We start from the raw sequence: 144179 nt of genomic DNA, 5'->3' as shown, positions 1-144179 counted from the left end.
CGTCTTTTGGTCTGACGCGGCCGGGGTTTGAACCCCCGACCTCCCGGTTGTGAGACGGACGCTCTACCAACTGAGCGAACACATCATGCGTAATAACTCTATTCATGAGTCATTAGGTATGTTGATTCAATTCATGTAGTTATTTTGCACAAAGGATAATCTTCAGTTCAAATCCAAGATGGTCGCCAACCGCCATCTTGAAAAATTACTTTCCGAGGCTTATACGTGTTAGAACTAATGTAAAGGGATTTCAGTAAGAATACTCATTTCTTTTATTAATTCTCAAGTTTTTGTCCCAGAATCATAAATAATCCTTCTTTTCGTGAGTTATTTGGTATGTTTATTCAATTTCTGTTCATAATTTTTGCAATATAGGATAATCTCCAGGTCAAAATAATCCAACATGACCACCAAACGCCATATTAAGAAAAAACTACTTCCGAGACTATTGAACCTTGAAGGAGTGCTCTCCCTAATAAGGTTGTTGTTATGTATTGGAGCTCATGTAAGGGGATTTCAGTGAGAATGATTCATTTCTTTTAATCACTCCATTTTTAGTTCGAGGTCAAGTCATGTCTAAGATAGTCAGATGGTTGATAGATTTCGTCATTAACCGCTTACTTTAGAATGAAACCATTCAAGGTTTTGGCTATGATTTCGGGAGTTTTGATCCTTTTTTTAATTCTGTGCAACCATATCTTTCCAGTGAAATGACTTTAAAGTACTATTTGAATTAAAAAATGATTTCTCCGTAATTTTTTTTTCAAAACAATTGATTTAATTATTAACTTCCTTTATAATTATTATTGGACTTTTTCTCCTGACAAGAGCCATTGACTTGGTCAGCAGGAGTGCACTCTTTAGCCTCCTGCAGAAGATAGGCTCCAAAGACTGTTCCACGGTCAGGATTGTTCTCATTCGTGAAATGCTTTACGGAAACGATGTCGCCCCTGCCTCTCAAGAAGTGGGAGTACAAGACCTAGTCATACATAACAGCTGCCTGTCCTGTGCATGTAAGGGGTTTGGACCATCCATCAGACTTTGAGACAGTCAGAAATCCTGATAGACTCAAGACACCGACTGTCCTCCAGATATGTATATCAACAGCACACACTCGTCTGGTTGTGGTGGACTCCTCACCTACCTTGGACCGACTATATGTCTCTTGTCCCCTTTCACAGGACAAGCATATAAGCATCAGGATTGTAAAATCTGTCACAGTCATGGCCAAGCTCCTGCACGGAAGTAAGTCTTGGAAAACGTACGCCGACCAAGAAAAGTGGCTAAACACCTTCCATGTCAGCTGACGTATCATGCACGTTAAATGGCAGGACAAAGTGAAAAATACAGGTAAGGTAAGCTGTGTGATTGGTCTCACCCCATCGATAGATCACACCATCGTTATAAAGACACCTGCAAACGTGACATAAAACTTGCCGGCATAGACACTAACACTTATGAAGGTGTAGATGATAGTCGCCATTCTATGGAGAGCTACTAAGTACAGGGATCAGGACGTCAGAAAATAATCGGAATGCTAAATTGGCAGACCAAAGGCCTAGGAGGAAGGCTAGGGCAGCATCTCTATATAGACGTGTCTCAGCGCCATCCTCCTTCATCTGTAAAAATTTGCTGTAGAGACTGCCACTCTAGAGTGGAGCTCTATAGTCACTCCCGAAAATGTAAGGCCTAGCGCTACACCATCGTCTTTTAAGGCGAACTGATGCCTACCAATCATTGGACACATTGATTTAGAAAAAATATTGATAAAACACTTTCAAATTCAAATAAGACCCTAAAAGCCTTTCAGTACAAAGGTATGGATGGACCTTAAAAAAATACACTCGAAATTGATCATAGCCCAAACCTAAAGAGGATTCATTCTAAGTTGAGCAATTATCTGACATCTAAGATGTAACTTCACCTTGACCTTGAACTTGAGAATTAATAAAAGAAATGAGTATTCTTACTGAAATCCCTTTACATTAGTTATAACACGTATAAGCCTCGGACAGTATTTTTTCAAGATGGCGGTTGGAGGTAATCTTGGATTTGATCTGAAGAATATCGTTTGTGCAAAATAACTACACGAATTGAATCAACATACCTAATGACTCATGAACAGAGTTATTATTCATGATTCTGGGGGAAAGGGTTCAACAATTGATATTTCAAGATGGCGTCATATGGCGGCCATCTTGGACTTGACCAGAATATGACATTATATTGCAAAATAGAAAGCAGAAATGGATTCTGCACACCCCCAAAACCCCTAAATAGAGGTATTACTCGTCATTCTGGGGCAAGGGGAACAAAAGTCAATTTTTCAAGATGGCATATGGCGGCCATCTTGGATTTGACCTGAAGATGACCTTATATTGCAAAAATGATTACAGAAATCGGTTCTACACATCTCTAAATCCCTAAAACGAGTTATTACTCATCATTTTGTGGACAGGGGTTCAAAAGTTAGGTTTTTAAGATGGCATCTGGCGGCCATTTTGGATTTATGCAAATTAGCAAAATTGGGGGGGGGGATATATCCCCCCATCCCCCGTGATCGACACCCATGAACATATCGTGCAAACATTCACCTATCTACTTGTTTGACTTTTCGGTTTCCTAAAAAACAACCTTTTGTTTGGGTTGGAATCCACTTTAAAGAGATATCTATTTCTAATTTACAGGAGCTTAATTGTGCTATTTCGTATGTGAAACCTATAGTACCTATGTTAAGTTTTAGAAATATTAAATTTTTATTCATGAAATTATAAGATATTGTATGTATTAATTTATTATCATCAAGAGATTATAATTATAATAAAAACAAATACAGAATTCAAAACAATTATTACCTGCCACCATTGAGATCAGAATGGCTAAAACGAAGAACGACTTCATATTGAACACGTATGTTATTCTTAAAAAGAGAAAGACAAAAGAAAGAATGATTTCAAAATTATATGGCTATATTATGTACATGTATATCATAAGAAAATGAGTTTACGTGCATTCTTTTGAACCAGATGAATCGGCATGTCTTGCAACTGATTGCTAAACTGATTCTGCCAATCCTCGGGGCGTTTTGAATTATGGGGGGGGGGGGGGAACAAATTGATTTGCCTCCCCCAATAATTTTGACAACTTGAAATTTATGATAACTTCGCAGTTTTGATTGCTTTTTAAAAAGAACCGACTGGAAAATTACTATAAAACCAAACCTGGCATGAAAATACCACTGTATTGTAACATTGTCTAGTTCCCGGCGCGCATTGTGCACGAAATTCTGCATCAAACTTCTGACCCCACCCCCTTCACTTTTGACCCCCTCCCCAAACGTGGATCGGCGTCCCTGCATCAACTAGAGAACTAGCTGACTAGTGAGAGTGTTTTTTTTTTTACAGCGTTTAATAGCCCAGTCTGTAAAGTCACCAGATAAATTTTAGGTAATCACATTTAGCACAAGGATATGTTTTACCGTTCGCAAACTCATGTCAAATTCAAACGTACAGATATCTTTATCAAACATAGATTATTGTTATTTTTAGCAGAGAGACAAGAGACATATTTCGCATGCTTGATTAAATCCGTGACCAAGGCGATAAACATTTGCTATATTTATTGCCCTCTCCAGATATTCGCCCATTGGATTACTATACAAAAAAACTGAGAGCAACATTTGCCACATTTCTTTCCTAGCGCTTGCGCAGTAGGAGACAATTTTTGATCGCTAATTTCAAGCATATCCACCTCTATGATAATACTGCAAAGCCAGCGCGAAAAAAATCACACTAAGTGTATGTGCGTGCCATGCATCATAGTGTGCGACTGCGCAGTCACAATTTCCAGATCATGAATAACCTGAATTGAGAAGCAGTGACAGGGTATATAAATTGTTCAGAATAAAAATGTAGGTAGTGATAATAATATTGACTGGCTCCTCTTTCTGGTAATATCAAAATAATATTGCCTTCAACTAACGACCTCGGTCATATATATTATTCTGTTGTTGGCAATATAATTTGTTTTCCCCTTTAAGACCAATCAATGCTAATTAAATTGAATTAAACAAAAATAATCTAATGGCAATGCAGGTCATTTCAAATGTTTTAGTTTTGGTCAACATGAACAAAACACATGCATAAAGCATTAACAACATTAACAAGTGGAATGCCTCTGGCCGTCTCACCTGCATCACGCGGTTCAATATAGCAGCAGTGCTGACTTTGAATACTACTCTAACTCGCACAAGATGTTCAGTGATACATGGTTACTCTTATGTCCACTTTTTATGAACTAGACCAATAAACTTACAGAGATATGATGGTTATTCAACAAAAAACCCCAACGTGGCCAAAGTTCATTGACCTTACATGACCTTTTACCTTGATCATGTGACCTGAAACTCGCACAGGATGTTCAGTGATACTTGATTACTCTTATGTACAAGTTTGATGAATCAGATCCATAAACTTTCAAAGTTATGATGGTAATTCAACAGATACACCCAATTCGGCCAAAGTTCATTGACCTTTGACCTTGGTCATGTGACCTGAAACGCGCACAGGATGTTCAGTGATACTTGATTACTCTAATGTCCAAGTTTAATTAACTAGACCAATAAACTTTCAAAGTTATGATGGTAATTCAACAGATACCCCCGATTCGGCCAAAGTTCATTGACCCTAAATGACCTTTGACCTTAATCATGAGACCTGAAACTTGCACGAAATTTTCAGTGATGCTTGATTACTATTATGTCCAAGTTTCATGAATCAGATCCATAAACTTTCAAAGTTATGATGGGAATTCAACAGATATCCCCAATTCGGCCAAAGTTCATTGACCCTAAATGACCTTTGACCTTGGTCATGTGACGTGAAACTCATGCAGGATGTTCAGTGATACTTGATTAACCTTATGTACAAGTTTCATGAACTAGGTCCATATATTTTCTTAGTTATGATGACATTTCAAAAACTTAACCTCAGGTTACGATTTCGATGTTGAATCCTCCAACATGGTCTAAGTTCATTGACCCTAAATGACCTTTGACCTTGGTCATGTGACATGAAACTCTTAAAGGATGTTCAGTAATACTTGATTAACCTTATGGCCAAGTTTTATTAACTAGGTCCATATACTTTCTAAGTTATGATGTCATTTCAAAAACTTAACCTCAGGTTAAGATTTGATGTTGACGCCGCCGCCGCCGCCGTCGGAAAAGCGGCGCCTATAGTCTCACTTTGCTTCGCAGGTGAGACAAAAATCATGACTGTCACGGCCCTGTTAAGGAACCAGTAAATAAGAGAAGGAGATCTTAGGACAAGAGATCAAATAATAGACTTTTAAGACTTTGAATTTATTTTAAGTACATTTAATTCAATTACAAACCAGTTCTTTGATGTCACATATCAGTGAAATTCCATTATCAATGAATTAACTATATCAAATTAAACAATGAATTTCTTTTTGGCGAAATTGATCTGAAATGAAATCTAAATAAATCACCCAAACACTCACTCAATCAAGCACATTCATACAAGGGGAAAACCTGAAAAAGTTCAAGGATGGGCCCGATGTCCATGTGGCATGCCAAAACACAAAAGTCCAACGATATTGATATCACGCATGTGCGATGTCCGGATCCACCGACGCGACGACTCCTCGACGATTCCGTAGCGTCCCACCGGAGACAGCGCCCTCTGACGTCTATGTTGCATGTATCGGGGAATGTTCGACTGTCCTTCTGACGTCATACTATCAGCAGTTTTAAACCACAAGTAAAACTCTGTTTGAAAGAATAATTCAAATTTTCATCTAGAAATCTCATTTGAAATCCGCTTTGATTTAACGAATGCCCTCTGAGCACAACCACTCGCATTCATACACATACACACCAATCCTATCTCTGATTAGAAAAAAAGGAAAATGTTGATAACAGGAATGCAATAAAATTCAATTATTCCTTTGTCATAATGGATCATTTTTCACAATATAACATTTCCAAAAAAGCTATTTAACCATAAGCGAGACTTTCTATCATGCTTGTATAAAACGTATAGATGACTGATTCAGAACCTCTAAATACACATTATTTTCTAATACGCAATAAATAAAGATTTCAATCAACGCTTACCACCGCACGTGAGTTTTCCAAGCAAAAAGAAATGTATTCGAACTGAAGTGTAGGTTTAGTTGTGTCATCTTCGACAACAGAAATTAGCAAACACTGGCTTCAAACAAGAAAACATAAACCATCTTAGCTTTCCTTAAGCTTGCTGGCAAGAACTGAAACAGAACATGTTTGAATAAACACAAGAAACGTAATGACGGGTTCCTAACCAAACGCACGTAGCCTTGCCCGATCTAACGTGACGGGTGTGGCTCGTGACCTTTACCCCAAACTCATTTGCGTAATTTATGTTACCACGGGCAAGCGGTCATAAAGAATAGAGTTCTACAACAGTGATCACCTATTACAGCAGATCGCTCGCTGCAAAGTACTCGCTTTCACAGCTTTACTTAATCAAATCCTTGAAAATTATTCTAGCTCCTTAAGCTAAATTAGGAATATAAATCACAAAATGTTAATTTTGAATATCCACTTGTGACAATGACCATATCGTTTTCAATCCAAACTTGTTTTCATGATCCGTGCTGTATGTTTAATGTCTGCAATTGTAACTTTTCCTGGTACATTACCATGTGCAGAGTCACTGTATTAGTATGACGGCCGTAAAGTTTAATTTCATTTTCATGTAGTTACCTAGAAATCGTTACCATTTGCGGTGTTTAATTGGATGATTGCATAAGGTTGGTTCCAAAACAACCAATACCCGTACTATCAAAACTAAAAAGAGAAAGATATAGTTTATATCGTAACATCTACAAATAAATAAATAAATAATTGTTTGATAGATTTTAAATTGTATAATAATGAGCAAGTTTACTTTACTATTGTGGGGTAAATATACTTTGAATCCCTTCACCTAGGGTTGATTCTGTATCAACTTCAACAACGTCTGTCGACGAAAATGTCTTTTCCCATCATTAACACAATGTATTATTTATTTGTTTTATTATTTCGTTTTATTCATTCAGGGTAGCCCCTTCAGTGGTCTTGCACTGTTTTCCAGATATTTGATAAAAGGCAAAGTAAAAGTTGTTTTTAATATTTGATAAAAGACATTTCATTGTTTGTGGAAAATAAAATAGTTTTTTAAGTACATCATATGCTATACGTTTAAGCGTTGACAATCTCGATTGACTTGAATTAATCGACTTGATTGATTTGAATTGATTTGCCTAATACATGTAATCATTGTCGCTTATTTCTGTTTGATAACGTTGCTTAAAAATTAACTATGAAACAATATACCCAAAGCTCACCATGGTGGTTGACGCGATATGTATTATACGAATTTTGTGGTTGATAAATCAATATCAAAAGGAATCTGCTCTCTAGATAGAATATTGAATAGGCCTTTTTTCATTATGGATTATCATATGCGAATGTAAAACATTAAAAAATATGAGGGTCAATAGCAAATTTTAACACATATTGGCATTTTTACTCTTTTTAATCTTTTAAACGCGTTCTCTGGCAAATATTCAATATGATGTTACCATTGAGATCAGAATGGCTAAGTGTATTTTTAGTGTATAATTCAAGAAGGTAAAAAGCAGAGTAAAGCCTGTTAATTTGATTTTCATACTGCAAAACACCATGCTACTAAATAATAATCATAACTGGATTTACAAAGTGCATTTTGCGTGAGGATAAAGACCGCTGCTAATATTTCACAGGCTTTAGCCCGAGCTACCACACCGGCTCTTAGAAGTGCATTCAAGGAATAAATCTTACCTGGTACATTCACCTCACATGGGTCGAGTGCAGCACGGTCATGACGGTGTGGATAAATTTCTTGCTAAAGGAATACCCATCACCATCTGTTTGAAATGATAGAGTCAGATCCACTAGACCACGACGCGCCCACAAGCATGCAATGGAAGTAAGCATGAGTTCCGCCACCACCCCCTTATCATGCTTAGTAAAGATGCCGAATTTAAAGATTTCAGTAGATACTAGATAACCTAACAAACATAAGGCGGATTCCTTTCCTACAGAGCATAGAACGAAAAGGAAAAGAAATATCCGAAATAATTTTGATCTACTAAAAGATATAGGCTTTGTTAGGTGCACTGGCATGCATAAGGCTACAATGCTACATACGCAGTCACATCACGGACACATACACGGACACATACTATGAATTCATTCACTCCGAAGCTACTCCTTTTTTTCTATCTCTCTCTCTTTCTGAAACGAACAATTTTATCAATTTATGTGTAGTCTTATTATCTATGTGCTTTTGTTAAACCTGTTTATATGTTATTTAAATGTCTATTTCCACGTCTTGTTCCTTTTGTTTGAGGCAACTTCCAAATCTGAATAATCATGAATGTCCTTTCTGTAAGGAGAGTTTACAGGAGCAAACCTCTGTGGGGACTGAAGAGAATGATTTTATTAATGATACCTGCTATTATCTGCCAATTCAATTAAATGATCACTTTATTTCTTGCCAATATAATCTTAATGACTATAGTAAGTTAGACTATAGTACACTGTCAGTTGTGAATTTCAATTGTCGAAGTATTAAGAAAATTTTTGAAAATATTGAATCTCTTTTGTCTACTTTGAATTTTTCATTCCATATCATAGCTCTGTCTGAGACTTGGCTAATCAATGACGAGACATTTATATTCAGTGGTTACAATTTTGTTGGTACTGGCCGTAAGAATAAGCGAGGTGGAGGTGTTGGCTTTTTTATCAGAAATGGTGTGAGGTTTCATCGGCGCACTGATCTTGATGTTTTTAATGATTCTATTGAGTCGATTTTTATTGAAAAAAAGCTTAATTCTTGCCAGTGTACAGACCTCCTTCTCAACCTATCACTGATTTTTTTAATTTTGTTGAGCCATCGCTCCATAAAGTATCATCAGGGCATAAGGAATGTCAATTGATTGGCGATTTTAATGTTGATTTATTGAATCCCACAATGAATAATGATATTGATAAATTTATTGATTTTCTTCTTACATTTTCCTTTACTCCGTTGATTCTCAAACCAACACGGATCACTCATAATTCTGTTACTCTTATTGATAATGTATTTACAAACAGGCCTGAATACAATCTTGGTACTGGCATAATTTTAAGTGATGTGAGTGATCACCTGCCTATTTTTTACCTTTTCTAAATCTTATAGTTTTCCCCATTAATCACTGTGCAATAATGTAAGATGTAAGCGTGTTATAAATGATGTTAATACTTCTAGATTTTGTAATAAATTGCAAACTGTTAACTGGTATATGGTTCTTGAATCGATACATATCTCAGCAACAGATTAATGCGAGCGCCAAGCGCGAGCTGAAATTTTTTGATATACTGAACTGATAACAGAAAAAAGGTGCCTGTTTAGGACTGTTTGCAGTAATTCATGAGAATACATGTCTCACTACACAGATAATGCGAGTGCCAAGACCGAGCTGAGACCTGAAGGCTTGATAGTCTAAGCATTTTTGGTACCAATAATTAAGATGGGTATCTAAAAACCAAACAATGGATGCGAGCGCGAAGCGCGAGCTGAAAATTTTGATATTTCGATCTGAAAATATTGAGTTTTTGATAAAGAACAAGATAAATAAAATAAGATCCAACAAAAGATTATTGCAAATCGAAGCGGAAACTCTTTTGGGGTTAAAACTGAAAAAGGTTCTTTCTGTCCATCTATTTAATCATGAAAAATAAGGTTTTGCTATAGAAATTATGCGAGCGCGATGCGCGAGCTGAAAATTTTTATATATTCCAATCTGAAAATCGGACATTTTAAGCACGATTTTAAATAAAGAATGAGTTGTGTATCTCAGTCTCGCTTGCTGATTTCTGTGTAACATTACAATCTTATTTTATTTTTTGCATATGCGGAATTATTGGGGGGGGGGGCAAAACGATATGTTTGCCCCCCCAATATTTTCATTGGTGGGGCGATCGCCCCCCCCCCTGCCCCCCCCCCATGATCGACGCCTCTGGTTGAGCCTTACTAGTATTTACAATGAATGTTTTACTCTCCAAACAGTAAAACAAACTACTTCTAATAAAAATAAACCCTAGTTTGATTCAGGATTAAAGAAAATGATTAATAAAAAAACATCTTTTGTATTAAAGAAGTATCTCAAAAACCCTACAACATATCGAAAAAATGCTTACTGTACTTACCGAAATCTAGTAACTTGTGAGATTCGTAGGCACAAGAGAGATTATTATTTTAATTTGTTTAAGAAATCTTGTAATAACACAAAAAGTACTTGGAAAATAATTAATCATATTTTGAATCGAGTGAAGAACAAGTTTGATTGCCTATGCATTAAGATTAACGATGTACAAATTTTTGACATAAATACTATTGTAAATGCATTTAATAATTTTTTCGCTGATGTTGGGAATGACATTGAAAGAATTTTACCAGTTGTACAGAATCATTTTTCAGAGTTCCTTCCTAAAAAATATTACATACATTCTATGTTTATGAATCCAATTGAATGTCATGAAATACTAGAAATCGCAAGACATCTAAAATCTAGTAAAAGTCCTGGATATGATGATATAGACGTTGACATTAGTAAAAAGACTATTTTATTATTTTTAAAACCTCTGTGCAATATTTTTAATTGTTCTTTACAAAACGGAATTTTTCCAAGCAAGCTTAAGTTAGCGAAAGTTATTCCTGTCTACAAGAAAGGGGATAAATGTGTATTGAATAACTACCGTCCAATATCAGTACTCTCTGCATTTTCTAAGATTTTTGAAAAAACTTGTTTATACTCGCCCCATGTCATTTCTATGTAGTAATAATATTTTGTATAATAGACAATATGGTTTTAGGAAAAAATATTCTTCGTATATGGCATTACTTGATTTTATCAATACCTTTTCTGAAACATTTGAAAATAAGCAATTTTTGATCGGAATATTTTTAGATTTATCAAAGGCGTTTGATTGTATCAATCACAATATTTTAATAGAAAAACTGAAATTCTATGGAATTAGAGGTTCTTGCTTGGATTGGTTTGTAAGTTATTTAAATAATAGACTCCAGTATGTATCAATTGACAATGTGTCCTCTGAAATAAAATCAATTTCTTTAGGCGTACCCCAGGGATCAGTATTGGGCCCGTTACTTTTTCTTTTATACGTTAATGATATTCAATATGTAAGTGATATACTCAACCCAATTGTTTTTGCAGATGACACCAATTTATTTTTAACAGGGGACAACGTACAGACGCTGAATAACACTCTCTCTACTGAATTATCTAAGGTTAATTCATGGTTTGTAGCACACAGACTTAAATTAAATCTTGATAAAACTGTTTGTATGTTATTCCAACCTAAAATAAAAATATTAATTGTAATGAAATAGATGTATGTATCAATGGTTGTAATATACCATTTGTTCATTTTACTAAATTTTTTGGGGTTACCATAGATGATAAATTATCTTGGAAAGAACATATTAACAGCGTGTCTTGTAAAGTAGCACAAACATTAGGTGTCATGAACAGACTTAAACATATATTACCTTTGAATATCATTCTTAATCTGTATTATACAATGATTTTACCTCATTTTAACTATTGTAATATTGTTTGGGGAAATTGTTCTGATTGCCATCTAAGTAGATTAAGAATACTTCAAAAACGTGCAATAAGAATTATCACAAACTCTAACTCTCGTACACACACTGCACCATTTTTTGCCAAATATAAAATACTCACTATAGATCAAATCAATAATCAACAAACTGCTATATTAATGTATTCTTATTACAATAATCTCTTGCCAAACTTTCTTAATAAATGTTTTGTACAGAATAAATCACTTACTGGTCGTCTAACCAGACAAGCTAATGATATTTTTATTCCAAATTTCAAATACACATTTTCACGAAACACTATTCAATATGTCGGACCTAAACTTTGGAATTCTTTATCGAATGAACTCAAATATTCCCCCACACTCCTGTCTTTCAAACGGAAATACAAATTTTATCTATTTACTCCATAAGATAGTTTTATATTTGCCTCTCCCTCCCCTTTGTCTTTTACTTTCTTTTGCTTTGTTTGGGGTTTTTAGTTTAAGTATCTATTTTTTCTTATGCAATTTATGTATTCCAATTTTTTTTTCTTTTACTGGGGATTGACCTTGATAGATCAATAGGACCTTTGTCAATCCCCTCCACATTTTGATTTTCTATGTTCTTTTTTATGAATATATTGTAACTATTTATACTTGTATTTGTTATTATCTATGTATGTGCTCGATTGTAATGTTTATTACATTTTTTTTACTCAATATGTGGAAATAAATTGAATTGAATACACACCCACATTCTCACTCACACGAGTACCCACGCGCACAAACTCATCCGCACATGCCTCCCACACACACACACTCACGCACACACACTGGCATATGAAACGTGAACATATAACAGCACACCATGCTTATCGACACACCTTTCAATTTCATTAACGGGATTTAAACAATGTGCTCTAGGAATTAATCGCCCATTTGCAAGTGATAAACCACCCAATCTCCTGAATAGTTAGAAATCCACTTTCGTTATCATGGTTAGTGTGTCAATTTCTGATTGAGGTGGTAGATTTAAATCTTATATTAAACTTTAAAGTGTTAAATATCACTCTTAACCATAGGCGTGGCGGAGGCACGAATCGTCAGGTGGAACGAATCGAATAAAATACCGATGAAGCGATGTTTCGTGACTTACCATTAAAGACAGTGGACCAGACCAATCAGTGTCTTGCAGGGAAATGACATGTCACGATGGTCACTTGACTACTAATTCCACCTCTGAAAACAAATGGGAGGCAGCCCCTACATCTATATCGTATTACAAGACCATAAAATGACTTTTGCTCATGTGCAAGATGATATTTTATGAGGTTTATTTTAAGGCACTCCATTTATTTATCAATGTCCTTCTCAATATCAGGAGATATTGACGAACTGGTGCATGTCTGAACATGGATGTGATCAACAGGTACGGATCTAGGGGAGGGGGCAAGTGGCCCTCCAATTAAAAGAGAGAGAGAGAGCGAGAGAGAGAGAGGGAGAGAGAAGAAAGAGATACTACAGAAACTTGAAGAGGAAAAAGATGGCCCTGAAACTCACTATCCCCAAAGACAAAGTGAAGGGAGGGGGGGGGGTGGGCCTTGTCTACCCCTTTCCAAGTAATAAAGTTATATAAAAAATATAAAAGAAATTTAGAGAAAGTGATGGAAAGAGAGAAGGGAAAATGAGTGAAGAGAGGAAGTAAGAAATAAGAGGAAGAACACAAAATATGTCCCAAGAGAAAGACCATGAAAGAAACGAAATATCAGTTTTTACCCCCCCCCCCCTCAAAATTGTGATTGTGGTAGTATAAAACCCCTAACCTCGTCCATTACCAAACATATCGGATTAAACATAATGTTGTTACTGGAGATCGCCTGATACTACTGTATTGGCACGGCTGCTCCTCTCCCGAACTGCAACAAAATATACCGGCCCTTTTTGCCGCTCAGCCGTGAAGGTTACACAGGCCTAATTCATTCTCCATAGACTCATGTGTTAAATTGGCACTTTAAAATATTCATAAAAAATAAGGATGAAATTCGGGGGTCGAATGTTTACTACCAGTGGATAGGATTTATATCTGGCAATCCATATCTGACCAGAAAAGGGTCCCTCGACCGGGGGAAATTGGCGTGTTTGAAGACATCGTCGGGGGAAGCAGATTCATCACCTCAAACAGCAAAATAGCCCTAATCCTTCCGCCAGTCAAAATATAGTCCAAAATTGGTGATATTTCTTCCCAATTTGGGAAAAGGAAGTTTAGTAATTACCAAAAATAGAATCAGATGGAGAATCATGTGCATACACTTTGTCAATCAGCCATATCAAAAAAAAAATAGCAATGGGTTGGCTCGAATGAATATCTATGGCCTGCCACTAGTGATTAGGCCCGTGAAACCTGAAGGAAAAATAACCACCGTTCTGAATTATGATGGCGCTGTTCAAGGAAGACACTCGCTCCACCTGCTGACGTAAGCAGTATAATGGAGAACGAAGCACTGTGAACAGAGTGCAAATTATTTTACATCTAAATATATCATCAATAGCCTCCTCCATTTGGATGAATTTTGGATAGGCAGACACTACATGCCAGCTCTAGGTGTTCTTCACCCACGCCAAATATGCTACACTCTCATATACCATAATTAACGCTGAAATATGAGAACATTTGGAGTGTCTTGTAATTTTATTACTTTATCCTGACACTGTGACTGTCTCACACTGTATTATATACGGTATAAAGCTATACCTTGATCCACTCCCTAACATTTTTTGCCACATGCGTCGTACTAACATGACTAAATGCTCACTAAATAGGCAGACTGAACTTGCACTTTGAGTCCGAACACGGTTGAGCGAATAAATTAGCATGTCCAATACAATTCAAGATCATTTTGCACTATGACACAGGAAATAGTTCTCAGGGCGCGTCCTTGTTAGCGGGGAATACCACATTTGTCATTTTTTCTGGATTTAAGTGATCATTTACAATATGTACAGCTAAATTGTTTCACTTCTCTGTTAAATTTTATTTGTAAAAAGGCTATTTGACGATGAGATATGGAGGTGGAATTGCCGTTCTATTTCTACGCGTTTCTAACCGAATGAAAATGTGAATTTGACTGACGAAAATTAATGTTTCCTTTGGAGTAGATGTTTGTATATGGTATATACGGCGCCTTCATACATTGCACGTCGAATGTACACTCGATTACTGGAGGCAAGGACAATTTCCTGAAAGTAAGTAACATGATATGCAGACTATCTTCTTCATTTATGGATTCATGTCGGGTAGCTGTATCATAGTACAGTACTGTCATGATTTTACACTGCACATGAAATTGCATATGAACTGTGAACATGATGATCTTTCCTTACAATTACAATGTGTGCGTGTCTGGGAAAGGCGGGAAGATTTTAGGCTATATCGTTGTTGTTTCTTTGCTACATCATTAGACATTATGAAGACCTTTTATCAGAGGTGAAATGATTGACAGTTACTCTATGATCTGAGTGAGATCCAAAGAGTTATTCAATTAACCCTGCATGCTCATGGCATATCTGTAAATTTCTTGCGTGTTTCTAGAAAGCTTATCTTGTGTCACTTATTTCCTTTCATTGCATTGGAATGCAGGATATTTTGTATGCTAGTGGGGTTGTAAAATGATACAGTTTATGGGGGGAAATAAATGTTTAACTTAAGAAGGGAGTAACATAAACTCAATCACACATCAAACAGAAGCAAACAGAGAGGAGAAGACGGAACTTGACTCTAAAGACACAGGAACAAAATAGAACTTAACTCGATGAAGTCTGGTAGTGCACTGCAATATTAGCTGGGCTAATTTGCCTCAGCTAAACTCATAATGGCAATACAAAATTAGCATATATTTAAATTACACAAAATCAACCAATGAAAATAAAGAGAATGGAGGAGCCAACTGAAAGTGGAAAAGTCTTATTCATAAAAATAACCAATAAGTGTTAGAGGATGGAGATGAATAAGATGTTGGGATGATTACATAATAATAATGTTGAACAAAAGAATCAGATGTGGGAATGTAATGAATGAACACATCTGAATAAGAAAGGAATGACAGGAGAAGTAGGTTGAAAGTCAAATGTAAATGGATAACAACAGAAGCATAAGGAATGTAAACAAAGCTGAACTAAATACATAAGCTTGAACTGTAAATAACTATTAAAGGAAACAAAATGTTAAAATAACAGTCCTACATTTCCTTTCATTGCATTGAAATGCAGGATATTTTGTATGCTAGTTATCTGCTCATTGACAGGAGCAGTTTTTGCATGAAAGTGTGGTTTTTGAAGAGCACGTGCTGTGGTTTAAATTATTGATTGGACGAAGATATATATAATTTCGCCCCTGTTTATGCAATGCGATTTTTACTTAACGGTAGCTTATATGATAATGATTACATAGGCGGATCCGGGGGGGGGGGGGGGCGAGGGGCCCACCCTACCCCCTCCCCCCATTGTCGGAGCAAAAAAAAAAGAAAAAAAGTGGAATAAAGGAAAGGGATAAAAGAAAAAAAGAAGCTAGGAAACGAAAGAGGGAAAAAGGAAAACAACATGAGAGGAGGGAGTCGAGTGAATAAAGTGAAACAAGGTCAGGGGAAGACTTGAAAAATGATTTAAGAATATAAATTTCATGTCACTCTATTAAATTTTCGCTCGCGCTTCGCGCTCACATAGCCTGTTCGATGAGATGCATATCTTGCTCTATCGGCTGATATTAAAATATCAAGTTTAGAAGTCCGATATAAAAAACATATTTCAGCTCGGTGATCGAGCTTTTATTATTTTGTTTGATTTACAAATTGATATTTTAAGTGCTCTGTAAAATTTCCTTTTTATTGTGTGAAAATCATTTGCAGCTTGTTACGCAATGCGCTCGCATTAAATATTTGATTCACCAAGTAGGCCTACATAATCATTGTCTTTGTTTATTCCATAAGATTCTTTATATATTAACTATACAACAAACTACTTAAAATCCGCTTTTATGACAGTTTATCAAAAATTTCGTCTCGCGATTAAAATTTTCATGAATTCCTAATAAATAAATTGTCCCTTTTTTAGAAAGGAATATCGACAAGTTTTATATCAAGCTTAGGAAGGGGAATAGGAAGATATTCATCATTTCCATATGATGGCAAAATGTCATTAGGCCTAGAATGTCCAGGTCCAAGGTCAAAATAATAACAAAAATACCAGCTTGCGTTTCGCACTCGCATCATTTTCTAAGTGCTATTCACATATATACTTCACAATTTGCCTACAAATTGCTTTAGATATTGCTTAAAATCACCCTTTCCATACCGGAATATCAAATATTTATTGATTTTCATGATACAAAATAAAATGTATTCAGAATGCCCAGTTTTTGTCTAACTCTAGGACACGTGCACACATGTTTATTGAGATACGCAGCTTGATCTTTATTCAAAACGTGTTAAAATTATCAAGTTTGCGCTCACATTATTAGTACAGGAACTTCCCTTTTCATGATTTACAAGACATGAATAGAGTGTCCTAGGTCTGAAATCTAAAAAAAAAAAAAAAAAATCCGCTCGCGCTTTGCGATCGCATCAATTGTTTAGTTTTATACTTTTATCGTTTATTTCAAAAAGTGCTTAGAATGTCAATTTTTTAGGGTGGAATGTCAAAAAAAAATTAAGCTCGCGCTTCGCGCTCGCGTTATCTTAAAGTTGAAATATGTATTGTCTTAATGGCAAATTGTCCTTAAAAAAACCTTTTCGATCAAGCCAGAACCCATTTTATAAATTTCTAGTCGCGCTTCGCGCTCGCAGTATTATCTAGTCACATACGCATCTTGTTAAGGTTCACAAACATCGCCCAGAATATTCAATTTTTCAGGACAAAATACATGAAATTCCAAAAAAATTCATCTCACGCTTCGCGCTCGAACTATTCAAATAGGGCTTATGGGTTTATTACATTTTTTTTGTGTTGTTTTGTAAGAACAAAGCTGAGAAATGACTGTTAGGACATCGGCGTTTGCCCCCCTCCCCCATTTTTTTCACGACCAAGAAAATGGGGAGATTAGGAAAGGGATAAGGGTGAAATATGTATTGGCCTATAATTTTTCAAATGTTATGTCAAAATCTATCACAAACTTTGATTTTTGTAATCAAAATGTCAAAATTTTTGCTCGCTTGCTTCACTCTCTCGCAACGTCTTATTGATTTTACGCGATATGCCGTATCAAGCTCCCTCAAAATTTTGGCTCATTGCGCCACTGAAACAACTCCTGAAACAAAATCAATTTTGAGCGGCCGATCGGGGAAAATTCGGGTGAAAAAAATTTCGCGCCCCCCTATTTGCGGGAATTGGATCCGCCCCTGGATAATGTGTGATGTGGTTATGCAAATATTCATACTTGCTTTAACTCTCAAGGGGAGGGGGGGGGGGCAAGGGCCAGATGTCCCACCTCCGACACCTGTCAACAATGTACTACTTCAACTATATAACGAGTACTATTCCTCCTCCTACCTACTACTACTACTAATATTTCTACTGTTACCCCTACTACTACTATTATCATTTTTCTACTACTACTACTGCTACTACTATACTACTACTACTACTTCTACTACTACTACTACAGACATGCATATATATCTTTGATATCCAATTTTATGTTCACATGATAGTATATCATGAAAATTTAGTTTCGCACAAAACTATTAAAATACAAAATAAAACAAACATGGTTTTCTCGGAATGGTCTAAAGTAGATCTAACCCCGTTTGCAAACAAACTCTTCATATTAGCCTTCAACTAAAACTTTTAGAACGCATACTACCGTAAATGATTACAATACTAATGCACTTTTAGGCCAAAATATTTAAAGTTTAAGTCCACCTCAAAAAAATGTTGATTTGAATCAATAGAAAAAAATCAGACAAGCATAATGCTGAAAATTTCATCAAAATCAGATATAAAATTAAAAAAGTGATTATATTTTAAAGTTTCGCTTATTTTTCACACAATATATAGATACATGTATCATGGTTACATGCACACTTAAGTCACATGCAAATCAGAGAATCGATGATGTCCCCTCATTCATTCATTCATTCATTATTTCTTTTTTTTTTAGTTAAACAATATTTCAATTTTTACATATTTGACAATATAGACCAACTTGACTGAAACATAAAATGTTAAACAGTGGTAATTCCATACGTTCAGGGCGAAATAAAACTTTGTTTCACAGGACAATTAGGAGAAAATTAGAATTTTTCATATTTCATATAATAAGATACAAAAGAAATAGTGACATCATCAGTTCCCTAATTTGCATACCGACCAGGATGTGAATATAAATGTTTTGGGACATTAAGCAAAACTTCAAAATGTCATAACTTTCTTATTTTACGTCCGATTTAGATGAAACTGTCAGTGTTGTGCGTGTTGGATTTTTCTCTTTTTATCCCAGTTTTTGTTTGGGTGGACTTGTTCTTTAACCCTATCTAGGCCGGGGGGCGTCCGAGGCCCCCCCCCCCTCAACAAATTGTGCGATATTTTCGCCGCGCGAAATTTTTTGAACGCGCTGCTCGCTGACTTTTTACTTTTAAGTCTTGCGCAACTTTTGAGACCAATTTTGCGTCACCCGGGTATGTGGTTCCGAAATTACGCAACATTATGTAAGTGCATGTCAGACCAAAAATTGCTCAAAAACGTGATTTCGTGTACAAAGTCAATGCAAATTGTGTTTTCAACCAAAATTCATAAATGCATGATTATTTTTAGTTTTGCTGGTCTAAATGTAATTATTTTATGCTTTTTATGATCACAGAAGATTCCCCAACAAATTTCATTGAAAAAACAATGAAAAACAAAAGGTCAAAAAACAAAGAAATACATAAGAAATTGCAAAAAACAATATAATACATAAGAAAATGATTTGATATTGCAATTTTTTTCATTTACACTTGCTATGAACAGCACAAAGAGTTTCTATACCACAAATTAGTAAATTTGGAGGTGTATTTAGGGAGTTAGAGGAAAAAGTATGATTTAGCATACTAATTACGCATAAATTAGCATAATCACGTAATAGCAATTCGCATGAAATAAATTACTATATGATCTTGTAGATTATGTCCCAGCAAGGAGCTTCTAACACAGGAAACCCGCGTGCCAATTTTCGGCGCGATCGCGCTGTCGACGGCCGAGATCTTAGGGGGGCCTGGGAGGCCCCCCCCCCCCGGCCATATGAACTCCCAAAATACCCCGGCCTAGATAGGGTTAAGCAATGTATCATTATCTTTCCAGATCAAAGCCTGTTATCCTGAAAGTGTCGTCTGATTCCGTCAACATGCCCGTGGCTTTAAGTGAGTGGAGAGTCCGAATCGGAACTTTTATCCATAGGATAAAAGAATGGGTGGTCAGAGAGATGAGAGAAGAATTGCTTAAAGAACGTATTCAGAGGCTAAGGGTTCTTTGGAAACGACTCAAAGCGAAGAAGGATGATTCTGAAGGAGGGTCGCAAGATCACAAGGCCAGACAAGATGAAATGGATTCATCCGATTCTTCGTTGGGAAATCAACAAGGAGACTGCAATGCCGAACCATGCACCAAAGGGGACCAAGATTCACCACCATCGAGTTGTGTAGAGAAGGTACATCATAAACCCTCTAATCAAAAGGTTGGTAATATATTTGATCATTTCTTTCCAAAATCTAAACAAATATTTATGCCAGGTAATATGGTTTGAAATATCTAGAAAAAATACTACTGAATATCGTATTGCCAAGAAAATACACTTACAAGCCATTTTTGGAAACGGAGATTTAAGTTGTAAGATATTTTATCATTATTATTTTTTTAACTAAGAAAATCTTGATATATTCCTTTGTTCATCTTTTATAACAGGTAAATCACCTGGTTTTTATCCCTTGGTTATTTCCTTTTTCTGTTCACTTTACTATAGGGGATGAAGAATATTTAGAAGAGACAAAGTGACGGCTTTTACTACTTATTTATCACTTATTATCTGTTGATAAGATGTACCTTTTCTAATGTAAACTAATAATGTTTATGCCGTTTTCGCCCTTATTTCTTTTTATTTATAAATTACCTGTATTGTTTTGACGTGGTTTGTAACACAAAATCATAAAAACCCAATAAAATCTTCCCCCCAAAATGTACTACATGAAATAAACATAGATCAAAATCTTGAGTTTTTATTTATTTTTCATAAATACTTGAAAGATGCAGAAGTTCGTTCCAGGAAGGGCACATGACTGAAAAAATGTCACCAACTTTCGAATTAACGTTCGTGTATGGAGGAGGCACTACGAGTATAGGGGGGGGGGTACTCGGGCGATATTCTTCACGTTTTCCTTATCATCAATAGGGCGAGTATCTCGCTAAAGAAATAACTGAATCTCGAATCGTGAGAATTCACATTGATTTTAAAACAGAAAGCCATTTTCTTGAACATATTGTAATCACACTCAGCATAGTGAAGGCAATGCGAGCGCGAGCAAAATTGTTATATGACCTGAAAGATGTCTAATTCAAAATTATTCCCCATCCCCTTATTCCAAACACTTGCTTTCCTCCAGTTATGTTCCTCTTTTTCCCCCTCTCCTACCCCCTTTTTTCTTGCATGACCTGACAGCTTACCATAGCCATGGTAGCCACAAGATGTTCAACAGCTCTTCGCCTGTGTTACATGACATTTTGTTGTTGGTTTTTTCAACAGGCAACATCTCATACAGAGTCCGCTTCACTAAGTACACCGACACATTCAAAGGTTTCCTCGGGACTTTGCCTATCCCATCCCTTTCTCTCTTCCTTTCTTTCTCATTCCTTTTATTGCTGCTTTCCTTTTATTTTCCTAATGTTTTCCTTTCTCTGTTTGCCTCTTTCTCCCGCTTTTGGTCTCCTTTCTTCTGTTTCTCTTTCCTTCTTTGTCGTCTTTCCCTTTTTACTTTCAATTTTTCTTTCCCTTTTCCTACCATTTTCCCGACGGGAGCGAAGTTTTAGAGAGTGTCACACCTCCACAACCTCCCCCTCAAAGTACAGTTCTGGCTTGAATGAAGCGGTTGATGAACAGTTACCTCGGCAACCTAATCTACAGGAGTTAATGCTCGTTACTGCGGGGGACGTGGAGCTCAACCCAGGTCCTCGTGAAAGGTAAATACAGTAAGAATTATAGATGAAAAAACCTACTTAAGACGGTTATGTATGTGGTAACTTTATTAAAGTTTTTTTTACATAAGCATACACTCAGAAAATAGAATGATATAAATATTTAGTTCTCGCATCACATCGACATCATGAGTATTGTGTATAAGCCACAATTCTTTTAGTGCCTATTGGGATCATGATATCTCAATTACATACTGGTTTCACTTCATAAAATAATGAACTAAAAAAAGACATATGAAATGATGGCACCTTCAAAATATCATTGCAATCGGCTTATGCCGAAAGGGTGGGTGATGTCGCGTTAGGGTGTGTTGACATTAACGCGAAGATTCGTCCAAAGCCCCCCCCCCCCCGGCTGGGCCGAAAGTGTGCGCTTGGAGCGTTACGTCACGGTGCGTTCACTGGAACGCATCCATTCGTCCAAAGCCCCCCCCCCCCCGGAAGTGCCGAAAGGGTGCGTTTTATTTTGTTTTTAATAATAATAATAATAATAATAATAATACTACTACTACTAATAATAATAATAATTACAATAATAATGATAATAATAATAATAATTGTAATAATAATAATGGTAATATTAATAATAATTATAATAATAATTACAACAATAAGAAGAAAAAGAAGCAGAAGAAGGAGGAGGAGGAGAAGGAGAATAAGATAATGATGATGAAGAACAACAACAATAACAAGAAAAATTATATCACCAACAATGATTAATAATAATGATTAATAATGATAGTAAAAAAAATAATTATAATATGAAGGAGACGAAGAGGGAAGAAGAAGAAGAAGTAGAAGTAGTAGTAGTAGAAGAAGAAAATGATGTAGAAGAAAAAGGAGTATACGATAATGATGAAGAACAACAATAACAAAAAAAATCACAGACAACGATAATTATAAATATACAAATTTAGTAATAATTATAATGATAGTAATTATAATAATATGAAGGAGAGGAAGAGGGATGCAGAGGAAAAAGAAGAAGAAGAAAAACCGAAGGAATCATTTTAATTACAATAATAATAATAATTAATCCAAATAATGGCATGCTACTACTCCTATGGATCATAATCATAATAATAAAAAAATAATAATGATAATGATAATAAAAATGATGAAAATAATACTTAATTATAATAATAATAATGATAATAATGATAATGATAATAACAATAATAATAATAATAATAAAAATGATACTACTAATAATAATAATATGAAGGAGAGGAAGAGGGATGCAGAGGAAGAAGAAGAAAAAGAAGAAGAAGCAGAAGAAGAGGAGGAGGAGGAGGAAAAAATAGAAGCGGAAGAAAAAGAAAAAGATGAAGAAGTTCGAGGAAGAAGAGGAGGAGGAGGAAGAAGAAGAACAAGAAGAAGAAAATAAAAAACGAAGGAATTATTTTAATTACAATAATAATAATAATCTAAATAATAGCATGCTCCTTCTCCTATGGATCATAATAATAAAAATAAAAATAATTATAATGATAATTATAATAATGATAAAAAATGCTTAATGATAATAATAATAATAAAAATAAAAATGATAACAAAAATAAAAAATAATAATAATAACAATGATAATAATAAGAAGAGGAGGAATAAGAAGAGGAAAAAGAAGAAGAAGAAAAGAAAAAAACAAACGAAGAAATTATTTTAATTACAATAAGTATAATAATCAATCCAAATACTAACATGTTACTAGTCCTATGGATCATAATAATAATTAAAAATAATGAAAATTATAATAATAATGATAAAAATATTACTTAATGATGATGATAAGAATAATAATGATAATAATAATATTATTAATAATAATAATAATAATAGTAATAATAATGATAGTGATAATAACAATAATAATAATAATAATAATAATAAAGATAAGAACGATGATAATAATGATCATTTATAACAATAAAATATCACAGATGATTATCATCATCATAATCTTCATCATCAACATAATATAAAATAATGACAATAATAATAATAATAATTATAATAATAAATAAAAAAAAAAATCATCGATCGAAGTGAGAGGGTTCGAACCTGCAACCACCGGTTTCGAGGCGCCGCTCTCAACCAATTGAGCTATTCGTGCATTGCAGCCATGTCGTGGTCTTTTCTTCTCTAAGTATATATCCCCTGGTATTGCGCATTGCCCGAACGCACGCCGCGCTACATTGTATCTGGTGTCGATAATGTCGAAACGGTGATACGACGAAATTGAGTTCCTTTTCCGCAGAATCATGCATTTTTTCAAGAAAGAGTGATGCAAGTACTTGCTTGAAAATATTCTTAAGACATTTCAACGATTCATTTTGATTCTAGGTAAGTTAAGCTTCTTTAAACTCGGATCATTTCTGTCGCCACTGTTCAGATATGCTTCTGCAGCGATGAGCGGATCGTGCCATCGCCCTGCCGCCCTGGCTAGCCGTCCGGCCGTACTGTAGTAGGCCGTACGCCTTCACAATTAGCCGCTGAGTGTACTGAACGCGAAGGTTCGGGAAAAGCCCTCCCCCCCGGTTGTGCCATTTGGGGGCGTTGTCGACAATGACGCGCCCTATAACGCTCCCAACATACCCTTTCGGCCAAACCGGGGGGGGGGGGGCTTTGGACGAATCTTCGCGTTAGTGTCAACACCCCCTAACGCGACAGCACCCACCCTTTCGGCATAAGCCATTGCAATCTGTCCATTTTGCAAGTTTTACCCGCGACCACTAGTTAAATTTGTTGTTTTATTGTATGTCATTTGTCTTTTTCCATGATCCCCTAGCTCTCCCCCAATCCTTCATTCAGAGGTTAAAATTACATCTATGTTGCTAAAATATATACATTTAAAATAATCTTTAAATCTTAACATAAGTCCACTGCCCTTCCTCCCAACGCAGTTCGATTTATAGTGCTCTTCAAGACATGGAGCTAATATGTCTTGCTAAAGATGTTCCTGGTAACTACTTCTATGAATTGTCTGTTGGCCTTGGCTTCAGTCTCACAGAGGGCAAGAATACCCTGGCGAAACATCTCTTAGACCCCCAAGGAGCTTTGATCGAACTATTCTGTAGATGGACAATCATGCAGAGAGATGGCACAGACTCTCGGGCAGTACTTGGAGAGATTCTGAAAGAGGCTGAAATGGGTGCGCTTCAGACAAAGCTTTTAGAAGGTTAGTACAATGTTTTACTTTCTCTCTTATTCAGATCAAAATGCTCTTCATCATTTTATATTTATTGTTTAGAATGGGCCGAAATTCCAATGTGTTAGACAGTTTCTAAAAGTATCACTATTATTTTTCAACAATACAATGAAAACAATACAAAATGCAAAACACAAATGAGTCTAATACTAGATTTGAAATAAGCTTAATCCCAGTAGAGTCGTGTTGGATCTAGGCCAGGAGCAGCGCAAGGGGGGGGGGGAGCTGCGGGGGCTTCACCCCGCATTCTTTTTTTCCAAAACCATTTACAAAAACGTATATATGATCATCGGAGCCCCACCTCAAAATCTTATTTCTTTATCAAATGATGTTGTATATAACTCTTTCTTGCTTCAAGTTGCACGCAACTTTCTGGTAAATTTGTACCAAATTATACAACCAGGTAGTTAGAGTGTAAGCTTGCAGCCTGTCATTTTTTTCTATGGTTCCTTTGATTTTGCAGTATCTGTGAAAAAAATCCACATTATTTGATTCAGATCCTCCATTCAGGAGTTACGATTTTTATTTTTTATTTTCATAATCATTTATATAAATTGAACATGCAGAATAATGAATTTCCAAATTTTTACCCCCGAAAATTTATAACTTTCTAACTGGTCGTTTTTAAGTCAAAATGTAAATTTCAAATTGTACATGTATGTGTGTGTGTGTGTGTACAAAAGGGAGAGTTGTGATTTTTGGATGGCGGGGGATGGCAATGAAGACGTCCAATAAATGATTATGTTTAAAAAGAACTGTAAGAGAAATTTCATGCATATTCACTTTAGTAATTTAGTATTTTTTTCTAAGGAAGTACATTGCATAATAAGAACATTCAAGAATGTCTTAGTTAAGCTTCAGTATGTAGGTATAAGGCAGAGTAATAATTGGTATAATTACAATGATCCTTGGTAGACAATAGGCCTGGGACGAATACCCTTTTTGCCATTCGATTGTTCGCCAGAGGAAACAATCGATTAGTTCGATTAATCGAGATTCCTGGAATATCAGAAATCACACACTAAAAAATTGACCTACTTCCATGACCTACCGGTAGCTGCGCTTACTGATATGATGGGAGTGGAACTTGGAATAAATGCATTGTATATACAAGGAACATGTACTTGTACTGTGTTTGTCATTTATCCCGCCCTCTATACACACAATGAACGAATAGCAAAGGAGTTGTACTGTGTTTGTCATTTTATCCCGCCCTCTCTGCACACAATGAACGAATAGCAAAGGAGTTTGAGAACTGTGCGTGACCGCTATGGTGCATGGATGTTAGGCCTGGGACGATTGTCATTTTTACCATTCAATTATTTCCTGAAAAAATAATCGAATGATTCGATTGTTCGTCGGGAATCAGGTCTTTTAAGTCACAATAGTTGACCTACTTTATGGTGACCCCCTGTTGCACCCACAAATGTAAAAACGCCCACAAATGTAATAACACTTTACCCACAAATGTAATAACGCCCACAAATGTAATAACACTTTACCCACAAATGTAATAATTTCACCCACAAATGTAATAATGCACTTTACCCACAAATGTAATAAATTTGAATGGATTTTTGGCAAATCCGTTCTGAACTAAAATCGTATAGTAATGCGTTCATATAGCACAAAAGTGCAAAGTCTCTTTTCCTGACCCGGTTAATTAACAAATTATAATATAAATCCAAAGTCTTTATTCCAGACCCGGTTGTTTCAAAAATTATAATATAAATCCAAAGTCTTTATTCCAGACCCGGTTGTTTCAAAAATAATAATATGAGCCAAAAGTCTTTATTCCAGACCCGGTTGTTTCAAAAATTATAATATAAGTACAAAGTCTTTATTCCAGACCCGGTTGTTTAAAAAATAATCATATGAGCCTAAGTCTTTATTCCAGACCCGATTGTTTAAAAAATGATAATATAAGTCCAAAGTCTTTTCTCCAGACCCGGTTGTTTCAAAAATTATAATATAAAACCAAAGTCTTTTTCCAGACCCGGTTGTTTCAAAAATTATAATATAAATCCAAAGTCTTTATTCCAGACCCGGTTATTTAAAAAATAATAATATGAGCCCAAAGTCTTTATTCCAGACCCGGTTGTTTAAAAAATTATAATATAAGTACAAAGTCTTTATTCCAGACCCGGTTGTTTAAAAAATAATCATATGAGCCTAAAGTCTTTATTCCAGACCCGATTGTTTCAAAAATAATAATATAAGTCCAAAGTCTTTTCACCAGACCCGGTTGTTTCAAAAATTATAATATAAATCCAAAGTCTTTTTCCAGACCCTGTTGTTTCAAAAATTATAATATAAATCCAAAGTCTTTATTCCAGACCCGATTGTTTAAAAAATGATAATATAAGTCCAAAGTCTTTATTCCAGACCCGATTGTTTCAAATATTATGATATAAGTCCAAACTAAGATACGATAATGATGTTCCGGTGGAATAAAAATGAGAATCGAGCCTAGTCTTCTCTCCAGACCCAGTTAATTAAAACTGGTGGAATCAAAGTCTTTGTTGTTGTTTTAAATTATACTGAACGTATTGTGAATATACGTGCTATGAGTAAATTGAGAATCAAGCATAGTCTTTTCTCCAGACCCGGTTATTTAAAACTAAAAACTAAAACCCTATAGTAATGCCTTCATATAGCACAAAAGTCCAGTCTTTTCCAGACGCAGTAGTTTCAAAAATTATAATGTAAGTCCAAAGTCTTTTTTTCCAGACCCAGTTATTTCAAAAATTATAATATAAGTCCAAACTAAGATACCATAATGATATTCCAGTGGAAAAAAAGAAAATCGAGCTTAGCCTTTTCTCCAAACCCTGTTATTCAAAAATTGTAAATAACAATACAACAACAACAAAAACCGTATAAAGACCCCATAATCTTATTAATGCTGGATAACATGGACATATAGCGTAGTCTTTCAGCCAGACCCAGTCATTTGTTTTTCAAAATAAGGCTAAGAGTAAAAATATAAATAACTCCAAATCTAATACCAAGCAATCCTTGAACCTAAGAACATGTTTTTAAAAAGAGGTTTAGAATGTTGTCTTTATTCCAGACCTAATCATTACAAAAATTACGAAAAAAAATCTTCTAACATAAGACCCTATCATATTCTCTTGGAATAACATGAGTTGTAAAACGTACTCTTTCCTCCAGACCAGGTTATCTAAGAAATGAATTAAAAAAGAAAATCAAATCTAAAACCAATTTTTGAAATTTACACCCAGTAAAAAATATGTCTGTACCCCACACCCAGATTCTTTTGTATAATAATACTAAGACCCCTACAAAACATTGTAATTATGCATTTGCAAAGAAAACGTCCATTTTCCAGACTTGGTTATTATTTAAAAATAAAATTGTCTAAAACAAATACCCAATAATCTAACTACTGTGGAATAACATGGAGATCGATTGTAGACTTTCCTCCAGACACAATTATTTCAAGAATAAAAAACAATAAAACCCAACCCCCAACAACGAATCTAAGAACCAACAATCCTCTAAATTAAGACCAAGTACAAAAGCACATGTTTAGAGCGTTGTCTCTATTCCAGACCCAGTCATTTACAAATTAACTTAAACAATCTTTAAAAAACGGAAGACTTTGTCATATTCTTATTCCTGTTGAATAACATTATTATTATGCTTAGACCTTCGTCTAGACCTAGCTATTTATAAGATAAACAAATTGAAAAAAATCAAAGCTGAGACCAATCTTTAAAATTAAACCCAGTTAAAATGCTTGGGTTTAGAGAGTTGTCTTTACCCCACATCCAGTTCTCTTAAAATACAAATTAAGCAAAAGATTAATCTAAAAACTTAGACACCAGCATCTCCAAAACTTTAAAGCCCTGTGATAAGGCATACCGTAAGTTGGTATACAACTTGTTTTTGTTTGATGGAAGTGAAATAAATAAAATTGAATTGAATTGAATACCACAAAAACGTCAAATTAATAAAAGGTGTAAATATTCAGATCTGAATGGTACGCGCCTTAAAAACCCAAAATAACAACAACAACAACGTTATTCTACATCAATGATATTGTGGCGTCTTTGTTAATATTGTTTGTCTGTTTTTATCGTTTCTAATAATTTCCTATTTTGAAATAACTGCATGGGTCTAGAGCAAAGACTACACCATATTTAAAGACTGGGCGTTGTGCGCCTGTAATCCAAGCTATGTGGGGAAGTTACAAATTGATGCAGAGGTTCGAGCCCTGGTCACGTCTTTCGGATGGTGACGTTAAAGGTCGGTCCCAGACGTAAATAATCATATCTGATTGAGACACGTCTGACAAAACTCAAACACACACACCCACACACGTTTGCCCCCTGGAGATTAAAGATTAAAAGATTAAACCTCAAGATGTTGATGGACCTGAATCCACCGACGGGACAGCCTAACTCCGTCACTCTGGTCTGTCTCTCTTTCAGTCATTTCAAATCAGTTTTTTTCCTATCTTATCACTTCTTGATCACATAAATCCTCTCTCTCTCTCTTTACTTAACGGGTCAATATAACCCCAGAAAAATATATCTTAGGCCACTGAGATTATTGGAATTGTAACTAATAAAAAAAATGCTGAATATATTACAAATGGTGCTTGGTACACTGAAAATTTAAAGTACCGAAGAACTTGTTAAAACTTTATCCCCTCTTGCTAGAATGATTTTCTTTTATATAATATCTCATAGATCGTCGATCAACAACCTTATCGTTTACGGGAAGTAATCCCCATATTGTGTGCTGATATCTTATTCCTCATTTTTTTGTTTTATATGTATTTAAAGGTTTTGTGTTTTTTTCATAAAAAAAAGAATGAATATACAAGAAATAATAATAATAAACAAGTGGAATGCCTCTGATCGTCTCACCTGCATCACGCGATTCAACATAGCAGCAGTGCTGACTTTGAAAACTACTATAACTCGCACAAGATGTTAAGTGATACTTGGTTACTCTTATTTCCACGTTTTATGAACTAGACCAATACACTTACAGAGATAGGATGGTAATTCAACAAATACCCCCAATGTGGCCAAAATTCATTGACCTCACATGACCTTTGACCTTGATCATGTGACCTGAAACTTGCACAGGATATTCAGTGATACTTTATTACTCTTATGTCCAAGTTTCAAAAGTCAGATCAATAAACTTGCAAAGTTATGATGGTAATTCAACAGATACCCCCATTATGGCTAAAGTTCATTGACCTTTGACCTTGGTCATGTGACCTAAAATGCACACAGGATGTTCAGTGATACTTGATTACTCTACCAACATAGACCAACATACTTTCAAAGTTATGATGGTAATTCAACAAAAAAAACCAATTCGGCCAAAGTTCATTGACCCTAAATGACCTTTGACCTTGACCATGTGACCTGAAACTTGCCCAGGATGTTCAGTGATACTTGATTACTATTATGTCCAAGTTTCATGAATCAGATCCAAAACCTTTTTAAGTTTTGATTGTAATTCATCAGATACCCCCAAATCGGCCAAAGTTCATTGACCCTAAATGACCTTTGACCTTGGTCATGTGACGTAAAACTCATGCAGGATGTTTGGTGATACTTGATTAACCTTATGTCCAAGTTTAATGAACTAGGTCTATATATTTTTAAGTTATGATGATATTTCAAAATCTTAACCTCAGGTTAAGATTTTGATGTTGATTCACCCAACATGGTCTAAGTTCATTGACCCTAAATGACCTTTGACCTTGGTCATGTGACGTGAAACTCTAATAGGATGTTAAGTAATACTTGATTAATCTTATGGCCAAGTTTCATGAACTAGGTTTTTATACTTTCTAAGTTATGATGTCATTTCAAAAACTTAACCTTAGGTTAAGATTTGATGTTGACGCCGCCGCCGCCGTCGCCGTCGGAAAAGCAGCGCCTATAGTCTCACTCTGCTATGCAGGTGAGACAAAAAGAAGTAATAAAAATAATACTAAATAAAATTGTTACCCTACTTCTCATACAGTGGGTGGCAAAAATAGTCAATCATGACTTATTGCCAAATAAAAACATGGAATGGAATGGTTATCCCCTCTTGTTAGAATGTTTTTCTTTTATATAATATATCATAGATCGTCAATCAACAACTTTATCGTTTTCGGGAAGTAATCCCTCTATTGTTTACTGATATCTTATTTCTCAGTTTTTTTCATATGTATTTTAATGTTTTGTTATTTAGGTTTTTTCAAAGAAAAAAGGAAGGAATGTACAAGAAATTATTTTTTTTAAAGGACAAGTCCACCCCAACACGTGGAAATTTATTATTTTAACATTTTGTGCTTTAGGCAAGGAGGTCCTAATCGTCAAATTCGTAAAAATTGAAATAATGTATAATTCAAACAATGAAAACCAAAAGAAAGAGTGAGTGAGTGACATCATCGACTCTCTCATTTGGATGTAGCTGGCTCGTTCATATAACTATTTTGTTAAAAATAAAACTTTGAAATGTCATAACATTCTTATTTTACATCCGATTTTGATGAAATTTTCAGCATTGTGCTTGTCTGATTTTTCTCTATTGATTCAAATCAACATTTTTCTGAAGAGGACTTGACCTTTAATGGTTGCAGGGTCTTTGTTTTGTTGTTGTTGTTGTGTTTTTAATGACTTTTATAACTGGGTCTGACAGAAAGACTACGCTACATTTCCATATTATTCAACATAAATAGGATCGTGGGTCTTTGTTTTTTTATAATTATTATAATTTTTGAATTAAATGGGTCTGGAAAAAAGATTTCGCATTTTTGTGCCATATAAACACATTACTATAAAGTTTCAGCTTTTAGTTACTGGGTCTGGAGCAAAGACTATGCTTGATTTTCAATTTACCATTAGCGTCTGGAGAAAAGACTAAGCTCGATTCTCATTTTTATTCCACTGGAATATCATTAATGTATCTCATTTGGGACTAAAATTATAATTTTTGAAATAACCGGGTCTGGAAAAAAGACTTTGGATTTATATCATGATTTTTTTAAACAACCGGGTCTGGAAAAAAGATTTTGGATTCATATCATGATTTTTGAAATAACAGGGTCTGGAAAAAGACTTTGGACTTGCATTATTATTTTTTAAACAACCGGGTCTGGAATAAAGACTTTGGACTTATATAATCATTTTTGAAACAATCGGGTCTGGAATAAAGACTTTTGGCTCATATGATTATTTTTTAAACAACCGGGTCTGGAATAAAGACTTTGGACTTATATTATTATTTTTTAAACAACCGGGTCTGGAATAAAGACTTTGGACTTATATTATTATTTTCTAAACAACCGGGTCTGGAATAAAGACTTTTGATTTATATTATAATTTTTGAAACAACAGGGTCTGGAAAAAGACTTTGGGCTCATATTATTATTTTTGAAACAACCGGGTCTGGAATAAAGACTTTGGGCTCATATTATTATTTTTGAAACAACCGGGTCTGGAATAAAGACTTTGGATTTATATTATAATTTTTGAAAAAACCGGGTTTGGAATAAAGACTTTGGACTTATATTATAATTTGTTAATTAACCGGGTCAGGAAATGAGACTTTGCACGTTTGTGCTAAATGAACGCATTACTATACGATTTTAGCTTAGAACGGATTTGCCAAAAATCCCTTCAAATTTATTACATTTGTGGGTAAAGTCATTATTACATTTGTGGGCGATCAAAAATTATTACATTTGTGGGTAAAGTGCATTATTACATTTGTGGGTGAAATTATTACATTTGTGGGTAAAGTGTTATTACATTTGTGGGTAAAGTGTTATTACATTTGTGGGCGTTATTACATTTGTGGGCGATTATTACATTTGTGGGTGTAACACCCCCCCCATGAAGAAATCTCCATCAAAGTCACATTTGTTTAGAATAAATGAAAGTATTACAAGTAAACAACTCATTCATGAACTATTCTTTGAGACTGACCCCGGGTGGAGCATTTCTTGAACAATTTCATCCCTTGCCCACACCATGTCCCCGCTCCCACTTGTGGCACTGCCCACGATTCTACACATGTATTTCAAAAAAGATATTTTGCAAAATATTTAATTTGAAATACCTTTTAAAATTACGATTTTTTTATCATTTGAACCTACATGTATAACTGGGTCTATTTTTGGAGACTAGTCGAGAAAGTACCGGTGAAGACGGGCGCATGTTGGAATGTAGTTTTCATTGTGTGAGGGGACAGAAAAAAGGTTGCATTATTGTTTTGAAATATGAAAGGAATTCTATGGCTCCCACCCTTATCTTTCTCTTTCTCTCTCTCCCTCACACACACACACACACACACACATGCACACACAGATGGGGGAGGGGTCAATTTATTTCTGAAGTCATGACCTCTCCTGATAAGGGAACCACGTGCCTTCTTCTTTGTTTCCCCAAAAGTTTCATTGGCTATCCGAAGGTCCAATCAGCTCAAGTGAGCTTGGTTGTGTGTTTTCTTATTGTTTTGTGCACGCAGACAATGAACTTATTTTGTGTATCGAGGGCAAGGTTGGGTGGGATTTAAAAAATTTCGGAGCGCTTTCATTTTGGTGTGTAACTGTGAATGTGATACAACATTGATAATTTTCGAAAAATTATCTCAGTAACATAATTTTTAAACCTGTATGAAGTGTCATCATTGTTTTCTTGTCATTTTGTAATTATTACTTGGGTATTCGAGTTCTCCCAACGTCATAGTCGGGATCTGCCGAACATTCGATTAGTGTAAATTTTGCTAATCGATTGCTGATTGGCGGCATGCCAATCGAACCATTCGATCAATCGATGTTTACCCCCAGGCCTAGTAGACAATAGTGCTTGCTGGCAGCATGGAAAGGACAATTAGGATTAGCTATTTTATTAACATTCTTAATTTCGCCATGTTCACTGAGGTCATTCAAGAGACTTCTAGCATTGCTGTAGAAAAAAGATGAATGTTCTTTTTAAAGACAATACTAGATGTTTCCAGAATAGTGGAAATTTATATTTAAGAGGTGGCAATTTCTTCGTCATATCAGATCAGAACTCACAGTTTCACACCAGACTTTATGTCAGAGCTTACTTTATTTCGAACTGGGATACAGAATTTATCTTCTGTGGAATTATTTGCACACCATGAATGAACTGTTTGAAGTTATTTTGAGATAGGAATTCTCAGTTCTCATCGAGATCATCGACCTGTTACAAAGAATTTTTTTTTCAACCCATTATTGCTAAAATTGTAGATATATTATTATTAGCTTCGTCTCGTCTTCGCGGACATTTAAACTCACTACAGTGGATCTTATTATTCATTGTGTTTCAACATCAATTTCGTCATCACCAGCATTGTGGAATTTATTAAAGAAGATTCGCCAGCCAACCTGGATCTCTATATCATTTGGAATAACTCAGAACTGAATCTTCAAGTTATGTAAGATGTATTCTTTTGTTTTATATTGTGTGTAAAAAATTAAAATTAAAAATAATCTAATCGAAATTTTCTTCGTTATTTGTTCGGTTTTCAATATCATAAAAAAGGTTTTGGGGCTTGTCCGGGAAGCGAAAATATTTTTCCCATCGCAGTTGTGGACAACAATGAATATTCATGACTTCCATCTTCGGAATAAGACTCCGCAATTACGTATGCTCGTGGACGTCTGTACAAAATTGTGGCCGTTCGCGTTGAATGCCATGAATGACGAATCAGCACCTCCAAATTTCAGGTACTCTATTTTATCATAACTTAATCACAAATACAATAGACAAATTACCTATCATTGTAAAGCTTAGAATCTCCTCTTTCATCTGAAATTGTTTCTCATTCACGCATGAGTGAGCAAAAACAATTTGAAGAGAGGATACTAAAATCATTTGGCGAGCTGAATCTGGGTTTCAAAAAGAAAATCACATTTTAAAAAGTTCAATATCTGCTCTTTAATTTGATACATCAATTAGAGAAAATAAATTCTGGTTATTTGAAATAAGGCTTGAATTTCAATAATTTCATAAAATGAACAGGTTCTACAGGCTAGAGTTCATATTCACTTCACGTTTTGTTGACGATCAGCCATGCATTAAGTCTTTTGTTAACCATGCGATAGCTTCTCTGGGAAATGTTGAAGAACGCGTTTATTTAATGAAATGATGAAAATACAAGCATTGTTTCCAGGGAACATATTTTTTTTTATACTTCTTGACCATTTTGGTGATTAAGGTGTCAAATAAAAAGCAGATATTGAACTTTTTAGGCATGTGATTTTCTTTTTGAAATTCAGATACCCCCGCTAAATGAGTTTTTGGTATCCTTTCTTCAAATTGTTTTTGCTCACTCATGCCTGAATGAGGAATAATCTAGGTAATATCAGATGAAAGAGGAGATCCTAAGCTTTACATAGGTGATTCGTAATGCGCCAAATTCACTTGGCAGAGTGTCCAAGGCGCAGTGAAAGAAAGAAAGAAGGAAAGAGAAAAAGTACAAATATAATAGTAATAGATTCAGGAACAATCAAGAGTAGGAAGCATTGAATAGACGAGTCTTAAGGTAACGTTTGAATGTGTCAATGGAAGTGCATTCACGGATCAAATGGGTTCCTGTACCGTTTGTCTTTATCCAGTAGATGCTGTATCAGCAATGTTCACAGCTGTGGAAAGAGCAGAACAGTAGAAGTATGTTTTAGAATCCTCTATCTCCCCCAAGCCTTTGGCACGACGAGAAGCGATGAAAAACGGTGGCAAAGATGAAAGTCCTGTCCAAAAAGCAATGTCAATTTCAAAAAGTTCCTCCAAATAGCTAACTCCAAAAAGTAGAAGAAAAACAAAATGTAACGTCAAAATAAACGGAAACACGAACACCAGCAGGAACAAAAACGCGTAAAACAGAAACTCCAAGAACACAAAAAGGATGTCATAGCACGTTAGGGAGACATCTCGTAGTCCGAGTGCCATGCAGGTCTACTGGCCCGACGGAGAGATCGCCTGGGCGAAGGAGCTGGCGTGGCAGCAGGAGCGATGCCGTCATCCTCAGGCGATGGAGCAGGGGAAGGTGGTCGAGCAGGCACCGAAGGGGAAGCTTCGCGAGGAACCGCGGCTGGGGCAGCACGGCCGGCCGGGGATGACAAGACATCAACAGGGTCTGGTTGGCGGGAGCCATTGGGTTGATCCGTCACCGGTGATTGGCAGGCGTCAGTGATGGGCCCAGGCTGCTGTCGAGGAGACGGAGTGGGCGCAACCGGACACGGTGATGGTGATTGTAGTCCGCTAGACACATCAGTAGGTGGCAAGATCGACGGGGCAGATGGGGTGTTCGGGTAACTGCGGGTACGAAGGTCATCTTCCACCGTCCTCGGTGGCAAGGGCCGATGGACCGGAGTGTAATTCCGGAGAAACTTGCAATTCCGTAGGGTGATCCGGCCGGACCCATCTACATGGACTAGATATTGGTCATGCTGCCGTACTTAATCACCACGCCGGTCTTGTCCCATTTCAGAGGATGCGGCCCTGTTTGGTTTTGAACGCGAACGTGGTTGCCAACAACAAGTGGAAGAAGCCGTTTGGAGTGTTCCTTTGAGCGTTCTACTCCCTTCATGTGACGGTTGCGAAGGGCCTCCTCCCTTGCCTGTAGGGTCTCACACCAGGTGTTGTGTGGCTTGTATCTGCCAGGGGCAATAGGAATGAAGTCCTGGATCGGGTGGCCGAAGACACACATGGCCGGGAGAGCTTTGTGTCCCTGTCCGGGGTGTTGCGATATTGAAGTTTTGCCAGTTGAAAGTAATCCGTATCAAGGGAACCAGTAGTGCACGTGTTGCTCATGATGAGGCGCTTGATGGTCTTCACAGCAACCTCAGCTCGACAGTTGCTGTGGGGAAACGCAACAGAGGCAAGACGATGATGGATGCCCCAATCCAAAAAGAAACAATGCTATGGTGATAACTGATAAAGGTCTGCAAGCGTAGACTATACTTTGTTATTACACGTGACCACTTGCATGGAGAAAGTTATGGCTGCTGTCAAGATGACACAGTAGTGATCGTTGCTTTTGCATCTCAACTAATAAATGTATGTTGTAAATACGTTTAAAGAACTGCCTACTGGACTTTTGATTTATATAACTTAAGTTCCAACCAGACGCGAAGCTACCGCTGTGAACTCAGGGCCACCATCAGCAGCCAGCTCGTCGGGGATGCCAAAGGTGGTGAAGACACGACGGAGACATGTGATGAGTCCACTCGCCCCCTGTGCAGACCGCTCGACGATTGGCCAGTTCGAGTACCTGTCCACTATGACCAAATAGTTGCATCCTTTGTAATGAAAATAGTCTGCACAGATACACTGAAAAGGGAAGGCCGACGAGATCAGGGGAGCCGGCGGTGCACTGGGATTGGATGGGGCTATCCGGTTACACTGAGTGCATCCTGCACGTAGGGCTCTGATCGCGGGGTGATGCCAGGCCAGAAGACAGAAGCTTCAGCACGAGCAGTCATCGAGGTAACCCCTTGGTGAGCAGCATGCAGGTGGGTCAAGATCTCATCCCGGAGGGAAGGAGGAATGAGTACACGATCATTGAAGAGGATAACTCCATCAACCGAAGAAAGTCCATCACGAAACTGGAAATATTCACGCAGTGGGTGAGGAAATGCATGGCAATGTTCAGGCAAGCCAGACTCGATGAGTTCAAGGAGGGTCTGCCAGTTGTAATCACTCGCCCAAGGCACACATGGCGGAGGATAGTGTGCAGACTTCAACAGAATCAGTGGTAGGGTCCGAGGTCCGAAGGCCCCCCATTAGCGATGGTGAGTGCAGGAATGACAGGGGCACGACATCAACCATGGCTACGTCATCTGGGAGGTGCAATTTCTCTGCCTTGCCTGTAGGGTGGCGAGAGAGGCAATCTGTAGCTCGGTGACGGACGCCAGGGACATGGAACATTGTGAACTTGTACCGCAGTGTCTTCTCCTTTAGATTACGCAGGCGGGGATTAGGGATCCCCTCCAAGGCCCTGTCGCCAAAAATCTTGAGTAGTGGCTTGTGGTCTACGGCAATGATGAGATCCTCGCATCCCAAGACAAGGTATCGTGCCTTGTCAAGGGCGTCCGCTACTGCTAGTGCCTCGCCTTCCACTGGGGCGTAGCGGGATTCAGCAGCATGAGTAAACCGACTCCCTACAAGTGTTACCTTCCAACCTGTGACACAGCAGAAGGGGATACTGCCATCGCAGGTGCAGTGTTTCTGCAGAAGCCAAAACCCAATGCCATCCTTAGACCAGTCCGTTGCCAGGCAGGTCGGCTTGCTGGGGTCGAATATCCTGACGCCATCTTCAATCTCGCCGGCAATAACAGCCTTGGATTCGTCGAAGGCACGCTGGAGGGCAGTAGTCCACACGAATGGCGTACTGGGCTTCAGGAGCCGACGAAATGGTAACATCTTCTCTGTCATGCTGAAGGCAAACGATACTTGGTTGACAAGCCCAAACCAAGACTGCACATCGGTGATATTAGACGGTGCTTGGAAATCAAGGATTGCCTGCAGGTATTTCTGGCATGGCCGCACACTGTCAGTAGTGATTTCGAATACTGCGAATTCAACAACATCCGTGCCAAGTGTAAATTTGGTAGGGTTGAGGATGATTCCTTTCCTACCACAGATATCTAGCCAGTCGACTGCTTGGAAAAAGCTGTCAGCTAATGTGTCTGCCCAGAGTAAGACGTCTTCAACACACTTTGTCTTGCATGGGATGGCTGATACAATCTCGTTGTATCGCCTGGTGTAGCCATCACCAGAAGCGATGTAACCCTGAGGTTCAGTTTTGTAGCAGTATCTACCCCAGGGTGTGATGAATGCTGTGAGATGGCGATCTTCCTGGCAGATGGGTACACTGTGGTAGCCATTCCAAGCATCACAGACAGTCTTCATTCCAAGCATCACAGACAGTCTCCTTCTTGCCATGTGGAACTGGGATTGAGTGTGGTGTGTCTCGCGGGTTGCATGAATATTGAGGGCCTGGAAGTCGACAGTCCTTCTTGGTTTGCCATTCTTCTTGGCACACACAACCATCTTATGGCACCAAGTGACAGGCTCTCCAACAGGTACAGGTTCAAGCACATCCAACTGAACATCATGATCCAACCCAGCCTTGACCGCATCCCGCCAGTGGAGTGGTACAGGTACAGGTGTGTGATGTGCGATAGGCTCTGCATCGGGGTCCACCATCAGTTTAAGAGGAGGGCCATCCATCAGGGGGAGTGGTTGGTGTTCGCAAGTGTTGAATGTACTACCCTTGTAAAAATCAAGGTGGTATTGCTGAAGCTTGGTACGGTTGTCTTCAGTTGCGGGGAAAGGTAGCGAGGTGGGACGCGGTGGGGGCAATCTACGTTGAGGGCAGTGACAGGCACATCCTGTATGAGGCCCCTCGAGGACTGCAGCCGTGTCCGGCAGGGGCAGGTCTCGTGTCGCACCAAGTTGTGGGAAACTATCTGAGATGATTCCACTGCCAACACAGGCTTCTCGGCTGAGGAAGAGCTGATCACAACTGTGCGTGACGTAGGTAAGCTGTCTCGTCCGGACGGTACGGACTCGGGCACCCGTACCAGACAGACGCAAAGGGATTGCCCCTAGAATCCTGACGCCCCCTTTAGTGGCAGTTCGCATCTTCATACTGACAGGGATGAGGTCCCGTTGACGTAATCCAAGGCGGCGAACTATCTTCATGCCCGCCAAGCAGCTCTGGCACCCGGTGTAAGCCATAGCAGGGGTAGATTGAGGCATCGCAGGGGAGGAGAGCCGAAATTCAAGAGCTTCGTAGTCATCAGGGACAACCAGAGCAGTCACATCTACAAAGGGTTTCGGGGAAGACTTCCTTCTGATCCATGCTTGATTAAAGCTGTCATAAACAGACTTGGTGGTGAGGCTGACACCAGAGGATCTTGTAAGGTCTTTGCGAAGAGGTTCATCGCAGCATTCAAGGAGTTGCACGACCTTTTCTTTGCCAGAAATCTTTGTAGCCTTCACATAATCAGACCATCGAGAGGTGAAGTAAGCCCAGTCTTCGCTAGTACCGGCTGCAACTATTTTGGGCCTCTTGACCTTCTCTATCATTGCAGCAGACCCCGTCCCAGCAGAGGCATGAATTGTAGAGTGGGTCGTGAGCAGGGCAGCAACAATAGAGGCATCCAGATCCGGCGTGGCATAGTCGCAGCCTGGAATTGGGCAGGATACGACAGGCATGGTGGTAGCTAGGCAGGCTTGAACAGAAAAGCTTTGAACATAAATGGGTTCCTGTACCGTTTGTCTTTATCCAGTAGATGCTGAATCAGCAATGTTCACAGCTGTGGAAAGAGCAGAATAGTAGAAGTGTGTCTTAGAATCCTCTAAGGATTACCAGAGGAAGATCATTCCAGAGAACAGGGCCAGCGTGAGCAAAAGCCCGACCCCCATGTCTTAATGGATTTAGGAATAACTAGGGAACCGGGATTTGATGAACGTAGGGACCTGACAGGAGTGAATTTGTTGATTAGATTGATATTGTACCGTGGAGCAGAGCCGTTAATTGCATGGAATAAAAGGAGAAGGATTTTGAAGATGATGCGATCGTTGACCTTGACCAATGAAGAGATTTCAGAATGGGTGTGATATGATTTTTTTTAATTTTTATATAGGGTGACCAAACTTGCGTCAGCTTTCTGGAGCTTTTGGAGTTTAGGCAACTGGGTGTTGGGCCGGGGTGTTTTGTAAATTGTAAAGCAAGGCATTCCCGAAATCAAGTTGTGAAGAAATCAGGGCATGAACCAATTTTTCAATAGCAGATTTTGAGAAATATTTTCTGATGAACCCAATATTACGGAGCTAATACTTTACAGACCTACAGATGTTGGTTATTCGATTTAACATATACATTCCACAATCTAACATGACCCCTAGGTTACAACACGTCTAGGACACATTAATGGTACATCCCGAAAAAAGAGATGGATGACAACCTGACCTTACTAAGTTGAGCCCTTGAACCAAATAGAAGGAACTCAGTTTTGGAGGGATTCAATGTCAACGAATGACTATCCAGCCAGGAGTGAATGTCAGCAAAACAATTCTCAAGAAGGGTGATTGCATTTGTTGCATCAGACTGGTTTGGTTTGAAGGATAGATAGAGTTGGAAGTCATCGGCATAGATATGATAATTGATATTATGACGTTGTAAGATATGTCCCAAACTAATCAAGTAAATCGAAAACAAAGTGGGCCCGCCCACAGAACCCTGCGGTACACCATGAGAAAGAGGCATACTAATAGATTTTGCAGTCATCAGTACAGACAATCTGCGAGTGACAGGAAAGATAAGACTGAAACCATTCATATGCCTGACTGCTAACACCAAATGAACTGAGTGTATTAAGTAGAACAGTATGATTGACGGTATCGAAAGCGGAAGGCAAGTCGAGGAAGAACATGGCTGAGATAATTCCTTTGTCCACATATCCTGAAGAATTGAGTTAAACACATTGACCAGGAGAGTTTCCCCACCATGGTTGGGACGATATGCAGATTGAAAGGATCAACTAAATTGTCCGAAAAATAATCAGTAAGTCTAGAAAAAATCCTTTCAAGAATTTCGAATAAGAATGGCAGATTAGATACAAGACGGTAATTTTGCAGTACCTCTGGATCAAGAGAGCTTTTCTTCCGAAGTGGAGTGATATAGGCAACCTTTAAAAAAGTGGGAACTTCAGCCTGATCAATACTTAAATTAATTATCTGAAATAAGGGAAGGAAATGCTGAGGAACAGTCTTTTAACAAAATGGTAAGAATCGGGTCTAACTGGCATGATTTAGGGGGTATTTTCCTAAGAATTGATTGAATCTCATCTGGATTGGTAGGATGCAGAGTCTCAAGCAAGGTCTCAGTGAAAGGTTGAGGATGTGAGTCCTCTGGATGAAGAGTATCGCAGATAGTCCGAACTGGATGAACGTCTCAGCAATTACTCGACTATCAGTATGACGCGGTAGAGGGGTAGATTGCTTACGATTCAAGGGACGATTAGCAAGAGAGAATAGATTGCGTGAGTCGCTACCAGTCTTCAACGATATCGACATAATGTGAGCGTTTCGCCTTCATCAGCACTGAGTTTACCAAGTTCTTCTGAGCACACCATACTTCTCTGTCGATGTGTAGCTTACCGTCTGAACACCATTTACGTTCGAGTCTCCTAGCTGCGCTTCTTAGCTGCGGAGATATCAAGATTAAACCAAGGAAAGGGAAGAAAATCAACGGTAAAGTTTTGTATGTCACAGATGATGTCTCAAAATCCATCCGTGCAGACCGCAAAAAGCTGATACCAACAAAGAATAGGTTGAGAGCAGAAGGTTTCTTTGCAGTCATCCCATACAGCGTACCAGCATATGTTCTGTACAAGTCAAACGAGGGAAAATTCAAGAAGATTTTTGTCAAAGATGTATAACATTCTAGATTAACTACTAAATCGTGTATGAGTAGGAAAGTTTCAGAGCTAGTTAAAATTCTTGATGAATTAGCTGTGGAGTCTGAGCTGAAAATACCATGCAGACATTTATGCAAGATTTTTTGGATATGAACAATATGCCAAGGTCTATGAACACTTTTGGACTTATTCTTACGTATTCTTTATTTGCATTTTTTGAAGAATTTTCTGTTTTACATTTTTATAGCTTGGTGCTACATGTTGGGAAATGTTATGAAATAAAGCTGCCCTTAGATGGTCAGAATGGAGAATGATATCACAATGAATATGATGTCTCTGAATGTAAGAGGGTTGCAAAATGCAGTTAAAAGGCGAAGTATTTTTAATTGGTTTAGGAATATGAAGATGGATATTGTTATGATACAAGAAAGTCACAGCTCTTCAAAAGATGAATTAGTATGGACAAGAGAATGGGGTAACAAAATATTTCTCCCATGGTTCAACAAACAGTAAAGAGGCCGGTTAATTTTGTTTAATAGTAGAGTAAATTTGAAAATACATAAGAGTATTTAGAGATGAATCAGGGATAGTAACATGTGTTCTTAGGAATATTGAAAATAACAGTTTTCTTATTTTGAATTTATATGCTCCAAATGTGGAAATTTTACAAGTACACTTTTATAGAGATTTATTAAAAATATTAGAAACAAAATGGGATGGAAAGGAAAACATTATCATTGGTGGAGATTTTAATTGTATTCTAGATCCACAACTAGATAAAAAATGTGGGACACATTTGGTCACGAAAAAGGTTGTGCAAAAAATTAAAGACATTATGGTCCCTTTTGAATTGATCGACATATGGCGCACCACTGTATAATCGCAGGCAATTCACTTGGAGACAAAACAAACCTCTTATTCAGTGCCGGCTGGAATATTTTTAAATTAACAGAGATTTGAAACACATTTAAAAACGTGAATATTGTTAGTGCATTACGCACAGACCATTCAGGTGTGAACCTAGAAATATGTTTGAATAAAAACAAGCGTGGGAAAGGATATTGGAAACTTAATACCTCACTTCTCTTAGATGAGAATTATATTAAAGTTATGAAGGAAAATATATCAATAATGGGAAAAAAGAGTATTCATCCTTGGAACCAAGAATAAAGTGGGATTGGATCAAGATTTTGCGTCCTTTTCTGGGGCCCGTTTCATAAAATTTTTGACTTGCAACTGTAACATCTCCCATATCTATGGCAAATCTTGGTATTGCAATTAATGGCAACTTGTCATAGTTGCAAATACCCGTTTCATAATTAAAAGCAATAACAAATTGTTATCGTAAATAAATATAAATAAATGAAAAATAGTTCGTGAACGAGCCTGATATGCAGCAAACAGCCGGTTTTTTTCCTTACACACGTCGTCTGCAATAAAATTTTGATGGTGACAGAATTTACGTAAAGTGTGAATCGGAGATGTAAGTATTTTCTTATTACTGTATTTATTCAATTATTACATCATTTGATAAAGTAATGAATGAATAACTTCCGAAAGGATTACATTGATCATACATATCATATTTCCATCGTTTTCTACGAGGTAAACATGTATTTTGCGCGGGGATATCGTGGAGGCATCATCGAGATGCCGAGTGGTTGCTATCCCGGATAAGTTCGTCAACAGTCTGATAAATTGGTCAAATTGACTAATTTTGCTTTGTAATGTGTTTTGACCAACTATATTTGTACCGTTACTAATTTAAGTTTTCCAATGACTTATTCAGTTAGTCATCCACTTAGATAACATTAATCAATTGACCAGTTTGGCTTGGTAATATATTCCGACTTACTTTGTTTGACACTGTACTAATTTAACGTTTCCATTGACTTATTCAGTTGGTAATTCATTCAGACGGTTACTAATTTAAAATTTCCGTTGACCTACTCAGCAAGTCATTGACTCCAAATTCCGTTGACTTATTCGTCAGCAAGTCATTCGCATTCCGATGGTTTGTCCCTGTACTAATTTAAAGTTTCTATTGACTTATTCAACTGGTAATTCATTCCGACGGTTACTACCGGTCAATTCTGTTGACCTATCCAGCAATTAGTAATTCATTCCGATAAACTCCGAATCTGTTGACTTATTCAACAATTCATTCATTCCGATGGTTTGTCCCTGAACTAATTTAAAGTTTCCGTTGACTTATTAAGCTGGTAATTCATTCCGACGATTACTAATTTAAAATTTCCGTTGACCTATCCAGCAATTATTAGTCATTCATTCCGATAAACCACAAACTCGGTTGACTTATTCAGCAAGTCATTCATTCCGATGTTTTGTCTCTGTACTAATTGAAAGTTTCCGTTGACTTATTCAGCTGGAATTCATTCCGACGGTTACTAATTTAAAATTTCCGTTGACCTATTCAGCAAGTCATTCATTCCGATGGTTTGTCCAACAGAATTTAAAGTTTATCGGAATGAATGACCAATTGCTGGACTAGTCAACGGATTCATTCTGATGGTTTGTCCCTGTACTAATTTAAAGTTTCCGTTGACCAATTCAGCAATAGGCCCATAGTCATTCGATCATTCCGATGGTTTGACTTCCGTTGACTTAATTCTGCTGGTAATTCATTCCGACGGTTACTAATTAAACATTTCCGTTGACCTATTCAGCAAGTCATTCATTCCGGTGAGCGCACTGTACTGGCAATCGATCTCGACGCGACTCGTCTAGTTATTAATAACCTAGCCCCAGCTCGATATGGACTTGGTCTGTCATTGATGTAGCACTGAGGCAGTTTAGGAATAATAAATCTTCAACTTCCAGGTTAGAATTTTAATTTTCACGTAGCGTAGGCCTAGATCTACATGGTCTAGATTGTAGTCAGGAAATAGACCTAACGTTAGATCTACCTCGAGCGATGTTCGTGCAGGCAGCAGGCTCGATCACTCCACTTCTCAGTACCGCTACACTACGCTCCACCTACGTAGCGGTACTGGAGTGGGTATATTATAGGTGAAGCGTAGTGTATAGCGGTAGTGAAGTTTGTTAGATCTAAACCAGATCTAACGTTTAGGTCTAGCGGTACAGTTAACTTGTTTGGCTAGCCTACCTTTAGATCTAACCTAAATTATAGATCTAAATTAAATAACCACAAATCCAGCAGCTTTTTGCAATCCATCAGCCAGAGATCGAGTCTACAGTACAGCCACTAACTAATTAGATCTATATCTATATCTAGACTGTACTGCTTTACCAGCAAAGCCAAGTCCTAGTCCTAGTCTAACGTTTGACCTAGCTAGGCATCGGGGTGCTAGATCATGCTGTCGGGCATGTGCACAAAAATCAATGCGTGGGTTGGCCCCAAGTGTTCCTGCATAATAATAGTGGTTCGTTTAGTTTCGGTTAGCGGGGTATTGACACTTTCTGGCAGCTGAGTTGAACGATGGTCTGACAATGTGACATGTTTACATGGCATCGCTGGGAAGCACAACAGAGTTCAGGGTAGTAGACCAGACCTATAAAACTATATATCTATATTTTTGGCCGCTAGCCTATGAAATGATTGTACTGTGTGGGACCATTTCTTTGTATTTTTTGGCACATAAAAACGATCTATTTTGTTACTTTTTTCAGAAATTATAGGGAATTTCTAAGTTTTAAGTACCGTAGATCTAGACCCTATTCTTTTTTTATTATGTTATACTAGGACTTGATATTTATGTGTTTGTTATGAGAAATTAAGAGCTTTCTCAATTTTGTGGATCTGCCTTGAACCTAAATTTAGATCTAGGTCACATGTTCACTGCTACCACCCATCAGCCTGGGCCTGGGCTGGGGAATCTAAGGTAGATCTTCTAGGTCTAGATGTAGCCTATGCCAGTGGCAATTCAGTACTGTTACAAAACATACACTGAAAAAATCTTTAAAATGTCAGTTTAGTAACCAAAAATATTTCCATATATAGGCCTAACGTTAGACCTAGTTGTGATTTATTTTTCATTAGGCCTAGGCCTAGTAGATCTAACTTGGGGACTATTTCTTTCATTCACAAGAGCACTCGAAAACTGTAATTTTGAGCATTTTTGTGTAGGCCCTCCAGAATCTATTGTTGGAAAATAAAATTTCAAGAACATTGTTATTTTTCAATCTCTATTTTTAATTTCGAAAAAATAATTACAAGAACTCAATTTACTTAAGAGCCAAGTTACATGATAAATAGTTGTAATGGAAACTGACTGTAAAAAGAATCAAGCATTTGTCCCCAAGAACAAATAGCCAAACATTGCTAACCTTAATTTGCCGCGCAGGGAGTAGTAACAGAGAACAAGGTTGTATCATAACCTTGTTCACTGAATAAGTGATCTAGATCTAGAGCTTGATTCTCTAAATTTTCTGGTCCAGTATCGGGCCATGTAGAATAGATCTAGGTCTATTCCAACGGGTTTTGACTTGGTTATGAAAAATCAAGGGGCGAAGGTCTATATCACAGCTACTATTTTCATGCAATTATAATTTTACACACTTGTGTTTAGACTAACAAGTTAGCCCAAGATCTATAGTATAGCCTACATGCAACCTAACCCTGGGAGCTTTGTTTAGTCAGTCAGACCAAGGAATGTTAGTCTGATTGAATAAGTTTGTTTAGTAATTTCTTTGACTTTCTCTGACTAGCAATGAAAGTCACTTGACTACAGATTAGTCCTATAAGACATCACTTGAATTACCAATATTTATCATTCAAAATGACTAAGTTTGTTAAGTCATTCAGACCAAGAAATATTAGTCTGATTGACTAAGTTTGTTTAGTCATCTCTGACTGACTAAAAGGGAAAGTCGCTTGACTAGCAATGAAAGTCCCTTGACTACAGATTAGTCCTATAAGACATCGCTTGAATTACTAATATTTATTAGTCAAGATTACTAATATATGTTAGTCATGATAAGTGGCCTACTAATTAAAATTGATCCTATAAGACATTCCATCTGACTAATTTTTTTTAGTCAAATTGACAAACTATGTTTTACAGCTTCGGAGCAGGGTGGAGCTCGAATGAGCGGCATTGCGACTTGAGTTGCATCTGTCTTTCTTTCTGACTTTAGTCTTTACTTACCTAATTCAGTACGATATGTGAAGAGCTGTGTGAGAGTGAGCTTTTATTTTTTTTGTGGCTTGGGTTCAGGTTGTTGTGGGCGACAAAAATACAGTCAAGTCTCAAGAAGCATGGATGGGTGTCGATTGGTGTTCACGCTCAGTCATGTTTGGCCTCGGCTTGGCCTTGGGCATGTTTTTTTTTTTTTAATTTGGGGGGGGAGTGACTAACACAAATATTGTACTCTGTAACTATGGGGATTGTTTTTCTTATAGTTTTCAGGGGGGGGGGGGGGGTTGGTGGCTTGCGAGTATAAAAAGTATGGTGGCCAGACAGTAAAAAAAGGCAAAATTATTATATTTTTAGCAGTGAGTTAGCAAAAATTTGGGCCTTTTTAGAGGATCTAACTATCTAGACTCTATACAAAATCTGATTTTGTGATAGATTTCGACTAACCCAGACAACTGCGGCCCGCTGTACGGGCTGCAACCCAGGAGCCGTCTGTGTAATAGATGGCAGACAGATGGGGTAGAATTGTGGTCACCACATCACCCCAAATTATAGGGGGGAAAAGCAGGGTGACCAGATTTTACAAAATGAAATATGGGACAATTGACAAATAAAGATCAACAAAGAAGCCAGCGCGCAGTGTTAGACTTGTGAAAAAATATAAGGAATGGGAATAATGGGTGAACGAAAGAATTAAGAAGAGAAAGAAAAGATGAATTGAGAAGGAAAGAAAAGTAAGGAAAATATAAAATAATAGAAAGTTAGAACAGAAGAAGGATGAAAGAAAGAATAAGAGAAAAAAGGGTTTCCGTCATTCTTTGAAATGAATATAGAAAGAAAGAAAGAAAAGGAAGGGAAGATGAATAAATGTGTGAAAGACAAAATAAAGGAGAGAATTAAAGGGAAAAGGTAAGAAAAATGAGGAGGAAAGAAAGAATGAAGGAAATAATTTTTTTCCTTCATTCTTTGAAAGAAAGAAGAAAACGGGAAGGGAAGGAGGAAGGAAGGAAAAAAAAGAAAAAATGGAAAAGAATACGAGGAAAAAATAAAGAAAGGATCGAAGAAAGAAAGGGAGGGAAGAATGAAGGGAGGAGAGAACGAAAAAAAAAGAAAATAAGGGAAGGAGAGAAAGAACGAAAAGAAACGGGAAAGAAAGTTTCAAAAAGTAAAAATAAAATTAGATGAAACATCGCGGCATCGTACACACCAAGACTCAAAACGAAAGCTGAAAAAAAAATAGATCTATGAAAAGTCAATAACTTCTTGCATCGATTACATCTCCTAATTATTATTCTGAGAATAATTATAAGAATTTCCTGCCGACTTTGTGACTATTTTGGTGGAAAAACTGTTATCATGTGAGATTGTTTGCACCATTGAGAATTTGCTCCGATCATGCATGCCTAGCTAGTAGCCTGCCACACACACATAGGCAGGAGGCAAGTTCGTTTGCAACGTATCGGGTTACAGAAGCAAGAAAATCACCGCAGAACTTGCAAAAGTTTACAGTTATCGATTTAATTGTTGACTCTGCTTCGCCATCTGTTGGTTATTTATGATTTAATGAAAATTTGTCCCTTTTAAATGTATTTTTATTCAATATTCTGAAATACGGGACAATTATGCGTCAAGGGGAGGGTTTGTCGGGATGCCGGGACAAAGGAGCAAAGTGCGGGACAATCCCGGGAAATACGGGACGTCTGGTCACCCTGGAAAAAGGTACTCGCCTCGATTTAATACATGGATGAAGATCTATCAAGACACAATACTATCGTCGATGCATAAAGTGCAAGCTCAAAAAAGGCGAAAGTTATGTCGCGTTCGTTCTCCTGCTTTCAAAATTGAAAACATAATGACAGATGGATACCGGGGCTACTTTTGCTTTTTTGAGCTTACATTTTATGCATCGACATCAGGATTGTGTCTCTCAATAGACCATTTTTAAGACAATACAACACTTCTATGTGTGAATCATATCTAAATGCATAACTATTCGTGTTGTATCTGAGGCTTGGTCAGCCGAGACAGAGACCGCTGCTAAAAGAAATTGCATGTTTTTTTGTTGAATTCAATTGACCATTGACCCCCCTCAAGAAAAAAAAAATAATGAATTTAAAAAATTGAAAATAAATTAATATAATAAATAAAAAAGGGCAAAATATATACATTTTACCGGTATATATAATCTATACAGAGGGGGGGGGGGGGTGGAATCTAGATCTAATGATAATGTGTGCATTATAAATTGCACAATGCGTTGATGATGGACACAATGTATGTGCTGGAAATGACCACATTTGTCAGGCCTCGGAGCCGAGACATCAAGACAGAGCGACCGAGGCCGAGACATCAGGCTTCGAGGCCGAAAACGCAAACTCTGGTTCCGAGGCCGCAAACTATGGTCCCGAGGCCGGCCTCTGTATACAACACTGATAACTATAGAATCAGCATGCACTCTATACCCTACAAGGTTGATAACAAAGACATATGTGTTTCAACAAGAAATAATTGGTCAACGTATATCTGAATGGGGTATTGTACAGTACGATTGATCAACCAATGATACAAGTTGTATTCTGACAATTCCTCTTTGACCAATGAAATTCTATTAGAAGAAGGTACAGTCATGTACTCTTTTGCGGAAGTCCATTTTATGCTTTGACTGCTATATCTACAAGTTTTATTATCAATATACTAGTGTTCTGAAGTTGATGTGTTAATAATCAAATGTTTTAATGTTTATTCTACTTAAAACATAATAGATGGAGACCAGCAGCGTGGCAGCAGGAGCGAATGTTGGTCGTGATGAGGCGTATACCACCATCAACAATGCTGCAATTGCAGTCACCACCACCACTGCTGCCACCACCATCAGTGCTGCTAATGCCACCACCACCAAGTCTGCTTCTGCCACTGCCATCACCATTGCCACGGCCACTACCAAGCTACTCCTGACACAAAGCCCCCAAGTCCTCAAGTGACCAGACATTTCAGCTGGAGAAGGATAGACCAGGAACTTCAAAGCCAGGGCTTGCCTGTCTCCTACATTAAGAAAAAATGCCATGGGCCCATCTAATGAACTTGTAGTAGAATATTTGGCCACAGTTGTAGAAATGCAGAGACTAACATACTGCCACAGGTAAAATCAATGTCAGATATGATGAATAGTCTTTGAAATATGGATCACCAATTTTTCCAAAGGGTAGATAGCTCTGGGGAACCTTGATTTAAGCTACGCCTACCGTTGTTCTCTTCATCCATTGCTTTACACAATATTTTAAATAAAAGAGTTGCCAAAGCTGCTGTACATGTATAGCTTCACACACACATATATATATATATACACATAAGATGGCAGTTTCTTCATCATATCAGATGAGAACTCAGAGTTTCATACCAGACTTTATGTCAGCGCATAGTTTAATTCCAACTGAAATACAAAATTTATCTTCTGTGGAATCATGTATATGCACACCATCAATGAACGATTTGCAGTTATTTTGAGAGAAGAACTCTCAGTTCTCATCGAGATCATCAACCTGTTCCAAAGGATATTTTTCAAAACATGGATTGCTGAAAATGTATGTTCATCATCAACAACTTCGTCTCGTCTTCACGGGCATTTCAACTCTCTACAGTGTCTCTTATTATCTATCGTGTTTCAACATCAATTTCGTCATCGCCAGCATTGTGGACTATAATTTAAGGAACCTTTGCAAGCCACTTTAGGTCTATATATCATTTGGATTAACTCTGAACTGAATCTTCAAAACATGTAAAATGTATTATTTTGTTTTGTTGATTCAGTGTAAATAATTAAAAGCAAAATAATCTAATCAAAATTTTCTTATTTGTTCGGTATTCAATATGGCAACAAGATGTCAGTGTTTCAACTGAATGATAGGGGTGATACAGAATAACTCGATCCGTATCTGACTTTTTTTTATAGTGCATAGTCTTTGTTCTTTCTTACTTCCCTTCTCTTTTTATTTCTAAAAATGTTCTCCTCTGTTATTTTTTTTCAATACTTTAACAATTATTAAACATAGGGAGGCATTCCCCTACTGACGACGAATGTGCTATACGTGTGTACATGGTTGGGTATCCTAATGCAGTCCTTCTTGCCGTGCGCGATGCAATGGGCTTGTAAAAGTTGGCATGAGATTGACATGCTTTATCCGCTGCCCTGCAAGTTTCGGCATATTTTTGTAAATTGCAAGCTTACACTCCATAAAGCCGCTCTTTTAATTTTAGCCCTTACGACTGCCCATAAAAAAATATTCCGAAACCATATAAGCGCAACTTTATACACGGCCTTTTATAACAAGCCAATTGCACCTTTTGGACTTTTAGAGTTTGATCCTCACTAATAAGCCTGATTAATGGAGTGCATTGATACAGTGTGTAAGGAATGTGGATAAATAAAACAATTCTGTAGACAGATATTTTTTAAAATTCAATTTCTTTCAGGAAAATATCTTGGACATGGAAGTGGAAAGAATGGTGAGTATGATCTTTTATTTTCGACAAGAATATATCAGATTCCGTGTTCCTCAAAAGGTTCTTTATAAATAGAGTGCTGTGAGGTCGTTTTTAGGAGGCATTTTTTTTTCAAATTGAAATCGTATGAAGCTAGCGAGCCAAGAAAGGCAATTACTGACTAAGGAAGGGTAAAATGGCCCTTTCGTTACGATATTAATTTGAATTCAATAAAAAATATAAATTTGGTAGGCCTAAGTAATTTCAATTTTGTTTACGTCATTAGGTCAAAGTCAAAAGTTGATTTTCAGGTCAATAAACTTGATAATTGTCTTTTTTCAATTCCATGAAGCTTCTGAAAGAGTATACTCTGTAAACGGAAGTACACGCAGATTTATTTTTATTCCAATCGTATTAGGTTTGGACATAAATGGCGGAAAATGGTTTTAATGACACAAATTCAATCATGTTATGCATTCCGAATAGTAGGCGAGATTTCCGATTGTGTTCCGTTTGATTATTTACATATCAGGGCCCTGGGGACATTTTTTTTTCGGTGGGGGTGCTGACATGGTCTGAAATCTCTCCTCAAAGGTGGTGGGTGGGGGGGGGATTGAGTTATCCATTGTTCTTTTAAATACACACATGGAAGGGCATCCCCACACTCAAACACCCCCGCCTCTCTTTTCTCTCTCTCTCACACACACACACACACACACATGAATATAAAAATATATGTGACAGTCACTTCGTAAAGGCCTGGTCACACCGCCCGAGTGTCGTTGGAGCGGTAGGGAAAGAGGGTCGAATTTCGCTTTCAAAATTGGGGGAAAAAATCGATAACAAAAATCGAAAATGGTGAACGGTAGCGAGCGGTGATGATTTTTTTTCTCTCCGCTCCACGACCGCTCCAACAACGCTCGGGCGGTCGTGGAGCGGTAGGGAGAGAGGGTTGAATTTCGCTCACAAAATTGGGGAAAAATCGAAAACAATCGAAATTGGTGAACGGTAGCGAGCGGTGATGATTTTTTCCCTCGGCTCCACGACCTCTCCAACAACGCTCGGGCGGTGAGACCAGGCGTTTAAATAGTGCGAGCGCTTACTGCTAGCACGATCGGCGCAAACGTTCTGGCCCGATCGAAAAGGGCTGGTTATAAAAACTGTTTGCCATGAAAGCGATACATATAGTATTTACACAATTAATGAGAACGCAAAGCGCGAACTGAAAATTTTGACATTCCGATCTGCACCTTTTTATATGCACTTTTTTAATCATGAACAGGGTAGGTATATAACTATATACGATTGGTGAGAGCGCGAAGCGAGAGCGGGAGCAAAATGGAGATTTACTTCAATAACTCCATACATCTACTTGATTTGCTAGTTCAGCCCTCTGGACTGCCATACCCGAAAAGAACTCCCAAGAATTTAAAAAGCGCGCCCTCTCCCGTTCAGGCTTACTACCCATGATCACCGCGCAATTAGCGTCCATCTTCCTCTTTTGCTTTCGGCAAGCCACCTGTCAAGACGTGCTCAGATAAGTCTCCTAAGAGCTCAAATCTTTTTTGAGCTTTGGTATATTATTTTCGCCTATCTGTGGTGCATTCTCCCTTTTAATTTCAATCTTTCCGTTTGTGTGTAAGATTGTGTTCAGAATTTACACCTGGCGTGACTTTTTAGACGTGTTTTTGGTGACACTTAAATTGTTTTTCTAACGTTTGAGTTCTCGTCGCGCCGCATCGCTAGCGCGTTCGCGAGGCACCGGGCTTGGCCTGCCTACGTGGCAGCAAGCCTTCACCACCTGTCATGGTTATTGTTCTTCACGTTCAAAGCGTGGTGGCTTTTGGTGCCGTTTTTGAATTAAATTCTAGACAGCCTCTACACTTTGTTGTCGAGGGTGTTATTGTTATTTCTTTTTGCAGGTTGGGATCTTCAACTCTGTTCCTTCCTTGCTTTCTGGAATTGATTTATTAAGATTTTCGATTGATTATTGATTGATTAATTCTTCAATTCTCTTTCCTTTCTGTTCTGAATAAATTTCTTGATTGATATTTTATTCACAGGCGGATCTTAAAGCTCAATTCCTTTTCCTTCTGTTCTGAATAAATTTCTTGATTGATATTTTATTCACAGGCGGATCTTAAAGCTCAATTCCTTTTCCTTCTGTTCTGAATAAATTTCTTGATTGATATTTTATTCACAGGCGGATCTTAAAGCTCAATTCCTTTTCCTTTCTGTTCTGAATAAAATTCTTGACTGATATTTTATTCACAGGCGCAGCTTAAAGCTCAATTCCTTTTCCTTTCTGTTCTGAATAAAACTCTTGATTAATATTTTATTCACAGACGCTTCGGGGATTGTTTAATTCGGCTTACGCAATTATACCTTGATTGATTGGTTATTCAATCCCCCCCCAAAAAAAAAAAAAAAAAAAATTTTTTGTTCTTTACTGGGGGGGGGGGGGGTCTCCTTCCTGTTAGAAATTTTTTTTGACCTTTCCCGGAATTGTTTTCTTCGTTCAATTCCCTCTTCCCTCCTAGTCTTATATTTTTTTACACCGGCGGGGGCCGCGAAGAAGAAGAGGTCGAAGATGAGGTCGGCCAGCCCTGTTGCCATGGGCGTCCCTCCTTCAGACCCTTGTGTCGGTGGTCAGATGTCACAGCTATTCATGCTGCTACATTCTGCTTTCGAGTAGTGCGGGTTCACCCCACCCTCGACGTCTACTCACCCCGCTGATGCCCCTGAGCATCAAGCGAGACAAGTGGGCAATAACCACCAGACACCCGGGAAATCCTCGAGCGATTCTGTTAAATCGCCAGCCAGTGCACCGACTAACCGGGTGCCTCAAGATCGCGTGTGCTTTCCAGCATTTTCGTCGATCTCAGAGCACGTGTCCCAGCCGACACGCGGGGCCACCCCGGCGCTTACTGGACAACCCCCCGGTTCAGTCCATAGAGCGAGACTCCCTTTACGAGGAGTCTCTCGAAGGCGGACAGTGCGAGGACAACCCCTATCCCGCGGTCGACTTTTCAGTAAGCGCTCAGGCGCTGCTTGACAAGTATCTACCTCACATCTACCCTCCGAGCGGGGGTATTGATGAAGCAAGGGAGTCCATATTTTCTCGCCCCGCCTCTTCAGGCGCTCCGAGCTCAATCGGCCGAATTGGGGGTCTCGGAGAGTGACGGGGTCGCTCTAGACGAGGCGGCTCCTACGACGAGGAAGCCGCCAGCTCCGAGGGTGTAAACCCACCCCCGCTCTGCTGCTGCCCGGAAGCGCCAGGCTCCAGCGCCGCCGTCTCGAAATTTTCAAGCCTCTCGAGGCTAGCGAGAAGGCAGAGGCAGGGGGGGGGGCGATTATTATGCAGGTACTCCTGAATTCGCCCTCTACGTCAAGCTCACATACGGCGACGACTCCTTCAGCGGTAACTCTCTCCATTCTTCCCCCTAAGCGGGCCCGTAGATTGGAGGTATGAATCTCTTACATACCGCATGCCGCACTTCTCTCGTGAGAATGTTTGGCTGCTTTGAGAGGGCAACCTATCACGTCCGCGGACCGTCCGCCCAGGCGACGGGACCGTCGTTTTCTGGCCTGAACCTCACTTTCTATTCGAAAGTAAGGGTGCCCTGCCTTACTTAGCTCCTACCCTTGCAACGCCAGAGTCAGGGCTAGTACAGACACCCGTTCTCCAGCGATCGCCGCTGAAGAGAGGGCGACTCTGATATGAGCACCATCACCGCTCAGCGGTATGTCTCACTATCTCATAGCTCTCCGAGCTTATGAGTATGTATTTCGGATCTGAATGTCACGGCGATTAAAAGTTCTCCTGTGCTTAATAATCGCTATGCCTTCACCACCCGGTGCATTATGGTTATGTTAACCTATTTGTCTCGTATTCGGGCGGCTCGTACGAACCCTGCCCGAGCTGCCATCACCGGTCGTCCCCCCGGACACCGCCGGCAGCACCCGCACCGAATACGTGGAAGGAATCAGCTTTTCATATGCTAGATATCCCTCCTGTTGACATTCACAGCTGTTCCCCGAGTCTTTCCCGGTTGGGTAAACATCATCTCGGAGGAAAGTAACCACCGTACATCTCATGAGATTGTTGGCTATGTACGTGCGTTCAAACTTGTTTAAAACCCCAGGATTCTCTGTCGGCATTCTATGCCTACTTTCTGGGCACACCCACCGTACCGGGTCGGCGAGTTCACACCAAACTGTACACCGCCAGACCATCGGTCGAGCTCTAACTGTCTATCTTATAGACTGCCCTCTATGTGGGCCAATCTTGCGGGCGTCTCCGCCGTTCCCTCCTTGTGCGGAGTGGTCTACGGTGGATGGCTTTACCGTGCCCATTTGTCGAATCGGCTTCTTTCTTAGAAATTTTTTCACGGCACACTCGAGTCGCCCCGCATGCTGCTTTCATCCTCCTTCCATGCAATGCATGTGGCCAGGGTCACCGCACGACCGAGGATGATGTAACCGTGGATGGATGTATGCTTATGCCTTCCTAACCACGATCACTACGACCCGCCTTCTCTCGGGCCGACTGTGGATGAGTCTCTCCATGTAAGTGATTTACTTCACTGGAGTTCTTCTTTTAGAAATTTAGATTCTCATCCCCCGCTGCTTATTTTTGCCGCCCCCCGCAGCTTTTTGGAGCTCCTTATCTTACCGATATCGGACTGTTCCACGCTGCCGCAACCGGCGCCGGCGGTGCTTGCTCTTACGATCACCTGAGAAACAGGCCTTGTGACTTTTTTCATAAACAACTGGTTCTCACCGCAGACTGATGGAAATTTTGTGATTACTTCCTCAAGTCTCCTTCGCTTGTTTCTTCAAGCGAGGACTTCGACACTCTTAGCCAGTTTCCGTCCCTAACTTGATAGGACAGGGCCGTTGCTACCTCATTTGATTCCGTTGGGAATGTAACGGTTGAGGTATCATATCTGGCGATGTCTGTTCGTTTAGAGCATCTCTTGATGGTCGTTTACACGTAATATCGTGACAGATTTTTTTTTCGCCAGCTCCCTCTGGCGTACGCTTGCTGCTGCTAGGGATTCCCCCGCCCAGCGGACAGCCATCGCAGCCTAGCCTCACGGGCTCTCTCGGCGATGGTGGCTTGAGCCAAGCCACCTCTTCCACCGCGGGCACTGCACCCTCAGATGGGTGCTTCAATCAGTATGGGAGAAAGGGGATCCTGAGTTCTCTCTCGATCACTCGGTCTAACACACTTTTGTCGTGATGTGTACCGCGCTGTTTCCCTGACACGCCCGGTTGAACTATTTTGACCAGACTGCTCTATTCTACACAGGCAACATGTCCGCGGCATTCCTTATTAACAGGATGGCACTCAGTCGCTTTCTCGACCCTTGTCTGCCTTACGAGTGGTTTTCTTCCTAAATCCCTACTCTCCGTCGTTCCTGGTCCCCTTCGGACCGCTAGTAACTTTTTACCACAGCTCTCTATCAGAATTCTGCAGATTTTCTGCCCTCACGCATTTGAGACAGATATCGAATTCTGGGCGCTTTCTCCCACGCGGAGGCTTCCCCTACAGAAATTTCCAAGCTTGCGGGAAGCGTGCGACTAGCTTGCGCAAGCTTGCGGCATGCTAGTAACTAGCATGCGGCTAGCTTAATAAGCGTGTGATATGCGTGCAGAGTAATAGTTAAGCGATCTTTTAGCGAGCAGGGACTGTTCGCTAGCATGCACTCGCTTATTAAGCGAGCGCCCTGCTAGTCGCATGCTAGTTACTAGCAAGCGGCACGCTTAAATTTCTGCAGGGGTTCTGAGATATCTCGCCTTCTCAGATTGGTCGATTGATCACTTACTGAGCCTTAAAAGCTTCAGTTTTCCGATCACGATTCTTGTTGAAATTTTCAACAAATTCCGATTCTTACGCTCTAGTCAGCAGGTGATGTTGTTCTCCTGACACTAGGCCGAGGGCCCATGATACTTAGTATTCCTGAGTATACAGGGCATTCCTCTCGAGGACATTTTTGAGGGCCGCCTTTTGGCGCTCAACTAACTCTTTCACTTCTTTCTACTTGAAGGACATTCCGTCCAGCGAGGCGAGATTTGCTGCTTCGGCGCTTAAAGCAGCTGCGGCTTTTTCCCCCTCCCTAAATTTCGTTGTTTTTGTTTTTTTAAATTTTCTTAGGCTTACAATTGAAAACATGCCTCCCTACGGTTTGAGTCCGTGCTGGTCTAGCAAATCAAGTAGATGTATGGAGTTATTGAAGTAAATTATGAAAATACTTACCTGATTTTCTTATTTACGAGATAACTCATACATCTACTTGATACCCTCCCACCGACCCTCCGCCTTGCGTAGCAACATGTTTCAACGTATGGGCTTGCGAAAGGTGAGGAAGATGGACGCTAATTGCGCGGTGATCATGGGTAGTAAGCCTGAACGGGAGAGGGCGCGCTCGCGCTTTTTAAATTCTTGGGAGTTCTTTTCGGGTATGGCAGTCCAGAGGGCTGAACTAGCAAATCAAGTAGATGTATGAGTTATCTCGTAAATAAGAAAATCAGGTATTTTCATAATTGCACACATAAAAACGGGACCTTCCAGCACTTTTCTAATCATGCACAGGATAGGTATATAACTATAAAATTCATGTGAGCGCGATGCAAAATTGAGATTTTAGACCGATAGATTAGGAAAAGGATGGAAAATTTGGTATTTTTTATATAACATGTGAGCGCGAAGCATGAGCAATTTTTTTGTAAATTCTGACCTGAAACTTTAACATTTATAGGTACATTTTGAATAAAACAAAACTAACTTCTTATCTGAATGGACATACGCGCCCGTGTTAAGAACTCGACCTAAAATAGGGCATTCCAATCTGAAAAACGGTCAAGTTCAGCACTATTTGAAACAATGAAGAACTCTGAGATGAGGGGGGGGGGGTGTTCCTACAAAACGTTGATTTTCATCACATTTCTGTAATTCATCATACCTACCAGATTTCCAGGGGGTGCTACCTCAGGAAAATAACACAGGCTGCACCCCTGCATCCAAAGGGTTATGTGACACTCACACACCCTCACACAAACACACGCCAGCACATGTATATATATATATATAAATATATATACACACACACAAATATACTTATTTATTAATTTAGATATTTTTTTTTACTAGTTTCTTTTCAGTACCGTACTGTAAGGAGATTATTAATAAAGAAAGATAATAAATAAATAAACATAATAAATAAGGGTGCACCACCAGTGACTACACTGGTACCTGAATACAAATTTTGGAGCATTAGAACAAATTTTAGAAAATGTTAATAAAGGTTAAGACATTATCAAACGAATGAAAAGAAACATACACAATAAAATGCCACCTCATTGATTAAGGCTATCATTATACCACAAAATAAATGTGTAAATGAAGATTCTAACTGAATTTATAGAAAAAGAAAAAAAATATATAAATTGATGCACCTATAAAGTTAATCTTTATAAACGCATTCTCTGTCATTGTTGTGTTTGGGATTAATAACGCTTTCTCTTTATTATGATTTTATGCCCCATGCGCTTTAAATGATTTTTCGAACATATTTACTACGTAGACGGGAGTTTGATTTTTAAAAGCGGAAATTTTAATTCTACAATTAAAACCATTTTATTATTTTTTTCTGTATGCCATCCAATCGATTGCACCAAGATCATTTTAAGATGGGGTTCTCAGACTGGCCCTCGTGGTAATTGAATATTAAGAAATCTTTTTTATTCTCCCTTATTTACCTTTAGTGCAAAACCAGGGGAGTATCCATGGGGTGATGACTGATGAAGAGGTTTCTCGCTGCGCGGAAGAACTCAAGTTATTCTATCGAGAACGAATGTGCAAAATAAAGCCCGATCCGTTTGTTTTCAATCTAATCTTTCAATTCGAAGAAATTTACACTGAATTAACTCTTCTCAGAAATGAAATGGGGATAACGAAGAAGAAAGGTTCACTTAATTACAAGGATCTTCTAACTACAACGATCAACGGAGAAGCTCCTAAACGTCTTCTAGTTGAAGGTGAAGGTGGGGTTGGTAAAACAACACTATGTTCAAAGATTGCTTGGGACTGGACCAATGGATCGGAAGCGTATAATCATTTCAGTTGGGTACTGGTTATACCACTGGGCAACGTTATCAAGGGTGAAACAATTGGGGATATCATTAAAAACTATCTTGACGACAATAATAATGTAAGCCCCGAACAGATTGAGAATTACATGAAATCCCATCCTTCCAAGGTTCTGATTATACTTGATGGATTTGATGAGTATAATGGGGACCTTTTGACTGATGACAGTTCAGATATTTCTCAGATTCTACGCTTGAAAATGCTTAAGCAGTGCATAGTCTTGGTGACAACAAGACCATGGAGGGCAAGTCAGATCAAATGCAATCTGGAATTGAATCGTTCCTATTGTTTCATTGCAGCGGAGGGATTTAGTAGCGATAATGTATCGAAATACATCAGAAAGTTCTTTGCGAATGATAGGCAGTCGCGATTAGAACTATTGGAGTTCATACAAGGAAATGACGTTATCAAGAATAACATGGCACCCTTCCCAATCTACGTAGCCATGCTCTGTGTCTTGTGGAAAGACATTGGCATAGACAAACGAGAAAGAATACGCAAACTGGAAACGTTCTCAAAATTATTTGAGCAAATAATAATTTTCTTAAGAGATCATTATCTATCAAAATTGAAGTCTTCCGACACTTTAAATGAAGAACAATTGAACAATGAAGTTAAAATGGCTCAGGAATGCTTCCAGCAGATCGGTTCTGTAGCATTTACGGGGCTCCTGGAAAAGAAGTTGGATTTCAAAGTTGATGATTTCAGCTCTTGTAAGGACGCCATAGAGACATGTTGTAGAATAGGGGTCCTTAGTATAGATCAAAAACAAGTATCGAGATGGAAGAAATCTGTGTATGATTCACAACCTCAAGCAGCAAAAGTTTTCTTTCCTCATAAACTTTTCCAGGAATATGTTGCAGCTCTCTATCTAGCCTCTATTCATGTCTCTGATCATGAGGAGTATTATAAATTGCAAGGCAAAGTGCTTGGGGCCAATGTCCTGGAATTCCGTTATCTCTTGTACTTTACTGCTGCGCTGGGGAAAGAGGTTGGTCGCAAAATAGTTAATCAAATACAATTGGATATTGGAATCGACTCTACAACCAGGCATAGTGACGTATTAGATCTTCGCTCACCACGGTTAACGAAAATGGAAAATTTTCTAATAGATGTCACCTTTGAAGCCTTTGACAAAGATACTGCGAAAACGGTTGGACAACGCATATTTGCAGAGAAACGAGCACTGACAATCGATGAAGAAATGTCTGTCCACACCGTGTCTGGTTGCGTCTTCATCATGGAGCAGCATACAGTGGTATGTAATACATAAACTGATTTAGAAATATCTTTAACGAGAAATATTCCTTACGATGAATATAAATAAAATTCAATTTTTTTCCGTACCAAATTGAGGTGGGAAATATTTCATGGAAGTAATAAAACTTAGGTCTACCTAAGAGAAGCTTCATATTGTAATACTTAAAAACATTAAAGCTTTCTAAGAATAAAAAGAAAGGTTCTTTCATTTGGCTTACCAATTGATATACACATTGAATTGCTTGACATTCTTGTTTTGAAATATAATGTTATTTTGGAAGTGAAATCTAGAGTTTCGATAAAAAAAAATCTTGCCTTGCAGAGATGAGTAAGAAGAAATTTGAAAAATATATCAGTCGGTATTATGAATTGTTCTCTTACCGGTTTGCGAGTAGAATTCTAAAATATCTAATACATGTATTTTGTATATCTCCGGTGTTGTTGATGCATGTTAATTAGTTCGCATGTCGCGGTAAATAGAATCTGCTAGATAACCATGGTTTAGATTACGTGGCAATTAATCAATCGTCAAAGCTTAGTTTGAATAGTTTGGAATTATAATTTATGTTAACCATACAAAGCCGATGGTGAAATATAATTATTTACAATTACAACATTCCGTTAGACTCCTGAAGATGTACACGTAAAAAACGGCGCATACATTCGTACTTCCGAAGCTTCGTTGTTCTGAAGGTTCGTTATTCCGAAGGTTCGTTAGTCCGAAAACGAAATGAGGTTCGTAATTCCGAAGGTTCGTTAGTCCGAAAACGAAGTAAGGTTCATAATTCCGAAGGTTCGTTAATCCGAAAACGAAGTGAGGTTCGTAATTCCGAAGGTTCGTTAGTCCGAAAACTTTATGATTAACGAACCTTATTTCGTTTTCGGATTAACGAACCTTCGAAACATCAAACCTTAATTCGTTTTCAGGTTATCGAACCTTCGAAATAACGCCACAAATGTTCGGATTAACGAACCCTTTTACGTTTTCGGATTAACGAACATCGAGGTACAGACAGTTGGTTACACTTCGTAATTCCGAACGTTCTTTATTCCGAAGGTTCGTAATTCCAAAACACGTAAATTGCCCATACCTCGATATTCGTTAATCCGAAAACGTAAAAGGGTTCGTTGATCCGAACATTTGTGGCGTTATTCCGAAGGTTCGTTATTCCGAAGGTTCGATAATCCGAAAACGAAATAAAGTTCAATGTTCCGAAGGTTCGTTAATCCTAAAACGAAATAAGGTTCGTTGTTCCGAAGGTTCGTTAATCCAAAAACGAAATAAGGTTCGTTAACCATTTAGTTTTCGGACTATCGAACCTTCCGAAGTACGAACCTTCGGAAATACGAACCTTCAGAATATCCGAACCTTCGGAATTACGAATGTATGCGCAGGCAATTTACGTGTTTCGGAATTACGAACCTTCGGAATTGCGAACCTTCGGCATTACGAAATGCAACCAAAAAAAGGACATACAAAATCTAAGATTGTGAAAGTTATTAATCATGTAAATAGAGAGAATAATTCATGTACTGAAATTAAAGAAGAGCAAAATAAATATCCAAAACGACCTCATCGATTCAAATAATTATTCTACGAATGAACTGATGTATAACTATAAAAGGATCCTCCTTGATAAAATTTTAAAATGTCAAGCTGATCTTATATCTTAATTGAATGTTATTTTATTCATTCATTTATTTTTGCATTTAGTACCTTCTCTTCTTTATCTAAAGATATACATATAACGTGTTTCAGGATGTTCCTCATGAGTATCTACGTTCATTTGTATATGCTACAATTTCTTGAAATCTCCTCTAAGATTATCATTCCTAATAATAAAAGCGAAAATATTAAAGGACAAGTCCACCCCAACAAAACTTGATTTGAATAAAAAGAGAAAAATCCAACAAGCATAACACTGAAAATTTCATCAAAATCGGATGTAAAATAAGAAAGTTATGGCATTTTAAAGTTTCGCTTCATTTCACAAAACAGTTATATGCACATCTCGTTCGGTATGCAAATGAGGAACTGATGACATCACTCACTCACTATTTCTTTTGTATTTTATTATATGAAATATGAAATATTTTAATTTTCTCGTCATTGTCATGTGAAATAAAGTTTCATTCCTCCCTGAACAAGTGGAATACCATTATTGTAACATTTTGTGCTTTAGGCAAGGAGTTCCCAATCGTCAAATTCGTAAAACTTGAAATATTGTATAATTCAAACAATAAAAAACAAAAGAAATAGTGAGTGACGTCATCAACTCTCTCATTTGGTTGTAACTGGCTCGTTCATATAACTATTTTGTTAAAAATAAGCGAAACTGTCAAATGTCATAACTTTCTTATTTTACATCCGATTTTGATGAAATTTTCAGCATTGTAATGGTCTGATTTTTCTTTATTGATTAAAAACAACATTTTTCTGAGGTGGACTTGACCTTTAACATTATTATTATTATTATAGATACAATTATAATATTTCTATGATGTTTAGATAAGATACAAAAACTTCAAAATAAATATGCCAGGATGCTTTTGAAAAAAGATTATAATACATCACAAATTTCTTTGTTGCTGTCACTGAAGGGGCAATCAGTAGATAAGCGTATAAAATGTCAGTATTGTGTTTTTGTATATAAAATAATGAATAATTTAGTTCCAAATTATTTAAAACCTTTAGTATGTAAATGGCCTATGAAATACAGGACACGGTTTTCTTTGCGATGCCCCCTTCAGCTTCCCAAAGCTAGAACTGAATATAAAAGAAAATCTTTCGCATATTTCGGACCCAAATTATTTAATGCACTTCCTTCAAATTTACAAGCCTGTACGTGTACCTCCTTGTTAGTTTTTAAAAAATTATGCAAAGCCTTTCATACGAATTGATGAAGAGCGGAATCATATTCCATTGATTTACAATGCTATGTACTTGTATGTTTAGTTTGTCACTTCCCACTCTATTTTTTTTATGTTAATTGTTTCTGATGTTAAATAGCTTGTATTTTGTATTTTTGACGTTGATTGTTTTTTTATATGATATATTTTATAGTTATCTTCACATGTATTTTAAAATGCAGGGCGCCTTTGTAAAGCAGTTTTAAGAACTGAACAGGCCTACCCTGCAGTATAAAATAAATAAAACAAAATAAATAAATAATAATTAAATAAATAATAAGAATGATATTATCGTTGATGTTATTATCATCATTATTTCATATTCATTTAATTTCATGTATGCATTATACTTGACTGGTGGATTGGCTTTTATTGTGATTACAATGGATCTGTTATGTACACAATTATTGGGCTAACAAGTTTGTAACGTGGAAATCCAGCTGCAACTTTTGCTTTAGGTCCGACATTGAATCATCAATAAATATAATTTTAATTAAACTGAAATTGAATTGAATTCATTTTCCAATTTTAAACCTTCAATCTTTTTCAAATCCTATAATCTCACGAAATTTTAAATTTGCAATTACTTGTATAAGCTAGTATAGGTAGTTCTATAACCTATTTAACCACTAATTCAACAGTTAACTTTTTTGTTACGATTGTCAGGAAAAGCTTGAGTTAAAAAGAGACTGTGGGCCGACTGTATCTCGTGACATCGCAGATCAGCTTTCTTCACCTACTTCATTGACAACATTGAAGCTTTTGGAAATGGATCTGGATGACACGTTCTACTCTGTTATATTAGACAATGTTTCAAAGGTGTTTATATGAAAAAAGATATATATCTGTCTCCAACCTTTATGTCACACTATTTTGATTAATCTATATAGACGGGTCAATATATGTGTGTCAACCGGTGTGTTGGCTCAGTTGGTAGAGCGAGGTTGGGAGTTCCAGTCTCGGCCGCGTCATACCAAAAGACGTTAAAAGATGGGAGTTGCTGCTACCCTGTTTGGCGTTCAACAATAAAAGTGGTAGAGCCCCGTCGATCTGGCACTGCACAGTGGCTGCCGGGCAAACGACTACTACTACTTTTTCGAACAATAAAATATGGATTTTCTTTTTCATATGGTTTCACCCGGAACAAATTTCAAGAAAAGTTTTTTTTCAACTGTTTCTGACTGTACTTGATGTCAGTAATAACATACTTAAAATCTAAAAAAAAAAAATCGCAAAGTATTTGTTTTCAAGCTGGCGACCAAGATTGCCGCCATTCACTGGAAATGAATGTAGGTCATTCATTTTTCACCCTAGAATCCTATTTTGGTTCATATTCCATGGTCCAGGAGGTAAAATAATTTGTTAATACAAGTTAGAGTGACTATAAGCACATTCATCATGTTCATATGTTACTTAAGTGGCTTTAATTTGATTTTTATTCAATGGTTTTAAGGGTAAAGTTGTACATTGGGGCAAGTTACAAGGACAGAAAGTGGTCTGGTGTGTCAAAAAATTCAAGATGGCTTCCAAAATGGAGTTCAGAATGGCTCTTAATATTCAAAATGGACATATCTCATTTCATATCCATCTGGGAGACATGATTTTAGACCATGCTTTCATTGGTCAAATAATACATTGGGACAAGTTACAAGGAGATAAAGTGGTCCGGTATGTTTAAAAATAAAGGATGGCTTCCAGAAATGGAGTCTAAAATTGCTGTTGCTACTTAAAAACCGAATACTTTGTTCCATATCCAGGAATATGATTTTTATATCTATACCATGGTTAAATTGGTCAAATAATACATTGGATTAAGTTACAAGGACAGTCGGTGGTCAAGTATGTCCAAAAGTCCACGATGGCTTCAAAAAAAATCGAGTATGAAATATAGACGCTGTTATTTCCAAATGGACATATTCATGTAATACTAGCATTCGTCAATTGCAGTGTGGATTTGATGTCTAAACCATGGTTTAAAATTCAGAAATGTTGACAAACCATAGATGGCTTTCAAAAAGTGACTGCTGTTACTTAAATTAGACATAGTTCATTTAAAATCCACAAAGGAGATATGATTTGGTGTCCACAACTTTGATTTCAAGGCAAAATGGATGACTGCAAATCATTCAAACCAGTACCAATGCATTTTTAGCATTGAAACCCTAGTGTAGACACCAAATTAATATCCACAGGTGTATTTCTAATGTTTGTAATACACTTTTAAGTATAACGGCAGTCATTTAAGACCCCCATTTTTATGGCCATCTTGGATTTGGGACATACTTGACACCTGACTGTACTTTTAACTTGACCCAATGTATTACTTGATCTTTCCAGTTCTAGCGTAGACACCAAAATTTTACCCCCAAGGTTTTTTTTTATAATGAACTATGTCTACTTTTAATCAACGTTCAATTTAGACCCCATTTTCGGAGGCAATCTTGTATTTCTTAATACACATGACCACCGACTGTTCTTGTAATTTGCCCTAGTGCATTACTTGACAACTTAAACCATGGTTTAGACACCAAACTCATATTCCCCAGACAAATATTGAACAAATTGTGTCTCTTTATAAATAAAATCGGACAATATTTACTCCATTTTTGAAAGCCATCCTGGAATTTTGGACATAGGGTCCTACTGAATTACTGTCATTGTAGCTTGTCCTTATGAATAATTTGACCCTTGAAACCATAGTGTAGACACCAAAGTCATATCTCATAGGCGGATATAAAATGAGCTATGCCACTTTTAATCATCAGCAGCCATTTAAGAATCGATTTTTGGAAGCCACATTAGATTATTGGACATACCTATCCTTAGTAGTAGTAGTAGTATTTATTTCCGTATTAAAATCACAATTATATACAATAAAATACGGTGGATAGCCCACATTAAGCGTGACTGGCACAGTCACGCTGGTCTTCCGTGAGGTTAAAAACATTTAACATTAACATATAAGTTAGACACAGTATAACCAGATTAAAAAAAGAGATGTACAGAAGATAAATGAAAATAGTGACGAACATAAATGGTTAAAAATAAAAAAATATTAACAGTAAACAAATTTATATAAAACACCGCAAAAAGAAAGAAGAAAAAACGAAGGGGTGCAAACCTAACAGGGAATAGGGAAGGGGGGGGGGGGTATATCGGAGTCCATGTGGCTACAGATCAACAGTCTTAGATTTGAAAACATTAATACTAGGATATGATTTAATGTGAGGAGGAAGGGAATTATAAGCCATGGCGCTTTTATACTTGAAGGATCTATTTAGGTAATTTGTTCTGTGTTTGGGTAATTTAAATTTGATTCCGAAACGGGAGGGATACGTATGTGATACTAACTCTAATTAATTTCTTAGATATTTTGGTCATAGATTATTCATGATCTTATACATGCGAATAAAAAGGAATGCTCGCTTCTTCTTTTGTCCAACAATTGACAATTTAGTGTATTGTGCATTTCCATAATAGATATATGAGATTCGGGTTTAATGTGTAGTATAATACGACCTGCTCTATTTTGTAGTTTTTGGAGGTGGTCTGTGTATTTCTTAAAGGATGCATCGTAAACAACATCACCATAATCAAAGTAGGGGAGGATCAATGAACTATATATTAATTTCAGAATCGATTCACTTAGGGATCGACGCAATCATCCAAGAAAGTCTACTAATTGACCTATTTTTGGAACATGTCTATATGCAAATTAAAATTCAAATAATCATCAACTATGATGCCTAGGTATTTGACATGATGAACTTGTTCTAATGGGGTATTATTTAAGGACACATGAAGGATGTTTTGTTTAGAAATCATATTCTTGCTTCCAATGAGCATACAGACCGTTTTTTGACAGTTAACACTTGTTCTGGCACATCCATTGGTACATATTTTCTAAATCTGAGTTTAGAGCCTCGTTGATTCTATCAATGGAGGGGTGTGAAAAATACAAAACGGTGTCATCCGCATATAATTGGATATGACATGTATTAATACATTTCACTAAATCGCTGACATATAAAATAAAGAGCAGTGGCCCCAGGAGTGATCCCTGGGGCACACCGCAGTTAATAACTAATTCATAAGAGATTTCCGAATCAATAAGAGTCCTACAAACCTGGTTTGATATGTAACTTCGAAACCATAAGGATGGTGTGCTAGAAATACCTAGGTTATTCATTTTTTTTCCTAAGAATATCACAATTCATGGTGTCGATTTTTTTTTTAAATCGACGAAGACGGCCCCAATGTAATGTTTCAGATCGACCGAGTGAAACCAGTCATTGGTTACCTTTGGGAGAGTGGTAATGGTTGAGTGCCGTGGCAGAAAACCGGATTGGGCAGGTGTCAAAATATCATTCTTTCGCAAAAAATCTAAAACTTGCCGTTGGACGACCCTTTCCAGTATTTTATGTACGCAGGGATAATTTTGGCTTTTTCCATTGTTGCGGAAATATACCGCTTGACAAAGACAAATTAATCAACTGAGCAATACTCATTTGAAATCTCCATAGAGCATGCCTTCAAAACAAAGACAGATATCTTGTCAACACCGACATAATATTGTTTTTAAGATTTCTTATGATTTTCAAAACATTATGTTCCTTCACCTGAGTAAATGCAAAAGTCTCATTTTTTATTATCATTTTCTGTATGGGGGTTCATATCGGGTATTTCACTGGCTAATTGCCTCCCAACATTTGCAAAGTAAGTGTTGAATAGGTTAGCAATTTCAGTATTACAATCCGAGTTAGACAAAACTGTAGGTATTTCACGTTTTTTATTTGGAATAATGGACTTAAAGGTCAAGTCCACCTCAGAAAAATGTTGATTTGAATCAATAGAGAAAAATCAGACAAGCACAATGCTGAAGATTTCATCAAAATCGGATGTAAAATAAGAAAGCTATGACATTTCAAAATTTCGCTTATTTTTAACAAAATAGTTATATGAACGAGCCAATTACATCCAAATGAGAGAGTCGATGATGTCACTCACTCACTATTTCTTTTGTTTTTTATTGTTTGAATAATGCAATTTTTCAATTTCTACGAATTTGATGATTAGGACCTCCTTGCCTGAAGCACAAAATGTTAAAATAATGGAATTCCACGTGTTCAGGGAGGAATGAAACTTCATTTCACATGACAATGACAAGAAAATCAAAATATTTCATATTTCAAACAGTAAAAAAGAAGAAGAATTAGTGAGTTAGTGACATCATCAACTCTCTCATTTTGATGTAACTGGCTTGTTCATATAACTATTTTGTTAGAAATAAGCGAAACTTTGAAATGTCATAACTTTCTTTTTTTACATCCGAATTTAATGAAATTTTCAGTGTTGTGCTTGTAGAATTTTTCTCTTTTTATTCAAATCAACATTTTTCTGAGGTGGACTTGACCTTTAAGTCCATTATTCCGAATAAAAAAAAGTGAAATACCTACAGTTTTTTCTAACTCGGATTGTAATACTGAAACTGCTTGGTGAATTTTTCTCTTTTTATTCAAATCAAGTTTTTGTTGGGGTGGACTTGTCCTTTAAAGGTTTTCCAAGTCTGCTTTGGGTTAACCTTAAAATTTGTAAATTTATCAGAGTAATACCGTTTCTTTGGTTTCCTTACTTCATTTGTTACCTTATTTCGTAATATTCTGTACTCGCACATAATTTTTTCATCTTTCAGTTTGCAAGCTTTTCTTTTAAGTTTGTCACGTTTTTTCATGCGTTTACAAATATTTGCATTCATCCAAGGAGAACCCTTTGTACTGATCCTTTTTAATTGATTCGGCATTTTAAACTCAATTTTTGATAGCCATATTTGATTTTGGACCCATCAGACCATTATCCTTGTAACTCGTTTTTCAATGTACTACTTCACCCTTAAGACTATTGAATAGAAACCAAATCACCTAAGTCGCTTAAGTAATAGATGAATTGTGGATTTTAAACCAGCCATTTTGGGCGCCATCTTGGATTTTCCAGGTACAGAGTACCTACATTCACTCTGGCCTGTATCAAGAAATTATCCTACCGCCTAGACCATAGAGTATGAACCGAAATATGATTCTAGGGTGGATAATGAGTGAGTTCTCACTTTCAGTGAATGGTGACCATCTTGGAAGCCATCTTGAAAATAACTTTTATTATACTGGATGTGGATTTTGGTAGATTTTAGGCCAAATAGTACCAAAAACAGTTTAAAGATATTTGCTGCAATTTGTTCCGGGTAGGGGTATTTTTGATACTATATTAAGCCGTCTAATTTTAAATACACGGTGCCGTGCCATATTCAAATTTAAATCTGAAAAGTATTGAAGACATTCCATTATTATTATGGGACTTAAAGAAATCGAGATCATCCCGGGGTTGGGGGGGTTGCCCCTCTGAATCCTTGTTACATTGCTTTACCGTGAAACTTGCATACATTATTATGTTTTTGTTTGTTGCTATTAATTGTTTGTTTTGTTTTTTCCGTGTCCTGTTTTTATCCTTAAGAGAGGAAAAGCGATCAACAAAGTCCAGGAGCTCCATATAGATGATCGGTTTATTGGCGGTCTACGCAAATTTGACGCAACTATCAAAACTATATTCCCCAACTTGAAACGGCTGACATTTAGAACAAATCTCACGGTCTCACCGAAGACAGTAAAGCAGTTGACACATAACAGTCTGGAGGAGCTGTCTATTTGCAAGTCAGAGGCAGGCTTGCATCCAGTTCCTTTCATTGGTGAACCTCTTTCACTAGGACAACTGTTCTCAGATTCATTCCCACAACTCATCTCTCTGGTCTTCAAAGAACTAATGATGGGCATCCTGCGCATTAGATCCTTACTACAGAATCTAAGGAAGCACCCACATTTGAAGTCAATTAGGTAACAAAAATATCAATTTCAATTACATACTAACATCATTATAGGAATAATACAAAACAAAATAAGAAATTCACGGATTAAAATTTTTGAAATAATAAATTGAGGTTATGGAAATGGGGGCCCCTACGCTTTATTTTGCATAATTGTATTTATATGTAGATGACAGTCATTCCCATTATTTGATTATCATAAAGTTCGTAGTAATGAAACCAGGTGGGTTTAACCAGATGCACTAACACTGATCTTATCAACATTTGTTTTGATATGTGTATGACGCATTACCATGCACTTCAATGAGTCAGTTTTGATTATGCTTGTCTTAGCACATGGATTTTGGAAAGCTTTTTCATTTTTATTCTCGCTTTGAAAAAATTCTAATAATGGCCACAGACACTCTTGCGTAGTTATTTCGATTGCAGTTTTATAAGATCCCAATGTATTATGCTCAGTGATGACACAAAATTCGATAATTATGCAAATAAGAGCAAATTCAAAGCAGTTGGCCTAAACTTGCACAAGAATTATCAAAAGTCATCCACAAAAATGTTCAGTTTACTTTTGTAATTATTAATTCTCTCTCATTAATATTTTGTACAATCTTAAAGCATGGGCCGTTGCAGAAAGAGTTGCGTTTAAACGCAAGTCAAAAAATCAATCGCAAGTCCAAAATACGCGCTGTTGATTGGTTGAAAATCAAATTGCGCATGATTTTTAGAGTTGCGCTTGATTGCAACTCTTTCTGCAACGGGGCCCATATCTTTATTGCTTATTAGCCAGTTATTGAATAAAGTGAACGTTTTTGTCATTCGGCAATCGTGTTTATAAACATATGGACAAGATTGTGGGCAAAATGACATGAATGAAAGAAAAATACTATTTTCAAAATCTCTGAACTCATTTAGAATGGGTATTACTGTGGGTAAATTTCGTTGAAAGTGTAGGTTATCCAGTTATTTAGTGCTGTGCATTATCACAAACCCCTTTACCACCACACACACATTCTCCATACTTTTAATGCTTGAGCAAGCAGAACACCAAAGGCTTCATGAGCTTATTACAACAGGAAGGCTAAAGATATTCGTTTGACCCAACCCATTCGATTTTTCTTTCAATTTGATATTGCTGATTGACAAAAGTGAACTAAGAAAATTGAAAATCTAACACTAATTCACCAAAAATAGTAACCACTGAACTTCCTTTCCCTAAATTGGGAAGATATATCAATGACCGAAACTATTTTTTGACTAGCAGAAGAATTAGGGCTATTTTACTGTTTCAGTTGATAAATTGGATCCCATCGTAGTTTTCTTCATAGATGGCGATTCATTTTTAAAATGAGCTAGCTACGATACCCTTCTCTGGTCAGATATGGAATGTCAGATATATATCATATCCAATTGCATTCGACCCTCTGATTCCACGTTTATTTTTTATGATCTTTAACATACAAGTCTATGGGGAATATTTTACGCTCATGACGCCCAAAACGTGACGTTGAAGAAAGGATGTCTTAACATTTATGAATCTGAAATGAGGATGTTAATATCAGTGGAGGATCCTTTTCTTTAAATCTGGGATTGGGTCTGGGATATGCGAGAATTTGGGAGGGGCACATTTATTTTTAATTACGGTCAATAAGAATTCCTTAAAGCGCTGATGGAGGAGGGGGCCTTCAGACCCCTGTGATGGTACGCCATATTATTGGAAATTATATGTCCACTCAACAAAGGTTTGATGATTGAAAGAAAACAACATACATGTAGAAGGACCGTATCAATTTATCTGTTCGGGGCATTTTCAACTTTCACTAATGTAAAAGTATATCTTTATATATATACAACAAAAAAGTAAGTCCCCCTAAATCAAATTGCTGTAACTTTTGAACCGAATTAGTTTGGGATATATTTCATAGGTGGTTTTCTGCATTCATTATTAGCAACACCTGGGGAAAAATGAGATCGATCGGTTACATCATGCACGAGTAATTAAAGATTGAATTAAAAATGACCATTTTTAAAAGTCACAAAAGTCGTTTTCAGTTTGTTCAAATACAAAGTTGGGCAAAAGTTGTTTTCAGGTGAATTTTATGGTGTTATGCTGTTTTACTATCCATCATTAAACCACTTCAGACCAGATTTTGATATCGTATGTTCATGGTTGAGTGAGCACAATGTATTGCAGGGGCTGCGGAGGCGGGGGTGGGCTTCAGCCCCAACTTTTTTTCCAAAATCATGTACAAGAATGTAAAAATGACCATACGATTTTGATTTTTTTGCATGATCAGGCCCCCCCCCCCTTTGAAAAGCGTTCCGCGGCCCCTGAATTGTGACGTATCATCATAGTGGTTTATGATAGTATCATCTACAACTTGTTAGATCATGTTAAATTTTGAAAATGTTGGTGGCTCCCCCGATTATAGGCCCCTCCCCCATTTCAAAATTCTGGATCCACCACTGATATGTCCATACATTCATCTGATCCTGAGAAATTGTTAGGAAAAGAATACATTTATGCAGTATAAAGATTTCATTTCTAAGTTTTTGATTGTGCTCGCTCAACCATGAAAATGTTTAAAATTCGGAAAGTGTGTGGTGATAGAAATGATGGATGATAAAACAACAGCAATTAAAGTCACATTTGAAACCGAATTTGCCCCCAATAATCACTTTATTACCCTTTAAAATGCGTCTGTGACATTGAAAATACCAATTTTCCCACTTTGATGTGTGCTCTCCATAAATAAACAAATCGATTTCATTTTTGCACAGAATTTTGCCCATAGGTTGATAAACATTACTGCCAAACGACATTGCTAAAGACAGCCTTGAAAAAAAGTTCCACCATATTGAATAAGGGGTTACTTATTCGTAAACATATGCACCCATAATGTACACAAGTCTATGAGAGAGGAAGTCAAAATTTTAACAAATATGAAATGAGGGTTTGTTTCATGGACGGTTTTTGTTTCTTCTGCCAACAGTTATTTCATGAAACTTCGCACATGGCTTCAGAGTAACACTATCCAAAAGATGCGCACACCAAAATAACCATTCGATACGGTACAGAGTGGGGCCAAGGCCTTAAACTTTCTTCTCATTTGCATAATCTTCGAGTTTTGTGTGCTCACTGATGCATTAAACATCGGGATTTTCACAAAAATCAAATGAACTATGCAAGTTACAAATTGCATTTTTCCAATAACGTAAAAAAGAGCAAATCACATTCCACCTGTTCATTCAAGCATGAATGTTTAATTAAACGCCTTTGAATCATTGAAGCATGTTAGCATGTTAATTGGTCTTGAACACAATGAAAAAGTTGAGAAAACATCTTTTTCAGTTACCAAAATGAAACAATACTTGCCTATGATATTTGAAAATCGTATTTTTTGTTTTCAATAAATGTTCATTGAACCGTGGAACGATGAATACTGTTGAAGAAACTCTTCCCAAAAATAACTGTCATCATATTATATAATATTTTATTGATAGAAACGTGTAAAATATCCAGTTATAGCAAATTTGGACTTGTGTTTATTCAACCGTGAAATTTAGCCAAAAAAGTTGTATCGTCATTTAGAAAGTACATTTTATAAGCCTTCTGACTATTTTTCATGATGAGAATGTGGAATTATTTCCAATAAAGTGGAATCAAAGTCATGATATTTGGCTTGTGACTTTTGAAAAGTGACATTTTTGCCTTCTGACGGTGCTCACTGAAGCATGACGTAAAATACGTCCGTAACATTTACTCAGAGGGTAGCTTATAAAATTACCTACACGCTCATGTAAAAATATATTAAACACTCGCATTGGTTTAGAAATTATTGATGTTTGTTTAAGGGGGGACTTACTTTTTTGTTGTGTATATTTCGTTCTAGTATCTTCGCTTGTTTTACTGATGATGAACTCGATCCCCTTGTAGAACAAATTACTGCTGAGAACAGGATTAAAGTGACACTTCAACATGACGAGGTAACTGCATTATCAAACCTAAAATGCAAATGGACAATTAAAGTGAACCAATTCTTCTGAAATGATAAGGGGTTATATCAAGAAATCATGTGATGGACCTGAACAATGCAAAAGAGAACAATAAAAAGTAAATATGTTGGGAGTGTTATTTCTAACTCCAGTTCAACCAAATTGGCAATGTTATGACTGCAGCTGGTATATGAATGTATCTTTCGTTGAAGATGAGGGAGATATATTATTCTGCTATTCTTTGATTTCCTTGATATCAAAAATCCACTGGCGTTTTCTTATGTTTGTATTGGTATAATGATTTATTATGTTGTATTACTGGCTACTTTATAGGAGTATCTTTAGAAAACGAAATTGTGTGGGTTTTTTTAACTAAGCAATTTACCTTCATATCTAAACGTTTTTTCTCTTTATTTGCTGTATATCTGTCACTTATAACACAATGATACAATAATATGTGCAGAAACTGAAAAAGAATATGTTGAAAGGAACACTCAGCTCTTAGTTTTTTTATTACTGTTTAACTAGTATAATCTCACTTTTCTCCTAAATTCCATTTTAAGTCTACCACAATTCTGTTCATAAATTGCATTGTTGATTTTTTTTAACGAATTGTTATCATTCTAATTGGGGCCCAATTATATGTACCTTTTCTATCAGTTGTGTGATTTTAAAGACATTTGAAACATCACTTTAAAGGCAATTAAATATTATCACATATATTTCAACAGGGACAAAGAAAATTAGAGTTTAAATTATCGGAAGATGTGTTAGATGCACTTTGTCATCGACCGAGTGTTTGTGAGATGACTGTGACGGGACAAGGGGAATGTTACCTGTGTTTTGCAGACCATCAATGCACAGAAGTTGATTCTAAGGTAAGTGAAGCAGTAAGGTGCCCTTTAATACAGGATGCCTTACCACAGGCGATGATGAAAGGCAGGGTTGGTTAGTAGATCAGTATGAAAGGAGGTCTTGACTTATGATGCCAATAAGGATTGCTTCTAGGGTGCCAAGGTGGCACCTGTCAGATTCTTAATATCATGTTCAAGTTTCAAGTTTATGTATTTAAAACCCAAAACATCACATCATAATCAAAATAGACATACATACAACACACATTGAGTACATAAACATACATCAATTAGATTATAGCATAGACGAATTTGTTTTAGGACCCTCACCTTCCTTCAACTACATGTATAATTTTCATCCATAAATGCATGTAATATTATGCTTCTTTCAAAATATTAGATGTTTGGGAATTATGCTGCGTTACGCTTTTGTGCCCCAATATGACCCTTTAAGCCATGAAATAGCCTTAACATTACATGCACATGTTTTAAATGTCTCGTGATCTATATTATTTTCATGGGAATGTTCATTCGCTTCAGTATCATACCAAAGATAATATGTTCATTCCATAAACTCTAAGTAGATAGGTCATATTCCGTCCAAATTATGATGTATATGCCTATGTGAAAACGTTGGTCGGGTTTATAAAGTGATAAAAAAGGAAATTTCCTAAGATAAAAAAGTAGCATCTATGAGATTCTCTTGAACTACAATTTCCATTAAAAATGCATTTGAATTTTTTTTGTATTTAAAACACAATATTTTCTGCATTATGTGAAAAAACCTAAATGACCTTAACTGAGGTAGGCAAGTCTTAAACGTCATGTAATCCCTACATTATGCTTTTGAATTTCCATAAGCTTTAATTCGATACCAAACGCCATATGTTTATTTCATATTAAATAGAAAAGTCACAAATTAGAGGAATGTGAAAAAGTGGACGTGGCTTATGATGTCAATTAAAATAATTTCCTTAGAGTGACAAGGTAGCAACCGATAGATTCTTAATAAACACAACCTCAACTACAAATTTTAGCATTAAATGCATATTCACATTATTTATATTACCTTGTATTACCTGTTCGTGTCCCAATTTTATCTTTTGATACCTTTAATGACCTTTAAATGACCTGAGCGTGGCCTTAATGTTATGCAATATGCAATCAATATACTTGCATTTTATTTTTCATTAGCTTTAATTTGATACCAAACATGTAATGTTTATATTGTAAGTTATAGAAGAAAATCCTTTTTTACAGGAATGTAAAAAAGTGGGCGTAGCTTATGACGTCAATAAAAAACCCGAATTTGGATTTTTGAAGAAGACATCCTATACTTTAAGCAAAAAACTAAATGCTTACACACACCAAACTTGACGGTCAAGCCCAAATATTGATCATATCTACCCGACTATCGAAGGTCTGGGTTTTCAAACTGTGTGGGTGAGAATTCCACAGGTTAGGCCCCTGCATGAGCAAAGGCCCGTCCCCCGCATGATTTTTTAGCTACTGGAATTTGTATGAGATTAGATGATGAGGATCGCAAATTTCTTGAGTGGTGGTAATTATGCATCAAAGACTTATTGTATAACTGGGGGAAGTTCCATGGACTATATGAAAAATCAAAAGAAGGATTTCAAAGACTATATGCGTTCCTTCATTTCTTTCGATGTGTTAGGTGTTAGTGGGGGAGAGGTTTATTTTTTTTTATTCAAATTAAAAGAATATTCTTTTCGAATAAGGGTATAAAAGACTGATGTTGCTCATGTTCATTACACAAATATTATTAACAGGGATATTTTAAAAGAATATATAAAATTTTATTATATACACTTTATAGTATAAATATAAGGGCGATTTGCTAAGAATGCGTTTGGGATCAACAATATTTGATCCATTGTTCAACTCTCTAGTCAGAAAATACGCAATAATAAAAAAATGTCATTTTTTGAAATAGAATGTTAATTTTCTAGAAATACATATCATGAAATTATTTATTTGTATTTCAAATTTGTAATTTCACATTTATTTAGGGACAAAAGAAATTACCTTTCTCTTATTTTTTCGGAATTGACGGTTTGGAAAATAATTATTAGGGACTGGAGATTTTTACATACTGGAATCTTAATTGCGTTGAATACCTTGTCAAGAATCGTGTGAAGAAAGGCAAGATACATCGACGTTTTCAGTAAAAGTATATTTTTTTGGATGGTGGTCGAAGTAAGTGATGGTTGCTCATAAGATTTGCATATTCATATTTAACAAAGAATTAAAGCGACATCATAAATGCCATAACCCTCTTGTATATATAAAACCCTATTTCTGAAATTGATGGTATCTATTCTATACATGTAGTATACATGAAGGGAGACTTGCTAAGAATATGTGCTTGGGATCCAGACTCTTTGGTCTATTTCTAACCACTCCTCCGCACATGACACACAGATCCACACTTTAGAGCTCTCAACGTTGGACCTTGTACATCAGCAATCGGCATCCTGTTGTCTTGGGAGGTTTCTCTCTCTTCTCCCGCGTCTTGCAGACCTGACGATCAACCAATGTACCTTTCATGATGATTTGTACAGAGAGATCGCTGATCGTGCTTCTTTATCCCAGGTAGGATATTCCAAAGTGTATTTTGGTTTCAATCAGAAAGGAATATGAGTGAGAAAGTAATAATGAAATCAAATAAATAAATATTCGGCTTGCTGAAAATAGAATATTGATTTTCATCCAGAAAGATACTTAAATCCAGGATTTTTGGACTTCTTATTGGGGATGAGGTGATCTTTTAAACAAAATAATTGTCAATGACTCGTAATAGTAACATTAAATAAATCCCAAATCAGCTGAATGCCATCCTGAAAATCGAGAGAAGAAATTGACAATACCCCCCAAAAAAGGAATGAATTAAAATCGAATATTATTAAGGAATGACAGAAGAAGTAACTGATTGTTGCCAAGATTCATTGCGTATATCGCAACCTCGGTAAATTTATTTATTTATTTTATTTTATTTCCAGGCAAGATAATAAAGAATATGGCAGATTCAATACAAACATTGCAAGAGAAGTGTAAGATTAAGCACCAGACAATGCCCGGAAATCACCTAAAAAATATTTAGAGATCTTCTCGACATTGGTAGGGGCCTACATACAATTCTGGAATATAAAAATATATATGTAAATATGTAATTTATTTCTAAATAAATAAATATACATCGTAGAGACGCAAAGTAAAATCTTGGTTATTGTTTCAAAGCAAATAATACAGATCAGAACAAACCAGCTATTAATCATTTGTAAAAAGTGGTATGCCAATCGATGGAATTTTTAGAGCTTGAAATAATTGAAGTACATGGCATTGTTTGCTCAGGTGCGAGTGTAGCAAAACACAACATCAGAAGTAACTATGTAACAAATAAAAATCAGATAATCAAGATTCATATCTGAAATATAATCAATGAAACGCCTTCTTAGATACCAATTGAATGTTAAACTTAAGCGAGGTAACGGTAATTAAGTTCATATTCATAACAGCGAATCCAAGTAAATATATAAAAAATAAGGAAATGTATTGCAAAGCATTAGAAAGTAGAATAACAAATCAAGAAACAAACATTCAAAGAAAAGGTTTGTGACATGAACTCAAAAGCGATACACGAAATAGGGAATGGTAATTAATTCTATGAACGTGAAACATACTTAGCAAAGTATTTGAACTCATGTAATGCAAAATATTATGAAATAAAGTAATCAATTAATCAAGAAATCAAGATATAAACATTTACAAAACATTGTGAGATATTAAGATTAATAAGAAAGGAATTTATGTATTTTTTAAGGCAATACTTGGGTAGGAGTAATTTAACGAGGTAAATATTGTTTAAAAAAAAGTGGAAACGGAAGGAAATTTTTGGCATACAAATTACTATGCTTCTACAAAGGAAGGTAAATTCAAAGAAAAAAAATCGTACATGAAGGAAAAAGATTGGTTCCCACTCACAAGTCTCTGTCTGCCTCTGAGAGATGTTCACAAAATCTGGAAAATACATAGAAACAAGAAAATCGTAATCAATTCGATCTTGCAAGGAGATGATTTAAAACGAGTGTATGGGTTCTTTTATGGCTCGGGACTGGTAACTCGGGAGTAGGCATGTCGTAATGTCTATGTAGGCACTTTATTACAAATGAAATTGACAGGTACATAAGTCTATAATAGAGATGGGGTATGTTCAGACGGGATAGGCGTTCCGTGTAAGAGAAGAAATTGGCAACTTGGTACGGGAAACAGAATCTAGTGAAGCGCCTCTGTACACTTTCAATTGCTCTGATGTGGTTTTCTGATGGGGAGCCATGTTGGAATGCTATACCCAATGACAGGGGCGTCGATCCATTTTTCAGATTGGGGGGGGGACAAAATCACTAACGTTCCAAAGGCGCTGGATCGTAAAAGACACCCACATACACACACACACACACACACACACACACACATATATATATATATATATATATATATATATATATATATATATATATATATATATATATGTATGACTCATGAGACACAGACACGTATCTCACCAACAAATTAATGCGAGCGCGAAGCGCGAGCTGATTTTTTTATATAGTATATTGGCAGGAAAAGCGTGCCTGTTTAGAAATGTTAATTGTAGTAACTCATGAGGAGGATACATATCTCACTAAACAGATAGTACGAGTGCCGAGAGTGAGCAAAAATTTCTTTATATTCTGACCAGAAAGCTTGATATTCTAAGCATTTTTGGTACCAATGATTAAGATTAGTATCTAAAAGAAGAATAGATGCGAGCGCGAAGCGCGAGCTAAAAATTTTGATTTTTCGATCTGAAAAAATGACAGTTTAATGGACGTATTTGATAAAGAACAAGATATATATCCAAGAAAAGATTAATGCAAATCGAAGCAGGAGTTCTTTTTTAGGCTTTAAAGTGAAAACGGGACATTTGCATTCACCTATTTAATCATGAGAAGTATGGGTTTTTGCTACAGAAATGATGCGAGCGCGAAGCGCGAGCTGAAATTTTTTATATTCCAATCAGAAAAGCGGGGATTTGAGCACGATTTTAAATAAAGAACGAGTTGTGTATCTCATTCTTGCTTGCTGAACATTACAATCTTGTTTTTTTTTTGCCATATCCGGAATTATTGGGGGGGGGGGCAAAATGATACGTTTGCCCCCCCAATATTTTCATTGGTTGGGCGATCGCCCCCCCCCTGCCCCCCAGGATCGACACCTCTGCCCAATCATATGTCTACATTTAATACGAGCAGAATAGTTGTGTGAGAACTGTAGGATTTCTAGATTTCACTGTACGTCTGATAAAGCCACAAAGCATAGAACACATGTTAACAGATGTTAAATAAGGGTCATTTTCAACTCAGATCTCGCGCAAGTATAAGTCCAAGGTATTCATACTAGACCTTAACTGCTTTTGACCAGGAAGTTCAAGCCAATGATTTACATGACCTAGTTATATATTAATAATTTTACATTTGAATGAATTCAGGACGGTGTCATTGTTAACACACCACAAAGTACATTATTCAATTCTGTTTGCAACAAATCAGAGTCATCTGTGGTGTAGATTTCACCATACAAGAATGTGTCATCGGCATATTGAAGGAAGGCCTGGGAGGAGACGGTTTTAGGTAATTCAGCAGTAAAATAAGTAAACACGATCGGTCCGATAACGGAGCCCTGTGGTACACCGGTAGGAACTGTTATCAATTCTGATTATATCTCTTCAAACAATACACACTCTTGTGGATCTGAGAGGAAAGAACGTATCCAACAAAGCAATTTCCCGCAAATTCCATAGCTATGCAATTTTTGATTAGTTTCAAGTGGTTAACCTGAAAGCTTTGGACCAGTCCCCCAAATTCCATCATCAATGCTTGGGGGTTAGACTTGTTCAAATCTTTTCTCCAATTACAATGGAAGGTAACAGCATGCATTGAGGATGAACGCTTTAGGAGGAAACCATGCTGAGAATCAGGAATAATCTTGTAAGTTTGTGACAGTCTGATTTAGGAGCCTATAACTACAATAAGCCGTTCAAGCATCTTACATGGGATGGAGCAAAGTGAAATTGGCCGATTGTTTTTGATCTTCTTATGGTCGCCACTCTTGTGGCGTGGAGTCACGTAATTTGCCATTGTATTGGATCTCATGGTTTACTCAGGCGCGAATCCAGGGGAGGGGGGCACATGGGGCACGTGCCCCTCCCCTTTTTGAGAAGCAAAAATACAAATTTGTAATGTGAAAATGCCATTAAAATAGAGGTTTGCCCCCTCTTAAAATTGAAGACTCGGGGGGGGGGGGGGCTTGTCAATTTTTTCCTCTATCGCCTCTCCACCATGCATCTCAATATCTATGGATTCTCAAAGCTTTTGAAGCTGTACATAAATCATGAATCAGAATCCTGACGTCATAGGAGTTTATTCTCTCTCCTCCCTCGTCCCTTTCATGGTGATTCCTTTGAAAGAAAGCTAATCATGTCTCTTCGTCTTGGGTACGATGTAGAAGTTTTCAGGGTATATTTTTTACATGTGAATCAATATTGGCCTACTAATATAACCTTTACCTCACAAGTTACTGATATTTTAACTCATACATTCCCCAGCCCCAGACAAATATGCATTACATGTGTACGCAAATCAGTTATAATTGATATGTCTCACTTAGATTCATACATTGGAAATAGATCTTCAATACTTTCTGACGTCTGAACCACAAAGTCAATAATACTACTACTGGTAATACTATGCTACTACTACTACAACTACTACTACTGCTGCTGCTGCTGCTACTACTAATCCTTTTACTTTAACTAGGAATAATATCACCAATCTTTGGCCATAATATTATAAAACTTATCAAGCACGGCAAATATATTAAGTTCCTAATTTTCTTTATACGATATCTAAAATAAAATTTATTCATTCTCTTCAAAGAGTCCATACTTTATGGAAAACAAACACATTCGGATCTTAGAGAAGTGGTCAGGGTGGAGAAATCATCAGCAGCGCATTCAGGGTGGTTCATCTGCAACTCCTAGAAGCCATTCTAAAGATGAACCATCGCAGGACGAAGATCCTTCTGGACAAACCAACCTTCCGTGCCAAGAGCAAGAATTTGCAATACCCAGTGATCCTGTAACAGATGTCCAATCAGAATTAGGGTCAATGAGCCTATCAACGGCATATCCGCCACCTGCACACTCAGGTAAGGTTAGGGTGTATATTACTCTTAAAATGATATTTCTAATTCCTTACTACAGAAAGCCAAATCAAACTCGTATAATTTATGCTTCGATGTTTGCATTGGGTCGGCTTCGAGATGAAAATTACATGCAATTCGCAGCTGTGCATTACGATAGTTGCCTAAAAATTGAAGGTTTTGAAAGGATTGTAGAAATCTGGTTTCAAACCATGATGATGAAAAGATCATGGATCCGAACAGAACGTTTATAAAATACAAGGCTTTTATCGTTGACAAAATTTATATTTAGTTCATAATAGTTCTAGTTCTAGCCATTACGACAAAACAAAACAAAATCATTTTCTCTCTCGCCCCTTTTTCTCATTTTAAATAAAACTTATAGCTCTGGCACATCCTCCGGAAAAACGAAACCAGACAACAATGAATATTGTATCATCAGGTTCAAGCAATGTTCAGGGCAACATCATGATTGGTCAGCAAACCATTCATGTTCATTACCATGATTACGCTGGAACAAGGTAATTCAGTACCTAGAAGTTGAGAAGACGCACCGCACATTAGTTGCGTGGGGGGGGGGTGGTGGTGGTGGTATATAAGCGTGTATGGGTGTGCGTCATGTGAGTGGGAGAGAGGGTGGGCGGTCGGCGCTTGTGTTCCTTTGTATTTTCTTTTTGCTTGTTGGAGGATTCATGGCACACCAAAGGTGGGGGGGGGGGGTTTAATTGGCTGTTCGTTTGACCATACGTTGCATTTAGGCCCACACAACTGCGAATGAAATTGATCATTGAGAACCACCGAAAGGTTTCAAACAGGGGTTCTCAAATGGTGGCGCGCGCGTCACTTGTGGCACACCGAGCCTTGCGGAGTGGTGCTTGGGAGCCGGTATTCAAAAAAGGAAAAATAAGGAAAAATTGGGGAGTAAAAATGTATCTACCATTAACCTGGAAATAAGGTTTTGGTGATCATTTTAATACAAAGAAAAAACAAAAATTCTTTACTTGACACTTATTGCTAATTGAATTCCTCAAATTTTGTCCAATTTAGCACTCGTTAACCCCTATGGAGGATCAATGTGTTCTCCCTTTTATTTATTCTATGCTGTACAAAGTTTATATGCCACACAAGTAATTTGAAAACCCCGTATGTAGAATTTCTATTTCAACGGTGAGAAATTTTGCATTTCCAGAGTATACGTTTTGGTTTAGAGTTAAACATCAAATAATATGATATTCCGGGTGATATTCAAAGAACATCCTGATCATAAAAGATTATGAATTTAGGACATAACAAGTGGAAACTTTGTTTCCGGAGCCGATTAAAATCCGAAGTTGTAAAAGTGAAATACATGTATGCTCAGATGCATTGCCTGCTGTGATTGCCTGCATGCACTCTTGCTTAACATAAACTGAATGAATGATACTGCATGTGAGTTGTAGAGAGAGAGAGCGGGGGGGGGGGGGGCAGTTTGGGACGTTAGTGCAGCGCAACGCCTAATATACATCCCTTGCAAAATCGGGGAACGTAACTTAACCACTGGCGTACAGATGGGTTGGGGATTGGGGGCCGGCCCCCAAGTGTTTCATGGCCAAGAAAAAAAAATGAGAAAGGGGAAGAAAAGAAAGGGAAAGAGTGGAATATTGTATTATTTTCTTAATATTATGTCAAACTATAGATATTTGTATTGAAAAGTTCAACATTTTTGCTTCAGCTGCCATATCTAGCCCCCTCACTTTTTTTTACTCATTACGCCACTTGCTTCAGCCAATAGATCTGGTGCAGAACAGTCTAAACTAGTGGTATCATTCGTATGTTTTGAAAAAGTCACTGGTCATTTTTTTAAAATATTAATATTGTGTAGTTTGTTGGCATTTGTATTTCTTCTGTTGATAGTAACTAGAGCCCCTCTGGAAAATTAAAAAGGCCTCATATTCCGAAACTTCTGGGGGTTCTGCCCCTCGACCCCCACCAGGGGCCTCTGAACCCCCTCCGCCGATACATTGCTGGTTTGCGTAATGGCTAGTGGAGCATTACAGATTCTCAAAAAGAAATGTGGCGCTTCAAAAAAAGTAACTGAGAATGGCTGGTTTAAAAGTACAAAGGAAAAAACGACACCCTCGCTTGTTTTTACCCAATCGCTTTTTTGCTTTTACCATTATTTAACTAGGGGTCAATCAGAACTCCCACCCCTCCACAAAGTTCGTAACTACACTGCCGCGCCGCTCGCCGACTTTTTATAATATAAAATCTGGCGAATTGAAATCCAGATTTTCGTGCCGATCGCGAAATAATGTGGCCGAGATCTGTTATTATTACATAACATGTGCATGCGTTGTAACTATGCCCTCTGTACCTTTTCTCTCTACTTGGTCACGTAGCCAACAAGGCTGCAGCGACAGCAGAGGTGGCAGTAGTGACGAACTGACACAGGGGCCTAACACGGCTCGTAACCCACTACAGTTACAGAGTAAAAGCAAGAGCAGTGATAGGAGGGAAGACACTGGAAATGATTGGAAGACAACCGACGAAAGACCTCCAAAAAAGCGGCGAACTGAGACAGACCGTAATCCAACATCACCTTAAATGTTTATGTAAGCTTTTACATCTTAATTGCCAATGGTCTTTCACATACCAAATTGTTCTAAACCTGACCTCAATTTGTATTATCCATGTATGCCAATGTCCTGCCACACTACAAAGCAGCTGCCATGTTTAATAGCGCAATACTGATTTTCCTTCTTTGCAAACATTGATCAGTACTTTGGTGATAAATATTCTGTATAATTTGACGGGCAATGCCGTACAAAAAATAATTTTGTGAGTGTGTTATTTGTTATTGGATGCATTTACCTGTTGGTATTCATGTTTAACACTGAAGGCTAAAATTGTATTTTGAACTATTTATCACATATTTTAGGGATATAATAAAGAGTATAGACACCTCTGCATTGGGATTTAGTTATTCCAGTAACGATATCATACGGATGCATCTTTGAATTGTAGACTAGTAAAAGAGACCTAATGAAAAGGCGCCATATCAAATGACTACTGGATTGGATTGTGTACTATATTGTATGATGATAAATATTTTCTCAGGACACGGTATTGAATAATTTGGTAAGTACATGTATGTATTGCCATGCATGTTTGTATTCTAATCCTATGTCAGTTGGGTAATTGATATTTAACACATGCATGCACATGCTTATACATCTATTTTCATTTATTTATTTATCCATTCATTTGGTTTTCCTTTAGTAGGGAAGCCCTATCATTAATCGAAATGCTATTTTACATGGGGCCCTGTGTAACGTAAAACACAAAAAATTACAAACTGATATACAAAATGAACAGGAAGAGTAAACAAGGATAGTAATAGTGAAATTGCAAAATCTGTCAGTCAAAATTTTGAAAACGAATCATTTTATGTATTAACAAATAAAATCATAATAGATTTTATAGGTGGCATAACGCGGTCTTAAAGAAGTGTAGAGTTATTCTCTTATTTAGGAATTAAAGTAAAGTTATAAAAAAGGCACAGAAAGCATAACATACTTCGTCATAAAAGTGCATTATTCTAGCACAGTCGATTTCAATGTATAAAGAAATATGTTTATTTTTATGTTCAGTTCATCTTTTGATATTCGATGTTGACATTGTATGCAATGTATATGAATAAACAATATTCAACACTCATTACACATGATTTGGCTGCATATCAAAAGATCAACGACCATTATTTTATGTCTTATATTTTGAAATTGGATAATGACGTGTACATTATACAATCCGGACTTTACACATTTACTATACGGACAAACTCTTTACAATGATTCAATTCCTTTGAACATGCAAGCCAAATCTCATTGGAGAGCTGAGAGGCTTTTGTCGAAAGTTGGTGATCATCGGAATCTCTTGACTCTCGACAATAGCATATTGTAATTGTTCGTCCGTTGCAAATCTTTGGATGATCTGCTGTCCTAGTCCATCAACTTTTGACAAACTGTCAGCTCTCCATTGTGATTTTAATTGCATGTTCAAAGGAATCGATGCGTTGCAGAGAATTTCTCCGTAGTAAATCTGAAAATCCCCCATTTTATCATGTAGGTTTTGTTTTGAAATGTGGAAATAAATAAATGAATCAATCAATCGGCCAATAAAATTGTTTAACATATCTTAGTGTATTCTTCAAAACTATTCTCACCGACTATTTGCAATGGTTTGTGTAATGAGCTTCAATTTGTAGCATACACACCGGGGGGGGGGGGGGGGCACTTCCATTCACGAGTGGATACCATGCGCGACCATGGGGTCTCGAAAAGCACCCTAAACACGTAAATTCCATATTCTGAAAATGCACCCCTTAACAAGTATTGGCGTGTGAAACCCTACCCTTAACAAGTTTTTATTGGAAACAAACGATACTCTTGGCAAATATTCCCTGAAATGAACCCCTAAACAAGTACAGGAATGTTTTATTGTTACGGGTCCTTCGGTCGTCGGCTTTACCTTATTTGGTTTAGTACGACCCCACCTTCTACACCTCGCGCAAATCGGACTCTAAACACGAAGTGTTGGGGCAAAAAGGACATCCTTTAAATATGTAACATTTTAATTTTGTTTTATCATCCCCGCAAATTTGACCCTAAACTTGTAATTTTCCTAGCGAAATAGATACCATTTTTTCATTATTTTTGTGTTTTTGACACCCTTATCACGTTACGTACGTAACGTGCCCTATCGTGAAAAAGACATTCTTTTTACGTGTTTTTTGGTCGCGCATGGTATCCACTCGTCAATGTAAGTGCCCCCCCCCCCGGGCATACACACTGTAATGTTGCTCTTTAATATCCCTATATTATTCTTGTGACTTTTGGATAAGAACATTTGAGACAATGCCTTGAATCTTCGAATCAAGTGTGTCCACTTTAATAGGTTAATAGTTGAGAATAAATATTACTGAATCGTTTAACTGAATCATACATTAGTCCATTATTTACATTCCGTTATTGTATGTTGATACCTATTTTAGGGAGATATTTTATTTGAACTTGCAGACTAGGTATGCTTAGAAAACATTTTCTCTCCATTTTCTTCACAATGTCTTCGCCACAATTTATTTACAAAACATAATGATGTCATGAACCATTGAACGTAATGCCTAAACAGACTGCAATGCTTTTTTTTATTCATTGTGTTATTGAAGATTATTGGCGATTTGAAATTGTTTTGTCGATTGCATTGTTAAGGAGTTTCATGGCTCCTGAAATATTATTTATTTTACTCTAATGACAATGGTGCCTTGGTCATTTTTTCGGTTCTATCGCCATATATGCTTCCGTATACAGAACCTACATGCCGCATTACGCATATTGATTGTTATAATTGACCCGAGCTCTCGGTCTCTATATAATCGCACGGCATCCTATTTTGTATCTGAGCAGGGAGGTCAAGGTTATACTCAATTTGCCTGATCGAAGTATTGACATTACGGTGCCGTGACGATTCCTGGCTTTAAACTTTGTGAGTGTTACTCGGACTTTAATATTATTATCAGTATTTCATGTCTCTTCCATTTCATAATGTAGCATTAATTTTGACGTCGAGTGGCTTAGCAAACACTCAAATTACACCTTGGTATTTTTGTGTGTACATCGAAGACGATAATTTCAACCTGAGCTTTCAAAACCTATTTTTAAGATGACAAATCATCATTCAACTTTGATTATTTGTAACTGATTGGGATCCTCGACAGCAATATGTGGTGCGTTATCTGATCATTTTATTTGAGATGAGTATTGCAAATGATAACGTATGCCTCAAGCTCCCCTTATACATATCCACCAGTCCCCATATCTTGAATCCTTCAGATTTGTCTCGAAAACACATTGAGTATTAATTCTAATTGCTCTAATTTTCTCTTAATATAACATTTCTTCGATTCAATGTTAATATCATATGCATTGTACATGTTCACTAACTTATAGAAACGATTGTGTATTTATTTAAAGTGCTTTGAAGCCATTGATACAGGCGCCATTAAATACAGCGCATTTTTACTATTCATGATATTTTCGTCTACTGATAACCACTCTTTGTTTTGATTTCTTTTTTAGTATTATTATCAAAGACGTATGTGTACTCTGCTTTCAATATTGGGAAACTTATTGTCCCTGAGCATTTCATTTTTTCATTCTACGCTTCTGATTTTTCGTTTATAACATGTATATATAGCGTTTATGGTGTCACACATGATGTTTTATGGGTGTGTGTGTCTTGAGCTCTCATTGAAAATCATAATTAGCATATTTGACAGTGACATAAGCCTATATCAACTATTTGACCGCTAATATTTGAGCCAAATGTTACGTTTTTCGAATGGAAACCTTTGATTTTAAGACGTGCTATTGATAAATGATTGGTCAAATTAATTATCAAGTAATTAACGTAAATATATAGGGAATGATTTAAACCACTTGAGGGACTACTTGTGGTTTTATAGAGGGAAATACATAACAAAGAAGTCCCTAAACATTACGTCACTCCATGACTTCCAGAAGAACTCCATCCTTTAAATAAATTTGATTTCAGAAAAAAAAAAATATTTGTGATGGTTTGAGGCAATCCATCAGAGAACTATAAGGTGGTGGTTTTTAAAGTATTTCAATGTGTAACACAAGGTCAAAATCATTATTTTTAAGGTTCATAATATAAATTCCGTTTCTTAATGCTCTGTCTGAAAATATGATTAATGAGAGGCAAAGTTTAATAATTCTTTATTATCAGTCTAAGAAAATTGCAATTTATAGAATTTAATGGTGGAGCTGCATGTGAAGTTTTAAACAACCAGTTTAAAAACTGTAAATATTTTATGGCGATTTTCTTTCTCTTCTTTCTTAATCTAATCAAAATGAATATGTTTCCTTTTTGCTGCTTTTGTTGAAACCGTCTCCACACCATAAGGAAGTTTTAGATTAATTTGACAACACAAAAAGGTAATTGTTAATGGGTTATCAATATAATTAATTAGACATTCATGATTAGAACTAGTGCATACGAAAATAATGAGTTTACATTACAGATTAGAAAGATTTTATACTGATGTTCTTACAAAGAAACCTGGGGTTTAATTTTGGTGTATTTGTATGATAATGTCACTAACCCTACTTTGTTGCAGGCTATCATGAATGTATGAACATTTTCTTTGAATCTAGGCAATAGTTTTATGTTGGCGCATACGATTTACTTATATGTATAATCATGTAGACAAAGAGGGCAGGTCATAATGGAAATTTCTATAAGAACCTTACATTACAGTACAAAAGCAAAACATGAATTAAAAATTTAATTGATACCACAAGTTTTAACTATTTCGTTTCATTTTCGTTCGTCTCGTTGTAAATTAGTATTTTTTATATTGTAGTTTGTTTTATTTTCCTACTTGTGCAACGGAATAGTATTGTGTACATTCCATATTTTTTGTCACTAGCTCAAGCCATGTATTTTTAGTTTTGAAATGTGAAAGTAAATGGATGAATCAATCCATTAAAATTGTTTCAAGACGTTAAATTTTTGTTCAGAACTGTTCTTGGAAAGTGTTCATATCATGAATTTTTATTTTGATATACATACATATTTATGTTATGTGTTATTCATTTCATGTAATATATTGATGTTATATAAGAATTGAATTTTCGAACCAAGCGTGCCCAATTGTTCATCTTTGTAATTGAGATTAAATATAATCGTATCTTTTCATTTTGTACATTCCGTTGTATGTTGAGACATATTTTATGGAAATATTTTTACCTAAACGTGTATTATTGAAGAATAGTTCTGTTTGGACCATCCGATTTCTATTTTGTAAGCGATTTCTTACAGAGGTTTATATTTGAAAATGTGTTTAAAACCCTTGGTTACCAAATGTACTGACGTCATGATAAAGTTTTTAATTTTATTGTATTATTGTAGACTTCTGCCAATGTGAAATTGTCATGTTTATTGCATTATTAAAGACTTTGATGGCTCTTGAAATTTGATTTGTTTTACTATATTGTTAAAATTAACAATGGAGCCTTGATACTTAATTTGAGCTCAATTCTATCGCTACAGGTGCGTGCGTACAAAGGCCCATTTTAAATGTGATAAATGACTTGAGCTTTCAAACTAATATAACTATTGCATCTTACCATTGGGACTGGAGACGTTGAATCTGAGCATGAGGTACAAGGTTAGACTCCCCTTATACTGACATGAGAAGAAACATTACTGTGCCTTGATGGTTTCTGAACTTTTAATTTGACAGTGTTACTCGGGCTTTGATATCATTATCATTACTTGAAGAGCTTGATTCCAAAAAGGGCTAAATCCACTTTTGACTAAAGTTGATTTTTTTTAAATAGAAATATATGTAGGGTATCTTAGCGGTTGGATCAATGCAACACATCGAATTTGAATAAAAAATGGAAAGATTGGTAAAAACTGATTGCAAATTTGAGTTTTCTTCCAAAAGGAGATAATCCAATTTACAGTTATTCAAAATTGATTATTTTCGCTATTTCATATTAGGTTATGCATTCAATTCTTTTAGGTTCATGTTATGGATACAGGTTTACACCATCAGTGCAGATTTTGATGAAAATTCAATAATTTTAATGAATATGTTGGGATGTAGCTCATTTTGGAATTAGATACCGAGAAGTCACCGTCCTTAGAAAAGATGGCAATGAATGCTAGATTTTTAAAATCATGATTATATGAATCTAAGATGATAGTACTATCATATAAATAAAAAAAATGGTGAAATAAAAGAAAACTTGATTTACAGAAAAACACCAAAAGTGGATCAAGCTCCTTTTGGAACAAAACTCGTTCATTTTGGTTTCTCATTGAAGACGGATGATATCTCATTATTGCATTTTGTAGTGTAGCATTAATTTTGACGTCGAGTGTGTTAGCAAATACCTAAGTTACACCTTGGGATTCTTGTGTATGAAAAATCAAATACGATCATTAACACCTGAGCTTTCAAATGTTTAAATGTTTATGATGACAACTCATGATTCAGCTTTGATTGTTTGTAATTGACTGTGATTCTCGGCAGCAATACTGTGCCTTGACTTTTCAATATGTGGTACATTGATCTGATTACTACATTATATTTGAAGAGTATTGCGAGTAATACCGCACATGTGAGCCTCAATTTCACCTAATTCACATCCGCCAGTCCCCATACCGACATAACTTGAATCCTTTAGATCTGCCTTCAAATCACACGTCTTCAAAGTAATTCTTTATTGAGTATTAATTCATATTATTACTTTTCTTCGATTCAATTTCAATATATGTATTTCACTAACTAATAGAAATGATTGTGTACTTATTTATTTAAAGTGCTTTGAAACCCTTGATAATGGCGCCATTTGAATACACGGCATTTTTACTATTTTCATGTTCTCGTCTACTGTTAGCCACTTTTTATTTTGGTTTCAATATTATTAAAGACTTGTGTGTACTCTTATTTAAATATTGGAAAACTTATTGTTCCTAAGTATTTCTTTTTTGTTTGGGTGTGTGTGCGTGTGTATCTTGAGCTCTGATATTTGAAGAGTATTGCGAGTAATACCGCACATGTGAGCCTCAATTTCACCTAATTCACATCCGCCAGTCCCCATACCGACATAACTTGAATCCTTTAGATCTACCTTCAAATCACACGTCTTCAAAGTAATTCTTTATTGAGTATTAATTCATTTTATTACTTTCTTCGATTCAATTTCAATATATGCATTTCACTAACTAATAGAAATGATTGTGTACTTATTTATTTAAAGTGCTTTGAAACCCTTGATAATGGCGCCATTTGAATACACGGCATTTTTACTATTTTCATGTTCTCGTCTACTGATAGCCTCTTTTTATTTTGGTTTCAATATTATTGAAGACTTGTGTGTACTCCTATTTAAATATTGGAAAACTTATTGTTCGTGAGTATTTCTTTTTTGTTTGGGTGTGTGTGCGTGTGTATCTTGAGCTCTGATTAAAAAACCTAATTAGCATAATTGATAGTGCCTGTCATCACGTAACATAAGCTTATCAGCTATTTGACCTGTAATATTTTAGCCAGATGTAACGTCTTTCAATTGGAAACCTTTGTTTTTAAATGATGTGCTATTGGAAAGTAGGTGGTCTAAATGAATTATCAAGCAAACAACGTAAATCGTGAATGATAATACCATTTGAGGAAGATTTTATTAAAACCAATTTTGACATTGTAACGAGTGCCTATACGGCCGATCCAGTCACGTCATTAAAAAAAAAATTAGAGCTCCGTGTTCGGATCCAAGGTGTGTGTGTGCGTGTGTGTGTATGAGTGAGAGAGTGTTTCAGATAACGTCGCTCTATATCAGTTGCAGACATAAATCATGTAAATAAGATGATTGACTGTGCAGAGTGAATGAAAGAACATGAGTTAGTACTGAATTTGTCTTCCCTTTTTAGGAAGATAATACTGAAATCTTCGTCACCTTTGTTCATTAAAATTATGTTTCACGTTTCATTGAAATGAATAAAGTATTAATCTCTCTCTCTCTTCGTTTGTATATCAGTGAATTGTGTGATAGATTTCGGACTATTGTTTAAGTTAAGTACTGCAGACTTCAAAATCTGCTATCGAAATACTGAGGGATTTAATAATTCTCATTCATTTGCAGTTAGTTTATTTTTTTTAATTTTTTTTTTTTGGGGGGGAAGGTTGGCCACTTATGATGTTACCTCTTAGTCCTGGATCAAGCTTATTATAATTGATTTCAGAGGCATTTTGCATAAACGAGTGAAATTCATTCAAAAATCTGTAACGACTCTCAATTTTTGTCTCGCCTGAAGGAAGTTCGGTAGAGACCTACCAATCACTTTCCTGTATTTGGTACCTTTCATTTGGTTTGAAAGGTCAAGTTTTTGTTCAACTTGATCTCATTTCTTTATTTCTACATCAGTATGTTCACACTTAATTGGCACATAATTATGATCCGTGAGTAACGCCACATGTGTGTCCATTAGGATAGTAGGGACAAAGGTCATCTAGGGTCAAAGGTCAAATGATATGAGTTCGTGTCCATTGTTTTTTACTCTTTTTGGTGAACCTTTTTTCTCATTTCTTTCTTTCTACATCATTTTTCATCACACTTCTTTCAAAATGATAACTGGGTAATGCCACATGTGTGTTGTTGAGAATGGCAGGGTCAAAGTTCATCTAAAAGTCAAAAGGTCGAATAAGATGAGGTGCATGTTCACCGTGACCCTTTTATGAAGTTTTCAACTCGCTCTCATTTCTTTATTTCAGCATCAATTTTGATCACCTCTTGGTTAAAAGGGTCAAGTTTTTGTTCAACTGGATCTCCTTTCTTTTTTTCTGCATCAGTTATGTTCACACTGTCTTAATTGGCACAAATGATCCTTGGGTAATACCACATGTGTGCCCATTAGGATAGACCTAATGAAGACAAAGGTCAAATGACATGAGGTCGTGTCCATCTTGTTTATTTGTGTATGCAACTTTTTTTAACACACTTGGTTAAACTAATCATTGGGAAATATAATGTCACATGTGTGTTTTTGAGGATATACAGGGTCAAAGGTCACCTAAGGGTCAAAAGGTCAAGTTTTCTGTTCAAATAGTTATTTTGTTATTTTTGCATCAGTTTTGTTCACCCTCGGTACAAATAAGCCTGGAGTAATACCATGTGTATTTATGAGGATGATGAGGTTAAAGGTCATCTAGGCCTAGGCTTATCATGTCCATCCTTTTTCGCAGGTTGTTGTTTTTGTTCAACTTGCTCTCATTTTCTGCATAAATTGTAATTATAGGTTTGTTTTGAGGATGCCGATCAAATATCATCTAGGGGTCAAAAGTCATCTAGGAGGGTCGATCCCTTTTCATCTTTTATTGATCGCAAAATCAGATGAGACTCCTGGTTCGTGAACCACCTTGTTCAGATTGAACTTGAATAAATAGACCTACATTTACTGCCTGGAACGTTGATTTTATTGTTAATTGCGATATATTGCACTGAATGACAAAAGATTACCATAAATTTGCTAGAATCGGGAATATATCACACAGAAAGATTAAGAGGTTTTGAATATTTATCATGTTTATGGTATCTATGATGGTATATTATAGGTTATTAATATTTCTTAATTCACTTACCAACATGATTCGATGCCCAAACTTGGGTTCGCAATTTCACAAAGGCTAGGGGTGTTCCGAGCAAATTTCCAGCTGATTCTAGCTGACTGGATACACCACTGAAGGCGTATATTGCGACTTTTTGAAAACCGGATGTCACTACAAAAATGGGGTCTAGACTTACTGCACAATATTAAATTTTCACAATGAAATCAAACATTCCGTGTTATCTCGTTCGCGAAAAAGAGCAAACGATTTCATATTTGTGGCAATACAGAGAGGGAATATATTATTAGCGGGTATACGCGTCTTACAGAAATCTTAATCAAGGGATATTAAATCCAAAGTAGAATAGCCTCATGCTCCAATGATAAACAGGATCTATCCATGGTCTATAAAAGAGAAGAATGGTTGATTGATTGATTTTATTTGCCAGGTAACGATGAACAAGTACATGAAAATATGAACAGTAGTGTATACCTTGACAGGATTGCCCATGAGAGCCGAGATGGCCTATTTCCAATGGGGTCCTTAGTTATATTTAAGTTATATCTAAAAAGTTTACTCTTAAGCTCTAGACCACAAGCAGAAGCAGGGACAGGCTAGGAAGAAGTGTGTGTGTGGGGGGGGGGGGTTCATGAAAAAGGGCCCGTTCAAGCCACGCCTTGAAAAAATAATGGTCAGGAAAAAGTTTATTGATCATAAACAAAAGCTGTCATTCTTAAGTAATGTAACCAAAGGCTTGATTGGTTGTTCAGAAACTAGAAAATGCGTGAAAGTTTAGAATGCGCCATGTTCAATTTGTTAGCGTTGGTGCGCTAGTCGGCGGTATCAACACTTCAACACTGTTGCTCAGAATGCTGGAGGATGACAAGACAGGACCTACGGCGACTGTCAGGATTTCATATACACAACGTTTAAGACGTATTTTCTGGCCTAATACAATGACAAACATAACAAATTAAGAACTATACGAAATATGCCAACAAGAAAGTACGGAAGACATACTTAGGGTAAGATGGAGTTAAAAAAAACCAGATGAAATAACAATGACAGCGCTCTAAAGTGGACCCAAGAAGGAAAGATGGAGAAAGCGGAATTGGGTGAAGAGCTGTTGTTGCTGCCCTACATGCAACAAGGCAAACGGCAGTAAGTAAGTATATTTCTGTTAAAAATTTACATTCATAGGCGCAGGCTCATCCAATTGAGCAATATCTGCTGAGTTGAGCTGCTCATTTGAGATGTCACTAATAAACAAATTGAAATTCTTATAACTTTCTTAGCCTTCATTGGATTTTCCTCACACATTCACCAATATATTTTTTCTGCTGCTTTTACAACAAAGTTTTCGCCCGGGAGAACTTCCCCTTTAAAGACACTTGACTAATGCAGGTTGAGAGGAGCCTGGAAGAAAAGGAAAGAAAGAGCGGGTAATTAATGAACAAAAGAGGGAAACAACTATTTTGAAAGAAAGAAAGATAGAAAAAAAAGAAAGAAAGAAAAGAAAGAAAAGAAAAGAAGGAAGGAAGAAAAGATAAGAAGGAAGGAAGAAAGAAAGAAATGAAAAGTAAATAAATAAATAAACAAATAAATAAAGGAAGGAAGTAAGCTTGGAAGAGAAAACGAGTATGATATGGTTTTTAGAGTTAACAATCCTTGAGATGAACCCGACAACCTTGAGCATCGATCTATTATTGGTGTTTTGTACAATCAAGGATATACCCTAAATTGCGAGGGAAATAGTTGTAAAACTCACCTGTACCTGAATAGATAGGTCACTTAAAGGACAAGTCCACCTTAAGCAAAAATATTGATTGAAATCAATAAATCAGACAAGCATGATAATGAAAATTTCATCAAAATCGGATGTAAAATAAGAAAGCTATGACATTTTACAGTTTCGCTTATTTAGTCATATGCAAAAGAGAGAATCGATGATGTCCCTCACTATTTTTTTTTTAATTGTTTGAATTGTAAAAATTTTCAATTTTTACAGATTTGACAGTAAGGACCAACTTGACTAAACCATACAATCTTAGAAAATGGTAATTCCACTTGTTCAAGGAGAAATACATCTTTGTTTTGAATATATATTTTGATCTGATCAAAAAGCAGGGATCTGTAAACGGCTGCTTGGAGTTATAGCCATGAAGACCTTACATATTTCAAAAATCAAATAATGCGAGCGCGAGCTAAAAAAAATTGACGTTTATCCCTGAAGAATAGAAATTCTAAGCTATTTTTGTAATCGTGATAATGATAAGTATGCAGCCGCAGGTGGCTCAGCTCTATACTTCTTGTAAACTGCCAAGTGGCCCACTGGCATAATAATTTGCAAGCCCGGCGGCGGCCCACCAGAAGCTCTCTCAAGTGGGGCGCAGAAATTGGCACCCTTTAGGCCTCCGGTGGGCCACCTGGAATTGCTAGCTGGGTAAAGAACTTAATAATTGATGCAAGCGCGAAAAATCGAGAATTACACCTAAAAATAAGACATTTTTATGTTTTGTAAAGCATGAAAAAATGAATTATTGAAAATCATCTTTCTACATTGATAATGGGAGCGCAAAGTGCGGGGAGAAAATTTTTGATATATTGGATAATGATTTAAATAGAGAATAAGCTCCGTATCTGAATAAACATGCGCGATCTAGAATCTGGGCATTCTAAATATTTTTTGTCATGAGAATCATTAAAGTGAGCGAGAAGCGTGACCTTAAAATATTTGATATTCCGATCTGAAAAAGGGTCAGTTTAAGCTCTGTATTACAAGCAGGATGAGGTCGATATGGATCAAAGTTAAAAAAGAGATGATATGTTTCAATATTATTACTTTGAGTTTTGACATATAGGTCCGGGGCATTCTACATGTTCTAAGAACATTATGTCATAATATGAAAATAATGTTTATATTCCTGTTTCTCTTCCTGAGCGCGAGACAGAACTTGTCGATATTCCATTTTGAAAAAAGGATCAGTTTGTTATGAAATTAATACCCTCTTTATTAATTTAATAAGCCTAAAAAAAGCGCGAAATCTGTTAATATTATGGCTTGAAAACTGGACATTTAAAGCACTTTTGTAATTAATAAGATGATGTGATCAACAATCAATGCGAGCGCGCTATTTCGCCATTTTTTTATAAACTGTCTTGAAATGTAGATTTTAAGTAGTTTGTAATAGAATTAATATTGAGATATACATAACTCACCAATCAAAATGCGGACGTGCAGCGCTAGCTGATGTACGTTTTGACAATCTGGGCCCTATAGCTGTAGCTGAAAAATTAGCGATTATTAATCGCTAAATAAAATGGCCTATCAAGATCATCGTTGCATACGCATTTTGCTCAGTAGATTGACTAAGAACCAATCAGAACTTGTTATTTCAAATTAGCGATTAATCGCTAACCTTTGTTACGGGGCCTTGACCTGAATAGGGATATTTTGAGAAATTTACAGGAAAATAATAAATACCTGACAAATCCAATTTTGCGCGCGCGCGCAGCGCGAGTAGAAAGTTTCAATATTCAGACCATGAAACAATATTTTACAGAGCACTTTTACAAAAATCAATTTAAAAAAAAAAATAACAATAATGAAAGTTCGATTTCCGAACGCTGTAATATGTGAACGCCTATATGTAGTATGCCTAGCAATTGAGTCTTGGAACTCTTGTTGGAATGCTCCCCAGGGAGTGGAGAAGGTGCATACATTGTATGCGGGCATGCAAGGATCCGATGACCGGGGTAATAATATGTCTGTTAAGCGCTTAGAGACGTCGTTCCGATGTATTAAGCGCTATATAAATGCGGATTGTTATTATTATTTATTATTAATATGTTTTGTATATTGATTTCAAAATTTGGTTTAAGCTCCATATTGAGCAAGATATGTGAATCACCATAGGCAATGCGAACGCGGAGCGCGAGCGAAAATTTGATATAATGACGTGAAAGAGTTTCTAAAATTAGTTTTGAAGTCTTCCCCTCGTCTTTTTTATTCAATCGTCTTCCTCCTCTTATGTTTCTCATTTTTTACTTCTTCCCTTTTTCTTCTTTTTTTTCTCTCTCTCTTTCCCCCTTTTTTATTTATTTCTTGCTCCACCAATAGGGGAGGGGTGGGGCGGGTCCCTCGCACCCCTGGATCCGCCTAGATGCTTACATCATGACCGTTTTCTTCCCGGACTTAGGCTCCATCTTCCGTTCGATTATGTTATTACATAATATTACAATTTTTGTCATTATTTCATAATTGAGTGCCTAGCACGTCTCCCTTATAATGAAATTAAGTTACAGCACTAAATATCTAATGCACTAAATCAGTTGTCAATCCAATTTTTCTTGTTCTTGGAGGAACAAATTTGAATAAACCTAATTTCATATAATAAAATACAAAGAACAAGTGGAGATGTGACATCATCAGCCCACTTAATGAATATTCATGACGACTGCATGTTTTCACAAAATATTGCTAAACTTAAAAATTCAATAACTCTGTTATTTGTTATCCGATCTTTATGAAATTTGTGGCATTTTGCTCAGTAACTCTATTTACTAAGCCATATACTTTCAGCCCGGACCATCCCTTTAAAAAAAATATCAATGACAGGCAAAGACAGCTGTTAAAGCTCGAACATAACGGTTTCCAAGAAAGCTTTATCGTCATAGTCCACGGAATCGAGTTGATCGGACCCTTATTAGATGACGGTATCATTAGAAGATACATCATTTGGTAAAACTTATAGGTTTCCCCGTCCAATTTCACCAGAATTGCATTTAAATAAATTCGAAATGTTTTGTTAACCTTCTGCGCACATGGTTCATTTTCATTTATTCATCATTAAATTCCGTTCCATATCATTTCTTTGAATTTTGTAGAAATTCAATTCAGAGAGAAATTCGTTCGAATTAATGGCCCAAAGTTGTCTTTTAAAGCGACGATGAACTGATGGTTTCATAATTCCGAAGGTTCGTTAGTCCGAAAACAAAATGAGGTTCGTAATTCCGAAGGTTCGAAAACGAAGTGAGGTTCGTTATTCCGAAGGTTCGTTAATCCGAAAAAGAAATGAGTTTCGTAATTCCGAAGGTTCGTTAGTCCGAAAACTGAATGATTAACTTTTCGTTTTCGGACTAACGAACCTTCCGAACACTGAATGTTATTTCGTTTTCGGACTAACGAACCTTTGGAACATCGAACCTTATTTGGTTTTCGGATTATTGAACCTTCGGAATAACACCACAAATGTTCGGATTAACGAACATCGAGGTATAGACAATTTGCTTGTTTCGGGTTTATTACGAACATTCGAAATTCAAAGTATGGGCCCTAACCGATTTATGAGCGCCTTTTGCCTGAGGATACAAAGCGCTGCTACCCCAGCTTTAGCTCGAGCTACCATCACCGGCACTCAGTGCATGGAAGGAATTACTCCTGCCGGTTACCCATTCACCTCACCTGGGTCGAGTGCAGCACAGTGTCCATAAATTTCTTGCTGAAGGAAATCACGCCCTGGCTTGGATGCGAACCCACGACTCTCTGTTTCAAAGGCGAGAGTCAACCCTATATATTTTTGACCCCACATGTATTATCTTTACCCTACATTTTTTTTGATCTTTTCAGTTAGAATCAGTTTATTCCAGTATGTTTGATAAAGACGTAATTACCTATTACTATATGGTTGTAAAATAATAATTTCTTTTAGTGTTTGATGAGTGAGTGCAGGGGCGGATCCAGGATTAAAAAAAGGGGGGGGGGGCACATTTTCCCCGAGGTATTTGACGAGCAGAAAAAAAAGTTTTACCAAAGAATAAGGGTATTTCGTCCACAAAAAAATATTATGCCTCCATAAAGGGGATCGGCCCGTGCCCCCTGGATCCGCCAGTCAGTGGGTAGATGCCAATGGTAGGTATTATTTTCTTCATCATCTTGTTCTTTTTTTTAAACTTTTATCTTAGAATAGTTGCGAAAGTGGAAAAAAACGATTTGTTGTTCCGATGGTGGTTTGTCAGATGGATGATACACCTATTAAAGTTGTAAACATCCAATTTAGAAGTAAAGCCCATCTCCATAATGAAGAAGTGAAAAGAAAACGAAAGCACTATCCATATCCTATAAGTGATTGTATATATTAATGATTTTGAATACCTAAACGTTGGCAAGGGTCGGTGCGAATTTGAAAACCCCGGGGGGGGGGAGGGGGGGGGCACTTCCATTCACGAGTGGATACTATGCGCGACCATTGGGGTCTCGAAAAGCACCATTAACACGTAATTTCCATATTCTGAAAATGCACCCCTTAACAAGTATTGGCGTGTGAAACCCTACCCTTAACAAGTATTGGAAACAAGACGATACTCTTGCCAAATATTCCCTGAAATGAACCCCTAAACAAGTACAGGAATGTTTTATTGTTACGGGACCTTCGTCGTCGGCTTTACCTTCTTTGGTTTATAGTACGACCCCACCTTCTATATCTCGTGCAAATCGGACTCTAAACACGAAGTGTTGGGGGAAAAAGGACATCCTTTATAAAACATTTTAATTTTGTTTTATCATCCCCGCAAATTCGACCCTAAACACGTAATTTTCCTAGCGAAATAGATACCCTTTTTTCATTATTTTTGTGTTTTTGACACCCTTATCACGTTACGTACGTAACGTGCCCTATCGTGAAAAAGACATCCTTTTTACGTGTTTTGTTGGTCGCGCATGGTATCACTCGTCAATGTAAGTGCCCCCCCCCCCGGAAGTAAAGCTCATCTCCATAATCATGAAGAAGTGAAAAAAAACGAAAGCATTATCCATATCCTATAAGTGATTGTATATTAATGATTTTGAATACCTAAAAGTTCGCAAGGGTCGGTGCGAACCCGGGGGTGCGAATTTGAAAACACTTCTTCAGCTATTTTAATTTGATCGTTCTTCAAATTTGATGAGATAACCGTGAAATTGCTTGCCAATAAAGTTAAATTGAATTAAGTATTTGGTCATTCAAATGTTGATCTCATTCGTCATTCAAATTAGTTGCAAATTGAATTATTACATAACTGAATCGGTTGATATTTGACGAAGTTGGACGGGGAAACCTATACTAAACAGCATACACTGTTAAAAAAACCGTGATTTTACAGAAAATAAACATAAGATTTTGTAAAAAGCAATAACAGAATCATTCATAAAACAAGAATTTTTCTGCAATTTAACAGAACAGGTCTGTTTAAAAAGGGGAAAAGGGTGTTTTATTCAAGGAAATTTGTAAGATTCCATACATCAAATACCAATTTCCTGTAGGATTACGCAATTCGGTAAGATTACAGGTGTTCTCGAGACTCTGCTGCAGGAACTTCTTTTATTTTTTCTAACAGTGACATAGGCCTTTAAGTGATGATCTGTTTGCTCTAATTGCTTGAAAAGATTCAATCTTGAATTACTAATATTTGATATAAAGTGATGAAATTGTTTTTGAAACGCCAAATCAAAGAACAAAGAGAGGCGAAAAAATATCGTCAAACGCAGACTTTATATTTGTTGATCTCTTGGACTTGGAATAAAATTAGGGATAAATTATGTTTGACGATTCCTTTTTTTTCATTTTCCTCCATTTATTGTTCATGATTGGAGGTCTCAGCGACACCATATCTGAAATGCGTCTGAGCTAGCTGTGCATATATATATGCGCTATAAAAAGCTATATATGCTGCTTGCAACCACCAGTGCTTGCAACATAAACAAAGTAAGATGAGTATCCGGTGCCGATGGTAAATCAACGCTTGTTGTAAGTTGAAAGTGGTAGTCTTACTTTGTTATGGGCTTTGTTCCAATAATTAAATTCTTGGCCATTCTAAGCTATAAATGATACGAAAAGGTACCTGTACCGTAGGTAGAAACGTATGGTATACTGACTGAAACTGTCGTGAGACATGACTGCGTCTGTGTGAATATGGTCCCATGTGCTTATGTTCATGTTCTCTAACCCAGGAAGCTTCGGCCTAGTCTAGTCTTGAGGACTCCATGATGATGTCTTTTTAAAAATACTTTAACATATACTTCTTCATCATTGGAGTCTTGAACTCCGGTCATATATGTATTATAAGAGACACATGTAAACAAAGATGGATTTCCCTGGGTAATCCATCTTTCAAGTTTCAATATAGAAATCATGTAAATAAATTGTTTTTTATTTTAATCTCTACGCTACGTTACACCTTCCTACGCCTAAAGATATAGGCCTAGGAAGGTTTAAAAAAAATGATCAATTAAGATGTTAAAAATGAAGGTTTCTTACCAGACCGATCTTGTGTAGATCTACACAACGCAAATACAACGACCCTTGAACGGAATAATATGACCGGTTAGCGATGTCGTTTTGAAGAACAATTTATAGGCATTGATAGATAAAAATATTATTTCACAAATGCTTTAATTTGATAAGTGATTATAAATAATTAGTATAATGCTTTAGTACAATACTACTATAAATAGCCCTGTGGCTCCATCTCTGGCCCGCTTTGCGGACCCGTTGGGGGGGGGGCATTCGACCAAAAAAGTATGTGCCGCAGGCGAGACAAGAAACGGGGGCCTTGGAGCGGGCTTATTGTAAAAACAAGGGTCCTCTGAACGGGCTTCGGAACTACAAAAGTTTGTGAGAACGGGGATCCTTGGAACCGGTCGCCTGCGTGTGATTGCATATGCATCCCTATGGAACGTGCATGCAGCTAGCCCGGCGGCATGGGCCCTGGGTGCACTAGCGCAGAGGTGATGGTCAGACAGCACTCTGCGCCCGCTTTTCACCAAAAATGCGGCTAATTGTAGCAGATCAATGCGGACGGAACGGCTTAACAGAAAATATGCGAAGCTTTGGAGCGGATTTCTTTTGTCTCGATAAGAAGAAAATGCTATGCTTTGGAGCGGATTTCTTTTGTCTCGATAAGAAGAAAATGCTATGCTTTAAGTTTGGAGCAGCTTTCTTTGTTCTTTTGCTCAATAAGACAAAAATGCTATGCCTTGGAATGGCAATTTGAGTGTGAAAATGGGGGTCCCCTCCGTGGCACATACCCACTATGCATTATATACCGAGTGCAAACACCCCCCCCCCCCTGGCCCAGGACTTGTCCGTTGTCCATGTTATACTAGGCGGACAAACATATGCTTTCCAAAATGGGGTGGAATAATGGGGTCCCAATAGCACTCCAAAATTAAGGGGGAAATAATAAATTTTGCACTTAGGGGTTGGGCCTAACTCGATTATATGGATGAAGGTCTATTGTGAGACACAGAATCATGACGTCGATGGAGGTAGGACTCCATGATGTTGTTTTATCATATTTTCACATACCGGTATACTTTGTCATCATGGTCTGAGCCTTGAACTGCCTCCCAGACGGATCTCTTGGAGATCCCTCAATCCATTCGTAAAGACAGCAAAGACAATAGTCTTGACCCTTGAACTGCTTCGTTATGACGCAGCTTTGGATAAGCGATGTAATACAAAATGCTGTTTTGATCTTAAGAACAATTTATTGATAAAATTAATAGATAGTAAAATTTGAAACTTGAATATGAATTATTATTATAATGATAATTATGATCAAGTTTCAAGTTTTATTATTTGTTAAGTAACAATTTGTATCTACTGGTAGTTCTAGTTTAACTTAAAGGAGAATGAAACCTTTGGAACAAGATAGCTTGTGTGAAAACAGAAAAATCAGAGTAACAGATCAACGAAAGTTTGAGAAAAATCAAACAAATAATGAGAAAGTTATGAGGATATGAATACTGCGATCACTGATGCTACGGAGATCCTCACATTGGCAATGCGACAAATATGTGTGATGTCACTTGTGAACAACGCAGCTCTCTGAGAGCTGTTTAGTATATATTTCACTTCAACTGTCTCTTATAATATCACATCTATCAGTAGATCATGTATTCTTTTTATAGGAGGGAAGGTAATACAGATTTTTAAAGAATATATCATGGATAAAGAATTTGTATCATAAAAAAAGCAAAAAGAGATTTTGGAGGTATTTTATAGTCTATCAAAAGGAAAGATGTTCAGATGTGACATCACACATCCTTGTCGTATTGTCAATAGGAAGATCTCCATAGCATTAGTGATTGCAATATTCAAATGCTCATAACTCTCATTTTTTGTCCAATTTCTCTCAAACATTCTTTTTCTTATTCTTTGATTTTTCTGTTTCGACAGAATCCTACTTGTTCCAAAGGTTTCATTCCCTTTAACCTAGGCTCATATAATTTGGTGTGCATGATACAATCATGGATCACAAGAAGCCTATTGATTTTGAGGTCAAAAGGTCAAGGTCACAGTGACATATTTTCATCTTACCCTTCTACAGTCCTTGGAATCGTGATAACTTCAGTTTAACTAAACCTAGGCTCATAAAATTTGGTGTACATGATACTAGCTAGCATAGATCCTTGTTAGCCTATTGATTTTGACGTCAAAAAGTCAAGGTCACACTAACATGTTTTCATCTTACCCTTCTGAAGTCCTTGTATAAACACAATAACTTCAGTTTAACTTAATCTAGGCTCATATAATTTGGTGTGTATCATACTAGCATGAATCCCATGAACCCTATTGATTTTGTGGTCAAAAGGTCAAGGCCACACTAGGTGGTTTCAAACCGCCTTGATCACAAGAATCCCCGTTTAATTACGAGAACTTTTTTAGGCTGAAAAATGCCCATTACGTATTCCTGCATTCACACCGCCCTGAAACATATACCCCTTCGGTATAAGTTCCTGAAGATACGAGCATGCGCAGTATGGTCTGATAAGCAGGCAAGGCGCGAGATTCAAAATCACTAGCCCAGCAGCCACCCACGGCGCCGCACCCAACGACACGCTGGGCTAAAAGTTCCTGTAATTTGCTTTCACATTGACAAAATACCTGCGACCTTGGAAAAATCCCCGCGAAAGTTCTCGTAATTTCGCAAAGTACCTACTATTTAGCGGGTATTTTGTTTCGGGGATATTACGCGTAGTTTGCTTTCACATTACCAAAATACCTGGTATTTTCTGATCGGGGTAAATTTCCCGATCAGAGAATACCTGGAACTGACGAACTTCGAGGCGGTCTGAAACCACCTACTGACATGTTTTCATCTTGCCCTTCTGAAGTCCTTGTAAATGCCATAACTTCATTTTAACATAAACTAGGCTCATATAATTTGACGCGTATGATACTAGCATAAATCCCATGAAGCCTATTGATTTTGAGGTCAAAAGGTCAAGGTCATACTGTCATGTTTTCATCTTACCCTTTTGAAGTCCTTGTAAACACGATAACTATAGTTTAACTTAACCTAGGCTTATATAATTTAATTTCACAAAACAGTTTATAAGCACATCCTGGTTGGCAGGCGCGCCGGAACACTTTCAGTTTTGGGGGGGCAAAATCCCGAAGGGGGCACAATATTTTTGACAGCGTGAGATACCGAAGCGATCGAGCGGTAGAGGGCGTGGGACCCCCCCCCACGGTAAGGACTTTGTGTAAAAATAGAGTTTAAAAGTTACGTTTCTAAGAGAATTCAAAAATAAATTTCTTGAGAATTAAACATAGAATTCACTACGAAAGACTATACTCAGAGTTTATGAGAACCTATGAAATCTACGCGCAAAACGATCGCTTAATTCGGAATGTGGTTTTCGTGTCTGATCAATTAAATTACGTAATACGCTTATATTGACTCAAAATACCAGAAATTACATTTTTCATGCAATATCCTTTCAGAAATATTTATTTATGTACATTTACATACACGGACGACGCGAGAAGCAGAAGAAGCGTAACAACAGAAACAAAATACATTCCAATGAATGTCTTTTTAAATTCAAAATGGCGGGTGTTCTGACGTGGCAGACGACGATAAGCGCTTAAATACCCATTCTATTTAAATCATTTCTGACCTCAGCATTGGAGAGAGTCCCTGATTATACATACATAGGCAAAACGTTTCATATTTTGTAACTGGAGGAAAAAGAAATATGACCTGCTTAATTATTGTCTAACAATTTAAAACTTTTCTGAAAATTTAAAACATTACTCGATTTATGTGTTTCCTTTGGCATGTTTTGTATGGCTGGGAAGCACTTTTGGATGACCCCTTCAAAATCTTCTTTTTTCTTTACATATTTTCTGGGGAAAATGTGACCATAACTAGGAAATGATGAATTTCGAATTCCTGGAAATATCCATTGGTAAATAATCATGAACTAACAAACTACGGCAGTTCATAATGTACATTATGTAACATTATTTAGAAGAAAACAATTACATTCCAACAGCGGATGTGGTTGACGGTACACCATGTGGAGTTTTCGAAAAAAAAAAGAGAAAAAGTGGATAGAGGAAGAATTGAAATTGATAGGAGGAAGTAGACAGTGAAAGTCGAGTAATGTTTTGTTCAAATGAGCGTAATCCTGATAAAGACAGTAAACCAGAAAAGGTTGAAGAAGAGGCTTGATTAGTTGATAGATGAGTACTCCTGCTCTGCACTCCATTCGCCGAATCATAGCATCTTCTCATTTATCCAATAAGCAACTACTCAATCCTCTATAACTCTTTAAACTTTTCGGTTTTACAGCTATTTTCAGATTCCATATGTTGCTCGAGTAACTAGCGTTCACGCGCGTTGGTGACATCGGGGGGGGGGGGGGGGGGGGCGTTTCATGAAAGGACTTGTCGGACGTTTTATCCGAAAAGTCCCATTTCATCCGACAGTTACCATAGTAACAGTACCTCTCAGCCAATCAACATCAGAGAAAGATGTCAGATCTGACAACTTGTCGGATGAAACACTCCCCAGGTCCGGGAGCGTTTCATGAAAGGACTTGTAGGACGTTTTATCCGACAGTTACTATGGTAACAATGCTTCTCAACCAATCAGAATACAGGAAAGTTGTCAGATCTTACAACTTGTCGGACGAAAATATTTATGAAACACCACCCCGGTCTGAGCGTTTCTGGGCGACCGCGCGTTTGTTAGCCGACACAGCATGCAAATTTGCCATTCGGTTTTTGTCTGAAATGTATTCATTAATACTAATAGGCCCCCATTCCACAGAACGGAGACCATTGAAAGATTGGTGAGGTCTTACAGCGGTCTTCAAGATCAATGAAATTTGTCGACTCTGTGGAATGGCTCAGAAAGACCCCTCAAAGAACTCTGAAAGACTAGTTGGATATTTCTTGTCGTACTGGTCTTAGACTAGTCCTCTCGAGATCTTTCAATGGTCTTTCAGAGATTTTTTTATGCAATAAGTGATCTTTCAGAATTCTTTGCATGGACTTTGCCTGGTCTTTCAATGATCTTTCAATGATCTCTCATGAGTCTTACAGTGATCTCCGCAAAAATCTTGAGAGACTGCTGAAAGACCACTGAAAGACAATTTTCCTGTAAGACCGTTGTAAGACTGTTTTGAACCGTTTCAAGAAGTTTTGGAGCCCATGAAGACCACGAAGACCACTGAAAGATTGGTCAGGACTCGCGTAAGACCTCAAAGACCATTGTAGGTTCATTGAGAGACCTCTGAAAGATCAACCAAAATTCATGGTCTTTCAAAGGTCTTTCAGATGGAAAAGGGGCTTATCAAAGGTATGTTTCACAGAGGGACATGTTCGTCAAAAGACGCAAGGCTTACTATGATGTGTAATTGCCCCGTCAGGGGCGATTTTTTTTTCATTTTTGACAAAAGAAATGACAATTCTTAGGCAGAAAAGTGCCTTCATCGTTTACTTTTGTCCTTAAATAATATCATTTTTCTACTTTTAGGGGGAAAATTGGGGGGGGCAAAATCTCGTTTTGCCCCCAAAAATTTTCTTTGGGGGGGCAAGTGCCCCCCTGCCCCCCGCTTCCGGCGCCCTTGCTGGTTGGTATGCAAATGAGGAGACTGATGACACCATCCACTCACTATTTCTTTTGGATTTGATATGAAATATTCTAATTTTCTCCTCATTGTTAAGTAAAACAGTGATTGATTCCTCCCTGAAGTTAACATGTCATATTAGCATTGCTTAATACTATATGATTCAGTCAAGTAGGTCCCTGTGGTCAAATCTGTAAAAATTAAATATTGTATAATTCAAACAATAAAAAACAAGAAATAGCGAGTGATGGACATCATTGACTGATTCATTTGCATGTCACTGAGTTGTGCAAATCACTGTTGTGTGAAAAATAAGCGAAAGTTTAAAATGTCATAACTTTCTTATTTTACATCCGATTTTGATGAAATTTTAAGTTTTATAAATGCTAGTTTGATTTTTCTCTGTTATTCAAGCGAATAAGTAGACTTGGAAATGAATTTTGACCGCTGCAATTAAAAAATTATGGCAAAAATAATGAAAAGGTTTAGAGGAAGTCTGCTGATTAGCAAAAAGTCCGACCATCATATGTACGTTTTTTTATGCCATTTTGGCCCAAACCTCCTTTTTTAACCCAGACAAAAACATTCGCTCAAGCATGAACGAAACTAAATTATTTTAATGGCATTTGAAGGATAAGACTCCAGACCACATATTGACACCAAAATATAGAGATCATAATTTGAAACAAAAATTTTATTGACTTATCAAATCTGTCCCTTTTTGATACGCACTGTACATGTATAAGTAATTAATAAGCATTATAAGAAGATGGGATAAAACAAGTACTTAGACTTATGTGAATCAGGAATCATATTAAATTGGTGAATCTGAGGTTATATGATACATCATTTTTCTACCAGATTTTTGAAGTATATTCAGAGTAAGATCAGCCGTGTTTTTCTGTATCATTGTTATGAGATACATTGTACAGTCTCAAGAAACAGTCCTGTACCAGGGTTGATGTTAGACCTGGTGCCAACTTTCTTTCCAGTAAGCATATTTTGTTGCAAAAAATGTTTGACCATCGATACTATTTTACCCTTTTATCCTAGACAGCCACTCCTTGCAGCAGGACTGAAGAGGGCAGGAGATGCATTCTTGACCTGATCCACTGAAAGCATGATGAAAGAATCTTTAGTGTCCGAAAAGTCAGGCCAGAATGGAACACAGCTTCTTCGATGTTTTTTCTGCGATGCCTCTTTTTATGAAGAGCAAGACCTCAGCAAACATCTCCAATATCATCTTCAAGGAAGCGGCGTCAAAGAACTCGGCCTGTTTCATTCCCATCATGAGAAACTGTCCAATTCGGAGGAAGTGACACAGGATAGTAGGAGCACGAGTGAGACGCCTTCTATGTGCCAAGATTCTGATGGTACGAGAATATATCCTTCCCACGTTGATCATGAAGAACACAGAAGTAACTGTACAGTGGAGACCATTGGGATACAGAAAGATGGAATGGATATTTCTTGGGCATCCCAGTCACAGAAAGAAGAGGTTGTACAGATGGCAAAATCTGAAGATCAAGGAGAAACTCATTACCTTCTCCAGTTGGGGGAAATAGAGAATATTCAAACTGGAAAATTCGGAGATCAAGCTGATTCTTCTTGTCATCCTCAGGTAGAGAAAGAACAAAGAGAGACCTTCGATCAAGCACATGTTTCTCGTCATCCCGGGTCAGAGAAAAGTTGTACTGCTGAAACAGGAGAAACCTATCAAACTGATATTTCTTGCCAATCCCGATCCGTCAAAGTACAAAATTCTGTAAGACACCATTTCCAGTGCGAGCACTGTGAGGAAGCTTTTGAAACACAGGCGAAACTAATCTTCCATGTTACACAAATGTCAGCTGAAAAGTCCTATTCATGCTCTAAGTGCGGTAGCGAATTTTTACGGAAATGCCTGCTGCTAGTTCACAGTGCATCACCCTGTGAATTGAAACTAGATATTAAGTGCGAGCCTCTGAGGGATTGGTCTAAGTCCATAAGTAAGAAGGAGGAACACATGGATGGGCAAGAATGGTGCTGCAAACGTGAATCAGAGCAGCCCAGACAGATCTGTGGAAAATCACTCGGGTGTTCCCAGTCCACACTGAAATCAGAGACTTCTCATACTGAAACGAAACCTCAGGGCTCAGAGTCTGGAAAGGGAGTTGTCACTGAAGGTAATCTGAAAAAGCACACGGTGAAGAAAAATCTACGCTCACGCGAGAAGACCAAGAGAGTTCAGGCACATGCAGGATTCCATCAGTGCTTGTATTGTTCAAAGGAATTCAAAAGGAAATGTCACTTAGCAGAGCACATTTTGATCCATACAGGGGAAATGCCTTTTGTGTGTTCACTATGTGGGAAGGGGTCCAGGACTAAAAGCAATCTCAACAGGCATGTGAAGATAATGCACCCTGCCAGTTCAATCTCTCATGAGTGCCCATCCTGTTTCAAGATATTTCCTTCTAGGCCTCAATTACAACGTCATCTTTATCTGAAACATAACAAAGAAAAACCATTTCAGTGTTCTGAGTGTGGAAGAAGCTTCATTAAAAAGGGTTTTTTTGATAAGCATATATGCATGAAAAGTAATGTAAAAGCTTCTGGTTGGTCTCAAGATTGTTCATATTGTTCCAAGAAATTCCATTGTAAATCCCGTTTTGATGACCATGTTATGATGCATACAGGGGAAAGGCGCTTCCAGTGTGCAAATTGTGGGAAGGCTTTCATCAAAAAGGCTAAATTTGAAAAGCATACATGCAGAAATACACAAGGAGGAAACAAGGATAAGAAACTTCACGAATGCTCTTACTGTTCCAAGAAATTCCTGAGGAAGTGTCATTTAAGAAGGCATGTTGAGATACATTTAGAGAATAGCCCTTTCCGTTGTTTGAAATGCGGATTGAAGTTTGTTACTAAGACTGATCTTGATTTCCATCAATGTGGGGTTGCGGTGAAAAAACCTCTAGTTCATGAGAAAGTCCATGAATGCTCATATTGTCACAAGAAATTCTTTCGTAAAGCTCACTTACAGGAGCATGTCATGGTCCACACGGGAGAAAGGCCTTTCAAGTGTGCACATTGTGGGAAAGGTTTTATTACCAAGTGTAACTTAAAAAGACATACATGCAGGAATCCAGAAAAGGGACAGATTTCTCAAAAGTATAATAAATGCTCTTATTGTCCCAAGAAATTCTCCCGTAAAGCTCATTTACAGGAGCATGTCATGATACACACGGGAGAAAGGCCTTTCAAGTGTGCACATTGTGGGAAAGGTTTTATTACCAAGTGTAACTTAAAAAGACATACATGCAGGAATCCAGAAAAGGGACAGATTTCTCAAAAGTATAATAAATGCTCTTATTGTCCCAAGAAATTCTCCCGTAAAGCTCATTTACAGGAGCATGTCATGATACACACGGGAGAAAGGCCTTTCAAGTGTGCACATTGTGGGAAAGGTTTTATTACCAAGTGTAATTTTAAAAGGCATTCATGCAAGAATCCACTAAAGGGACAGATTCCTAAAAAATATTACAGGTATGAAGGCTCGTTTAAGAAATACGTTTTAAAGAAGCCTGTCTCTATACATTCAGAGAATAGTGCTTGCCAGTGTTTGAAATGCGGGTTGGAGTTCCCTACCAACAATGATCTTGATAAACATTCATGCAATACATCTGGAAAATCAATACATGTACCTCTAGTTCGTGAGAAAGTCCATGAGTGCTCTTATTGTCACAAGAAATTCTTTTGTAAAGCTCACTTACAGGAGCATGTCATGATACACACGGGAGAAAGGCTCTATCTTTGTGACAAATGTGGGAAGGGTTTTTGTACCAAGGGTAATTTTAAAAGGCATACATGCAGGATTCCAGAAAAAAAACAGATTCCTCAAAGACATTACAGGTATGAAGGCTCGTTTAAGAAATTCCTTAAAAAGCATGTCTCGACACATTCAGAGAATAGCGCTTTCCAGTGTTTGAAATGCGGGTTGGAGTTCATTACCAATGATGATCTTGATAAACATTCATGTAGTACATCTGGGAAATCAATACCTCCAGTTCGTGAGAAAGTCCATGAGTGCTCTTATTGTCACAAGAAATTCTTTCGTAAGACTCACTTACAGGAGCACATCATGATACACACGGGAGAAAGGCCTTTCAAGTGTGCATATTGTGGGAAAGGTTTTATCACCAAGTGTAATTTTAAAAGGCATACATGCAAGAATCCAGAAACGGGACAGATTTCTCAAAAGTATTATGAATGCTCTTCTTGTCCCTCAAAATTCTCCCGTAAAGCTGATTTACAGGAGCATGTCATGATACACACAGGAAATAGGCTCTATCTTTGTGACAAATGTGGGAAGGGTTTTCGTACCAAGTGTAATTTTAAAAAGCATATATGCAGGATTCCAGAAAAAGAACAGATTTCTCAAAGATATCACATATATGAAGGCTCGTTTAAGAAATTCCTTAAGAAGCATGTTTCTACACATTCAGAGAATAGTGCTTTCCAGTGTTTGAAATGCGGGTTGGAGTTCCATACCAACAATGATCTTGATAAACATTCATGTAGTACATCTGGGAAATCAATACCTCCAGTTCGTGAGAAAGTCCATGAGTGCTCTTATTGTCACAAGAAATTCTATCGTAAAGCTCACCTACAAGAGCACATCATGACACACACGGGAGAAAGGCCTTTCAAGTGTGCACATTGTGGGAAAGGTTTCATTACCAAGTGTAACTTTAAAAAGCATACATGCAGGGGTCCTGAGGAAGAACAAATTTCTCAAAACAAGTTATGAATGTCCATACTCTCCAGGGAAGTTTCGAGGACATTTGCTTCGGCGACGATTGCTCCTTTCGAAATTCCACATACTAATTAACAACTTCACCCAGTGTTTAGCAGTATACCCTACCCTAATCCAAACATAAACCATAATGGTTAGTTTCGGTCATGGTCGCTCATTTGGTTTACGTAGCAGACGATGCAGCCTGATAGTTTATACTGTACGCAGACCCTATTGGAAATCAAACTTGATTCCAGACTCAATACTATTACATATTTCCCCTCTCAAAATGTAGCTATATGAAAATATCCGTAGACAAAGGTGTATGGTTCAAGAACATTGTTACTTTCAACATTAAATGTGTTGCTTAATTTTGTTTGGGTTGTATTGATTAAATGAAAATAGTCTAGGAACGGAAACTATCGTACGTTAGTCATGCGATGTTGTACACATAAATATTCCATGTTCTGCCTGCTCGATCTCAAAGTCTGGGAGAAAAGTGAGATGTAACCATTATACCAGTCATGAAGTATTATACATCAACATGTAGGTAATCTTTTTAGTATTGAGATGATGATCAATCTCGACCTTTTTTGAACCCTCAGGGATATTTCAGTGGGAAAACAAAGATGCCAGTGTCTTGGAAATATGGGTGATTTCGGACCGTTTGCCATAGCAAGAGTTGTGAACATGGACAATTTCAAATGAACAGCGAGGCGTAAATAGTGAATTAATTGTAATAATATTTTCATCAAATTCAATGGAATTGGATAAAATTTCCCCACTATTATCAATCTTGTGTGAGATTATTAATAGTTACAAAGATATTTTTTTACATTACGCTCGTGAAAACGACTTCTCTGTGTTGAAGCTGTGTATGTGGACTTTCGGACACTCAAATGCATGCGACTATTACCATTATGCCAATTTTACAACTCCCAAGAATGTTCTGTAATCTGTTTGGTCCAAATCTGATCACATGATATTCAGTGAATTGCACTATGGCATCCAAATGCACTATCCTGTACTCTGACATCATACCAAATGTACTATCCTGCACTCTGGCGTCATACCAAACGCACTATCCTGCACTCTGATCAGAGTGCAGGATAGTACCGATATAGCATTCTTGGTAACTCAGGCCGTGTTTATGCTTCCACTTTTCAGGCCAGAATCAGCGTTTCCAAACGTGGTTAGTCCAAAACACGGTTGCGTCCATGCTTACTTTCATTTAAACGCTGTTTTAAAACGCCGATCGTAAACTCACAAAAAGGTGCGTTTGTAAACGTCGTTTGACCAGAATCGGGCTTTCTGGGGAAGCATAAACAGAACCACGATCGTAAACGTGTTTAAATGACGTCATTTGGTACATGCTTCCGGTGAGATGAAAATCCGCGGGCAATACAGTCGTATTGCTCCATGCTTATCTCCACGTAATAAAAATCGGAAAAAAAAACTTTCGAAAAAAGGCGCGCCCAATTTGACCTCGCTTTACGATGCGAAGCCAGCTGGAGATCATGATTTGCTCTGAAAATTTAAGCATAAACAGCACTCCCAGAACCACGTTTACGATCGGCGTTTTGAATCGACGTTTGAAATCGCTGATTCTGTCCTCGCAATGGAAGCATAAACACACCCTAAGTAACATGGTGGTGGGGATGTATTAAACAAACAATGCACTCGTTCTTGTGCATAGAGGGCCTAAATAATGAACTCTGTGCTCGACTCGCCAAATGGATATACCGCACTCGGCAGTGTTTCCACAGCTCAAAAATAAATTTCCCGAAACTGAATCCCAAATTTCCTGAAATTCATAGATATTTCCTGGAATTTTCAAATTTGATTTTAAACGAAAATCGGGCAATAATACAGCGAGCCTAAATTCGGCCTAGGTGGCCAAAATCAAGGATTTTAGCATTTTTTTGTTCACGCCCTCTTTAAAAAAGGAACAAAATTACAGATGCGAGCGCGAGCGGAAAATTTTGAGCTACGTATGGCTGTAAAACATTATTAAAATGTAACCTGAATATCATGAATATTGATAGTTTCTACGTTTAATTGTTGTTTAATTGTAATTTTTGGATTTCCCGAAATTTCCTGGAATATTTTCATTTCCCGAACCTTTCCTGGAAAAAGTCAAAATTTCCTGAAATTTCCCGAATTTCGGCAAGAGTGGAAACACTGGCACTCGGTCCTGTTGACCTTGGTGTGGTATAATTCTTGCACGTAGAGGGCCTAAATAATGAACTCTGTGCTCGACTCGCCAAATGGATATACCGCACTCGGTCCTGTTGACCTTGGTGTGGTATATCAATTGGCTCTTCTTGCACATCGTTCATTATTTGGCCCTGCATGCACGCGCTTACGTGCATTATTTGTATAATAGCATCCCTAACCTTACATCTTGGATAAAGTTAAGCCACCCCAGGGAATTGCCACAAAATGTGCCATTTATCAAAACACATTCAGAGCATATCTAATTCTAGTGTTTTAACTACTGAAGAATTTAAGATAATCTGTAGAAGCATCCGTGTAGGAAAACGGAACAAGCGTGGGTCCTTAGAAGGTTCATGGGTGCTCATGTTGTTTCAAGAGATTTATAATTATGTATTTAGTGATACATAGCCTATAGGAGAACAACGCATTGTCTACCCTAAGGATTTATTTCCATGAGTAATTTGAAGAATTACAAATGGGTGCCGAGAGAATAGATAATTAAAGGACAAGTCCACCCCAACAAAAACTTGATTTGAATAAAAAGAGAAAAAATCAACAAGCATAACACTGAAAATTTCATAAAAATCGGATGTGAAATTAAGAAAGTTATGGCATTTTAAAGTTTCACTTCATTTCATAAAACAGTTATGCACATCTCGGTCGGTATGCAAATGAGGAACTGATGACATCACTCACTATTTCTTTTGTATTTTATTATATGAAATATTTTTATTTTCTCGTCGTTGTCATGTGAAATGAAGTTTCATTCCTCCCTGAACACGTGGAATTCCATTATTTTAACATTTTGTGCTTCAGGCAAGGAGGTCCTAATTGTCAAATTCGTATAAATTGAATTATTGTATAATTCAAACAATAAAAAACAAAAGAAATAGTGAGTGAGTGACATCATCGACTCTTTCACTTGGATGTAACTGGCTCGTTCATATAACTATTTTGTTAAAAATAAGCGAAACTTTGAAATGTCATAACTTTCTTATTTTACATCCGATTTTGATGAAATTTTCAGCATTGTGCTTGTCTGATTTTTCTCTATTGATTCAAATCAACATTTTTCTGAGGTGGACTTGACCTTTAAGCTGCATCCATGCTCGCATATTGCATGTTTTTAAATAAAAAAAAATATTTTCCCAATTTTTTTTTTATTTATGTCACGGCGAATTTCCGATTTAAAAACTCACAGATATAGTTCCGGTCCATAAATACAACCTGTATCCTGAAATCGTGTTTACATGTATCTTAGGCCATGATCTAAGTCTGGGTTGAAATTAGTTGAAATTGTGGGAAGTTTGAGTGTCCAGAATTTGTTCAATTCTTTTAGACTTTGCTTGGATTCTTCACATGATTCTTAAGTGAAGGAGACGAATATCATTTCAAGATTTATTTTTCGATTTGACTGCCAAATGTGAAAATAAAGTTATCATCTAATTCTAGACATGGATGGCTTATTTGGCTCCCCATAGTTAAACCACATTTTTATATCAGGGTGTAAATTAAAGCTGACTTTGGAATATGGCCCACATGTCCAATTTGGGCCCCGTTTCATGGCAGCTGCAAAAGTCGTGCTTGATGCCACCTGTATGAGAAGCGAAGCTGGGCGAAAAATATGCGCTAATCTTGGCGGGAGAATGTGTTGACGCATTGAATTTGCAAGTATAGCGGAGCATTCATTGGTGCATTTTTATTGTCCATCTTAGCTTTCCATAGAGATATGCCCAGCTGTATTTATCGTACGTACTGCATTCATATCCATTGCTCACATTGGCTTCAGAAATTTCAGAAAAATCAGTAAATCATTATGTTAACATCTACTTGAGACAGAAAAGGGAGTTTAAGACAGACTCTTTAACGCATCTGCTGTGGCACAATTAATGCAGGATGATTACTTTCCTCTGTGCAAAATAGACCCCCTCCGCAAAGGAAGAAAAATTTCATTGCATAACACAGTAGTGTAGGGGGGGGGATACAGGGGTTTAACCGTTCACACCCCCCCCCCCCCCAATCTTTTTTTGGAAAACTTTTTTTTGGTTGTCAAATTATTTGGGTACGAATCGACCTCAACTTTTTGATGAAGACTTTTTTTTTGGGGGGGGGGGGATCGAGGTTGTCAACTTTTCATTCAGCTCGAGGCCCCCCCCCCCCCCTCCCCTTTCAAAAATTCTGCATACACTATTGGCACAATAGATGGGGGAAATATAATAATCCCTGTTGAAAGGACACAGTATCTCACAGGGTATCGATATAAGTGCCTTGTGCCCACTTTTTTGTTTTCCTCTTTTGTACCGACAATTGGGGTGCCCCCTTCCACCCTACTGGACGCACCTACAATTCAGAAGAGTTATTTATTTTAATTCATAACCTCCTGATGGATAACTGAATGTATGTAACAAGCCGTGATTATGTCATGAGTAATAAAATTAATGACACAAGGAGAAAATGAATAGCCTATTTGCTTTTTGTATGTTTTAAACGTATTGTGTCTGCGTGTGGATAGTCCACAATTGAGTGCTTTTCAGGCGAAATTGTATACTGTGGCTCGAAGTTGCATTAATTTATAAGTAATACCATGATCACATAAATGTTCTACGGCGGCCGTACGGCGAGTCGAAAACAGCCGTTTCATTAATTTTGATTCAATTATATGTAGTTTGACCAAAAAAAAATGTTAGAACGGCTTCTTAAACATGTTGACATGATGAGATCCGGGATCTTGTCATCTCATCATCTCTTCTAAACAGTGGCGTAGACAGGTCCTTAGACCTGGGGGGGATGATCCCTAGCTGGGTCATACTTTATATATATATATATATATATATATATATATATATATATATATATATATATATATATATATTATATATATATATATATATATATATATATATATATATATATATATATATATATATATGTATGTATATATATATGTAATTAATATATAAATATAAAGAATGAAGGAGATAACGTACTCGATAAAAACAAAATATCATGGGCCAAAGCAGACGAGTTGAAGATAACAAAATAACACGATCTGCCTCATGGATTATCTCGTGTGTCTTTTAATCACTTTGCTTTCAGCAATAAACAGGGCATCCAGTAATAAACAAACTTCCTTGCACATTTTTCATGGCAGTAATCTTTTGTTTGATTAATGACAATGAGTAAAGATGATCATAAGAGAAATGTCATTTGTCGGATGTCTAGTTATCATCTTGGTCATGACAGTCCTGCTAAACATGATCTGGAATAACTAGTATTCCTTATTTTACTAGTATAGTAGTATACTCTTTTAAAAGTAGCGATATTGTTAATGATCAAACGAATGAATAAACAACTAAAGGAATAAACAAATAAACAGCCAAATAACTAAAAAAATATCAATTACAATTATAGTAATAGGGGTAAAATAAAAAAAGCTCAACATTATATTCCTTATCCACTTGCAGATATGCGGACACTAAAATGATAAGCACACTCTGTTTAAAACTACAATGATTACAAAGGCTTGATTGAATTAAGTATGGAAATGAAATAAACCTCACCGGGTTGTCGGAAGTAAACTGTATAGATAGTAACTTGTTATAATTTCGATTCATTTCTTATTATGTACCTTGTTATGATGATTATGATAAAAACATAGGTAAGGAAATGTAACAGTTTATAACCTTCAAACCTAGAAGACTTCGCACGTACAGAAATCACTGGTATAAGTAATTCCAAAATACATTGCGCCTCGACTTACTTCTTCTTGAAACTGGAAGACGTTTATTTTCACCCAATATAGTTATGCAAAACAGTCCTTAACAGTAAAGGATTATTTCATTCCAAAATCATTCATTTACTAATTCGCTCATTAGAGACTGAAAATTTTCACCTTTCCTTTGCAAAGTAGGGGTTGAGGACATGGCCAGCAGGGAAAAGGGTCAGTGTATGTGTATAGGTAATTTCTTATTAATTCGTTTGAACAGTGTTAATGTGTTATGAAAGCAATTGCTCTGAAAGGGAGTGATTAAGCGACACTTTCTTAAATCTGTAATGAAATATTTTGAACTTATCTCCTTTGCAAATACATAATTATTATAAGGAAATGTACTTGGTGAAACTCTGAATAACGATCCTTAAATGTATATGACGACGCAAGACAGTTGTTATTACTTAAAACTTGCAAGTTGTAAATGCATATAAGATGATTGACTCTGAATAAAAGTCCAATTTTGATCATGTTTGTCATTGCTGTACGTTATGATTATTACTGCTATTATTATTGATTGATTTTAACTAGCATTCATTGCTTTATTACTGTATAGTTTTGCTTCTTCCCCACAGAAACCTGGGGGGATGATTGTACACACCATCCCCCCACCTAAAATTCTGGGGGGGATGCATCCCCCCCATCCCCCCGCTATCTACGCCCCTGCTTCTAAAAGATGTTGACATGATGAGATTCGGGATCGTGTCATCTCATCTCTTCTAAAATATGTCGACATGATGAGATCTGGGACGTACCTCGTCATCTTATCTTTTGCTATCAAGATGTCGACTTCCCGAGATAATTATCTCAACATCTCGGTGGCACTTTTAAGCTTCCATAACAGACTCTTTGTAGGATCCCGGTCATACGAACTTAAAAAAAGTTGGTATTTCAATTTTTTCTTAATGTGTATCTTATTTTTTTTCTTATGTATTTGTTTTTTCGATTTTTATTTTCTATTATTTTTTCGATGGACTTTTTTGCAGACTAAATTCTGATCACAAACAAGACAAAATCAATTAGGTTTAATCAGTAAAAGTAGAAATAATGATACATATATGAATTTTGGCTAAGTACACAATTTGCATTGGATTTGTAGGCTACATGCATGAATTCGTGTTTTTTGAGCAGTTTTGGGTCTTTGCGTAATTTCGTAACTGCGTACCCGGGCCAGTGTTCCACAGCTCAAAAATAAATTTCCCGAAACTGAATCCCAAATTTCCTGAAATTCATAGATATTTCCTGGAATTTTCAAATTTGTTTTAAACGAAAATCGGGCAATAATACAGCGAGCCTACATTCGGCCTAGGTGGCCAAAATCAAGGATTTTAGGGTTTTTTTGTTCACGCTATCTTAAAAAAAAAAGCCAAATTACAAATGTGAGCGCGGAGCGCGAGCGGAAAATTTCAGTGAGCTACGTATATATTATGATGGCTGTAAAACATTATTAAAATCTAACCTAAATATCATGAATATTGATAGTTTCTTCGTTTGTTATTTTCGGATTTCCCGAAATTTCCTCGAATATTTTCATTTCCCGAACCTTTCCTGGAAAAGTCAAAATTTTCTAACATTTCCCGAATTTCGGGAAGAGTGGAAACACTGACGCGGGCAGCGCGTTTCCGTTTTACACCCTGGCGAAGGCATTTTCCGCAAAAATAGCTAAGAAGCGACTAGTGAAGAGTCCACGTTTGTTTACATTATCAGCTGGGCGCGCGATGCAAAAGTCTGCACCGAAGATAACAACAGAACATGTTCTTGTGAAGCTGTATTCAGGTTAACACCCCCGGGGGGGGGGGGGCACTTACATTGACGAGTGGATACCATGCGCGACCAAAAAAGCACGTAAAAAGAATATCTTTTTCACGATAGGGCACGTTACGTACGTAACGTGATAAGGGTGTCAAAAACACAAAAATAATGAAAAAAGGGTATCTATTTCGCTAGGAAAATTACGTGTTTAGGGTCGACTTTGCGGGGATGATAAAACAAAATTAAATGTTTTATAAAGGATGCATGTCCTTTCTGCCCCAACACTATACGTGTTTAGAGTCCGATTTGCGCGAGGTGTAGAAGGTGGGGTCGTACTAAACCAAATAAGGTAAAGCCGACGACCGAAGGACCCGTAACAATAAAACATTCCTGTACTTGTTTAGGGGTTCGTTTCAGGGAATATTTGCCAAGAGTATCGTTTTGTTTCCAAGACTTGTTAAGGGTAGGGTTTCACACGCCAATACTTGTTAAGGGGTGCATTTTCAGAATATGAAAATTACGTGTTTAGGGTGCTTTTGGAGACCCCATGGTTGTGCATGGTATCCACTCGTGAATGGAAGTGGCCCCCTGGGGTTAACACTAATGTTTGCCTTGATGATTTGCCTTTCCCGAATTGCAGGTAATTTGCACACTATGGACCTATTACAACGTACAGTTCAGTGGTAATTTGCCCCCTCACTATCATGGAAGAAGATGAAATTCACCGTTGTATGACACTGCATTCTATGACTATAAAAAATAGACCTATTAAAGTTTATTTTTTGATGAAAGAAAAACAATTGCCTGTAGGGTATACGTAAGACAGTGTTTGTTGATCACTACATTATTAATGTAAGATTAAGATTCATTCAAGCTTGATGAATACAGTATGAATTTATTCATATTTCATCTATTCACTTGTTGGCAAGAAATTGTTATGTTATTTTTTAAAAACTTTGTTTGATGTAAAGTACTGTATACCTTATACCTTAATTTGACGATGGTATTTGGGGCCGTGTATTAGTGATAAAAGACATATAAAAAACTCAATAAATATAGTAACATTCGCATAGCAAAATGCTTGAAAATTGATCAAAATCGGATAAATAACGAAGTTATTGAATTCTAAAGATTTGCATCATTCCGGTGAAACAATTCTTCATGAATATTCATTAGATGGGCTGATGATGTCATATTTTGTATTTCATTTCATGTAGTTGTGTTTATTCAATTGTTTTTTTTCTACCAAGAACTAAAACAATTGGATTGACAACTAATTAAGCGCATTATTTATTTAATTATTGCTGCAACATTTCATCATAATGGAGACAGATCATTTACATATTTATTTAAAAAAATATATATTATTTCATGTAAAATAACATAAGAAAAAGGAAAGTGGGGATGTGACATCATCGGCCCACCTTGATGATGTGCATATAACTGCCCCCACCAAATATTAATAAACTTTTAAAACTTGTCCGATTCTGATATAATTGTCAGCATTTTGCTCTGAATTTTACTCTATTTATTAAGATGGAAACAGCCTGGACGATCCCTTTAAGGGGAAACAAACTGGACAAATTATACTTTGTTGATTATAAATTGCTACAAGTAATTTTTTACTTTTTTTCAAATTTTAACTATAATTAGCAGTAATATTAGTAGTCGCCGCATCGTCGTCATAGTAGTAATAATAGGGATACATTTAGTAGTTAATGTAGTTATACATTCATTGTTATATTATAAATTATTATTATTATTATTAGCTTATTTTTATCATGGTTAGTAGTAGTAGAAGTATAGTATACTTTATTTTCATTAGCATCATTTTGAAACTGTTATTCTAAATTGCATAGTTTGTTGTCAATATTATCATTATTATTGTTATGAACAGTACTAGTAGTTAAACTGTTATTTCAGTATTACCGTTCGTTTTGTTCTTGCTCTAGCTTCTTCTTCGGCCTTCTTCTCAGTCTTCTTCTCATTCTTCTTCTCATTCTTTTTTTTTCATTCTTCTTTTTCTTCTTCTTCCTCTCATATTTCTTCTTCTTCTAATTCTTCTTTTTCTTAAGTTCTTCTCCTCAGTCTTCTTCTTGTAATTCTTCTTTTATTTTCTTTTTTGTTCTTCCGCTTTTTTTTCTTATCATCATCATCACTATCATTATTATGTATTATTATTATCATTTTATTATCATTTCAATTATTATTATCATTAGTAGTAGTAGTATAGTATCATTGTTGGAATTAGTTGTAGTAGTAGTACGTAGTAGCAGCAGCAGTAGTTGTATCGGTGGCAACTAGTATATTTTAATTCATCGTAACTTCAAATCATTTTGAAACAATTTGAGTCGAAACAATTGGACTTCTTTCTACATGCTGTAGATTCTGTTTCGTTTGGTGTACTATTGTTGATATTCTTGTCATTATTCTGCTAACTAAATTAATTTTGGCTATTGCCCGAATTTTAAGTTTCTCACCTCCCTGAGATTTAATTCATATGAAAGCTCTGTGTACATATGGAGTTATGTGGCCGTGCAGCCACTGACCTCTGTGCTATCAGTGGCTGTGTAGATTGCATGCTGTTGTGTGTGGGGAAACTCGCCACTGTCGGACTCTTAAAGGGGAAGTTCACCCTGAAGAAAACTTTCTTGTAAAAATAGCAGAAAAAATAGTAAAAAATATTGGTGAATGTTTGAGGAAAATCCGTTAAAGAGTAAGAAAGTTATTAGAGTTCAAACTTTTGGATTTGTGACGTCATAAACGAGCAGCTGTCTCATGTGTAATGTAATATAAAATGCATAAATTTCAAATTTTGTATGGTTCCTGATGACTTAAATTTGTTTTCTTTCCATGATCGAGTGTGAAACGATTTGTCTATTGATATACAAAAGTTACAGTGAAAACCATTTTCAATTTTCTGAGAAAATGACATTTCATTGATTTTTTACCATTCGCTCTGTAGGAATGCTGCTCGCATATGACGTCACAAATCAAATAATTGAAATTCTAATAACTTTTTAATTATTTGATGAATTTTTCTTAAACCTTCGGCAATATTTTTCATTAATTTTTCTGCTATTTTTACAATAAACTTTTTGTTAGGGTGAACTTCCCCTTTAATAACCAGCGACGTGTGTAGACTCTTCGCTAGTCGCTTTTTAGCTATTTTTGCGGAAAATGCCTTCGCCAGGGTGTAAAACGGAAACGCGCACCCGGGCATCGCAAATTTGGTCTGAAAAGTTGACCCAGCGCGGTTAAAACATTTCAAGCAGCGAATTTGTTAGGGTTAATACTGCTGGAAACAATTTGAGCATATTTTAAATTCCCGACATGTGTTTACACGTGGGACAAGACTGCATGATCCACAGCAAAAAATATCCGACTGGTTTGAATGTGATAGGCCTAGAGAATGATTTTCAGTTATTTTTTCAGTTCAATTTTTTTATATTAACAAAGTGCATTATATACAAAAATTAAAATGACATGTATTACAGACATTATGAAAAATCCGAGACATTTGGCTTCCTCCTGCTCGTACACACGGGCGTCCGTCGATATAACACATGATATTTTTATGAAAATATGCACCCTTTTTCTTAAAAGTTGATGGAGAGGGGGAAAAATTAATCGTATCAAGTCGGGGTATTCAGTAATGAGGACAGGAGAAACTATATTTCACTGATTTTCATGATTCATCTCATTTGATTAACTCATCTATTCGTGTTTTGGGGCTAATCTTTCCCTTAATTACGCATTGCTTTTTGGCAGAAGTTCTATGGAAAATGCGCACTTTTTTCACACAAATTTTGAGACACTCTGTATTCATTCCCCCATTGCTCGAGAATGAATGGGCAGTTAACGACGGGGTGCAAGATTTATTGAAGAATGGAATGTATATTTCACGAAAATGAAAGCCATTTCCTCATTGGATTTTATCTTCAATACGTGTTTTTTAGATGAAGTTAGTTGTCGAATCTGCTCTCCTGCATGGCATTTGAGGTCTCTATCGGTGACGTCACTCAGGATCGTCATGCCTGAACCATCGGCCAGGCAGGGGCCGGGGTCGCAATGGTAGCATGATTTACGCATAATGCTCTCGATCTATACAATAATCTTGTCCTCTCGTTCTAATGAATGTGTAACTCATATAATTTTCATCAGAGCATTCAACATGAGTACTGTAGTTAACATTTTTTTTGTTATAAGTGAATTAAAGTCCCTCCAGTGAGTTTGATCACCCCTATTGTAAAAATGTATCACTCCCCCAGTTGTAACACAAACAGCTGCTTACACTCTGGGTCACTCCGTGACCTGTGTGTGCGTTCAAGAGTTGTACACGATTTTCTGTCTCATTTAGGCAGAAATCTTTCATAATGAGAAAAAAAACGTGGAAGCTTCTGAAAAGGTAACAACTTGTGAGGTGTACCTCCCATTGAATCAAGGGGGTAAAATAGATAACAAGACAGATATACGCACTGCATCGATCAGCAATCACTACATATAATTCAAGGAGAGGAGGGCGATCAAGGTATAGGATTTGGCAAGGAAAAAGGCTTTGACTTTTCACACATTTTGTATATGTTTTGCTATCAAGAACATAAAAAAGTGGAAATGGATTGACAACTGGATTGGATTTTCATCAATTGCTGCAACTTATTTTTTTTACAAGAGAGACAATAATTCACACATGTATGGGAAAAAAAAGACAATTGTGCATTTCATGTAATAATATAAGGCAAAGGAAAACAGCCCACGCATTTTTTTGGCTCATTACGGCACAGGGCAATATACGTCATCATTTTTTTTTGTGTAGAAGAAAAGTACGGTATAACATCTTGTGGGAGACTGGTCAACAACTGTAAAATTCCGTAATATTTTCTATAGTTATTCTGGGAAGTGTCGTATCGAAAAGTGAAGTGGAAGCACCAGAGTGGGGAAGCACCAAGCGCCGCTAACGGCCCTCTACGTCCATTGTGAACCAATCATCGGGACTGGATCCTCGAGGTACAGTACCTACATGTATCCTCGACTTAGATCTTTGAATGCCTTGATTTTTGTGTTCTCGATTGAATTGAATTTCAGGTAAGCTGTAGCCTAATTAGGTCAGAAGAACGATTTAAGACTGTTAGACAAGCACGTGCACTCCGACTGTAAGCGAGGTCACTGGTATGGCTGGGGCGTATTTTTAATTGAACTCTGACTCGGAGAGTCTGACTTATTTATGCCGCCGCTGGACAGTACGGTACGGTACCGGTACCGAACGTGCAACGGCGACAACGGCCCGTGCCCGTGGACGCCACCGCGCTTCCCGACCCTGCTGGCTCGGCTCGACCCCTGGCCCTAGGCCCCTGCCCTTGAGCAAAGTCCGTCTGCGAATCAGATCAGAGTATGGCAGTGTATCCTATTGCCGGACACCTTTATTTCAGTGATTTAAAAATGACAACTAGAGGAAATACAATCAAGAAAAATTATCACTTGCTATTCCAAATATTCTGAAAATTATGAATATGATATTATTTTACATTTTCCAACCGTTTTCTTTGCACTGCACTTGCCGCATACCCTCCGTGAAAAACAATTATTTTCGTGCGTGACAAATTACATCATAATTCCGGACGCGCGCCGGACGGGTACGGTAAAAATATTCTTGATAATAATGATGTAAGAAAGAATTGGTGTGATTTTTTTCATGATATGTCATATCATGAGTAAATTATAAGTTTTTGTGTGCTTTCTTATAATGGATTCTGAGCAAATCTTTTATGAAAATTTGTGTTTGCCAGCTAAATTCTTTTTTTTTCAATTGCGCTATCGATATGGCACTTTCCAGTATTACTGCTCGTCATCACTCAGTCATCAAGTTCTATCGATGCGCTGTCAATCGTTGACGGCTGTCTATCACGGTAAACCTCGCGCACGGCAGGGGGTACCGAGTACCTTGAGAACTAGCCGTCAACGATCCCGGCGACGATCTGATCGATAGAGCGGACGAGATTGAATTTCGGCAATTATCAGGTCCGTATTCCCATCAGAAAATAGATCAATTGGGATCAATTGTTAATGCAAAACTATGTTATTTGGTATTTTAAGAATTTTCTGTCATTTTAAAGAAAAATAAGGTAAAAGTTAGATTTTTTCGCCTTGTTTTTGCAATCTTGTTCTTTGAATTGATCAGTGAAAATGAACTGCGGAAGCCTTGCGCTACGAAATTGACTTCGTACGCAGTAATATGCGCGTCCGGAAATATGATAGTGTCCGGTAATACAATACGTGACTATACTAGTGGATAATTTGTGGCTTAACTGCAGAATACCCCGCACACTTATTCGTTTTTCCTTTCTAATCATCGAAGCGGAAGAGCAAAAACGGAAATCAGCCCCGTGGTTCGGTCTTAAAAGCACAAAAACAAAATCACAGCGAGAGAAAATGTGCTGTGTGTGATTTCGTTTTAGGCCTAATTGTGGATCAAAAACAGAATATTGAAATCAGAAATACTTATGGGCTCTTTCTGATTTCGCTTTTAGACTATATTTGTGTTTTATGTATCAAAAACAAGTTCAGAACACGCTTTTCTCTCCGTGATTCTGTATTTGGACAATCGCACAGCGAACATCGAAATTGCCGTCGGCTCTGTCTCTGATTTCAGATTTGCTCTTCGTTCATCAATATGAAAGAGCGGCATCTAGATCTCTAAAGACTAAGTTTTAGTGAATAATTAGATCTAACACAAATACCTATTTTAGATCAAAGTTGATTTATAAGAATATGAATAATGCAATCAAAGATTTTCGGAGATTGAGAATACCATTTTTGCAAAATGGGAAATCCATGTTTTTCTTTCTTTTTTTTTAGATTTCATTCATGGAATCAAAGGATTCATCATCATCACTCCCTGGGGGTTCCCCTTTGCAACCTTTGACCTCAGAAGATGCACCAATCAGGAACCCTTCTCCTCCACCGGAGGACATCCTAACAGGAGAAGATAAGACCTTACTGGAGGCCGACACCATTCAAAACACCATGTTTAGCAAGCATTGGGTGTTTTCGATCCTTATGAAATTACTTCAGGTATACTTCAGACCCACCATTCAAAACACCATGTTTAGCAAGCTTTGGCCTTTGGTTTTGTTTAACTCTTCATGCGTTCACCTGTAAACCCCCTGTGTGTTGCATTATTTTAGGGTCTCATTCACATTCGTGCCATGAGTCACAGACTCCTAACAATAAACCTGGCCATGGTATTGTTTGTGAGGAGGGTTTATTGATTTTATCCTCTCATTTTTCAATGAACTTCCTGGCTGTGATCAGGATGTATTGATTTTTTGGGAAAACTCAACGATTCTGTAATTTGTAAACTGCGATAATCCCCTGGATAATCCGTCGAACGCTAAAGTAATGTCGCACGCGCGATCGATTGGTACACATGTACGGTATACAAAAGCGTCAGGCTATACATTGTAGCTAGGCACACTCCGGGGCATGCAATTGTTCGAAAAACAATGGGACAGGGGACGTCTATGGGAAATGTGTGGTTGTGCAAAAATGTGAACGAAACACGCCTACTGATGTGCAATAATGCGAATGTAACGCATGAAGAGTTAATCCTGATGAAATTACTTCATGTGGCCATTTCAAAAAGCTATTTGTAAGTTAAGAGTGACTTTAAGAGCGACTGGTGATCCTTTCTTAAGTGCTAACGCATCACCAATGAATATTTTGGTGTATACCTTTTACCACAAGAAAAAAGGGTCACCAGTCTTTCTTAAAGTCCCTCTTAACTTTAATACAAACAACTTTATGAAACACTCACCTGGTATATTCCAGACTAGACAGCTGGCAGCCGTCTGTTTCGAGGAGTCTTTTAACATTTTTTTTTCTCCTCGTACACAGACAGCTCGCTATCGTGCACGCACCATTAGGGGACTTGCAAAGCCAAGCAACGCAAAATCCCCCCGTCGGGGCTCTTCAATTTTTGTCTTTAATGAATAAAAAAATTGACAATTATTGTCACCAAAATGCAAATTAATATTCCCTCTTGGCATTAATTGCCAAAAAACAGAGAAAAATCAAGTTAAAAGGAACAAAAACAGTGACTTACCTCGGTTGTCACGCAAATTCACTTCCCCGTTTTGTCCGATCTTAAGTACATAAACATATGGCCATTGAGTCCCTGTACAGATCGCGCTAGAACTTCGGTCTCTGTATTTGGTGAGTGAAGCCAACGAAGTTCAGCTGAACAACCAACATGACAGAGACCGAAGCTTTTGGTCTAATTCCAGACCCACTTTTCAAAACACTGCTTATTTAGCAAGCATTGGGTGTTTGTTATCCTTTTACTTGAGAGCCACCGTAGCACCATGTCAAGCAAGTTTGGGGTGTTTTCAATCCTTATTGAATTACATCAGGTATACTTGAGATCTGTTGAGGCTGTGTGGATTCTATTGGCGTGTTACTTTGTGTAGTACAGCATGAGTTGGATGAATCATGTAATGAACTCAATAATCAGTTTTCATTATTTTTTCACTCATTCAGCTTTCTCTTACCTAGCAGAAAATTTAAACTCTCTTTGGAATATATTTTACCTTTTTTTTTTTCCAGAAAAGTAGTGATTGGGCCTGTTTATTAGTGCTAGTATTACCGAAGCATAATTCATAGTAGAATTCCACTTATTACTAAATATGAAACAAGTTTCGAATATTCCTTACTGTGGTTCATTCCCTTTAATTTCACCATTCTTCTTGTTGATTCTTTTATCCTAGCTTGTTTTTCAATTCCTGCAGCAAGTTGAGAAAGAGCAGCATTCACAGATGGAAGCTGATGCTGCTGAATTGGATGATGGGATTGGCATCTATTTGTTCTTTGGTTTTCATGCAACAAGTTACTGGCCCGATAGTGCTGTTTACCAGTCTTGGACTGTCGGACCGGTGCTAGTGTCATATCCTGTATATAATACATGTATACTCCATGATCGGAAATAAAAAAAAGTAACAAATCGTACAAAAAAAGTACTGGTATATTTAAATAGCAATAAAGTACAAAAAAGGTACTGGTATATTTATAGCAAAAAAGAGGAACAAATACTCTAAAAAAGGAACAGTTGGCATGTCTGCATGGTAGGTATATGTTAAATTCCCTTTAATTTCACCATTTTTCTTGTCGATTATTTTATCTGTTTTCAATGTATGCAGCAAGTTGAGAAAGAGCAGCATTCACAGACGGAAGCTGATGCTGCCGAATTGCATGATGGGATTGATATTGATGAAGAGCTGGAGAATGAACTGTGTCGTTTGTGGGATATGACTGCGAATGTGGTATGTGACAAAGCTTTCCACACACCGCATGGTGTGTCACCCGAAAGTAGATTGTATCTGCTTCTGATACGAAAATACAAATAGGAGTGGGCTATAAAATGGGTGATTTGGGGTTTTACTTTGGCAACAGTTTTTTGGTATTCCTTTTACCGTATCTCAACATGAAATAATATTTTTTGTTTTGGGTCCGAGAAAAAATGTGCCGGACCAATATCCGAAATGGCCGCCAAAACCCACAAAATCACATTTTTGGCCACAACTTCTTTATCTGGTGGTCTTTTTTATGGTTTTGGTGTATATTCATACGTTTCGAGGGGAAGGAAATCCTAAAATTAATGATTTTTAACCCTTATTTGTAGAGTTATAGGGTGATTTTTCCTCAATTTACAAATTTTTAGAGCATATTTTTAGCCAAATGTAGGTTTCATCGTCTTGTGGTTCTTGGATTTTAGACAATGAGCTCCACAATTGCAAGCACTTTCATACATAGCTATATTGCTTTTTTCCCTCTAATTTGGGTTTTACAGATATTTGTAAAATATATCTATGAATACAAAATATGTCATGTACATCTATTAGGGGCACACTTTTTTTCTCGGACCCGAGACAAAAAAATATTTTCATTTCATGTTGAGATACATTACAAGGAATGAATAAAAATTGTTAGCATATTAAAATGACCAAAAAAGTTTTTTTGACCAATGTATAGCCCACTCCAAATACGAACCTGTAAAAATCTTAAGCTAAATCAAAATGTTCTCAATACCAGTTGTAGTATGAATACCAAAATAAGAATTCCAGGTTTACTGGGAGCCTCCCTTCAGGTAAAAAATTAATTCAATTCCAAATAATGGTATCAGTCTTGCCATGGGTTGCAATTTGAATCTGGTTTGGGTTTTATTCCCAGAGAGAGAAAAAAAAATAAGCTTGCAGTAAAGCAGAATTTGGAGTTATGTGTTCCTAGCATCAAATGTGATTATTGTACTTTTTCCAATTTATCATAAACCAATGCAAATGTGTCAGATTGTATAGTGTGAATCAGACTTGAGTGTAGCTTTTGACAAAAGGGCTGTATGATATACCAATGATAATGATGTTTTTCAATTTTGAAAAGGGGGAAATAATACTTTTTCTCTTTGTCTTTTACTTCAGGAAGTGGCCAAATTCTTACAAGAGTGGAAGTCTCCAGACATTTTCCTTAGCGTCATTTCTAAGACAAATGCTCCAAGAATAACGGTAAGATATCAAGCAAGGTTTATCCCTTTCATTGTATACATGCTTTCAGGGTGCTACATAACTTTTTAGAAGCACTTGCCCAGTCGGGTAAGTCAAATTTTAAATAGTTGGAATATGCCCAAAAATCTGTTTCACTTTCCCGAAAAATCCTTGAAAAAAAAGTTTTAGCTAGAGCTTTCAAAAGAAAGCTTTGCCGTTTTATAAACCATTTTTTTCTCCCGTAGTTGACATAAACTGATCTACCTTGTTATTGCATTTTTTTTTCCAAAGTGATTATCCTGCCTGCCATTACCAAAATTAGGGTTAATATATCATCAACCCAAATTTTGGTCATTCTACTGTGAGAATTTTGCTTGCCCCGGGCAATTGGGCTAGTGCTTTATATGTAGCACCCTGATGCTATCAAACTTGTACGATTATCTCTAGTACAGAGCAGCAGGCTAATTATTATTTTTGGGGGGCTATCCTCCACAACTTATTGCCTGCAACATTGGATAAGCTTTAATATTGGAATGAATGGGTATTTCCTTGGCTCCTTTAAAAAAAAAAGTTTATATGGCTTATAGCATTTGAGCATTTCGGGGCTAAATTGCCCCCAGCCCCTGTGTGGGGCAGTTCGATCAATTTAAGTACATGGACGACCCTCCAAAGTGATAGTTGTTTGTTTTTCTAGTGTGAAATGTCATGCTCTCAAATTTTACCATGGCTTGAGCAGTTAGCATGTTGATTATTTTACGGTCTAGTGGTTATTACTTTTGGCTTTCAATCAGAGGGACGTTGGTTCGTGCCCCAGCCATAGCGTATTTTTCCCTCAGCAAGAAGTTTACCCACCAAGTGACTTTAGCAGCTGGAGAAATAGCACGGGTAATTCTAAAGTGTGCCTTTGAACAGGCGCCTCACAAATACTATTGTTTTATAGTGGAAATTGTTGTTCTCCTCCAGTGTTATTTCGTTTTGGGGGGTTGAATAAACTATTCCCAATAGTGCATGAATGAGTAATAAATAGAAGTAAGTTTGTTCCAACGTTTCAGCTTCATCTTGATTTAAAAGCTTTCAGGGCTCCCACAGTTAATGGAAAATCCTGGAAAAATTTGTGGTCATGGAAAGTCTTGGAAAAGTCAGGGAATCTGGAATATTTATGAAATGTCATGGAAAAGTCATGGAATAGCATTAACCCTCTTGGCTATGGCAGCTTTCCAGTTTTGCTGTGTCTCCTAACTCTCATACTCTACTGTTATAACTGGTGTTCATAATTTCCATTTTACACAGTTTTGTAACATAGTAAATTCTAACTCCGTGACGTCACGGGAAGTTGTGGAAAGCAGCAATTTAGTCATGGCATAGTCATGGAATTCTGTTTTCAAATTTTTGTGGGAACCCTGAGCTTTGTTCTTACATTGTTTTGATGCAAAACCAGGGGGTGTATCACAAAGAATTTATGTTTGACTTACAGTCGCGCTTAAATTCCTAGATGCATGCGGTATAAAAGACATTACCTTATTGGTCAGATCATGGGCACGGGACACACACTACTGCATACTGATAAGATTTATCATGTGCGCTTTGGCATTTAAGTGCGACTCTTATTAAGTCACTATTTAAAACTTTGTCAAATACCTCCAGGGGCCGTAACACAAAACTTCGCAATGATCGTAGAACATTTTCTACGATTGACTTCAATGTACATTCAATCGTGAAAATCAAGCGTACAATCAAGTGCGAACTTTAGTGTAACGGGACCCTAGTCGTTGAAATCAGTCAAATACACCTCGAAACTTTTATACCATTGCTCTTTAAATTGTAGGAGATATGCATGGGTGTCCTTGGAAACATGGCCTGCAGTTCTGAAATACGGAGAGAATTTAGCAAGAATCAGCAACTCATGTAAGTGCACATGTATTTTGATGTTTACGTTCATATTCCCTTTGTTATAGAAATTTATTACTATTATTATCAAGTTTTTAATCATATTATTCACAAAATGTCATTATTAAGCAAAAAATCACAATTGGTGAAGATGATGGGCAAGCTATCACTTACGAGGAAGCTAGGTGTAGCTATCTTTCCGAAGCGAAGCTGATGAAAGATAGCAAGTACATCCAGCTTGCTGGTCTTGACCTTTAGCCCTTATTTAATGGGGGGGGGGGTAAATTGGACCCCTCCAACAAATTTTGTTGCTTTTCCAGCACTCAAAATTTTTGACTGCATCGCTTGCTGACTTTTTACTTTCAATTCTTGTGCATCTTTTGAGACCAAATGTGCGACTTCCGGGTACGCGGTTCCAAAATTATGCAACGTTTTGTAGGTGCATGTCAGACCCCAAATTGCTCAGTGATTCCATGCACAAAGTCATGCAATGCAAATTGTGTTTTTCAACCAAAAATTATAAATGTATGATTATTTAAGTATTGCTGGTCTAAATAGATTTATTTTATGCTATTTATAATTGCAAAAGGGTCCCAGACAAAGTTTATGGGGGAAAAGTAAGTAAAAAAAACAAGGAAATACATGAGAATTAAAAAATAATAAAATACATAAGAACTTAATAATATTTCTGCAAATTTTTGTAGATATTTATCAGAAATATATATAAAATCGATACCCTCACCAAGAATAAGCATTCTACTAGCTATGTACAATGAGTTAAAGGAAAAACATACACAAAAGAAACAAATTTAGGGCGAATTTCATACATGTAAGCTTATTTGCATAATTAATGATAAAAACATATAAAGAATTGAATTTTTGACAAGTTAACTATACAGCCTTGTAGTTTACAGCCTGCTCTAGGCACGTGTAAATTTTTCATCTCTATCGCGCAATTAGCGACTGAGATCTAATATCTCATGGTTTGAAATATCCCAGTTTAATTAGGGTTTGAGGACTGAAGTTGGAATTCTGGGAAATCACTCTACAATCGAGATGCACACTTGGTATTTTATACAGTAAATAATTCTTTCTGGCATTTTCTATTGTCACAGTGACCTTAGCTTTGGCTTGTTGAGTGGTAGCGATGCTCCCACAATGGTTGAAGCCTCTCGTCTCATCTATACATGCCTCAACGATGAAGAGAGCGCCTCCAAGTGGCTGGAAACGGTGAAGAAGGATGGGGATGTTCTCAAGAGCATCACGTTTATCCTACAAAGCTCAACAAACGGTGAGTATATATTTTTCACATGGTTTGCGGGATCATAATTCCAAATAAAAAAAAAAATGAGGATGATTTAGAAAGTAGCGACCTTATTTTGCCCAGAAAGTACTTTGGAGCGTTTCATGAAAGGACTTGTCAGACGTTTTACCCGATAAAGTCTGTTCTTTCCCGCAGCTACCATAGTAACTGTGTTTTTCAGCCAATCAAATTCAAGGGAAGTTGTCAGATGTGACAACTTGTCTGACAAAAATCTTGACGAAACACTCCCCAAGAATGATTACACATTTAGACTGTTTTCGGACAATGTGAGGTTGTCTGCAGTGCCTTAATTCTAGAATAAGTTTTTGTTGAGCTAGCTGCTTTTACATTTTGAAATTCTGAGATCCAAGGTCTCAACACGCCCACGGCAGTGTACTGACTTGAAATTTATGGCCAAACTTGTGCAAGCGCAATTACTCCTTGATTGCATTCGAAAAAACAATTGTTTACCCTTAGAAGCTGTATACTGTCTTGACCTGGGAAGCGTTTCATCAATATTTTCAGCCGACAAGCTGTCAGATCTGACATCTTTCCATGATTTTGATTGGCTGGGAGGCACTTTTCCTATGGTAACCGTCGGCTAAAATAGGACTTGTCGGATAAAACGTCCGACAAGTCCTTTCATGAAACGCCACCCTGGTGGTTTCCTTATCTGTGGGTGCCATACATGGCATTTCTCTTTAAGAACTTAACCAATCTACATTCTATTTTCCATTCTGCAGGTGATTTGATCCACAATGTAGCTGATCTACTAGACCAGTTATTGGACCTTGATGATGGTCTTCTGCAAGCATGGTCCGGTCCTGTCCTCATTCAAGCCATTACCGAAGCTCTAAACCAAATCAGGTATTTATACGTTATAGCGCTCGTTGCAGAAAGATTTGCATTTTAAGTCCGAACACGGTGAATCTTGTGCCATATGCTGTTGTACATTGTGATTGTTCTGTTTGTGGATTACATATTCCCTTTCTTTTTATAGTAGTGACCACCATTTCATTTTTCCATCAAAACAATTCAGATACATAGGTGCCAAAGTGACAGTAAATATAATCTTTTCCATTTTATAGAAATAGAAAACTTTTTGGAACTGTTTAAAGTATGATGATTTTTGGTATGTTTTTTTTAAGGCTTGGAATATGATTGAGAGAAATAAAGAAAGGATTGTTTCACAATTAAAGGCCTAGTCCCACTGGCCGATGGACATAAAACGTATTCATAACGGATACAGCGGGCAAGCGAAATTTCGGGGTGGCTCCATCTGTTTTCATCCACTCCACACAATAGATGGAATAGGTGAACAATGAAATCACAGTGGGCGGATGCTCAGTGGATAGAGAGTGCATGAAACATGCATGCAAAGAGTACACAACGAATGCATAACGCTTCCCAAACGGATGGCAAGATTCTTTTCCGTTTTACATCCTCCCAGTATCTGTAAGTGCAGTAGGACAAGCCTTTAGGTTGGCAGCTCTGTTATAACCACATCTTCCTGTCTTCCTTTATTTTTTTTAATAGCGACGATCATGCAAACACCCTTTCTCTTCTTCATCATTCTCTCCAAGTTATCTCTACAACTGACTCGGGAATAAATGCACTCGGTAAGTGAAGCAATGAAGAGTACCTCATCCACTTTAAACAGCATCTGGAAAAAATTGTAATTTGAACGTAAAGACAATAGAAGCTTGCCTGTGTAAAAATATTGTTCATTTTGACTGACTGTAATTTGTGCAGTGTCCTTGTACAATTTGATCAGTTTCTCTTGAAACACAGTTTGTTTTAATAGCCCATTCCCAGAATGTAACATTTCGATGATGAGGTCTTGGGATATATACCCCATTACAATTATCGCAAACGATATTATACATTCATTTACGTCATGTTGCATAGGCCTAATGATTGTTAATTTCAGAACCATGTACCCGGAGTTGCGATTTTGTTCTCAAAATTTGTGCGAGACTTTGAAGCAATGCATAAAAAAAAATGCACGGCAGATTCATCATGCAAAGTGTCAAGGGGGGTGGGGCTGAACCAGGGGAGCGTTTCATGAAAGGACTTGTTAGACGTTTTATCCAACAAGTCCCATTTTATCCGACAGTTACTATAGTAACAGTGCATCTCAGCCAATCAGAATCAAGGAAAGATGCCAGATCTGACAACTTGTCAGACAAAAATGTTGATGAAACGGTCCCCTGCTCTCTCCTGTCTAAGTAGGGTAAATCACCATTGTCATCCCTGTTATCATGATGATTGATGATGGTGATGTTGTGTGGAGCGGTGTGGCCCAGTGGATTAGTCTTCAGACTTTGAAACAGAGGGTCGTGGGTTTGAATCCCAGCCATGGCGTAATTTCCTTCGGCAAGAAACTACATTAATCCACAGTATGCTGTACTCAACCCAGGTGAGGTAAATGGGTACCGGTAGGAAGTAATTCCTTAAAAAGCTGTGTGCGCTATGAACGCCTAGCTTAGCCGGGTAATATAGGAGCGCCTTGAGCACCTAACAAGGTGGATATGTGCGCAATACAAATACCCTATATTATTATTATTATTATGACGATGGTAATAATGAAGATAATCACTGTTATCATCATCATTCATCACTATCATCCTCATTGCACGACTTCCGTCATAATAGTAAAAGGCATTTATATAGCGCCATCTATCTAGAAATATTCTATTCCGAGGCGCATTGTTTATTATTATTTTTACCCCGGCTTTAGCTCGAGCTGCCTTTCAGCACTTAGTGCATTCAAGGAATTAATCCTGCCGGGTACCCATTCACCTCACCTGGGTTGAGTGCAGCACATTGTAGATCAACATCATAAACATCATAAGTGTTGGTTTAAATTGTTTTTACTATTGCGACAACTTTCTTTTTCCCAGTGGAGTTAAGTGAGAAAGTCCATCCTTTGGTATCATCTTTCATCTCTGATGTGTTTGAGGATGGGGTCCTATCAATAAGAGGGAGAGAGAACACCCTCGCCTCCACCATCTCCGTTCTCAGCATCATGGTATTAAGGTCGAAGGACGTTATCAAACATCTGGTAGTAAAAGGTTGGTAATGTTTCAAATTTTTCTATATGAAATGAAATCTGTTCAGTTGATTTATCACCCAAGTCAGGAGTATTTTGGGGGGATAAGTCATGCATAATGATGTTTTTTTCTTGTACTATATCAGTCAAAATTTACATCTGGTATAAAAATCTTGGTATATGATACACGGTATTGGTTAACTTTGCATCAGTTGATCAGACCAATTTTGTTGGGGGGGTTGGAAGAAGGGGACAAATCCTCCCACCATTTAAACATGATGAGAATGGCCTTTTTGAAATGTTTGAAAGGTTTGAGTTACCTTTTGAATGTGAATGGTATTATTTTTGTTGCTGTAAAAATATATAAAGATTAGATGATATTCAAATTAGATGGAATTCAGGAAATGGCTTCTGAAAATTAAGCTGCAGTCTTTATATTCTTTATAAACAATAAATATTGCCATTCTGTATTTTCTTTTGACATACGCATTCAGAAAGTAGAACAATCAAACAGCTTACTGAGATGCTTTATGTCATCCACCGTAAAGAGGCATCGTCGTCACGGAAACCGTCCACGGAGGACGAGCATCCGTCCGCTCCATCAAACAGTGAACAAAAAGTGAATGCATCAACCGATGAACAGGAACAGAAGCAGATTGATGCCAAAACTCAAAATGAAGGAGGTGACGGAATGACGCAAGGAGACGGTTGTCATGGCGATAGGAGTAACGAAGAGGACGACGATGAGGAGAGAGTTTGGTTAACGGAGCTCTTGAAAGACCAGCTCATTGATTTCTTCTGTGCCACTCTACAGGTTGCCAAGAAGGTTAGTGTATCCAAATTCAACATCTTTTTGCCCAGCTTCACATTCTGAATTAACCGAACATTTTGTTTGGCTTTTTGATTGGAAAAATCTTGGCTCCATAGATTTGTGATACCAACTTTAATAGTTTGAGATGTTTCTGGTTATGCTAAAAATGTATCTGATTATTCCTGTTTCTCATCAAATTATTTTTTTCTGTTCATTGTTGTGTCTCTCTCCTTTTATCGGCCTGCATGGACTTCAAAGTGATGTTTGCCAAGTTTCTGGTGTTTTTAGAAAATTTAGTACAGGTATCTCTGCGCAAGTCAACCTCCCACAAGTTGAATAATCGCCTAACTCGTAGCATTTTTTTTAGACCAAATTATTCAAAACAAATACCTCTTCTATAATGTTGCTGACATTTGCTCCGGGCTTTATATTATCTAAGATATGGGGTGAGGTTTAGGGTAGGGGTATAGGTAAATTGCCAATTCGTCTACTGCCAACTCATCCACTCACCACATGGTCTACTTTCATGTAGTCTAATGCCATTCCGTCCATCGAAATTTTGTCTAACAATAATTTCGTCCGTTACCTATTTGGTCCAATCATCACTTTGTTTAATCACCATTTGTCTATGGCCATTTTGTCTCGTAACGAGTTGGTCTAATATCCATTTCATTTTCATTAATTTTGCCCAATTTAACACTTAGTCCAGTTAGACCAAATGGTATATGGACCGAATGGCTATCGGACCAACTGGTTATTAGGCGGAATGGCATTTAATAGACTTAATGAAAGTACACCTTGTGGTGAGTGGACGAACTAATGGTAGACGAATTGGAAATAAACCAGGGTATAGTGTTTAACCCTATCTAGGCCGGGGTATTTTGGGAGTTCATATGGCCGGGGGGGGGCCTCCCAGGCCCCCCCCAAGATCTCGGCCCTCGACCGCGCAATCGCGCTGAAAATTGGCATGCTGGTTGCCTGGGACATAATCTCCAAGACTGTATAGTAATTTTTTTCGTGCGAATCGCTATTAAGTGATTATGCTAATTTATGCGTAATTAGTATGCAAAATCATACTTTTTCCTCTAACTCCCTAAATAAAGCTCCAAATGTACTAATTTTTGGTACTGAAACTCTTTGTGGTGTTCTTAGCAAGTGTACATGAAAAAAATTGCGATATCAAATCATTTTCTTATGTATTTTATTGTTTTTTGCAATTTCTTATGTATTTCTTTGTTTTTTGACCTTTTGTTTTTCATTGTTTTTTCAATGAAATTTGTTGGGGACTCTTCTGTGATCATAAAAAGCATAAAATAAATACATTTAGAGCAGCAAAACTAAAAATAATCATACATTTATGAATTTTGGTTGAAAACACAATTTGCATTGACTTTGTACACGAAATCACGTTTTTGAGCAATTTTCGGTCTGACATGCACTTACATAATGTTGCGTAATTTCGGAACCACATACCCGGAGGACGCAAAGTTGGTCTCAAAAGTTGCGCAAGACTTGAAAGTAAAAAGTCAGCGAGTGGCGCGGTCAAAAAATTTTGCGCAGCGAAAATATTGCGCGATTTGTTGGGGGGGGCCACCAATTCTATAAAATTTATGATTTCTGTGGACCAATCGGGCCACCAAGAAAAGAAGTTAGTGTGGAGCCTTGCTTGGTGTATCAGTAGAAACCAACAAATAACAATCCTAAACGCACATTTGCATTCTAACAGAAGTAAATAGATTGTATTGATTAATCCTGGTAGCCTGTGATCTTTGCCTGATTACATTGTTTTCCTCTCATTCTAGGACGAAGACCTACAGGGCAAACTCCGTCAGTGTGGGAGTAAAAGACTGCAGGCCATAGCAGACTGTCTTCCCGATGACAGAAACGATCTCCTAGACCTGATGCAGGACATTCAAGGAAAGACATGAGCCATTGCATCTGTTTCAAGCTTGGTTACAGAGACTTGAAGGAAACTGTCAGGGAAATTCATGAGCTATTTTTTCTTCTTAATGAGGACTCTTGGTTCTCAAACTTTACAACTGGTGAAGACGGCCATCATTTATTCATGTCCAATCATCCTGGTGCTAGCGGGAAATTCTTGATGCAAGACATTCATTGAAGACTGACGTTTGCTTGTGGTTGATTCGCTGTGTTGTCAGTAGAAACGACAGGGAATTAATGTAGGATATTCAATGATAGACATGAGCTATTTCATCTGTATTAAGCATGGTTACAAAGACTGAAAGAAAACTGTGAGGGAAATACATGAGCCGTTGCATCTGTTTCACGCATGGTTAAAAAGACTGCAAGAAAACTGTCAGGGAAATACACAAGCTATTATTTCTTCTGAATGAGAACTCTTGGTTCTCAACCTTCACAATTGGTGGAGACGGCCATCATTTATTCATGTCCAATCATCCTGGTGCTAGCAGGAAATTCTTGATGCAAGACATTGAAGACTTATGCGCTCTTGTGATTGATTCGCCTTGTTGTCAGTAGAAATGACAGGGATTTAATGTAGGATATTCAACGACAGACATGAGCTGATTCATCTGGATGAAGCATGGTTACCAAGACTTGAAGGAAAACTGTGAGGGAAATATTATTTCATCTGAATGAACGTGGCACAAATGTTGAAGACATTCATACTTTATTCATGTCCACTCACAGTCCAACCTCTCTTATCCGGCCTCCTCTTATCCGGATCTCTCTATTATCCGGCCGCACACTTGCAGAGATTTTTTTTCAATTCAATCGTGTACTTGAGGAAATAAGATTTCAATCTAAATCTCCATCCATTGCACAAAATCACTTTGATTACAAATATTTTCCAATAAAGTCTACCTACAACAACATCATCTTTCATGAAAATATCTCACCCAAATCACCGAAAGAACTTATGCAGGATAATCCAGTAAATCAGGGCGCAGCGCAAACATTTCATTACGTTCTCTTTTTGTTTCCCTGGAAAAACAACACATGTCTCACTAGCTAACGCTATAGGCCTCAAAACGGACAGCGCCATCTATTATGTTTGAGCCTACAGTCAGTATAACAATGGCTGACATTGCGAAGCTGCGATACCCACCATGATGATCTAATTTTAACACAATGTTTCATCGAGTCATTATCTTTCGAGGTATGCTCGATGTATACCTCAATCATTTTAGCAGGTAAAATATCCAACAGTTTTGGCCATCCATTGATTTCATTTCTGTAAAAATACTGCCTATAATTTGCACTGACACTGCAGTGAATAATGTCTGTACGCCCACTACAATAGATAACTTGTAGCTACCGCTGCTACTTGGGGAGGCGCAGGCAACAGCTGCGTGTATTATGTATTGGGTCTCCCAGATCCAGATAAATCTCTTATCCGGATTGGTGCCGGTCCCAAGGTCGGACCGCATTTTGTTGTTAGTGGAAATTTCTTGATGCAAATACATTCATGAATGGTTCTCAAGTCGCACAAAAGTTGAAGAGTGAAGACTTATGTCCTCTTGAGGTCAATCGCTTTGTTGCCAGTCAAAATAGTGTTGGCTGGAATGGTATTGGACTATGAAGGTATACCAGGTGATGAGTGGACGGATTGACAATAAACGAATTGGCAGTTTACCACTATATGTTGTAAAGCACCATGTTTTATGTGAAATTGACTTGAGGGATAACTTTCAGGGAAAAAACCTTGAGGCGATGGATCTTCATTAAGAGCAAGTCATAAAAATAGTGTCTTCCAGTCAATATAGGAGCATTGGACCTCTGTAACAGGAAAACAGTAATTCCTCTACCTTCATGAATGTTTTCCTGTAAATATAAACAAGTCTATGATTTAATGGAAGATATTCAAGAACAAACAAGCACGAGGGATTTGATTTCTGCAAATGGGTAAAGTTGTACTTGTACTGGGTGTTTTCGAGGGCTAGCTGCTTGTTTACTTAAGTTACACACAATTTTAACGCTACTTAGCGTTTGATTGGAATGTGGAATGCAAAAATCGGTCTCGCAATCATTTATATTGCATTTGATTGATATCCTACAAATGATTTTTTTCTTGATCACATTTTTAGTGTAAATTATTATCTTTGCCAAAATTTGAATCAAATAAAATGAAATACTTCATTGAAACATGTTACAAATCAATCTGGCATTGCATTTTACAAAATTGTTCTTTGTTTGAATGTATGTTAACATGTAATGTGATAAACCAGCAAGGACATCATTTTTTTTACAGAACATCCAATTTGTATGGAATATTTTTGAAATAAAATGCGAAAACAAAGATATTTGGTTTCATCTCTTTTATTACTTTATTCGATGATGATACTCTGTATTCATGAAATTATCTAAATAGTAAATAGATATAATTTACATGTATATTTATGCTCAAAAGGTTATAGTGAACCCCACCACAAAATGCACTTTTCATGCCGAGTGTTGAATGTAGACAACAATCCTACAATATTCGGCAAGCCAAGAGAAACCATCTTTATTGAATGTTTATCATCGGACCTCACAATTCATCTAAATTAAAATGGTAGAACTTTAAC

The 144179-nt window shown here is 37.1% G+C and overlaps 5 protein-coding genes and 1 long non-coding RNA gene across 8 annotated transcripts in view; 4 read left to right on the top strand and 2 right to left on the bottom strand.

The window, feature by feature from the left end:
- Nucleotides 1–12928, bottom strand: part of LOC121422101 — a 16613-nt gene extending 3685 nt beyond the window's left edge. Inside the window, exons 1-2 of the mRNA XM_041616917.1 lie at nucleotides 12855–12928; nucleotides 2856–2920 (exon numbers count right to left, since the gene is read on the bottom strand). Coding sequence (XP_041472851.1) covers nucleotides 2856–2901 — 46 coding nt within the window. The 5' untranslated portion in view covers nucleotides 2902–2920; nucleotides 12855–12928. The remainder of the gene's footprint in view (nucleotides 1–2855; nucleotides 2921–12854) is intronic.
- Nucleotides 12929–14631: 1703 nt separating this feature from the next.
- On the top strand, nucleotides 14632–21599 carry LOC121421638. Its single transcript, XR_005971012.1, has 3 exons — nucleotides 14632–14941; nucleotides 20027–20399; nucleotides 21462–21599. It is a non-coding gene; the product is annotated as an uncharacterized LOC121421638 (long non-coding RNA).
- Nucleotides 21600–36045: 14446 nt separating this feature from the next.
- Nucleotides 36046–36836, bottom strand: LOC121421191 (vegetative cell wall protein gp1-like). The gene is made up of 2 exons (XM_041615852.1): nucleotides 36586–36836; nucleotides 36046–36442 (listed from the first exon to the last, which is right to left on the bottom strand). Exons 1-2 carry the CDS (start codon nucleotides 36834–36836, stop codon nucleotides 36046–36048), a joined length of 648 nt encoding a protein of 215 aa, XP_041471786.1.
- Nucleotides 36837–59953: 23117 nt separating this feature from the next.
- LOC121421189 lies at nucleotides 59954–86043 on the top strand. The gene is made up of 8 exons (XM_041615851.1): nucleotides 59954–61567; nucleotides 65146–65300; nucleotides 70986–71360; nucleotides 75241–75334; nucleotides 76075–76221; nucleotides 83196–83466; nucleotides 83846–83981; nucleotides 85839–86043. Exons 1-8 carry the CDS (start codon nucleotides 59954–59956, stop codon nucleotides 86041–86043), a joined length of 2997 nt encoding a protein of 998 aa, XP_041471785.1.
- Nucleotides 86044–103312: 17269 nt separating this feature from the next.
- Nucleotides 103313–115433, top strand: LOC121421030 (zinc finger protein 585B-like). 2 transcript variants are annotated; one of them, XM_041615627.1, is made up of 2 exons: nucleotides 103313–103419; nucleotides 110592–115433. In XM_041615627.1, the coding sequence occupies exon 2, from the start codon at nucleotides 110659–110661 to the stop codon at nucleotides 114325–114327; it is 3669 nt and encodes a 1222-aa protein (XP_041471561.1). In that variant the 5' UTR covers nucleotides 103313–103419; nucleotides 110592–110658; the 3' UTR covers nucleotides 114328–115433. The 2 variants fall into 2 exon arrangements, with proteins under 2 accessions (XP_041471561.1, XP_041471562.1); XM_041615628.1 differs by having other exon boundaries at nucleotides 103326–103419; nucleotides 110596–115433.
- Nucleotides 115434–126955: 11522 nt separating this feature from the next.
- On the top strand, nucleotides 126956–143880 carry LOC121421031 (protein SAAL1-like). 2 transcript variants are annotated; one of them, XM_041615630.1, is made up of 11 exons: nucleotides 126956–127057; nucleotides 128906–129121; nucleotides 131242–131364; nucleotides 132517–132600; nucleotides 134405–134484; nucleotides 135582–135757; nucleotides 136513–136636; nucleotides 137306–137388; nucleotides 138673–138843; nucleotides 139316–139647; nucleotides 141435–143880. In XM_041615630.1, exons 2-11 carry the CDS (start codon nucleotides 128915–128917, stop codon nucleotides 141558–141560), a joined length of 1506 nt encoding a protein of 501 aa, XP_041471564.1. In that variant the 5' UTR covers nucleotides 126956–127057; nucleotides 128906–128914; the 3' UTR covers nucleotides 141561–143880. The 2 variants fall into 2 exon arrangements, with proteins under 2 accessions (XP_041471564.1, XP_041471563.1); XM_041615629.1 differs by having other exon boundaries at nucleotides 126960–127135.
- Nucleotides 143881–144179: the final 299 nt, after the last annotated feature.

The sequence above is a fragment of the Lytechinus variegatus genome, chromosome 9, assembly GCF_018143015.1.
Source record: "Lytechinus variegatus isolate NC3 chromosome 9, Lvar_3.0, whole genome shotgun sequence".
Classification (NCBI taxonomy): Eukaryota; Metazoa; Echinodermata; class Echinoidea; order Temnopleuroida; family Toxopneustidae; genus Lytechinus; species Lytechinus variegatus.
This window is presented reverse-complemented; position numbering and strand designations above follow the sequence as displayed.

What these genes read in the sequence shown, in the direction of transcription:
- LOC121421030 (XM_041615627.1), top strand. Translation starts at nt 110,659, where the DNA reads ATGATGAAAGAATCTTTAGTGTCCGAAAAGTCAGGCCAGAATGGAACA.
- LOC121421189 (XM_041615851.1), top strand. Translation starts at nt 59,954, where the DNA reads ATGACTGATGAAGAGGTTTCTCGCTGCGCGGAAGAACTCAAGTTATTC. An exon ending in TGACACTTCAACATGACGAG is followed by an intron (nt 75,335 to 76,074) that starts GTAACTGCATTA and finishes ATATTTCAACAG; the next exon opens with GGACAAAGAAAATTAGAGTT. An exon ending in CATGATTACGCTGGAACAAG is followed by an intron (nt 83,982 to 85,838) that starts GTAATTCAGTAC and finishes TTGGTCACGTAG; the next exon opens with CCAACAAGGCTGCAGCGACA.
- LOC121421191 (XM_041615852.1), bottom strand. Translation starts at nt 36,836, where the DNA reads ATGTGTGTCTTCGGCCACCCGATCCAGGACTTCATTCCTATTGCCCCT. An exon ending in AAGACCGGCGTGGTGATTAA is followed by an intron (nt 36,443 to 36,585) that starts GTACGGCAGCAT and finishes TCGTACCCGCAG; the next exon opens with TTACCCGAACACCCCATCTG.
- LOC121421031 (XM_041615630.1), top strand. Translation starts at nt 128,915, where the DNA reads ATGGAATCAAAGGATTCATCATCATCACTCCCTGGGGGTTCCCCTTTG. An exon ending in GGGATATGACTGCGAATGTG is followed by an intron (nt 131,365 to 132,516) that starts GTATGTGACAAA and finishes CTTTTACTTCAG; the next exon opens with GAAGTGGCCAAATTCTTACA. An exon ending in CAAATGCTCCAAGAATAACG is followed by an intron (nt 132,601 to 134,404) that starts GTAAGATATCAA and finishes TTTAAATTGTAG; the next exon opens with GAGATATGCATGGGTGTCCT.